This window comes from Anser anser, assembly GCF_964211835.1.
Source record: "Anser anser genome assembly, chromosome: 18".
In the NCBI taxonomy this organism is placed as follows: Eukaryota; Metazoa; Chordata; class Aves; order Anseriformes; family Anatidae; genus Anser; species Anser anser.
The window spans coordinates 2828992-2965620 of record NC_139739.1 but is presented as its reverse complement, the minus strand read 5'-3'; the positions used below and the strand labels follow the sequence as shown (position 1 = coordinate 2965620).

Sequence of the window (136629 nt, the reverse complement as noted above, 5' to 3'; positions counted from 1 at the left end):
ACCTTAGTTTTTGTTCGTTTGATTTGGGCCATCTATTTATCCATGCTCCAGTCAGGATTATTTTTTGTCTTTAAAGCCAGACCTAAATAGCTAAAATTCATGTTTTCTGTCTAACTGCCTTATTTTTTTCTGTTCAGGATCAAAGGCTGGTGGGTGTCTCATCACTATGTCTCCACGTTCCTGTCTGGAGTAATGTTAACGTGGTGAGTTTGCCTTCTCCTGCTCACGGTGCTTTAAGATGTGTGCGTCATCCGAGCATATTAATCCAGTGTGACCACATAGCTGTGTCTGCCCAGGCACATAGCAAAGCATCAAACTTGTCTGATGGTACGGATGTTTTCAGTGATAAATACAACACTCTGCAAGTTTGTTTTTACACAGCTGGTTTAAAAAAAAAAAAGTCTCCCAATTTCTATTTCTGTATAAACTGAGCAAAACAAGCAGCATTTCTCTTTAGAGAGGGAGAGTGACGCAAAATGAATTGTTTGGTGCCTTATCACCCACATTACAAACCAACTATAAAGCAAAAAAAGCAAGTTACATTCCAGCGTGGTGGTGTTGGTGAAAGAACACAGCAGCGCACCCTGTGTGTGGTTCCTGTATGACCCACTTCAGCTTTGTTTGGCATGAACTGATTAGTTAGTAAGTAAGAATTGTTTTGAAACAACGTGTTTTTGTCCTGAATCTCTAAGGAGATCATACAGTCACTGCGGCAAAAGGTCTGTGTCCTGAACTATTGTTGAGATAAGGAGCGCAAGCATCCCTGCTCCACTGCTTTAATTCATAACGTGGACGCTGCTGAATGGCTTTGACTGCTGCCTGGAGGAAACTGCAAGAGGCAAATCAATAAGAGGGGGCAGCCTAATCAATCACACCGTTTGCTGCCTGCCAGAGCGGCGATGTGCGGCTGTAGCACCCTTTCTGGACTCCGGCTGGGGTGGAGCGGGCTGGGCACCAGCTGCTTATTTCATCTTCTAATGGGATTCTTGGCTGACAAGGGGATGGGCGCTGCATTGTATGCTTTTCGTCAAATAAATAGACTTCCTTTTGTATTTTGCTTTCAGGCCAGATGGACTCATGTATCAAATGTTTCGCAGTCAATTTTTAGCATTTTCAATATTTCAGAGTGAGTATATCCTACCTTGGTATTTCATGGGATAAAATTGTTTTCTACCTGGTACGCTTAGAAGAAAACAGATCTGCTTCCTAAATACTGGAGTATTACACTGTGCAACTATAAACGGTATCATACAGCAAATATACAATGTACAAGCATAAACAATAATTAAATACTATTGGATTAAATATATCAAACTATTTTAATAATGTTTCTAATACTTCTGAATAGCCAGTGCAATGATGCTTTCATTTATTCCCCAGGTTGTGTTCAGTTCCTACAATATTATTATCAAAGGGGCTGCCTTTATAGACTCCGTGCTTTGGGGGAGAGAAACCACTTGGACCTTACTGTAGGTGAGGTTGTCTGCGATGCTTTGTTCGCAAAATTGCGTTATGTCAGACAGAAGGGGCAGGTTTGGGAGGCAGTGATACCGAGATGGCTTTGTGGCCTTCAGAGATTTCAGATTTGTTATCCCCCTGCCCTGCTGCCTCTGGTACAAAGGCAGGAATGGTGGCAAGTCTTTTATCATCCTCCTTGGGTCCTGTGGGGTGGAAATGGAGTTCTCTGATCTCCATCAACTCTTGAGAGCATTAAGATGGTTGTGTTGTTCATCCCCATCTTCATCTTCCTCCCATTACCACACCTTCAAGTTTTTATTTTAACCTAGCTGATTATCGCTGAGCAGTAGAGGAATAATCCGTATGGGGCGGTCTGGTTGTGACGAGCTGCAGCTTGGGATGCGTCCTGGCTTGTCTGTGCTAACTCCCTCTCTTCTGTTAACGTTTTGCAGAAGGATTTCAGTCCTGGATGTGGCGGGGGCTGACGTTTCTCCTTCCATTCTTGTTCTTTGGGCATGTAAGTTGGGCTGTTCTGTTCCTTCCTCTGCCATGCGGGGCCTGGGGAGGGCGTGCTGGTGGTGCTGCGGTTGTAGTATGGTAACAAGGTGCTTCAGATCACACATACCTCTGCCAAACAATTCTAAATTTTTGCTGGTAATTAAATTGCTTCTTTTTCTTTTTTAGTTCTGGCAGCTATATAATGCAATCACACTTTTTGGATTGTCAAGGCATAAGGAGTGCAAAGAATGGCAGGTGGGTGTTGGTTCTGCTCAGAAAAAACACACAGCAGGGGAAGAGGGGGTGCTTTAACCACATCCTTAAAAATGCTTGGCTATCTGACCCCATCGAAGTATCTCAGGATGATGTGGCACAGAGCCTATACAAGAGAATTCTAAATAATTGTGAAATTCTGTATGGAAACTTGCACCCATGGGTGACCACACAAAATGAAAAGCAGAAAGTGTAGGGGAAAGAACATTCATTTGGGTAAATATCTCACCATGTTTTTCATGTACACGGGCATTTAACAGCAGTGGCTGCGGAGTTGGTGGCTCTTTTTTATGGTTAAACCATGGGTTACATGCTTAAAAACAAGGTAGCAAAAGTAAGAAGACAATGAATCAGTTCAAAAATATATTATCTACTTTACAGCCCCAGTGTTAGGGAACCTTCCACTTCTTTTCTTAGTTGCTGTCACCCATCAAACACGTCTATCCATTTTCCAACTATCCAGTTACTTCTGTAGAGCCAGGCTGATCACAGATGATGGTGCGTTTGACCATGTCACATCCGTAGTGGTGCAGATAATCTTTATTTTGGTCACATCCTGCTGTAGCTTGCATACTCACTTTGTCACATAATGCTAATCCAATAGATCGGATTTAATAATTTGATTCTCCTGTCTGTAAGAGTCCAGATGTTGAATGAAAATAATTTAAAAAATGAACCATGTTGTAATATTAAAAAGCAGTAAATGCTACTTAATCGTGATAAAGCATACTTCCCATTTAACTCAGAACCAGATGCGCGGGTGTGTGTTTGTCTCCAATCTTCTTTCCTGGTGTGGTAATAGATCCCTGGACTTGCTAACCAGACCCCATCAGAGCCTGCTTAAATGTGGAAACAGTATCCCTGCCCCAATTCATCTGACCCTTAACACTCCTTTTTTTTTTTTTCTTTTAACCTTTTTTGTTTTTCTCTTCCCCCCTTCCTCAGGTTTGTGTGTTGGCTTTCACGTTTCTGCTGCTCTTCCTCGGGAACTTCCTCACTACTCTGAAAGTGGTGCACACGAAGTTGCAGAAGAACAAAGACAAAATGAAGAAGCTGTGAACCTACCAGGGTGTGCTGGATGCCAACACGGGAACTCGGTGTCCCAGCGCCTGCAGCAGGCGCTCGGCGTTGGACGGCGCCTCCTGAACCTCTGCTATGCTGTGAACGGACTTGGAAGGACTCGTCTGTCCCCATGCTTGGTGAAGGATGTGGACTCTTCCAGCACAGACTCAGTATTAAGCAAGCATGGCTCTCCAGTCTGCAGTCCTGCTATTTATGTATATTTAATACAAAACGTGTTTGCATTTGGTTTTTCTGTGTGTATATATAGCAGCATGCACCTGCCTGGCAAAAAGCCAGCACTGGGAGAATGTGGGATTTACTGTAATTCCAGTCCTGGAATGATATTTAACACTTTCCAGTTTTATTATTTAAACTCTGGGTATTGGATTTTTAAAGCTTTATGAACACTCCAGGTTGCTCAGTAATACAGACTGAATGCTGTTTTCGAAAGCATTTGTTTAAAGCATATTTTCAGTGGCAATACTAACCTATGTGTACTGTGAAAAAAAGCCCATCTTTGTACCATACTGCTGCTATATACACTTTTAAAAAGCTATTTAAAAAAGAGAAGTCCTCTTAAACAAGCAAGCAAAAACGGTTGTGAAATGGCAGGAAAGTCTGCTAGCCCTCTTCCAGGGAGATCAGGTAATCTGCCCAAGCCTGGAAAACACCTAAAAATAAACTGTAATTTGCAGCTGCTTTATCCCCTTTTTAATAACCAACATGCTGCCCTTTGAGTTGTTCTTCTGAGACAGCGTTTTTTTTGAAAATGGTCTTGATCAGTGGCAGTAAGTGCAGTTGCACTTCAGTTCCCATTTTCGGTACTTCTTTGATCCCAGTGCCATTCTGGAAAGGTGAAGAGAGGCTAAGCAGAAGTATGAAATGCTTCCTTCAAATACTGTACTTGTACCAAGCGTTAAGAGAATGTAAACACTTGTTTGGAAGGACAGCTGAGGAGAAATACTGACTCCCATCCCACTGAACTCCTTCTGCTTCTTGAACTTAGTTGAATAAGCTTGTTTTGGGTGCTTTAACATCTGCACCTCTGAAGCCCAGCTGCAGTATTGTGAGCTGCTTTATGCAGCCCGTTTCTCAGCTGTGCTGGCTTCCCTGGAGCTAGCACAAGGCCCAGACTGGGCGAAGGGCTTTGGCAGGGTGAGCTGAGAACTACGTCCTTCTCCCACTAAGTGTGCTCATGAAGAAATACATATGCACTATATACTTTAAATGGTTTCATTAGTTATTTTGTTGCTGCGAGGCTAGCAAAATTACCTTTACAGTGTCTGTCCTGTGGGCATGAACAATAAATTGCCGTTTGCATATTTTGAACAACTTTCCCGCTAGCTGGGCTGTATCTTGCTACATTAACTTTTGACTTCTGCATACCATTTGTTGATTTTTTTCTTTGTCTTTGAACTCTCTATTTATGAAATGTAAATTATTTTATTTTGAGAGCAATGCTGCATCCTGCTGGATCTGAGCAGTGGACCTGGTACTCCAGGGGTGAGGGAGCTCTGCACATGGCAAGTAACTTGAATTCTGCAGCATGAGAGACTCGGATTGTAAAAGCAAGGAAAGATTCCAGCCGTGGAGCTGAGGGTAAATGTGGTGACCTCCTGCGTGTCCATGTTTCAGTCGCTCACTGGGTAAGGTCACGTGTGGTTTTGTCTTTCACTGACAAATGTCTTCTCGTGGAGAAATGGCTGCACAATTTGTGATTTTTTTTCTATAGTTAGCAAAGATGTGCAAAAAAACCTGATCTTTTAAAAAAAAAAAAATCCATTTTAAGCTTGTAGGGATCCATACGCCTTAGCTAATTCAAAGCAAGTTAGGGAGAAAAAACTGAGATTTCAAGGATCAAGGTCTATTTATCCCACATCTAAAATAATGATGGATCATTCCAAAAGAGTTTTCCACCAGCTGGTCATGTAAGCAGCAGAGGATAAAACTGCATGAAATCTGAATGATGTGCGGTTATCAGGCTCCTCATGGAAGCGTTTGTCTAACAGTAGACCCCTGGCATATGATGCCCAAGCTTCCTGGCAAAAGTCTGTGTATTGTTACTGTTAGGCAAGTCATAGAATCAGAAAATCAAAGTCTGTCTTTCCCTTAGGATGGACAGTAGTTTGCCTCAGAAAGAAAACTTGTAACATCTGTACTGCAGAAACCTCCTTCACCCTCACAGCTTTGGTTTACAGTGGCTACAGACAAGTGACTGACCCTGAAATCTGAGATCTTGCTGCAAGAGACCGTGCAAAAGAACTAGGAAATGTGAGGCACATGTGCTCGGTTTTTCAGTGGGAGCATCCATCATCCTCAAACAGACAACTGACATCTTCGTAACAAAAGGGAAAACGTAATTTACAGTTGTAGAGAGATTTCAACAGTTACTGGACAGGAGTTACAAAGCCAAGTATTTCCCCTCTCCCTAGCACACACCAACATTTGCGTGTCGTATTAAATAAGCTATATAAGTTTATTGTAAAACTGCTTTTATTTTACACATAGTAGCTGACTGGAGTACTTTTATCTTTGCATGCTGTAAATTATTTTCTGTGGTGCTCTGCGTTTGGATTGGAGCAACCAATGCATATCCAAAGATAAATACCACTTTCTGTTACAGTACTGGGCCTTGCAAGGAGTCATCTGAAGGAGCAGCTCTGCAAAGTTGGCTCACGGGGCGTGGATGCTTCAGCTGTGCCCTGTGGTGGCAGCTTGAGGCTAACTCACAGCACTGCCACCAAGTAAATTAATTTGAGAATGTTAGTACCAAACTTAATTCCTGTCTCTTCCAAGGTGCCGGATGGGCTGCTCTATCAAAACTTCTGAAAGATGTGCTTTTTCTCCTTGAAAAAGACTTTAAATTGTAGCTACAATATGGCACGATTTTGCAGAGGAAAAAAACAAAAGTCGTAGTAGCAGTCACTGTTCGTTGCAATTTAAATAGTGAATCCAAGACCTCACTGGTGGTGGTTTGCAGTTGGGAGCAAAAGGCAGACAAAGACATGCAGCATCAGTTAGCCTTAATAAAGAGCCTTCAAAACTTTATGAGAGCGGTGTAAGAAAAGTACAAAAATATTTAAAAGTTTAAAATTTTTAAAATAAAAATAGTTGCAAGAATACAAATGGGGAAAAAGAAGAGTCACACTTGCCAAAATCTGAACCACGTGGCTCTTGTGTGGTCAATGCTCTCTTGCAGTCCAGATCATAACACTGAGCACGCCCTCTGTTTCTTTTGGCGCTTGGCTTTTTTCATGGCACTTAAAGCAATGGTTGTTGCTTCTTTAAAAACTTTTTCTATGTTCTCACGACATTTTGCTGAGCACTCCAGATAAACTTCTGCATTTATCTGCTGGCAAGCTGCTTCACCCTGGAAAGAGCAGGTAAGAAAAGATGTAAATCTAATGTGTGAGAGAAAAGTGAGATGGGAGAGAAAAAATTATTTTGTACATCTTCATAACAGAAGGTCAGGAAGAAAGAAGCTGCCTCTTCTGAGCGTCTTCTGAGCGCAGTGCAAGGGCCTAAGTGGCTTTGGAAACAAACTGAGGCACTTGCTTTCTGTTGTTTTTTTTTTTCTTTCTTTTCTCCAAATTGATCTAGAACCTGGCCTGCTAATATTGTCAACATGGTCTCAATGTTATCATTTAAAGAAATGCTGAGATAGATACTCAAGGGAGGATAAGCTAGACATCTTACAAGGGGAAACTTTTTTCAGGCCTGACCTTAACTATTAAGTGATGTCATCTTTAGTTTGCAAGCTTCAGCAATGAATGGAGCACGTGAGAGCGCAGTCTGGATAAATGTCCTGATTTGTTTTGCGGGTGCACATATTGGAATCCTGACTGCCACTTCAGAGGGCCCATCAGGAATCCTAGTACACACAAATCAGTGTGTGAGCCCTCATCACCCAAACACATGCACTGGAAGCAGAGTAGAATCTAAAGCATTTGCATGCAATCATGGCTGTGTGAAATCACTCCAGACAAAACACAGTGATTTCTTACTTTGCTTGTGATCCTTTTTTTTTTTTTTTTAGTCATTGCAGTCAGCCCCCAGTTTTGAGTACTTGTGAGCTTTGGAGCGTGAATTCCAAGTCTGCAACCCACAGCTCACAAAGTCTGCGTTTATTCATTATAAGCCCTGGGGGTGGGGTCACTTGAGCATTCAGACTTGTACAGGGGGATTTTTCTTCAGCATATTTAAGTGAAGTTTGTCTCCTTCCAGTTGTTTGCAAGCTGCGGTGCTGGCAGATACTGTTCAGCTCCTCTGTGCCTGGCATCAGAAGCATCACGTCGCATGACTCGAGATGCTCTCAGCTGTAAGAGACTGAGGTAGTGTATATATTTAAGGGGAGGAAAATCAAGTGGGAGGGCTCACGTAGGCGACAAGGTTTTGTGCATCTGGTGGGCCCTGGAATTTAACTGCATGCATGCTGCTGCCTACCACAGGTGCTAGCTTCACTTCACCTTCCCTCCTTCAGGCTGGCGCTCCACCTCTTTTGTGAGCATTCATCTGGTGAGCTGCTGGGGCAGGAATGATGCCTCAGCTGGCTCCCCAGAGGTGTCCGTTGCTTGTCCTGAACCTCACACATGAGGAGTGATGAAGGGAGTTATTAATGCAAGTGAGGGAGGATTTGCAGCTGTTCACAGTGTGACAGGGCAAGCATCTAATCTTGTGTGCATGGAAGACAAGCTGAAGGTCCTAGCATGATTTAGTGGTGATGCAGCAGCAGCTTCTTTTCACGCTGTTTAGAAAAAGTGATTAATTCAGGGTCTTAGTGCACTTAACCTTGTTCCCTGGACTTGTGTTTCAAATAGTCTGAAAGCTGCTGTTCATGCTCTGACAGAGGAGACGGATGGCTTTGTAGTTTGAAAGAAGAAAAAAAAAAAAAAAGCGGAAGATCAGAGCAGAAAGATCGTGTGACGTGGGACAAACTGTTCCACCACTAACTGTTCCTCCTGTACGTAGGGCAGCAATGCCCACCTTGTAACATTAGTTGTAGGTCTCAGTGCTTAAACTGAAAACACTTGACGATATATATATATTTTTAGATTAGAGACCTCAAAGAAAAGCTTATGTTAGAGATGCCTCACAGATGGGTTTTGCATTGTCCTTGGAAGTATTTCTTTTTAAGTAGGGTTTGCGAACACATTTTTTCCAGAATGGTCAATATTTTTAATCCTGTAATGTATGTCCTAACATATTTTTTTTTCTCACAACACCAATCAAAGTACAAGTGATGGGAGCAATGTATTGTAATAAAAATTATGAAAGAAGTCCAAAAAAGTTGTTGAGGCCTACAAATTTCTAACAGTAATAACCCAGCTGTGAGGGGAAACCAGTGAGATGTAGCGAGCCTAGAAGGCCTAGCTATTGGTGTCCTTTCAGACACCCTGAGATATGCAAAAACAGTCTTCAAATGTCTCTATTTTGGCACTAAAAATGGGTGGTGATTTGGCCACTCAAAAAGGACTTACAGAAACTGCTGTTAATACTGACAGTCAATAATTTATTTATCTGGCCATTATGACTACCTAATTTTGGACTATCTGTTTATCTCTTGCAAAGATGACAGCACTTTAAATGCACTTATATTTACCTGGTTGTAGGTAATGGGTTCCTGCTTAGAAGCCCTGAGCTTACGCAACTGCTCCTTGTCTTTCCGAAGGTCTGTCTTACAGCCGATCAGCACGAGCGGGACACCTCGGCAGAAGTGATTCACTTCAGGATACCACTGATGGTAGAAAAACAAAACCTTTACATCTTTTTTTTTTTTTCTTCTAAAATTTAAAACAAGCCAAGGAACAGAGTTAGCACTGGATATATACACTACAATTTCAGTGTTTCGGAAGTTGTTAATCTAGTGTAAGAGGCCTGACACGCACTATTTACATTACAGAATCATTTAAAAGTCCTGACCAAAGTCACACGCTCCATAAAAACATAGATGGTGTCTACCCCTATGCCAAAGTGCTTAACATCTGTTTAAACTCCGAAGTGCTTCCCTGAAGTCACACATAAGAGCAGAACTAGGACCGAGCCTTGCTTTGCTGATGCTATATGCAGGAACGCTAACTTCTGCTTAGGAGCACTACAGAAATCCTACTACAGACGAGTAGTTGCTTACATTTCTTTCCCCTCTAGTTAAATGTGCACATGATGGACGTAGACTTGAATCTGAAATGCTTATGTGCAGTGGTTGTGAGACATCGCTACAGATGAAGTAGGTTTCACAGCTGGTTTGTGATCTTTTTAGTGTCCAGCGGACTTGAGCCCAGTTCTGAGCACTTGTGTGCCATGGGGAGGTGAGTTTTGGGTTTAAGGTCTGTGACCTGCTCAGTGCATGACGAATGATCTGTGCATCTATGCACCCTGGGTACAGGACTACTAAAAGCAGCAGCTTTTTTAGTCTGACATCTTGTCATGCATCAGGCATATGTAATTCTTTTAAAAGGTTCAAGCAATTATGAAAGGCTCTTACCTTAACTGCTACATTATCATAGCTGGTGGGGTTCATGACATCGTAACAAATTAACACTACGTTCGTGTTCTGGTAAGAAAGTGGTCGTAGCCGATCATAGTCCTCCTGCCCTGAAACACAGAGAACGTCATGGATAAAAGAAACCTCTGCCCTTAACAAGCAGTGTGATGGGAATGCGTAAAGATAAATACTTGAGATCAAGGGTACTGTAATGGCACAGGCTGAAAGTTTTCCATACTTGTAAAATTCCTTCCCTTAAACGCAGGATATTCCTCTTCACTGACCAAACTGATTCTTTAGAATATAAAACATGTCCTCAGGAAGTTTTAATACAAATGTTGCTTTGTCCAACTACTAAGTATTTAGAAGCGGTTCTAATCGCCAACTGCAGCTCTCAAACAAAATCAGCACGAGAAATTAGACAGTTATTAAAATATTTGCAATTTGGCAGTGGCTCCATTTTCCCAAAGACATTTGCACACGCAATTCCATGATGAGAAGAAACACTGTATTTGTTAGAAATGAAAATCTTAGCAGCAAACTTGTGTTTCTTAGCCCAGTGAGCTGAGAGGAAGCAGTGATTAGCACGCTGTTCCTTTAGCACCCTTGCTCACTATAGCAGAACACGAATGATTTTACAAGACATGCACTAACACACAGCAGGCTTAACTGTTCTTTGAAACAGGGCATCGCTGCAGGTCTTAGGGATGCTGCTGAATTCTGGAAAAACAGGATTTTTTGTGCTTCTGATTAGTGATCCTGCAGCATGTGTCTGACAAGAGGAAGTTAATTTGCTTCACACCCGTGCTCTTCCCCTTTGCTTGCAGTCACTAATGCTGTACATGTGACTTAGCTGTAATCGCTGTGTTGGGGTCTGAAGGTGTCTTGCTTTTGAGAGACCACGTTCAAGAAAGCGGTAATTACCAGATGTAGGTGACAGCTCAAGAAAAAAAAATCTCTTTCACTTGAGATGTTTTTCAGAGACTTAATAAGGAAGAAAAAGCTACTGAAGCAGTCTGTAGAAGATCTATTTACCACCTCAAGGCTGCCCCTAGACTCAGGCACATTTCCATCAGGAACCAAAATGAGAGGTGGGAATGTCAGTCCTCTTCATGATCACCACCCAGTATGGACTGTGAACTGTACACAGCCCAGATGCTGCCCTACAGGAAAGCAATCTACCTCAAAGCTTTGCACTGATGTTTCAAATAAAGGGATGCTGAAAACTTCAGCGTGCTCCAACTTTATACCAACCGTTCCTGTCCTGGCACCCAGCTCGGTCCCAGTCACATCCTCATCCCTCCGGCCAACATGCTCATCTCTGGGATTGAGGGATTGCAGACACCAGCAGCCCACCAGCTACACCACTTTGTCACCCTCTGCATTAATTTAAATGATGGATCGAGATACAGGTTATCGCAAGGTGATTACAATGCACTGGGTAAACCATGACTCAGAGTGCTTGAGATGTTTGTAAAACAGGAGTCTTAGGTTTGGACTATTCTCTGTGTGCTCTGTGGGTGAGGTGCTGAGTAAAGAAGGAATGATCCCTCCAGGTTTAATCCAGAAATAATAGACAACCCACAAAATTATGCACGTTGTATAAACATGCAGAGCAAAGACTTTACTGCTTAGCCCTTCTTATTCTCCTAAATCCACCCTCTTGTTTGCAACCAATTTGCCGTTCTGTTGGTGAGGTAATCCTCTAACTGCATTAAACGTATCAGGTGCCAAACGCTTTTTCTCCTAACTTCCTCTAGTGTTACGTGCCCTGTATGATTTTCCCTGCTCGCATTCATGCCTCTGAGCCTCTGCAAGGGTATCTTGTAAAATCCAGAGGTGCTTCAAGTTAGTGCTGGCAACCTGTGAGGCAGACAGGACGGTCCCCTTGGAACAAATCGTATTGGCCTGCCTGGAGTCAGCGCGTAACTGCTAAAACCACGTTCTCTTGGATAGGATCAGAGAAGAGATGTCTTCAAAGATGAGATAGATACAAACACGCTGTATTTCAAGTCAAAAACTATAGAAATGGACCACCCTGTGACCTGTACCTTCCTCTTCAAAAAACAACTGCGCGGTTTCGTAAGCAAACAGAAAATAAATGTCTAAGAAAATACGGTGCTGTAAAATGCACATTTGGAATTTCAAACACAGAGCACAGAACCAGGTAAAATGTTCCCCCCGCGGTGGGGCGGTTAGACAGTATGTTGCTTAACTTGTGTTATGGTTGGATAATTGCAGCTCTCACCTGGAAGGAGGGGAGGCTATTCTTTCAGAGCTCAGATGGAGTTCTTCAGGTGCTGTGGATGTAACAGGACCCAGCTCAAGCTGTGTCTGAGCATCGACATCCCTCTCACCAAGACCTCACTGAAAACATTTCCTTTCGTAGCCTGTCCTTAAGTGCTGCTGCTGAAATGCAAGAAAGGGCCCGGGAGACTTTTTCTCTGTCAAGTTGCTCAGGCTGTGGTCAGAGTTTATTTGGCACAGATTTAGGTCTTCTCTAGCAGAGGTTTTAAAATGAAGGCAGAGGCTGAACCTAGGCAGTTACTGACTGTATTTGCAAAGCCCCTGAGGGCGGTTCCGCAAGCACTCATTTTTTCCCTCTACGTAACAAAAAGAACGCTGTGAAAGAATCGGTCAAACAGATGCCTGTGTCCGAGCACATCTGTGGTTCTCCTCTGCCTTCTTCAATTCACTGTAGCATAAGAGACAGCTTTTAAAGCAACCAACCTGCAATTTGCTAATTCTTTATGAAGATCACATTCCAGCATGCCTCTGTGATGTGCTGCGTAACCAAAGTCACTGCCACTGGGCCCCGAGGTGGGGTGGGACCTCAAGCAATGGGTGAGGGAGAGCAGAGGAAGTGAAACCACAGGTCTCAGGCTCCCATGCACATTCGCATTGCTCTTCCTTTACTGAATCACCCCTGAGGAGGTGCCAGCCTGCTCATTGCTCAGCCCGGCCAGGAGCTCAGCAGCCCCTTGCAGTGCTGGAAGAGATGAGTTGTGTGGGGACACCTGCACTTTTTCTGGCACTCGAAGTCACTGGGAAGGCAGGGAGGTCCTCCCAGCGAGGCACAGCCTCGCCTCTCTGTGTGTCCCTCTTCGTTTATCAGGCTGTCAGGGATCGCTCAGCCCGGGGTACCTGGCTTTGGTCAGCTTTCTTCTGCAGTGGACATTGTAGAGAAATGTCCAATGCAGAATGTCTTCCTTCTACACCTAATTCATTAGAGGCTTTTTCTCTTTCTTGTACACTGTAACGTGGTATTTCTGGCGGCTCCCTCATGGTTGTGTGAGGGATGAAGGTGGACATAAGGGGATGCTGAAGTACTGGGTGCTACAGGTCCCATTCTCCAGTGTCTTGTACGAGGCCTCTGGGGGCAGACCCAGCAGGACTGACCGGTATTGTGCAGAGCTGTGTTTCGTAACACGCAAAATACCATGTCATGAAGTGGCAATGAAAAAATGCACCCAGCCCTGCCACCCTGTCAGGGCAGGGAAAGGCCCGAGACAACAACCCAAAGACCTCTTTGAGCTGTGGAAATGTGTCTTAGGGACAAACTCACTAACATATTGCCATTGACAGGAGATGGTAAAAACAGATTCAAAATGTACCAGCAGCAGGCTAAGAGTCTACCAGTAAGTGCTGCTCGACTTGCAGGAGCACCGGCTACTGCCACCGATAGCCAGCGTGGAAGGAAGAACGTCGTATCCCGTCACCCCAACCAGCCAACCACTTCCTACATGTCAGTGTGTTGTCTTCTAAAACCCTACTCTCATTATTTAAAACCAGCATGTAACCACGCGGAGGGGAGCCCTCACCGATACACAGAAATGCACCAAATTCTCTGTGCGCAGTCTGCGAGAATGCCACGGTTATTAGCTCGGCAGCTATGCTACTTCGCTACTTGGTTTTGAAAAGTTTGAGAAGCAGACTGCTTGGCAGGCACAACTCCAGTAGAAGAGGACCCTTGAGGTGGGATGGGGAGAACACATTTCACTTTGAAGCACTCCATCCCTTTCCAAGTTTTGAAAAACTACTCTTGCGTGTACTGGCTCTTAACGTCTCTCTGAAGGCCCCGTGCTGTAGTGCATCTGTCACTGTAGACCTGAAAAACCCCGTTGAAGCTTCAAGCATGCTTCCTGCCAGTCAGAGCGAGCACCCACAATGATGAGGCATTACTTCCTCCCCAGCCTTCCCCAGCCCAACGTCGCTTCTTTCTTTCTTCTGAGAAACTCTTGCATTGAGCAGAATCAGAAATGGAAACCTGCGTCTGAATCGCAGCTCAGGCATCAACACCGCCGGGCTACTCCCTTAGCATGCAGACAATCACAAAGCTAATTTCTCTCTCGATTCCTTTGTTGAGCCCGGCAAGAAATGGAAATTTTTAATTGAATATGCAGCTGCAAAGCCTGTTTGCAGACAAGACAAGTGATATTACAAAGCTTTTACACATTGCATATGTATACCACCGACTTCCTGCAACAGCAAGAGGCGTCTCTGGTGAGGAAGGTAGAGCAGTGCGATACAAAAGTCTCCAAAAATTGCTATTCTGGCACTCTGTAGACTAACTCATTAATTCCAGTTGTTACCAAAATTCGTGCCAAGCAAAAAATACCTTCTGTAGCTTGAAATGTTTGATTCTTAGGCGCTTTGTGTGTTTGTCCTTCTCCTTCAGTAAGTAGGACAAGCTCCAAGTCTCAAACTGAGCGGGACTGAACAATACAAAGAATCCTTCTAACTTGAAGCAGCCCCTGGAGCTGAACCTGTCCTTCACCTTCCCATGACTCTGACGTACATGCAGCTCTATTTAGTGTTGCTCTTAGTTGGATCCTAAAAATATTGAAGTCCTTTCTGCAGTGGGCGTATGATAAAGATCCAGTTACATTTTTTAGAACAGATTTGCCTTCTCCTCCCCTGCACTCCTGCATGACACTTAGCTGAAGCCCTTCACTTCAAAAATAGATTTATATCCTTTTGATCCCATTTAAATGATTTTACAATAATCTGAATATTTGGGGACTTTTCAGACTACGAAGCAAAACATGGGTGTAAAGCTCAGATTTTATAGAAGAGCACAAACAACGAATTCAGTAAGTCAGAAGACGATTCATTAAATGTGGCCGATAACGCTGTACTGTTAATCCGCTGTACTTCTAGTAATAAGCTGTGTGTTTGGACTCCTCCTGAAGCTCTGACTGCTGCTGTAGACCTCTGCTGCCCCAGAGCAACATCACCCAGCTGAGACAACAACCTAACGAGCTGCTGCTGCCTGACACGACAGAGGCAAGTCAACGCAGCGAAACACTGATGCCAAACTGCATCTCCCACTCCACATCCAAGTGGCAGAGGGCCAGGAGCTCTCTTTTGTGCTGAACTGGACATCCTCCCTTGAACTGAGAGAAAAGGACGCAGCCCTTCGTTCTAGTCTAACCCTTGAGGAACTCAGGATCAGTTTTGTTTTATTAAAAACAGGATGGGATTAAAATGTGTGCTCAAGAGAGTTCTTCCTCTAGCAGAACTTCCACCTTCAGAAAGAGGATGAAAAGCTACTTGAATTACAGTGTATGACACAGCCCTGTAACATAAAACTATGTAAGCAGCTTTGAAGTATAACCAAAACTCGGGTCTTTCCCCCTTCCAAGCAAATGCCTTAATCAAGAAAGCAGTGTCGCCCCTTTCTTTACGTCTGATAATCTTGATGTGTCTCATGCAAAGTGAAAGAAATGTAACAGGAAGGGAGGGCTCCGTGCCAGCAGCCTCTAGTGACTCGTAGCCTGGCAGCCATGTCACTGTATTTAGGGAGGTGAGATATGTCGGGTCTCAAGGTCTGCGGATAAGGGATGGAAATCAGTTGCTCCTTCTTGGCAAAAAACCCTGCCAACTAGGCAGCAAAGGCATCTCCACTTCCTCAAGCATCTTGTGAAAGAAAATATTCCCACTCTGTTCTTTGACAGGGCGGTGCTCTGGTCCAGGACAGCATTGGTAGCTGTGAACTAGACCTGGAAAGGTGGGCACTTTCTGCTAAGTCTATGCCTGAACAAAGAAACGGTGAGATAAGCCCTCAGCACCAGGTTCAGCGAGCATTCTCCGGGCTGCTGGTGGCTGTGGACCTTGCACAGCGCTGAGCTCGCTGCACGACGCAAGGAGCTGGGCACTGATGTCAGGCTTGTGGTTGTCACTCATGATGTGACATGCCTCGGGGGCTCAGTGCCGCAATACGGAGCCTGCCCTTCCTCCTGCCCGTCCTGAATGCAGCCCGCCTTTCTGCAAGCCTGGAAGAGACTCCAAAGGCAGGTGCTGGAATCTGTACCATAGTGATTTTAAGTGAGAGGGCCCAATATCAAGAATGGTATGAGGGGTTAAAATTCTACACTGACAGTGAACAAACATAAAAACTCAACAAGCTCACCATGGCAAGTTCACACTAGATTTCAGCCCTTTTCTCTTCAAGACTTGATTTAAACAGAAAAGCTTTGCCACTTAGTAGAAGTTAAATTATCCAAATCACTGGACTCAAGACACTGACACCAGAAGACAAATTGGCAAACTGAGTGCTCAGGATCTTAATATACTGCAGTAAAGGTTAGTAAAAAAAAAAAAATAATCACTTTTATATTAAAAACCTTTAAAATTATCTATTCAGATACCATATATGGTATGCAAGAAGGTAAGTGCGTTTCATTACTATTAAAAATGACTATGAATGGCATTCAGTTCTTACTTGTGTTGGTGTTAATTTGGAACAATTCTGCAGACTTGAATGCGATTTACTGAGCTGAAATGGAGTGTGTGTCAATTTTAGGGCTCATTTAGGAATGCAGCTGGACAATCGAGCCTAGGAACTTTGAATGAAGTTGAACACAAATCAGTTCACGAGTTCCTGATAGGAACACAAACGAACTATCAGCATTTTCAAGTAACTTTTAACACTCTAGCCTTTTTTAAACACAAACCAGCTTTTTTTCTCCCTTACTATTTGCTCACACATGGCAGGAGATTAAAATATTTTCTGGGTTGACTGCATTATGCATTGCATTCGGGAACTATGTTCTAATACCTTCAGATATGTTCGCTATTTGATGTGATTTTCCTACTAAAGTGGGTTGTTAAGATACGGAACGAGTCCCCGGGTAGAACTGCCACCAGAAAAGTGACCGTTCTGTCACGGCTGCACCTTTACGCATTTCTCAGGTATTGTCCCAAGGCAGCCCCGTCCCAGGGCCCCGGATCAGCTGCCCCTCGCGCTTCAGCATCTAGAAAACTGAGAGTGCGTGGAATAAAAGCCATTACCTGCGGTGTCATACAGATTCAGGACGACTTCCTTTTTGCCAATCGTAACACTGGTGGTGTACTTCTCAAACACAGACGGTGCATATTGCTGCAAAGAGGAAAAATAATTCCGCTTAGGAACAGCAACACACGGCGCCAGGGGCCACGGGGCCTGGCGGTGGGCTCCCCGCTCTGCCTCTCCAAGCTCCCCGGGGCCCTTCAAGCTCCCCGGGGCCCTTCAAGCTCCCCGGGGCCTCTCCAAGCCCCCCGGGGCTCCTTCACCCCTTCCAAACCCACCCGGGACCCGCAGCATTTCAGCCCTGCCGCCGGCCCCCAGCCCCTCGTCCTGCGGGGCTCCTCGGGGTGCCCAGGGGAGGGCAGGAAGGACGGGAAAGGAGCCGAGGAAGCCCCGAGGCTCACCTCGGGGAAGGCGCCCTTGGCGTACACCATCAGCAGCGAGGTCTTCCCGCAGCCGCCGTCCCCCACGATCACCACCTTCACCTCCTTCTTGCCCGACGGAGCGGCCGCGCCGCCCCCCTTGCTGCCCGCCGCGCCGTCGGGCAGGGTCCCGTTGGCCGCTTCCATGGAGCGGAGCCGAGCCGGGCCCCAGCCCCGCCGGGCCGCCCGCCGCTGCCGCCGCTCTCCGGGCGCCCCGGGGCCGCCAGGCACCGCCCGCGCCCCGCCGGGGATTGGCCGCGCCCCGGGCGCCGGCGCCGCAGGTGGCTCCGGGCCCCGCCTGGGGCCGCGCTGCCGCGGCCGAGTCCCGTGAGGAGAGGCCGCGGCTCCTCAGGGGCGCGGGGACCCGCCGTCAGGCGGCCGCGGCCCCCGGAGACCCTCAGCGCCCTCAGCACCTCAGCCCCCTCAGCCCCTGGAGCCCCCTCGGTTCCCGGAGCCCCCTCAGCACCCCGAGCCCTCTCAGCACCCCGAGCCTCTTCAGCCCCCTCAGCACCCGGAGCCCCCTCAGCACTCCCGCCCGCCTCTCTCCTCACAACGACGTCCTCCAGGTGAGGCACCGAGGCCTTGCTGGTGGACAACTGGGGGCCATCGCGCCCCATCCCACGGAGCCTCCGGCTAAATCAGGTCGGGCTCGTGTTCTCTGTCTCCTCTCAGACATTTTCACATTTCCACATTTTCCTTCGTTTCTATAGGGACCCCCTGGCACCTCAGATGCCGCGTTGGTTTGCTTCAAGTCGCCAGCAGCTGAGGGACAATCACCCAGTTCAGCCTCGATTTCGGCCACCACACACCTGAATGACAATGGATGAGGGAAAGGCGGTGGCGGAGAGGGCAAGATGCCCCTGAGGTACCCCCAAAATGCGTCTTCTTGTCGCCTTGGCAGAGGTTGTGGCTAAATACTTGCTTTCTGCTGCATTACCTTGGAGGTCTTTTCCAACCTTAATGATTCTATGATTTATTGCTCAGGTAGGAACCAACAGCTCTGCTCGTTGTGCGTTCGCCTGGTGCCATTCATTCAAGGCAAGCTGTGATAAAAATCAAACAATTTCACGTTTTAATTACAGAGATGTCAGGCCTGCAAACGCCTACTTGTAGTGTTACTTCACACCGTGGAGTTACAGGTGCAAAGGTAGGGAGTCGGAACCGCCAGGTGAATTTGGCCCCAGTCCACGTTTCAGGGGGTGACTGCGTTTGTCACAGCGCTTGAACTGCTCAGATGCAAATCTGCCACAAAAATTGTGTTGTTTCTTTCCTGGAAAATGATAAACAGCATGCTCCATCTCAAATAAACCCCATCGTTTCTTAAGAAATCCAAATTGGCTCTAGAATTTTTTGAAATGCCACTTGTGGGAGTACTAACAAATCCCCAAGGGTATGCCTAAGTATAGCAAAATTTTTATTTTAATTCTACAAAGAAAAATCGTAATTCAGTGTTTCACATTTTCTTCTGCACAATTGTGTCACTAGATGGCCTTCCAGACTGAATGCAAAACGTGATTGCGCTCCTCATGTCTTGGAATAACCTCTTCCAAAGAAAGGCCCTGCTTTGTGCAAAGGGCAAACAGAAAGAAAGAAAAGGATATTTCAGTGACAGGAAGGAGGAGGGACACATAAATAACCAATAAAGGGTCACGGAATTCCAAATAATAATAAAAAGGTAGCCAAATTCACACCTGTTTAAAGCTAACTTTTTTACTGAGGAAATTTTGACAAAAGCATGTGGAATACACAGGTTATCTTTGCTATCTTATCTGCAAAATAGTAAAATCTGTCAGCTCCTGTAGGTTGCAGTGGCTGAGGGCATTCCAGTGTTGCCAGTGCACAGGAATGAATGGCCCAGGAGTGATTTGGTTTACCCTGAAATAATTTCTTTGAACCTGTCTCAAAACGAATGGCGTAGTAGGGTGTGATTAACAGGTAGACTTACTAGTCTTCCTTCTTCAGAGGTTTTTCAATTCACTAATTGCCATAAAAGTTGTGGGGGGATGAAAGTATTTTGTGCATCACTGTTACATTGTTAGGTTTTTGTTTGTTTATTTTTTTTCCAAGTCTCACAAAACAAAATAATTTCTACATTTCTCATTCTGTACATTTTATAGTTAAGGACACTTTAGATTCGTACAGTTTTAGATTTGGGAATGAACAATTTAAAATGAGAAGACTATAAAATCAACTGTAAACTCTCCAAAGACTCTTTTTAAGTGATGGATGTTCTATTTGTGGTGGGGTATCTTAGTATTGACAAAATACAGCATTTCAGTGTCTCAGTTACTTATTTTTAATTAATGGGTATGCAGTGTGTCAGGCAGAAAAAGTCCTATGCAAAAGCTAAGTGCATTTTGCTGACTGAAAAAGTAAAATCTAATATGGAATTCTGCCACTGATTTAAATGGAAGAATATTCAACCCTCTATTAGCGAAATTCAAATCTAATCACTATTAATTGCAAGTGTCCTTCTCCTACTTTTGTTTTGGCCTGTATATTGATTTTGGCACAAGTTCTGTTTCATCAAAAGCTTGCACATCTGCAGCTTGAGAATCAGTATGCGCGTAGAGATCTACAGCGAGCACATCAAAATCACGAACGTAATGGGGTATGGTAAATATCTGCGTTCCATTCTGGGTACCTATTTGTTGCTTCACAATTGCCAGGGAAAATAATAGAGAGAAAGGTTAGCACACTGCCTAGGAAAACTGCTGGAGGCGTATGATTTTTAAAAGAAGTTTTAACAGCTGAGGTGGTATTGATGGGTAATTTGGGTTAGTTATCAGGACACCCAAAAACGACTCTCAGCTTAGGTTTAATACTGAAGCTATAAACTTTTAGAATACAGGGTGATGAAAATTCGCAAAATACCACCCAGGGAAAAGTGCTCCAACCTCCCGGGCAGTTTGATTGTTACCACGTAGGAACTTCAGGCGAGCCATTAGCCTCACCTCCTAAGGAAACAGTGCTCGTGCCCTGTCCCTCTCCGTCCCTTGCAAGGTGCTTGAAAAAGACAACGCAACTGAGATTTAATAATACGAAAGGCCCATGGATTTTGTGACTACAGAAAGTCAAGTGGAGGAAGAGAAGCATAAAGGTAAATTTTTCTGCTCACAGAATACTGTTTTAGGTAGTAAATATGATAACAGGTCTGACAAAACACGCTGTTAGCAACATTCCTCTGTCTGGGGAACTCTGAGCACTGCTGGAGTTCTAGGTTTCCAGTCACTTAGGCTCTGTAGCATATGCCCTTAGGCTGATGTGTATGCCTTACAATAATATTTTTTAATGGAAAATACAACGATTTTAGCTAGCCAGCAAGGTGTCAGACTGCTGGGACTTCCTTGTATCCACAACTGCAGAGAGCAGTAACAGCAAACGCCATCTGCTGTATACTCATGTTATTAGATTATATTGTAACGTGAAGTAGACAAGAATGGGGACCTGTGCTTTCTAGAGTGTCTGTAGATTTTTGAAATACACTTAAGAATTTTCTTCTTGATAATACAGACCCCAGCTTTTCAAAGATTTAAACTTAACGTTAAGAAATAGTTCCATTTGTGTAAAAGAAAATACTCGTAAACTTAGTTTAAAATGTGCATAATGAGACTGACTCCTATATTCATTTTTGAACATTACCAGTGATAATAATTGCGTTGTCAGTGATGAACTCCCACTGAACTACACCGTGTGCATACAGAGCAAGAGAAAACGCCCTGGAGAGTTTATAATCTCAATGGGAAACACAGGCCCTAAAGACTGGGACTTAGCACGTATGTGCAGTGAATTTCCAGTAAATTTCAGATGCTATACAAGTGCCGCAATTGTCTGTAATGCACAAAATGTGAAGAATAATCTCTGCCCGAAAGAATTTGCTATGTGAACTGACAGGGCAGATAGGGAAGGGGCAACTCTATCGTGTAGGAGAGGTGAACTGTACCTTGCACGCACAAAGGAGTTCCTGGTGACTGTCAGCGTAAGAAGAGCCTGCCATGACAAAGCCAAGTACGTACTCAAGGCAATTCCATTTATTTACAGAACAGCTGTACAAAATTGTTTTTTTCAATTGTGTTTTTGCTCACAACCCCAAGCCTTTTCGGCCCTCATGCCACACAGGAAATCTCTTTCCAAAATCAAAGCTCCCAGTTTCCTTGACTTTCAGCTGCTTCTCAGTATCCATTTCTGTAGTGCTTCTTGCTGTTTCTCTTGCACATGCAGAGCTCTACCATCTGGTCCTCGCGGCCTGATATTTTACACACACACCCCCGCCCCCAAAATCCAGAAAAATCCCTTGGGCCACATGATTCACCATCTATTCAGGCCTTGCCATGTGCCTGCTTTTTGTGTAGTAGCCCCTACTGATGCAAATCCCTTGTTTCTGAAGGGGTCTCAATTGCCTTTTTCACTGAAGGCAAGGTGGCTGTGACACCTGCCAGTTTCTAAGAGGTTTCTAAAACGTTATTATATTGTTGTTTGGCTCAGTAGGAACCGTATTTTTTTTTCCAATAAAAACGTATTAACTTTCTAGACTATTAAGTAATGTGGAAAAATTATATTTCAGTAAGAAAATTCCCTTTCTGCCTTTTCATGCTTGAGGAATATAGTTCCTGTTTCACTTGGCTCAACTAGCCCGTGCACTAAATCACTGCAAAAATCCTTCAATAAGCTCTGCATAAAATCTGTCCAAACGCTACCATGGAGTTCAGAGGGCTAGGAAAGAAAACAGGACAAGTGTCTGCAGCAGGAGGCGTTGGCCAAATGAGACACGCAACTCAGCAAAACCAGGCAATGAATATTCGGGCACCGCGAGATAGTTTGGACAGATTTTGTTCATAAACCACAGCTCGACTACTGCCTAGAGAGCAGCTATTTATAGGGAACGCGTTCTGTTTCTTGGGTTATTTTCTCCAGTAGGCTTTAAATCAGGGATGCCAACTATGTGGGCCAAATTTCTCCTATCTGATATGTACACGGCCAGTATTTTGGATCTCACCTTTCATTAAAACCCAAGTTCCTGGCTTTGCCGCTGTGGAAAAAAAATATAAAATCTATGAATTTGAAGAGTGTAAATCACCACAGCAGCGTCTCCGCCTGATGCAGGGGGTGCTTAGCAGCACTTTCAAGTCCTCTGTTCCTCACTGAAGCGTGAATTCTCAACCAAATTCTGCTGGAAAAAAAGTGGGGAAAGCAAGGTTAAGATCACCCTATGCGTTTCTGGAACACGGCGCAAGGACTGGTTTCTGAAAAGCACGAAATGAACGAGTATCTGCCAACAGCACCGTAACTGCCGCCGCGGAGCTGGGCATCGCGCGGCTCCCAGATGTGCTGGCATGGCGAGGAGTTCGTCAGCGCTAGCACGGGGATGCTGGATCTCAACCTCTGTGCTAGAAAGGGAAGCTGGCAGGATAAAGAATGCCTCGATGCAGGCAAGCTCTGCCGGTCGTGTTTGTGTTGGTGGCCGTGGCTGGTTTTGCCATGGGAACCGTTAGGAGAAGTGGGTTCGGCGGTGATGCACGGGCTTGCTGGTGGCTGGGTGAGTGCAGGGCTCGGCTACAGGACTGCAAGGAATTAATCCGCATCTGCGTCCAGGTCTGCAGCTCAGAATAGGCCGTCAGGAATTAATTTGGGGAAACACAGGGAAAGGGGCTGTAAACGGCCTTCCTCGCCGTGCGTTGGTCTCGCCCCGCGTACAGCCCCTCTCTGACATACACCCCTGCAGCCCCTCTGACGGCTGCCTTCCCTCTTTCGTTCCCTCACCCTCCACCCAACCCAGCTAATAATGAGATGCTAGGTTGTTTTTTTTTTTTCCAAAACATGTGCTCCCTGTAGTATCTGCTTCCTTCAGATAACTGGCCCCATCTTTTCCCATTCTCACCCACCAGGGTTGCACAGCAGGGATGAACGCTGCGGCCCGACGGGGATGGCCGTGGCTGGGAAGTCAGTTGGCAGATCCCACCAAACCCAAAGTATGTTCTCTGTCTTTTCTGAGAGGCTTTTGAGAACCTCAGATTTAGATGACCCCGGATTTCCTTTGCTAAGTACGGGGCTTCAGTTGGGTAAGGTACAAGGGAATGCCGCCCTTAATCAGCACATCATTAGCGATCCATTAACCATCACTCTCACACCTGGCCCCAGGAAGGTGGCTCCCAAGCCTTTTGGACAAAACACGGGGAAATGGTCAATACTCTTTGGGGGATGATCCTTTTGATGGCAGGCAGGCTGTAGGAGAAGGCACTGGTGTGAAATAGGGGCAGAGCAATGCATGGCATCGAAATAAAGGGCCGATAACGCACTAAGCACACGTCCTCCCCTCCGGTGTTTGTGCAAACCTGCCATGGAGGGCAGCGACTGCAGGCTGGGGAGAAGATAAAATCTGCTGCGTAACTGCGTTTGGGAGGCACCGTAACTTCTGCTGTAAGGTCCTGCGGCCCCGTGCTGGGCAGTGAGCTTGTTTCCTGCGCGTTCCTCTCTTCCTACGCGCGCTTCGCCCCTCCTGGCTCGCGCCCGGACAGCAGGCATGCTGCGAAGTTCCCAGTTGCTTGCTGGGATTAACGTAGCGGCTCTGGTTTCTTCAGGCAGGGAGGTTTCCTCGGTGAAACCATTCTAATTAAACTCTGGCCTCTCATCGTGCTAAAAATGCCCCTCCGTGGCACGCAGCTGAAGCTGCTTGTAAAATGTCAGCGCCCCTGGACCTTTAATGATCTCAGGCCCTAGCAGTGGCAGAGGCAGCGCCTGTGCAAAGGCCCAGGACTGTGGACAAATGAATACAAAAATAGAATTGCTCCAAACCAGACTGACAAGACAAAAATCTTGCAAGTACACACACCGGGCTGTGCATTTCCCAGGCGTTTTACTGGCTTGAAATACACACACAGAGCCCACAGCAAATCCTTTCCGCTGCAGCTCGGGGCGGGCACCTCGGTTTCCTTTTAGGACTCAGTTTTGGACCTGGGGAAAAGCGTGCTGAGCCGCCAGGGCTGACCATGGAAGAAGGCAACAGCTGCAAGGGCTTTGATTCCTCTCCCCACGCCTCCTGTACAAATGTGTCCCCAGCCTGGAGGAGCTGGGGAGAGGAACGTGGCGGTCCCTGGCCTCCCTGCCAGCTCTGCTGGCATCTCCCGTCCCGCAGGCGATTGCGCGTTGGGCTTTGAGACCATGAAGTTTGTTTTTTTTGCATACAGGCAGCTGAACGGTGGTGGGGCTGGAATCTCTTTTGGTCCCAATAACCCTGAAGATGTTTGTGACGCTTTTTTACATCCCTTACGCAACACGGCAGGAGCTTGGGATCGTTTAGCGCCGCAGGAATCGCTTCTAGACACTGAGAGCAGCAAGTCTGCCCAACGTGCTGGCAGGCAGCGCGCGGGCAAGAGGCAGGACAGCGCGCAGGGCAGGATGCGGGGCAGCTCCCAGAGGAGGCATGGGGAGAAAAGTAGCGATGGCGTTGTGGATGCACTGGAGACTAACTTCAGTTAGGCATTAGCAACGGCCTGCCCCTCGAAGGTTAAAACAATTAAAGTATATGGAAAAGGCATTTGAATTTAAGACTTATAGAAAAAAAAAACACGCACAAAACCACAGAAAAGCTAAAGCAAGTATAAAAATAAATCAGAAGCTAGGCAAAGGTAAGAGCAGAGCCTGCAGGAATCCCATCTAAACAAAAGGCAGGGGCTAGCCAGGGAGAAAACCCCAAATGGCAGGGGTTGAAATGCAAAACCTACAGTCCATTGAGAAACATGAACGATGCTGTTGTATTCCACACCTCCTTTTCCCGGGTGAAGCTGTCTCCACGAGGTGAAGGGCAGTAATGAATCAACCTCCTTTTCCTCTCCCCCCGTATTTTCCTATTGAATTATTCACAGGCCGTGCAAGTTCTGCTTTATTTCCCCTCTCCATATGCCGCACTCCCCTCCTGTTTTTTTTTTTTTCTCTTTTTTCCTATTCCGAACCGTGCATTTGGCCTCTCTCCCACTTCTTTCTCCTCGGCGTGTGCCCCCTGCTCTGCTAAGATCTGCTGCCTTTGTAACCTCCGCTGTGCGCATATGCTGCCTCTCCCTCGCCCTCCCCTGCTCCTGCTCGCGGCCCTTCGCGTCGGGGTCCCGCGAGCCAGCCAGGGCAGAAAACAATCAGAAAACAATTCCACCATGGCCGCTGCTGGCTCCTCTCCGCTCGATGCAGGGGACCCGGTGCTGCTCCCTTAGCACAGCTGATTGGTGGCGCAGCGAGGCCGGCTCTGCAGCTGCTTAGCAACTGGGCGCTGCTGCCATGCAGGCGGGATGGATGGCAAGGCATCCACCTCCCCGCGTCCTGGCCCGCTCGGCTGAGAACCGGGGCTGAGCTCCCAAACCTCCTGCCGAAAAATAAATCGGGACGGGGATCCTCACGCGCTGATGCAGGAGCAACAGCAACAAAGTCAAGGGCAAAACCGCCTTTTATCGCATGTCGTAGGTTGTTTGCACCGCGGCAGTTAGAAGGAAATGCTCCGATTTGTAAGCTGAACTCCTTCCATTTGATCTTTGTCGTCGCTTTGCTGGCTGTAGCGTTTGGTGCTCCATCACTTTAATCAGACGTCCCCTCGGTGCCCTGCGTTTGTTAAAAAGGCTCACAGCTCTCCAACCGGCATCGCATTCAGGCTGCTTAATGACAGGTGTCCAGACACACGAGTATTTTAATGCATAAATACCTTCTCAGGTCACTTATCTCTGTCTTTGTGTGCTTTTGATGCAAACTCTGCGAGTGTCAGAATTTTTTAAATGGTACATTCCTTTTTTTTTTCCCTTTAAAAAACCATACTGTTTAGGCCGTGAAGCAATGAAGTGAAATGTTTAGTAATTTGACAGCTTTAAAACATTGATTAGAATTGCCAGCCTTCTTGATTTATTTAATGATTTCTGTAAGCATGAAAGTACTCCAAACAATAACCGGTTGTACATACTGATGGGATCACGGCGTTTCAATAGCAGCTGCATTTCAATGGCAAGTAGCAACACAAAACATTCTGCAAGTCAGGTGTTGAAACAGCTTTTTTATTCTTTTAAAGCTCAAGAACGATTAGATCTCTGAAAGCACTCACTACCTATCTTACAGAGGTGGCTTTGTCATAATACTACCAGAAATAAAATGAACAGACGCAGTTTAAAAGGAAAAGAAAAAAAAAAAAAAAGACAAAAAAACCAGCCCTGGCACACGTCCAATGTGTCCATCAAAAGTTGTATGGATCTTAAAATAACTCTTTGTTCCCCTGTTGGGTGTGAAGGTATCCCTCTTTGTACCCAGGCAGTCGAAACAAGACAACAGACCAGCACCTCCCCGTTGTTATTCAGTACGTGTGTCCCGTGCATCCTCAGAGCATGCAGGCACACAGGTGACATCTGTCAGGAGGTTGCATATTTTGGCTGAGAAATCCCCTAGCCGTCTGATCTGCCGTACTTAGGAAGAAATTAAAAATGTCATCGCCAAAAAAAAAAAAAAGACCTGAACAGGCAAATACCCAGGCCGTATTCCTCCTCGATGTTCTTTCGATATTTTTAGCCTGGTTTCCTAAAATTAAGTCTAATGTAACTGTAGTTCTGTGTCATTTTTCCCCACCTTCTTCCAGCCTCCATCAAATTTGGCAGTGGGTGAGCAGCCCCAAACACGTCTAGGTCTTGGAAGAGCAGCTGAGCAGAGTGGTAGGGGCGGCAGCGCGGAGCTGCAGGGGAAAGGCAACAGGGCTCAGCCCGGCAAAGGGCACTGCCAGGCCCAGCTGGCCCCTGCGCGCTTCTGCTTGCTCAGCCAAACTGGAAGGTGAGTCTGGGGGATTTCTGCTGCAAGTCCACAGGGGCAGAGCTCCCTGAGTTTAGCTGCTGAGAGAGAAACTGAAGAAGCTTCCGGGTTAGGTAATAAAGGTAGTATCACTAGTAGGAGATGTCTACAAGAGGGCTGATGTGCCATACATACTTCAACCCCTGTGAAGTATTTACGTGATTATGAGTAGAGAATATAAAACTAAGACGGCGTGATCACATGGAATAAAATCCATCTAACGACGTCTCAAAGTGCAGTAGTAATCACCGTGTCCTACAGCTGTTATCTTTCATTTATGGGTCCTGCAACTATCTGGTTTGGGCCCCGTGTTATTTAATAGCTATGCTTTAGTCACCAGGGCGGGCGCATGCTGCAGCGAGCCTCAGGCTCCCTTCCAGCGCCTCAACTGGGCTTTCCTCCCACGGAATGGGTGCGGCACGGGACGGGGTAGATCAGATCTCCTCCTGACTCAGTATTGGCAAGACTGAGGCACGCACACACCTGGAACTGGGACACTCCTACAGCAGGGGCAGAAGCAGCGTTCATCAATGAGCTGAGAAGGAAACTTGAAGTAATTACATGTCCCCTACAGACCTGGTTGGTAACAGCAGCAGCAGGATGTATAAAAAAAGGCCACTGCAAGCAAGAATGCTAAGGACTGCCCTTTTCAAGTGCAAGGCCATCGACAGAACAAAGAGCAGAAGCTGATGGGATGGGGATACTGTCCCAGGAAGGAGCAGGTTGGATAGCATTTTAGGAGCCGTGCGGGGAAAACCAGCTGAGCACGGGCTGGAGCAATCCCTGGATGTGTAACAGAAACCTCAGCCGAGCGTGCTGGCGGCACCGGGTGCCAGCACTGCTGAACGCTCTGTCCGGTTCCAGGTGCCCAGATCAACATGGGAAGAACTGGAGAGTTCACAGGGAAGCGCAGTGGCAGCGATGACAGAATCGGTAAACCCGGACCTGAGAGGAGCTCTGCGAGCCTGCAAAGGGAGCACTAAATGCTCAGTTACAAGTCTGTACACAGCTACACGAGGACAGAAATCTGGTAACAGAGCACTCAGTCCAGCAGACAGACATGCAGCAGCGCCCAATAATTGAAAGCAGAAACTAGACAAAACTCAGTTTTAAAAAGGTATCTTAATTTCCAGTCTGTCAGGTCGATTTTGATAGAAACAATCTGCCAACTCTTACCTTACTCTCTCTCAGATGCCATTTTAAAATTAAATTCTGATCTCCTTCCTAAGACATGGGTATGCTATTGTTAAATTCTCTCAAATGAAAAAAAGCAACAAACTCCCAAATATCTTATGACCTGCATAATGCAGGAAGTCTAACCAGATGAGCCTAGGTCCCTTTTGTCCTTTATAAGCTATTAATCTAGTCTGCTTGCACAAGCAATGGATTGTGACATGCAAACCTTCGATATAAAGGATTCTGTGTACAAGCCAGTCTAAAACAAAACGCTGTAAACAGTCCCGATCATTGTTTGGCAGAGCAGCTGCATATTTTTTATTTCACTTTGCCTCTCGATCTAATTTGCTTTAGTTGCAACACTTTGCCAAAGAAATTAAACAACTTCTTATTGATAACAGACACTAAAAGAATTAGCATAAGAGTTTTCGTCTCAACAATATAGGGGAGGGACGCTGTGGGCAAGAACAAACCCTGCTGCTTTAAGAATGTGCGTAGAGCCACCACAGGCCATTCGGAGGAAAAAATCTTTTTTTTTTTTTTTCCCTTTCCCCTGAAAGATCTCTTTCTTTCTCTAAAGAGTCTCACGCAGTAAACCAGGGTCAATCTAACTCGGTATGAAAGTCTGGTTTGACCTTTCTGGGATTTAAACGCGCTGTACCAGAACACTCAGCTTTTCAGATACGAGCTTCAGCCATTAAACCACCCACTCCGGGAGCGCAACTGGTCTCAACTGCCTTGGTGGCTTTTAAACTACACCGAACATTACAGTCATTTAGAAACCCTGAAAACGTAAAGAAATTTTTCAGTTCAGACTTACAAAAGCAATTTCCAGCAGTGCTGAGGACCCACACCATGCACTGGGGCTGCCATACCCCGCTCGCCGCCCCAGCAGGATCTGGCCCTGCCAGCACCAGGCACCAGCTCCAGGACGTCCAAATCTGAGCTGCTCGCCGATGGCAGCATGGGGACACCCGTCCCCAACAGGGACCGAGCGCTCACCGCGATTACAGCCCTGGAAAAAGGCACAGGAAGGTGCACGTACAGACAAAGCTGTCTGAGCTCCCGCAGTATTATGGGCTGGCTGACTTGTTTTGAAGCCCGGGCTGTGTTAGGCAGAGCCAGTTTGCTTCAGGGTTAAATAAGTCTAAAATTGAGGTTTAAGTTAAAATGCAGAGATTGTTAATATCCAGATATCTACTTAAACGTCAGCTTAAAATCCCAGGGAATTTAATGGCCGATGCTGTTTAGATCGGCTAATTTTCTTAATCGCTTTACACGTTGATTTAACTCGTGATGCAAGTGGTAAAAAAAAACAAAACAGCAGTTCAAAATAGGAAATAGAACACCAGAAGCCACCCTGCCAACCCAAGCACGGCTCCACGCCGTGCTCTGATCGCCGTGCTGCCAGCTTCGGCCATTTCGTCCCATGCCGGGAGGCCGAGGCGCTCCCCACAGGGCTGCCGGGGGGGGCTGCTGGCACCGGGGGGCACCGGAGCCTGAAGGGAACCCGTCTGCGAGCAGTTCGGAGGGTTTGGTTTTCCTTTTTTTTTTTTTTTATCTTCCTTTCCTCCTGGTGGAGATGTGTTGTGTTGTGCAGACAGGTTTGCTGCTTGCTCCGAACTGCCTGGGGTGCGGGGAGCACTGAAGACCGAAGAGGGGGGTGAAGGTGGGAAGGGGAAGGAGAAAAAAAAAAAAGAAAAAAGAAAAGAAAAAAAAAAAAGAAAAAAGAAAGCGTAACCTGACGTTGTTGCGAAATTACCTCCTTGGCAGGGCAGCAGGGCTGGAGCCTCGGCACGCAGCACGGCACGGGTTTAACCAAAGCTGCGGGGCCCGGCGGCACTTACCTTCCTCACCTCCTCACCTTCACCTTCCTCACATCCTCACCTCATCTTCCTCACCTTCCTCACATCCTCCCCTTCCTCCCCCCGTGGCAGCCCCAGCGGCCAGGCCAGCCCCGAGGGGGGTTTGCTCGCTCCCCTCCCGGCCCTGCCCTATCTCGTTTTAGCATGCAGTGAAGGACACGGCGCAGCTCCCCGCCGAGGCTTACGAAGCTCCGAAAGACAAAACCACCAGAACCCCACGCCTCCGCCCGAAGCGAGCTGCAGGAAAAGCTGCTTGGGATGAAAAAAAAAAAAAACCCAAAGCCAAGGATGAAAAAAAAAAAAAAAAACCAAACCCAAGCACAACAGGAACACCTCAGCGGGGCCATGGCGGCCCGGCAGCGAGCCCTCGGCTGTGGGCGCCTCAGGCCGGCCCCGCTCGGGCCGGGCCGACTCCTCCCTGGCTGCAGGCGGCAGGAGGCAACGGCAGCGGCCGCAGCGGCTCGGCGGTGGCGGGGCGAGGGTGTGGGGAAGCCCGGGAGAAGGAAAAAAACAACCGAGGAGCCGTGTGACGAGCGGCGGCCGCGCTCCCCCGGCACGTTGGCGGGGCGCAGCCCGCTCCAGGCGGGGAGCCTGGCGACGCCGCCCTGCTCCTCCCGCGGCCAGCTCATTTGCCTGCCTTTCTCCCCCCTCAGATTTTTTTTTCTTTTTTTTTTTTTTTTTTAAGCAGGAGGAGGTTGTTTGTTGCTCTTTTTTACCCCCCCCCCCCTTCCCCCCCCCCCACTGCATTAGGCTGCTTCCATCTTTCGGTATTTATAAAAAGCGAGCCGCAGGCTGCGGCTGAGGGGGGGAAGGGAAGCAGGCGAGGGGCGGGCGGCGTTATTTATAGGCTCCCAGGGCTTCGCCTGCATTATGCGAGCTGCCTTTGTCCTCCCCGCCCGGCCGGCCGGCCTGGAGCCCCGCCAGCCCCGCCGCCTCCCCGCTGCTGCAGGGCGCTCCCCGGCGCGGCCATCTTGTGCGAGGCAGCCGGGGCGAGAAAAAGCCGCCGGGCGCCCCGCTCCCTCCTCGTCTTCGCCTTCCACAACCCCTCACAAAAGCCGTGGGGGAAGGGGGGGGCGGGAAAAAAAAAAAAAAAAAGAAAAAAAAAAGCCGTTTCCCTGCAGTGATCGGGACGCGCAGAGCCGGCAGGCAGTGGGGGAGAACCCGGCTCGCCGCCGCCCCAGCCCTGAGGAGAACGCGGCGCTGAAGGAGAAGCCATGATGGCGGCTACCCTCACGCAACATGGAGCGCGACCGGGAGCGCCCTGCCCGCCGCCAGCCGCCCCTCCCGGCGCCCCGAGACGCGGTGCTTCCTCAGGCTTTCACACAATAAAACCACCAGACTTCGGCGGGGAGGCCATTTCATGGGCTGGGTGGCTGCACTAAAGCACAACTGCTGTGAATTACCAACTGCGTCACGGCTCTCCAACTGTAAAACTCAGGCTGCAAAGGGTCCCTCACTTGGAAGGCAACTCCCTCATTTTGGATTTACTTCCAGACCTCATTTTTCCCCCTCTCTCCAGCCCACTGACTCTCGGTATGAAGGATTTTACAGTGCTTTTCAGTGAGACATCCGCCATTAAGACTCACCGTCCTGAAAAACAGCCCCCCCCACCCCATTTTGTCACTTGCTTTTTTTTTTGGTCGAGCTTCTGTAATTAGACGGATAAACATGTAAGGGAACCCTACCACCACCACCACCACCACCTTTTCGCCTTTTCAAAAATCAACCTCAGTAACATCTTACGGTTCACAGGCAGACTTTTTTTTTCCTCTTTTGTGCGTTCAACTGAGCAGCCACGTAATGCCTGCAATGGATTCACGGCGCCTCTCCGCAAAAAAAAAAAAAACAAACAAAAGCAGGGCTGCGGACAACCAAGCGCTTTGTGCAGAAAGAGAAATCTCTCCCTGAGAATAGAAAATTTCAGATGTGCTGTAGATGTATCTGAGGAGAAGGACATCGCCACCGCTCTTAAGACGACCATTAGGATCTTTCGCCCAGGACAATAACGTTAGCCGCACAGGCCTGGTCTATATGTTTCTCTGCAAGGGCAAAAGGGTTTACTTACCCGCGCACCATAGTTGAATGCAGCTCTGAAGGTGAAGTTGTTACGCTTTTTTTTTTTTTAATATGGCTATAAATATATATGATCTGTATCACCACTTCTCTCATAAGTTTGCAAGTCAAAGCAGATCTTGTTGAGATAGTTACGGATCTTTATATGGCAGTGGTCTAGCATTAAAAAAAAATCAACCGAAAAGCAAGCTATAGAAAACGTTGTCCAGCTATGTTGACTGACCGTACGCAGCGAGGAGTCCTACTCGAGGCTTAAATCTACGTTCCCGTGGCAGATTTACTCTGTACATAAAAAGGACGCTCAGTGTTTTTCCACGGAGCACGCAGACGCTAAAAATGCTCTCCCGCATAATTTTAGGCTGCGTATGTTAGTGTGAAAACACCTGGTTAACAGTTACTGGTTGTAAACAGCTTTAAGAATCTCTTAGGTAGATATTTTGCTTTAGAAGTCAAATATTTCAAAAGCATAAATTGGTTTAGATAAACAGACAAGAACATAGAGACATGCAAATGAAGGTTTATAAATAAGGACCACTTCAGTAACATTAACATGAAAACTACACTTAGCAAGGACAGAATGGATTGGGTACTTACAATGTAAGGAAAGAGAAAAGAAAGCTTATAGTAAGATTGCTTTTTTTTTTTTGCCAGAATTCAGTATTCCTATGTCTATATTTAAAACGTTACCTTTAAAAGCACCAGAGGAGTTAATAAAAATGGCCAGGAATTGAGTGTTTAATACAGGAAATACTTTCTAAAATTTATTGTTCAGTCATCACAAAGCTCTATAAAGCTTCGGAAAAAAAACCAAAAACCCAAACCGAACAACGAAAAAAAAAATCATGTATTTACTTTTTTTTTTTTGTTTTGCGTTCAAAATTGTTACTGCTGACAAAGGGTGTGCCGTGACCTAGTTACACAAGACAAAGATGGATCCCGATTCATAAGGGAAAAAAAAAAAAAAAACAGATTTTTTTTTGGGGGGGGGAGAAAAAAAAAAAAAATCTTCCTTCTTCAGCGAGCTCCTCTAAGCCTGCTGCCAGACCTTAAACACCCCCCTTGGGCGCTCCTGCGGAGTGGATTCAAATGGAGGATTCCCCCTTTGTGGAACAAAGGAAAAAAAGCCCGGAGTTGGCCACGGCCGCCCCGCCGCAGGAAGATGGCCGCCCGCGCCCGTGGCCTCTCCTTAGCTGTCTGCTCGGGGCCGCCTTTAGCGCGCCGCCTAAGAACGCGAGCCCGATGCAAGCCGCGCGCTGATTGGCCGCCGCCGCCCGCCGCCGCTCCCCAGCCAATTGCCCGCCCGCGGCCCCGAGCTGCGGCCCCGCGCCCGCCGCCGCCGCCGCCGCCGCCCCGCGCCCGGCTCCGCGCCTCCGGAGGGGGGGGGGGACCGGGGAAAGAGGGGGACCGGGAGGCGGGGGGGGGGCACGGGGCAGCCGCGCGGCCTTTAAGCCCTGAACAAAATGGAAGCTCGCCGCTGATTGGCTCCCGGGGCTTTAATAGGCAAAACCGGCCCCGTTTTGTTTTTTTTTTGCCTTTTTTTTTTTTTCCTCTCTCGGTGTCCTCCCCCCGCCGGGTGTCGCCGCGTTGTGTGTGTGTGCCCCCCCCCCCCCCCCTCCGGTCTTCTCCATCCCCGCCCCGGCTTCGCCGAAGTCTCCCCAAAGTTGTCCCCACCTATCGGCCCATCTCGTTTAGAAACGCTCGGCGCTAAGGTAAACGCAGCGGGCAGATTCCACGCTGCAAACCCTTCCGCGCGTCACGCCGGGGGCGGGCAGCCTCGAAAAAAAAATAAAAATATAATAAAAAAATATTAAAAAACCAAAAAGCCCCTCCGGGGGGAAGCGAAGAAGGGGGGGGGGGGGCTCATGCCGGCGGGCAGGGCGGCGGAGGGGCGGCCGGGGGCTGCCCGCCGTGAATGTGCAGGCGGCGGAGGGCGGCTGAGGCGTTCGCGGCGCTCGCAGCGGTGAATTGTGGGAGGCCGCCGCCGCCAGCAGCGAGCGCACACACACACACACACACACACACACACTCACCACACACACACACACTCACCACACACTCTCACACACACACACACACACACGCGCGCACAATATGTGGTGGCTCGCGAAAACGGGAGGCAGGAGCCTGGCGGGCAGCCCGCGCCGGTAACCGGCCCCATGTGAGGCGGGGGAGCTGCGCCTTTCGCCGCCCGGAGACGCACGGTCGGCCGCCGAGCGCGATGTCTTTCCGAGACACCAAGGCGGGGGAGAAAGCCAAGCACCCCGAGGATCATGGCAAAAAGCAGAGTTCAAGTGAGATTCGGGCTTTTTTTTTTCTCCTTCTCCTTCCTTTCCCTTCCTCCTCTCCCTTTCTGCCTCTTGTCTCGCTGGGGTGGAGGGAGGGGGGGGGGGGACCCGGCTCGCGATTCCCCCATTTTAGGGCTCGCTTCGCTGTGGATTTCCTCCCTGCCTGGGTGTGTGGAGCGGGCGGCTCGTTTAAAAAAAAAAAAAAAAGGAAGAGAGGAAAAAAAAAAAAGGGCTCTTTGTTGGATATTTTTTTTTAACTTCACGGTTTTCTGGGTGTTTTTGTCTTTTCCCCTTCACCCCCCCCCCCCCCCTCCTCTTTCCCCTCCTCTCGCCCCCCTGCCCAGGTTGGATCAACGGAATGGAGAACAGCACGCAAGCCAGCACTTCTGTCGAGAAAAGAAATCACCATTGGAGAAGTTACAAGTTGATTATTGACCCGGCTCTGAAAAAAGGACAGCACAAACTCTATCGCTACGATGGGCAACATTTTAGCATGCCGGTGAGCGGAGGGGAGGGGGGGAAAGGGGGGGGGCTGTGGTGTTTCCCCCTTTGTATCGTGCCCCCCCCCCAGCCCTGCACGCCTCACCCCCTGTCGGAGCTGGCATTTTGGGGGCTGGGGGTCTCCCCAGGTCGCGGTCACCCCCCGGCACAGCTGAAGGGGGGCCCGGGGGGGACAGGCACCAAAGTTACCGCCACCTGACACTGTGCATTCAACTGTCAGGAGCCCGAGCAGGAGCCCAAACCTGCAGCTTTCTTTCTGTGTTTCCAATCCGTGTGCATTTCCCAGCAGTGTTGCAATTTGACACGTGTGTGTGTATGCGTGTGTGTGCTTTTCCCTTCCCTCGAGACAGCCCCTGCTTCCTTGGGGTTTATGTTTTTGTTTTATTTCTGTCTTAAATTTCAAGCACTGTTGTTGTCGGTTTTGTGCTTTTTCTCCTCCTCCTCCCAGAACTCGGGAATCGCTCCTGTGGATTGTGTCAGGGATCCCCGAATAGGGCGAATATGGACCAAAACTAAGGAGTTGGAGCTCTCTGTCCCCAAATTCAAGGTACTGCCCCGACTTTTGGCTTTCGCTTTGTATTCTTGTTTACTCGGGAGTGTAGCTTGACTTCCAAACAGTTTAATGAACCGTTTAAATGACAGTCGTCTCCCTATTAACATTATTATTCAGCAAACCGTTTAACAATAATCCTGTTCTATAAAGATAACGAGAAATCCATACATCTGTCTAACGAGATCCCTTGGACGTTTTGGAGCCGTGTCTTGGGGGGCTTCTCCTCGGGTTGGGGGGCAGCAGAGGGGGGCTCTGCTGACAGCACTGCTCCGACCGGGGCGCCGGCTCCGGTCAGCGGCTGCGGGTTCATCCGTTCATCCCACAGCCTCGGAGGCAGCTTTCTTTCCCCAAAGTTTGCAGGAGGCTTTAACCCTCTCCCTCCCGTGCCATCCCAATGCCCTCCTCCGTGCTCTTTAACGCCGCCGGTTATTGTTACCGCCTGCCCCCCCTTGTGCCCTCTTCCAGATTGATGAATTTTACGTGGGGCCAGTGCCTCCCAAGCAGGTCACCTTTGCCAAGCTGAACGACAACATCCGCGAAAACTTTTTGACCGACATGTGCAAGAAATACGGCGAAGTGGAAGAGGTGGAGATTCTCTACAACCCCAAGAACAAGAAGCACCTGGGCATCGCCAAAGTCATCTTCGCCACCGTCAAGGGTGCCCGGGAGGCCGTCCAGCACCTTCACAACACCTCCGTCATGGGCAACATCATCCACGTGGAGCTGGATACAAAAGGTGAGGGGCACGTTTCGGCCTGACGCGGTGGCGGTTCGCAGCGCCCGTGCCCTGCCTCTCCCCGAGCAGATGCGATTGCAGGACCGCAAGGGCTCGGCGATTAAAAATACGGAGGGAGCGCCCCTGTCCCCCCGCGTGCGTGTCTGGTTTCTGGGCCCTTTGCAAGTCACGTGGAGCCAAATGTGTTGTCAGTTGCTAGGAGACAGCCCTGTAATTTGCAAAATGCTGCCATCCTGCCGCCCCTGCTCCCCCAGCACCCGCCGGCTGCGGGGTCCTGGCCCTGCTCAGCCTCCCCCCGGGGCTGCCAGACCCCCCTGGCTGGCAAAGTTTGGGCTTTTGGGCAAACCTGGGGGTTCCTGGCGCCCAAAGCAGGGGGATTCTGGCTGTGGCAGCGGGGCTGGGTGCCGTCCTCCGCGTGCCTGGCATTTCATTGATGCTTAGTGGTGAAATCCCGGCTGGCAGCAGAGGAGTGCACAGCACTTGACAGCGTGAGTGTGCGAGAGAGTGTGTGTGCAAGTGTGAGGCTGTCTCTTAAAGCCACAGGAGCCCCGCGTCCCACACGTAACCAGCCCCAGACCTGAGCGCTGGGGAGCCCATAAAGTTTGTGGGAGCGTGGAAACGCTGCGTCTTACTGCTTTCTCTCTTCTCTTTCCTCCAAGCCTGCTAGTGAAACACTTGGCTAAAATGTGCCCCAATCTTAAAAATCCTCCACTGCTGAAGGGGTGTAGACATAAACACGGTGCAGATCAGTTGTCACTTGTACTTACTCCTCATTGCAACCGTGGCACTTCCAGCTTAAAGCAGACTTGCTGCACTTTTTCTTGGGAAGAGGACATTGTTAGCACCGTTTTCTTCCAAAAGAGAGAAAAAAAAAGTGTAATGCTGATGTGTTTGTTCTGTATGACATGGTTTCGACAGTTTTGTGTACAACCTGTGCAGCAGCCGGTATGCCACACGTGGTAAGAGGGTGTAGTAGGACGTTAACTGACGTTACTGAGCTCCGGTAGAGGAAGAATCACAGCAGCACTCTAATATTTTCTCTTGTAAGCTAACCTTGGCTTTACAGACGTGTGCTTTGAAATTCTAATATCATTCGATTCCACAGACAGGCTCTTCCCCTGCTTACTTGGAAATTTGAAGGTTAAAATTCCATTGAACAAAAAATTAACCGTTTGTAGTTTTAATAATGCAAGCTACCGCAGGCTTATAGGTAGAGAGATCTCAGTGACAGGCATTTCAAACGAGCTGATCGTACTACATTCCTCCTTGTTTTCCTCCATTCATAAACTACTCACAAGTCTCGGACAGACAGCTGTTCAAGAAAGTTAGCTGCCCATCAGGGAAAAGAGGGCTTTCAAGCTTCTGTTCCTTGGGAGAAAACATCAAAATCTTAGTTTTAAATTGCATTTTTGTTTCATTTGCCATCTGTGTGCTTCTAATCTGTTTTTTTTTCTTCTGCAAATGTATCGAGTTGGCTCTAAAAGAGTAAGACTGTCAGTGTTTTATAAGCTGACAGAGTCAAGTGAAAATATTATTCCTGAAGTAGCATTAGCAGGTTAAGTCATTCTTCATGTATATCTGCCTGTATGTGTGTGTATCTGTGTATATATATATATTTATATGTATTTCAAGCTATATATATTATCCCAAATTTCTTTCTAGCATTCAGCTTTCCAAGAGCATGGTAGAATTAATGGTTGGTTGAAAGCTTGATTTTTGTAGTCTAGCGAAATAAATACGAGGAGCAGAAGTGTTTTATCTGTCTGACCTGACCACAAGCCTGGGAATCTGGAACTAATAATTCCAGCTCCCTAATCTAAGACGGGCTAATTTAAAGCAACTTCTCTGCCTCAGTTTGTCCCGCAGGATGGACACATTTAATAATTACCTGGCCTTGGAGAAATAGCTGAGAGTAGTTTCACATTCATAAAGCTCTTTGAAAATGAAATTGTGACTTTTATCAGGGATCCAAAAGGAGTTATGAAGCTTTCTAACAATTATTTTACATTTATTTAAAAAATGGTTTTAAAGTAAACCCAACACTTCCGTATCCACGACGCTGTGGTTTCCTGGGGGTGTGCATGTGTTAATAATTCCAAGCATTTTAGGCCTTGTCTTGAAGAGATCTATTTTGTTATGACTTCAGCTGAACTTAAGCAGTTTACATAGTTGATGGTGTGGCTCAAGGCTTTATGAAATGAGATCTGAGAACCAAATAACCTCATCTACAGCATTTGTTCAAGATAAGTCAGTCCTCTCCCTGTGCAGCATCAGGCTGTGGGTGCTTTGCTTTCAAATTGCCCGGGGTGATTTGCAGGCAGCTTGGGGTTCGATCCTGCAGCATTAGCCAGGGAAGTTGTGCTGGTCCAGGGGAGTTCTTGCCTGAGTTCATGCTCTGGGCTCAGGTGCTGGCCCTGTCCGTTTTCCTACGTATTCCTTATCTTCCAGAGCAAAAGCCAGCAAACAGTCTTGGAGTCTGGTTCTGTTCCTTTTGAAGTGGATGACAAATTTCTTGCCGACTGCAAAATAAGTAGGACTGGGGTTTTGTGGTAATGAAAAACCCAATTTTAAGAACTGGGTCTTACCTAGAGTTCAGGGCTGAACTGGGAATGAAAAGACTGAGTCTCAGTAGCGATACACGGGCCGTTTTGGTTCTCTAGCTTTTATTCTTTGAAGGATGCCATCGAGCACACCTTTGAGTAGGGGAAAAAAGGATCAGCCAGTGTCTTTTTGGAAAAGCACCGCTAACGGTTTTGTCCTTGGCTTTCCCAGGCATCGTGTTTGCGTTAATAGCAGCCAGTTTCTGCTAGCAAGGTGGGTTGCGAGAGCTTTCTGAAGTGGCTCTGGGTGTTGGCAGAGCCTTGTCCCTTTGGTGAGAGTTTCACTTCTCAAATCTGCAGACTATTTGCTTGGCACGTTGGAGGGGAGGGAAAGTGGTGCTCTCCAAAAAGCATGGTGAAGAGCAGAGCTGCCAAGCAGACTGAGAAGGATTTAGGAAACCTCCTTGTCTTGGCTTGAGAGAGGAGCGTCTGACTTTGCTTGCCCTGCAGATTATTTAGAAACGATCCCTACAAACCTCAGAGGTGATGCTTGCTCCCCCGTGGCAGGGATGTAGCAGGGGCGTGCAGATGCCAGGAATACATATTTTTACACAGGCTACGTTATTTCTGTTTATTAAACTCTTCCCATTGTGGTTTGTGCAGGTGAAACCCGCATGCGGTTCTACGAGTTGCTCGTTAATGGTCTTTACACTCCTCAGACCCTTCCCGTAGGCACCGAACAGGACGCATCGCCAACTGTGAATGAAACCCTCCAGGTATGGTTTGCTTGGCTTTTTTTTTTCTGAGAGTAGCATTGTAGAAAATTCTAAACGAACCCTTCATTAAATTTAGCTTTTTAACACTATTGGTTTAGCTTCTTTTGTCCCGCCAGTTTCAGTGGACGTTACTACTCCCCATTTAAATACTCCTTGCTCCTAATTGCCATAGCATGTGTAACTGCAAACGCAATGCACGTGGCCAGTCTCTGAGCCCGTGTCTGCATAGCGTGGTAAGTGCTCTTTGTATTTCTGCATGGAAAATACCTGCTGAACCGACAGCACGTGCCCTGTTAATGTTCGAGATTCCTGCAGTTAAGAGGACGGATTGGGTCTGTCCCTGAGATGAGATTATTCCCTTGAAGACAGGGGGAATGATTTAAGTGGTACATTTGGCCTGGTGTCTGCAGTAGGTAATCCTTAGCGCGTGTGCTCCTCAGCCGTAAGGGGGGAAAATACCAAATCTTGAATAGTGGCGTCAATTCTCCAGAATCTTAATTAGTCACTGGGATCAATTTTTAAGAAAAGCAGCGTGCAAAATTCTTGGGTTCTCTCAGTATTTAGGGTACGATTCTCTAAAATGGGTTTGTGCAGGTAACTGCTCCCCTACAAACCCCACTGGAACGAGGAGGGTGAAGGGAAATGAAGCCTGTTTGCGTGGGGTCACCAGCCCCCTTGGCTGATCTCAGCTTGCTTTGGCTCTGATCAAGGCTTGGGAACCCGTTTTAAGGCGTCAGGTTTTCAAAGAGATTTGGCAGAAGTTTTCGAAACTTTTAAGTATAAATTTCTTCTCTCAACTTCTTCGTGCTCTTAGGTCTCCTTAAAATGCCATAATTTCATTAATCTTGTAGTCAGGTGTTTACAGGACAGATTAAGAGATGTGCGTTGAATGTGAAAATCCCACTGATCTGAAAAAATAAAATCCTCCTCTTAGCTCACTGCTCACCCCTATGGCAACGAGGCAAGGCCCCTGCATCTCTTAACAAAACCACAGAGGCTGATTCTTCCTTACCTCCCAGCCAGGTGGTTTTTAGGGCAGAAGAGGAACAAGTAATGATTTTGCATTGAGCAGGGCCTGGCTTTGCTTTTCTGCCCGTTACAGCACATCCCAAATAAAATTGGCCAGATTTGTTCACTACTTTTTCAGGGTTAACAGCAAGATGCTTCATTGATGGTATCCCCCAAGTAATCCCTACTGTAATTAAGATAGGTTCTCTAGATATTGTGTTTGTATATTGTATTGTTATCCTGAATTGATTTTTCCCCCAATTACCACCAGAATTAGTGCTTTGTGAGTAACTTTAACTGTTTGCATCTCGTTCCTGTCACTGGAACCTGCCAGCAAGCTTGTTTGCTGTGGTAGTTCAGTAAAATGCTCCCGACGTTAGCTTTCCCCCTCGTGCAGAACAGCAAGGACCTGACACATCTGCGAGCCTCAGTCCCTCCCTTGAGACCGTATCCAAACCCCCCCTGGAAAAGAGCTCACGTCCCCACGAGAGGTGCGGAGGTGTGGGCTGTAGCAGGGAGCACGATGCGGCTGCTTGCCGAGCAGCTGAGGAAGAATCCTTCCTGATGTCCACGTGCTCGTGGTCCCTAGGGGCCACACCAAGAGCAAGGCAGCGTTAGGTGAGAGCTCGGCTGGGGTTTGCGGTGCTGGCGTGCGATAGCAGGTCGTTTGAAAGGCCTCTGCACCCGCCCGTGCTTGGGAGAGCGGCAGCCGGCCCGTAGTGTCACCACGTAGGTCGGCATCCCGGGGTCCTTTTGGGGAGCTGGAGCTCAGTCCTGCCTCTCCTGCTACCAGGAGGAGTCTCCGTGAGCTCTGGCTTTGCTTTATAGAAAATTGATTCTGGCGCTGATGTTCAGCAGGGCACTGTTATGACTCAGCAGTGTCTGAGTGGGAGCAGGGCTTCTCCTAGAAACCCCCTGAATGTGCCTGTGAAGTGAATTTCAGAGCAATTACTTGGCTGCTCCGTCGGCTTGGAGGGTTTCGGTTTTCAAACGCCATGTTCAGTGGTGCTCTACCTGAGCATTGTCTTTGTGCAGGGCTCACGACGTATTTTTAGCAGCTGGGAACTTTTTCTTCCCTTTCTGCCTGTAGCCTGCTCCTTCGCTGTTGCAGAGGAACGTTTGGCAGAGAGGGCGGTGGCGTGCAGCTCCTGCGGCTGGACCAGCGCAGAGCCCTCCTGCCTTCAGCAGGCCTCCGCGTTCAGTTTGGGGCTGACAGAGGGGTTTGACTGCAGGTTTGCAGTTTGCCGGTTTGCATGCTTTGATTTGCTCACACAAAAAGTTTTCTGAGATATGAAACCATCAGATTATGTCCTCAGACTTTGCAGTTTCAGTGCAGGATTTTTATCATTCCCTCCTTGCCGTGTCGACGCGCTGTATGGAGTTGCTAGAAACCTAAAAGTAGCTGCATTTCTGCGCGTCTTCTGCTCACCTGATGCTCTTGGGTATAGCTTATAAAGGATACTGTTTTATCTGCTTTCTTCCTTCTCTTAGAGGCAAGTTCCTCTTTGCCTGCCTTTTTCTTTTTAAATTAAAGGGAATTGTTCGTAATGGATAATGGTTTATGTTTTCAGCGATGCTATAACCTATTTTCTTTGCTATGGAAATCAATTCAAACTCTCAGGTACTCGTGTTCTCCGAAAACCAGACGGATTAGACAAATAGCTTTTAAAAAGTGTGTGTTTTAGGTGCTTTTCTCTTTCCTGTTTTTGTAGTTGACAGATTCCCTGAAACGCCTGAAAGACAGCAACCTTTCTTCTGCGGGCTCCTCCGTCACCCCGAACAGCAGCACGCCGTTTTCCCACGACACAGCCTATTCCAGCTGCCGGCAGGACACCCCGAACTCGTACAGCCAATTCACCCCGCAGTCCCAAGGCACGCCTCACACCCCGCGGCTAGGGACGCCGTTTTCCCAGGACTCCACGTATTCCAGCCGGCAGACGACGCCGGTGTACCACTTCGGGCAGGACAGCGGGTACAAACCCCGGAGACACGAAACCAAATTTACGGATGCCTACAACCGCCGGCCGGGCCATCACTACGTTCATAACTCGGCGGGTGTCTTCCGAGGGACGGAGCATCAGTTCGGCACGTACAAATCCCATCCGCAGGAGCCCGTCCAGTTCTCGCACACTCCTCCCCTGAGCCACTCTGGTTCTTCGAGTTACAAGTCTGCCTTCTCTCCCTACCAAGCACCAGCCGTGTTCCCCCAGTCCGAGGAGCAGCAGTTTCCCCAAACTTCCAGGGAGACGGAGTACCGGAGACCCGCGCCACCTCCCGCAGAGATGGTTGTGGAAAGCAGCGCTGCCACGAACATTGATTTTGTGCCGGTGAAGGAGAAACCGGAGGAACCTCCGCCCTTGCCAGATTCGAACTCTGCTCCTGAGCCAAGCGCACCATCTTTCTCTCAGACCCCAGAGAGGAGCGAGACCCCCGGCACCCCCACCATGGAGTCTGAAATGCAGCATAACAGTTTAGACTCAAGGATTGAGATGCTCTTAAAAGAGCAGAGAACAAAGTTACCCTTTCTTAATGAACATGACTCGGACACCGAGGTCCGAATGGAAGGTAGCCCCATCTCCTCCTCTTCCTCGCAGCTCTCCCCAATCCCGATGTACGGTTCGAACTCCCAGCCCGGTTACAGGGCTCAGACACCTTCCTCGCGCCCTTCCAGCACAGGCCTGGAGGACATTAGCCCCACGCCGTTACCCGACTCCGACGATGACGAGCCCATCCCTGGGACGGCTTCTCTCAGTCAGAATTCCAGGGGGACGTCGGAGGCCGGCATGACCCCCATCGATCAGCTCAGCAGGACCTCCAAAGCCGAGCCCTCGGAGGCTAAAGAAATGGTGCCTGGTGACCAGACCCCAACGTCCGAAAAAATGGATGAGGTAAGTGAGCTGGGACCGAGTTACGAAGCTCCGGACCTGGGCACGGAGTTGCGCTTATGGTTTTCCTTTAGTGTCGTTCAGAGCGTAGGATTTTCTGGTGGCTTTTTCTTTTACTCGAGGCAGCTGGAAACGAGCTAAATGTGACACAAAGCGATGGTCTTAACTTGCCCGTCTCCAGGTCTCTTTGTTTCTAGCAGCAGCCTGCTGCAATTTATAGCTTCAGGAGAGCTCGAGGGCTGAACAGGCCCTGGAAGTTTGGCCGCTGCTCACGCTGCGAATGTCCCGAGCGCCAACAGACCCTTAAGCCACCAGAGCGGTTAATCGAGCGCTTTCTGCCGTCGCTCTGGTCTCTGGGTGTGGGGGTGTGCGTGCACACACGCTTGCTTAACGGGGCTTTCGTGTTAGGCCGGAGTCTTGGACGTAGACTTTGTGACAGCTCTGCAGCTATTTATGCCGTCTGCCTGGAGCAGGGGGCGGTTGCTGGGCTTCAGTGCTCCCTTCGCTGGGAGGGAGCTGCCTGCCGGGGGATGCGCTCCCCCTGCGCTCTTCCAGCAGCAGAGCCGAGCTTGCTGCCTCTGCTGGGGCAGTGGTGGCCGAAGGGACAGCCAGAGCTGAGTGGGGTGGAGTGGGGCCAGCAGGCAGGAACGACGTTTTGTGGCGTGTCCGTTTGGGACCTCTGCGCGAAACCTGTGAGCGTCGCCGCAGCGGACGTGTGGGTCCTGTACGGCCGGGCCACGGAGCAGTCGAAACAGAGATCTTCCCAAATGCCGGAGCCTTTCTCCCCGGCGTTTAGGGCAGTAATGCAGCAAGTGCGACTGCTGTCCCTGGCGCACGAGCGCTGTGCGGTGAGGAGACCTCAGCCCTCCGGGAGGTCCGATTCGGGTAAATGCCCCGAGCGTGAGAGATCAGCCTCGTGTACTTGGGGGAGTTTGCTGGGGTTCACCCGGCTCAGTGGGTTTCTCTCCAGGGGTCCATGGCTGTGAGGTTTTCACCCCAGAACTGGCTGCGTTTAGGGCAGGGGGAGCTGCTCCTGCAGAGAGCGGAGCGGGAGGAGAGGCCCGCAGCAGTAACCCTGCCTGTCTGAGGCTCACCTAGGAGAAAGTGTAACTGCGCTGGATAGTTTGTGTTTTCTCCGTGCCTTTCCAAACCTGCCTGGCCTCCCAGTTGCCTTTTAGTCTTCGAAACAATTCGGTTGTTTGAGGACTCCTTCTTCATCTGGGCTGGACCAGGCTCCCCTCTTGGGAGGCACCTCGTGGCCGGTGGGACCTGGTGATGTGTTAATTAGGAACAGGGCTCTGATTCCTTAAGGTTGGCCCGGCAGGCTGAAGAGGGGATGCTCTAACTTGTTAAAACCCAGGAATAAATAAAACGAGGAAGGCTTCCGTCCTCTCCTCGCCGTTCCGGGCTTGGCTCTGCCGTCCTTACTCTTGCGCAAGAGAGTCGCGGGCGATTGGGAGCACGTTTAGGAGGATGGGTGAGTGCCAGCGTGGTGTGTGGGGTCAGGCACCTTCCGTGGCTGGGCTCCGCGTGGGAGGACCGGCCGGGCTGTCCCGCTTGCAGGTTGCGATGTGGGGCAGCGGCGTGCCGACGTCGGTCCAAGCCCGTGCTAAGCCTTTGTCTCCCCTTAACGAGACGCCGGTGTCAGAAGTTCACGCCGCCGGTGCTGCGATACCCCGCGGTACGATACCCCGCGGTATGGGTGCCTCGACCCTCGCGAGTCACAAGGGTGGGAGCGGGGGGCTCCGGGCGGGTCCCGCTGCCTTCCTCGTCTCCGCTCCCTCCCCGAAAAGTTGGCTGCTTGTTGTCGGAGCTGTTTGTTCAGCCCTCCTCTCGGTTACAAATCGCGCTAAGCTGTTCCGGCGTGTTGGAAAAGCTGCCTGCGCCTTCCGTTGCTCCTCCTGATGCACTGAAACCATCTCCATGTGGTTTTGCTTCCTTTCCCCGCCCTTCTCCCCCACCCCCAAAGGTTTTTTTTTTTTTTTGCTTCAGAAAAAGGCTCTCCTGGCTTCCCTCTCTTTTGCTGAAGGAGCAGAGCCGAACGGTGACTTACCGCAGGCTGAAATCCGAGCTGCAGCTTTGCAGCTGAGCCGGAGAGGGACACGGAGTGTGTCAGAGGGCTGGGAAGCCGAACCTCCGGCCCCGGCCCATTGCGATAGCACCGAGTGGCTTCCAGTACTGCGGGGACTCCTCCGGCAGAGCGGAGGGGAGGCAGCCCCGAGCGTTTCCAGCGGCTTCGGCGCGGGGAGCCGGGCAGAGGTGATATATTAGAGGAGGGAGGGCTCATTAAGTGTCACGAGGAAGCAATAAAGGGCAGAGAGTTCGAACTTCTTTGCTTCATATTCGGCTTTTGGAGGGCCCGAGCAGCCCCTGGCCTGCCCCCTTTGGTGGCTGCTCCAGCTGGGAACGTCTCAGGGCCCGCAGGGACAGCAGCGAAGCCGCAGGGAGGTTTTACTTGAGACAGCAGCGGCGTTTGAAGGACCTCCTCCTGTCCCCCTCAAAGCAAGCAGCATTTCTGTCAATGACAGCCGATACAGTAAACGTTTGTCCTGGAGGTGAGGCGCTGCCAGATCGTCAGGGAAGGTGACTGCCCTTCGGTGGAGAGGGGACGGGCAGGCCTGGCGATGGCTCTGCTTTGTCACACGGGACCCTGGAGCCTGGTTTCCAGACCCGCTGTGGTGCTGCGAAGCTAGAGCCGGGCTGCGGCCGAGGAAGGGCCCCCAGCGGCGATGCGTCGGCGGGGAAAGCGCTGCTGCGTGGGGTGAGGGGAGAAGAGGGCATCCCTCACGGGCAGCACGACCTGCCAGCCGGGAGGACGAGGCAGGGAGGGCTTTTCAAAACCTAAAAGATGACCAAGAAGGGAAAACGAGTTGTGCGGTTATCTTAATAAAACTTGGGAGGGTAGCAAAGTGCAAACTGCCCTTCCCGTGTTTCTGAAGGATAACGAGGCAAGAATTTGGATGATTTCTTCGTCGTGGGATCTTTCTGTGCCGCTCCAGAAGTGCAGGGGTTAGGGAAGTGCCGTCTGACGTTTTGACATCCCATCTGAGCCAGGTCTTGTTTTCGCTTGGCTCGGTACAGGAAGAGGCCCTGCCGCTGTGTGCCGGGGAGGGCGGCAGGATTAGAGCAAGTCACGTTGCTGTGTATCGATGGTGCCTTTCATGTTTCGGCTCACGAACGTATCGGTTTGTGCGCGTAGCCTGCGCGTAACAGGAAGGCCGCGTGATCGACGGGGGTATTCTTCCAGATCTACAATTCCAAAAGTGCTTTCTGATCAGGGATCAGCAGCCTCGCGTCTTCCTGGTGCTCCAGCTAAGCAGCTCCTTACCACGGTGGGAGGGCTGCCTCAGCCCTGCCAAAGAGAATCGTGAAAACAAAGATCCTGAGACACCGACGAGGTGCGAGCAGTCCTGCTGTGAAGTTCAGGGGGAAGCCTGGACGCTGAGGAGCGCGCAGCAGCCGTACAGGCACCTGGAAGCCGCTGCTGTCGCTTGTGCTCCGCGCCGGGCGGCCGTGGTGGCTTTGATGCCGTGCGGGACGCCGAGGTGCGTCCTACGGGACAGCACCGGCACCGCTGTGACGAGTCCTCGTGTGGTCACGGGCAGAGCTGGAAGAAATCCCTGCTGAAGCGTCACACCGTCCCTGCGGAGCGCGGGCAGGACGCGATGACACCCCTCAAGACACCCGTCGTGCCCCGGACCTCCCCACGCTGCCGCGTCCCCGTGCAGACCTGGCGGCGTTGCAGCACCCGGTGACCCGCTCCCCTTTTCTCTCGAGCTCCGCTCCACCTTCCGTTGTCAGCAGCGGGCGAGAGGGAAAGCGGCGATGCCTCGGCACGGCGAGAGCAGCCCCGGGGGTTTCCTCGCCAGCGGTCCGAGGGCCCCTTCGTGGGCTGCCGAGCGCCCGAGGGATGTGTTCAAGGTAAACGGCGGAGAAGGCAGAGCCTGGGAGCGGGGAAATCGGATCCCTTGGTTTCCACAGTAACTGTGCGAGAGCCCTCGTGCCATCAGGAGCTGGCAGGGATGCGTGATACACACGGGCCCACCTGGGAGCCGATTTACAGCCGGGGTGGGATCCGGCAGCTCTGGAGGGAGACGGGGGGAAGGGGACGTGGCGGCTGCTCTGAACGCATTTTTTTTTTTTTTAATTGAAGAAAGGAGAAAAAACGGAGAGCGGCGGCGTGTGCGCCCAGGCTCGTAAACGCTTTTTCAAATTTTCCTGCCTCCCGAGCTCTTGCGAAGGCGATCACGCCTGACGGAACCGGTTCCTAATGGAAACTCGACAACAAGGTGCGCGTGGTGACCGCGAGTTTCCAGAGAGGCAGCCAGCCCGTGCCAGGCAGCGGAGGTGCGGGTGGCTGCCGTGGTTCTGCGCGGGAATCGCAGCAGCCCTGCTGAAACTGAAATGAGAACGGGAGCGAGCCGCTTCAGCCGGGCTCCGGACAGAAGGGCAGCCCACAAATCCCACAAAAGGTGACTTCAATACGGCCCTGCACAGGCCCCGTGAGCCCGCGGTGCCGCGCTCGGCGCTGCGCGTTCTTCAGAGCTGGTCCTGGAAGGCCGCCGGCAGGGAGTGCTGCCTCGGGCACCCCGCTGCTCCCGAAAATCCCAGAAAGCAGAGGGCTCTGCTGGCGTTCGCAGGGTTGCGGTTGACTTTTGGCTTCTCGTGTTGGGCTCTGGGACGATTCTGGGAGCTCCGGAGCAAAGGGCTGGCCGGCCGCGTGCGCCTGGTGTGACACGGGGGCAAAGTGACCTGGGGGGGCTTGGCGGAGAAAAATCCCCATGGGGTGTTCGCCGGGTGCTTGTGAGGGAAAAGCTCAGCTGAGGGATGTTTGGCGGCGCGGTTTGGTTGCTCTGTGATGCCCGGCTATTTCGGGGGGGAGCATGTCTTGTTGGTAGCGCAGCTCGAACCGGTGAAGTGCTTTGGAGTGTAACTGAAGAATAGAAAGCAGGCTGTGGTTGGGAGGCTGACTGCTTCTCTCGCTCTCTCATATCAGGCCAGGGCTTTGAGGCTTTTCCATTTTGCATATCTCGTAGAAATGACACTGCTGTCCCTTTTTTAAAATCACTGTTGCCAATTATACTCTCGCCACCGGCTCGGTTCTGCCTCCCTTTTGCCACCGGTGCCCTTCCGTACGTTCTCAGTTCCTAGCGGGCCGGGTGCGTGGAACTGAATCGCTCGCTGAGAGGCAGAGTGCCGCTCCCGTCGTGTTTGTGTGGCGTGCCGATGTTCCGCAGCTCTGGAAGCCCGAATCCGAATCGCAACGTTCAACCGCAGCGCGCAGCTCACGGTGGAACAGCGCTCGCAGGTGAGCTCCGCAGACCGTTCGCAGCCGGAGCCCTCGGCTTTTGCTGCCTGCGGGGCTCTTCCTCTTCTTCTTGGCGCTGGGATTCGGGCTGCGACGCTGTGCGGATGGCATAAACGCAGCCTGTGGAGGCTGCCACCGGAGCGACACGTTTCTCCTCGCCGTTTCTCTGCCCCATCGGCGTTCTGGCCGCGTTCCGCGTCTGACGCTTGTGCCGAGTGACCGGGGGAAGGCGGGCGAGGCGCTGGGTGGCGGGCTGCGTCGCAACGCGCGCCGGCACCGAGAAAAGGCGCCAGCGCGTGAGGTAATCGGGAGAAATACTGAGAAAATAATCGCCGTTCACATATCGCGCTGGCAGCCGCCAGGAGGGCACCGATTTCTGGGGCTGGTTCTGAAGAAGACGGAGCCGGCGCCGCCCTGTACGTGGCTGCGCCTGACGCGGAGCGGCGAGCAGGCGAGCGCTGAGTCCAATTTCTGCTGCCTGCTGCCTTGCCTGCGCCCCCCGAGCAGGCACCGCTCATCAGCAAACGGCGCTTTGCATGCGCCTCAAGTTGGAGCCCCATGACTTCGCTCCCACCCCCACCTTCTATTAATTCTGGTTTTCAGCTCGGGGCGCTGGCTTGTGCCTGGCGAAGACGGGGCGAGACTCAGAACGAAAGCCGTGGGGCCGTTAGCTCCGTGCGTCACCCCCTGCCCACGAGGGCTCCCGCGGCCCAGGCACGTCGCTGCTGGCTCAGGCTTTGGTACGAAAGCGCAGCGCTCGCTTCGGGAAATGCTCGTTCATCACGAGAGAGAAAGGTTTCTCACGTTTTTCAGCTCCTAAAAACAAAGTGGCTTCAGAAAAGGAAGAAATGGGTCGGGGACAGAAGTCTTCTGAGATGTTTTTGGCGTGCTGAGTGCTGGTTTCCCAAGCTGCCAGCGGTGCAGGCAGGCCCAAGGAGGCCAAGATGCAAAGAAGCAGCCAGGCGGCAGCTCGGCGGTCCCGATTTCTCCCCGGCTGGCACGGGCTCGCTCCCGCGGGCGTTGCAGGAGCGCGGCTCCGGGAGCAGCGAGCGGAGGAAGTCGTTCGCGGCTGGGGCTCCGGCGCTCGCTCCCTGCGCGGGCGGTGCCGCGGGGAGGAAACGAAACTGCTGCTGGACCTGGGGCTGGAGGCAGCGCCCGCGGCTGCGAGGCTGAGCTGCAAAAGGGGCAAACGGCTGCAGGACGGCGTCCAGTTCCCGCTCGCCGGGACTCCGACCCTTTGCTGCTTCGTGGGGCGTTTGGATTTGCGGGCAGCTCTGCCGTGTGTGTGTTTCGCGGAGTTTGCGTTTCCGTGGTGCTGGTGGCTGTGTGCTAAGTGATTTCTCGCACACCTTCGGCCAGCTCGCGTCCCAGCAGCTCTCTGTGCCCCCGTCCTTCCCCCACCACGCAGGGTCCCCGCGTCGCGCGGCGTGTGTCGGTGCTGCTCCCTCCGGAGCCTGCGCAGGGACCGCTGAGGCAGGCGGCTTCTTTCCAGGTTTCCCTTCTCCCCCAGGAGCTTGTTATTTCTGGTGCCTCGTGTGTGCCAGGCTAAAAAAAAAAAAGAAAAAAAAAAAAACTGCATATTTCTGGTGCTAGCTGTGATACCTGGGGGAACGGGGAGCTCGGAGTGCCCGGGCTGGGCTTAGTGTCGCTGCGCGCCTCTGGGGAGGGCTCTCCAGCGACGTGGCTCTGTGTGGCTGCCACGAGCTGGCGTTTTGGTCCGTCTGCACGGTGCGGCTGGGAGGTCCTGGCGCAGGTAACGGAGACCTTGTCTTGGAAGGAGGCAGCTAAACGCCAGCAGCCGTTACGGCGGTGCCACGAGCGTCCGGGGGAAAAAATCACCGAGATAATAACAAAATCCGTAGTGCTGCGTAAAGGTGTTCGAGTTACAGGGAGACGGAAAGGGCAGAGTACCAGCTAGCTGCCACGGAGACGTGGGTGAGGGTGCGTTTGGGCGAGGGAACCTCAGTGAACGTGTTAGTGTGACGTGGGGGGGGGACGCGTCTCCCCGGTGTTCGGCGGCTGCGGCCAGGGAAGCGCCTTTGGGGGAGCCGGGCACCCGGCTGGGTGCCACCTGGGGACACGAGGAGCAGGGCTGGGGGTTTTTGGGGACACGAGGGACTGCGCTGGGGGGGTGGGAGGTTTTCGGGGTCGAGCACTGTGCAGTTGGGGCCAGCCGGCGTGGGGTCTGAAGGGGTTCGCATGGATCTGCTTTCAGCGTCTGGGCTGGAGAACACCCAAGCTTTAGACAGTGGTATGCCATAAAAAAATACATATTGGAAAAAACAAAACAAAAGACAGAAAACAAAACAAAAACAACAACACAAAAGGACAGCTCATAATAGGCTCTAGATTCATGAATTGAGTCGGAGCTTGTGCGAACTTTTCCTGTAAGTGACTATTGGGCTGAACACCCGGACAGGTGTAAGGAGGATGACAGTTGGCCCCGGCTGTGACCCAGATTGGCACGTAGTATTTGCACCGCTGTAACGAAGTTAACGAAGCGCCGGGGTCAGCAGCTCGGTGCGGTGCCCCCACGTCTCCGCGGGCACAGCCCCGGGGCAGCTCCAGCCAGCGCGGCGCGGGGGCGGCGCGCGTGGCGGGGCGAGTGGCACGGCAGTAAAAAGCTGTTGCTTGCAAACCACGAGGCCAGCTCTGCCTCAAAACCGTTAAAAAAAGAAAAGAAAAGAAAAAAACAACAAAAAAACCCCGTGCCTTTCAGCTGGTCGCCCAAATTGACGTGCAGCCCAGCCGCCCTGGGCTGCTGGGGGCCTTTCTCACGAGGGTTTCCTGCAGCTCCCCGAACGGGCAGCCTGCGTTTCGGAGAGATCCGTAACCTCAGGCTGATGGACGGACCTGGGGGGAAAGCTGGTTTATAAAAAAAAAAAAAAAAAAAAACAAAAAAAAAAAACCAACCCCCCAGCTGCGTGGTTCTGAGCATGGTCTGGAGGTGGAGGAGAGCGCCAAGAGGGTTTGGAAGCGGTGCGGTGAGCTCCTGCGGGTCAGCCCCGGCGTTTCAGCCCAGCTCTCAGAGCAGGCACGGAGGAAGTGAGCGAAGCAAAGCGGCAGCGTGGGGACGCCCAGCTGAGCCTCGGGGTCGGGCCGTCGGCGTGAGGGAAGGAGCAGGGCTCCCCGGCTGCTCCCCGCGGCTGCTTTTCCTCTCCAGCGGTCGGCGGTGGCAGCAGGCACCAGGAGGAGACTTTGCGCTAACTCGCGAGCGAGCCAGGAAGGGCCCAGCCCTGCCTTTTTTTTTGGTATTTTGGGGTTATTCCCCGCGGGTAACTGGTTGTGTGCAGTGCTGCTCCCGCGGGATCACCACCGGGCTGGGACGATTCCCGGCCGGGAGCTGCTGCTGCCGCTCCTGGGGCTGATCCCTTCTTAAACCCACCCACGCTCCGAGCCTTAGCAGCGCCCCGTGGCCACGAGGTTCGCAGCCCGATTTGGCTCTGGGTGAAAAGTGCTTCCACGTGTTCGCTCTCAACCTCCTGCTCGCTCATTAGGGGACAGGTGGGGAAATCAGCGTAGCTTACCTCCGTCTCCCCGCCCCCCCCCGGTGTATTTTCTGCCTGAACAAACGGCAGTGGGAATGCAGCCCAGCTGCGGGGTATTTCCACCCTGGTAATTTACAGCAGCTGTGGTTACGTGATGTCGTTTGCATACAGCGGGGATAGTTCAATAGCCAGCGTTTGGTATCTTCTAGAAGGCCGTGAGAAATGTCCTGTCGCGTCCCGCGCGGGGATTATTTTTGTTAGGGGCTCGGCCAGCAGATGCCAGCCCCAAGGGTTACGTTTCCATCGCCCGGGAGCAGCAACGTGGGGAAAAAGTTGCCTTCCCTAACAGAGCTCTTCCCCTCCGAGCATCGTCCGGAGACGGGGAACTGGAAGGCGTTCTGGCTGGACGTTGCTTTGGGCTTTGTTTTAGGGAGATTTTCCCTGGTTTAATGAATGAGTTGCATTCCTCAGCTGATTCCGTGCTGTCTGGCTGCCCGTCGCTAAATCAGCGTGGCGAGAGAAGGGAAAAGCTGAGCAGGAAATAAAGCGGTGAAAAACTCTAGATGCCTCCGGAGAGAAGATCTGTAAGAGAAGAGGAAACGCCACCGAAGGGGAACTGTCTTACTGGCCTCACCCTTACTTTTGAGGAAGAACGCCTCTGCTCGGCCTCCTCAGCTGCTTGCAGGAGGCTTCCTTGGAGTGAAGCGTCTCCCGCGGTCTGACCGGGATTTAATGCAGCTGCTGCGCTTTGCTGGAGGGACCTGTTCGCCTGCGTTACGGGGCTCAGCAAGGCAGCAGAGCCTGCCGAGCTCATTAGGGTGCCACTCATCAATCGTGGTTGCTGCTGCGAAGGGCTCCGAGCCTGGCCGCAGCGACTTGCAGAGAGGTTTGTCCCTCGAGCTTCTCATTCCCCTGGGCCGTTCTCTCCCGCTGCGTCCCAGGAGCACTTACACCACCTGCAGCGAGAGCTTCGGCCTCGCTGCTTCAATGCTTTTTGTGTCCGACAGTCGAGATCAAGTCTGGCTGAGTGGTCTCGTCCGCAGCGGTTTCGTTGGGAACTTCCTACGAGCAGCAGGTGCTTGCGTCGTCCCAGCTCGGGGCGATGGCAGTGGCTGTCTCCAGAACTGGAGGCCACGAGTTTCCTTAAAATCATGCCACGTGCCGCTGTGACTGCAGTCAAGGTGATGATGAGGTCCAAAGATGTTATTAGCGGTGTGTTCCCTCCTTCATGCTTAACTATTTCTTCTCAAATCGTCAGTCCTGGCATAGAGCAGAGCTGCTGGGAAGAGAACAGTGCTAAGCCCGTGTGTCCTCCCAGGCCAGCGGTGGTGGGCTCTCAAAATCTTGGCAAAAGCACTCAGGAAAGGGAAAAGTTAAGGTAAGAATTAGGACTTGAACTCTCCTCCCTCCTTGTTCCGTGCCTATCGGGTAGTAAAAAGCTGCGTGTGTTAGGGAGGTTGTTCTGGGCCATCCCCACCAGCTGTAGGGTTCAGGCCCCCAGGCTTTCTTGCAGGTGCCAAAAACAGTTGGGCCTCGTTGTTTCCAGACAGATCAGGGCTGCACCCTAGAAATTTTGGGCAAGGTCAGCTCAGGCTCCTGGAGAGGGGAGGGAGAAGGCAGGCTTGTCATTTGGGCTGCCTCTGGAGAAGGAAGGGCAGAAGTGTCCGCGCTGCCGTGTGCCTCGGGATGCTGATGGCGCCGGGGTCTGAGAGCAGGCGGCAGCGAGCAGAGGAGCATTAACGGATGATGTTGATGGATGGTCTCACAGAAGCTCCTCTTTTTCTTTTGCCTGGTGTCCTTCAAGGCCTCGATTCCTTGGTTTCTGCCCTCCCTGCTGAGCAAAGTCCACGTGGCACAGGCTGCGTTGCGAACGTCCAGCCCTTACAAACGAAACTGCCCTTGCTGGAAATGCAGAGAGCGCTGAACAGGGTGCCGAAAATGCTGCCCCTACAGCAACAGCCCCGCCATTTCAGGTGCTCTAGGGTACAGAAGCAGCGCGTAAAAGGGGGAAAATATCAAATCGGCCTCGTTCCGCTGATTAGACCTTGTTTAAATACAATATGTGCACAACCTGTTCTTCAATAGGCCGGTATCAGCTGGGGAAGCCAGGCTGTTTTCCGGGCTTATCTGCTTTCTTATCGCCCTGTTGGTAGCGAGATCTGAACCCGGCGCTCCGTTTGACCTGTGCTTTAAGCACAGGAGAGGGCTCAGGGGATGGCACAGGAGAGCCTGCCTGGCACCGAGCTGCGAGCTGTCTGTGTACTCTGCACGCTCGCTTATTGCATCCCTGTTAGTGCTTATTGCTGGACTCTGATCTAATGCTGCTAATTCCCCACTTCATCTCTGCTTGCAAAGTGCCTCCTGCTATCTAGGAATATCGGTGCGCTCCTGCACCGCCGTCAGGAGCAAACCAGGGCATTTCAGAATCGCTTGGGAAGTTAGGGTCTGTGCGTCTCTCCTGAATTTGTCGGTTTCCTTTGCATCTTTAGAGGGGGGCATGCTGCTTCAAACTCCAGATCTTGCGTGTGGACAAAGCTTGGACTAAAATCCCCTGATAATAGCTGAGGTGGCACAAAGTGACAGAGAAGCCCGTTGCACGCTTGCTGCCGCCTTTCCTTTTTTTTTCAGAGTCTGTTCAGTCCGTCTGTTGGCTTTGTCTGGTTTATTCCCAGGACTCTGCATCGCTGCACCCGGTGTGTGAAGAGGGCCGTACCTGGCTGAAGCCAGCCTGGGCTTCGCGTTTTGGGACCGTTCCCTGACTAATTTATCTGTAGGGGGTATTTTCTTGCCACTCTGCCATCCTTTTATGCATGACTTAGCTTCCCAGCCGACTGAAGAAGCCTTTGAAGTTAGATTGCAAACCGGCCGTCCCTTCCCCCCTCTGAAACAGGGAAACCAGAACAGCCATTGCTGGGGGAAGAGCTGGCCGTGTTACGTGGTTCCCCACTGTAGCACCTCTTCTTTTCCTCTTTCCTTTTTCCTTTTCCTTTTCCCTACAAGAAACCCTTTTTTCCTCTTAATAAGATCTCCTTTAAGACTTAAGGGAAAAGGCCGGGGTCCCATGAGAAGGTAAATCCACTTTTAGGGCGTTTTATCTGTGATGAAACGTGAGCAGCCTCCCGGTTCTCCCACCGCCCTTAAAGCACTGCTGGATCTACTTGTGGTTTTAGCATCAGAAAGCCCTGGAGGTGAACGACGAGACCTTTTCCCTTTGGGAGCGGTGGCGCTCTGTGCTTCCCCGCCTCCGTCCCTCCCTCCGTGCACTGAAAAGCCGCGGGGAGCTCCTTCCTCGCACGCTTCCAAACCGCCCCGTGCGGCTTCTCCCCATCCGTGGGATGGTCAAACGAGGGGCCAGCCCCCGAGCTGCCACACTGCGAGGCACAAACGAGCGTTTCCTCACCCCCGTCCCCGTGTTTCGGGGCTGACAGGCGTTTCTGGGGGATTCACCTCTGTCCTTCTGTGCTTTGAGGCATCCACTTAGAGTTTCCTCTTGGCATTGGGGGGGGAAATAGGCATAAATTAGGCCGGTGTTTACAGTGCTGTTTGTTTGCGATGAGCGCTTGAATGTTTTTGTTGCTTGTTTTACCTGTTGAGCAGCCTTGGAGGTGTGAGGAGGACAAATAAGCACCAGACCAAAACACAGGCTGAGGCAAGGGAGTGTGTGTCAGGTAGGGCACCGTCACTTCTTTGAGCCCGAGTTCTCTTTTCCAAGCAGTGGGAGATAATTTTGCAATCAGTAATAAAGAAACCCAAACACCCAAGTAACTTCTCAACCCCCCTGCAAGAAATCCTTGCTCCATTGCAGCCGTTTTGGTGCCTGTTTTTTGCAGGGCACGGCGACGGGTCGTGCGATGGGATCACAGAATCATTACCGTGTTCTGCTCTGCTTCGTTTGCAACCTTTGTCCGAGAGTCAGACTTGCAAAGAGCCGTACAAATGTACAGCTGTATAGAAATCGTGCTCTGCTGTGCTCGAGATAGCAACCCATGTCGTGAAGGTATTTATAAGCGCTCATCTGTAATGTGTTAATCTTTTAATTTGCCTTTTCCTGAGCCGGGCATTTCGTTACAGCGCGAGTACACCTGAAAGCTATCTCTGTCCCAATTAAAAGCTGCAGCGATCGTAATCGCACGCTCTGGCAGCGGCAGGAGGAGGCCGGGAGCTCCCTTTGCTGCCCAGAGGAGGAGGAAAGACGTGACTAACCAGCCCGGGGAGGAGGCAGCAGGCAAACTTCAGCCCCGATGCAGGCTGCAGTGGTGTTGTGCTGGTCGGCGCGAGCTACCGCAGGCACTGACGGGGCACGGTCGCCTGAAGAAGCTCGGGAGCTCTCCTGGGAGCTGGCAGGCAGTGGTTTGCTCTGATTTTGCAGCTGGTGAAGCCCCTCGGGTGGCTCTGCCCTCCCGCACACCGCCAGGGCAGCGCCAGCGCGGTGCCACCCTCGTGCGCGTTCCTGCGGAGGAAGATGCGTAATTACAGGGAGCCGAGCCCAAAATGTTCGTGCGGGTTGTAAGCACGGGGCCGAGTCCGTCTGGGTCACGCCTGACACCAAGAGGTGCGGGCGCTCAGCACAGCACCTCCGCCCTCCGCCGTGCCCCATCCTGTGAGCTGAGGGCAGCTGGGAGGCACGGCTGCTGCTCGGTGCTGCGCCTGCGAGCCCTCCTCTAGCAAAAAGCAGGTTAAAGATGGGTAAAGCAATGCTCCCTGAAGCCCTCACCCTGCTCCGGTATGTGGATTTTGGACAGCAAGAGGTATTTCACTGTGTTAGCAGTGTGATTCTCTGGGCCGAGCTCAAATAGGCTTAAATACGTTTTTTTAAAGGAGTTTTGCATTGGAATCACGCCTTGGAAGGAGCAGTCGCAGGTGACTGGTTTGCATCCTCGGGCTTCCCTTTTGTTCCGGACGATGCAGTGAGGAATGTCGGTGACAGGTTTGAAGTGGCTCGCTCTCCAATGTGTTCGCAGGAGCCTGGCAGAGCGAGCGGTGCGTTACAGAGCGCGTGCTACTTCCACCCCGGGATCGCAGCACGGTGAGCCGGGGCCGGGTCCTCGTCAGGCCGGCAGCACGGCGCGGGGAGGCAGCCGGAGGGACCCAGAGCCCCTTCCCGGCACCGTCAGCACTCGCTGTGTGACCCTGCTCAGTCCCCACCTCGCTGCCTCTCCCTTGCCTCCGGAGGGTTTTCCTTTCCCTGCTTTTTTGTAAGGATGAAGGCTGAGGCGCGCTTACTCGCAAACGTTTTTAGATCCTTGCATGGACTTAATCCAAAAGCAAGTGATGACTGTTTGACAGTCGGTAGGGTTATGAAAACTTTATTTCTCCAAGAACTGCTTCCGATTTTACATCTAGCTTTATTGAAAAGCTGCTGCTTAGCGCTTCAAGTGGCGAAGGTTGTCAGTATGCAAGTATGCAGCTTTCGAAGTTTCAGGTTTAAGGAGTAATTTTTTTTTTTCCCCTCACGTATGGTTTCTGTGTGTGCAAGTTGCAGTAGGCGCACAGGTTTCCTTCTTCATGCAAGCCGGGGATGCTTCCCTTTGTTATAGCCGATGACCTCGCATGGTGCTGACTGCCTCCGGTCCTGCATTTCAGTGTTTGGGTGCGCCAGAGCTCGGCCAGGCTGCGTCAGTGATACAGGTTGCCCGCCCGGACTGCAGGTAACTTGGTGCCACTCAGAGTATTTAAATGAAATCAGCCGCGAGCTGATGGTATTCCAAACGCAGTCTGAATCCTGAGCAAGTTCTTATACCAGCGCCAGGGCCGGGAGGGAGCCGCTCTGCACACCCGCAGCAGCCAGCGCTGCCTGCAAATAGTAGGGTGTAGTTTCTTTTTTCTGCAGGTACGAACGTTTGCTTGCTGCGTGCCGGGTATTGCTCCGAGATAAGGCCCTTACCCTGCGTTCAGCGGCTCTCTGCCCTGCTCAGACCGAGCAGAAGCAGGACCTCAGGATGTTCCCTCCGTGTAACCGCGGCTGTGCCAGTGCCGAGGGTGGCAGGTAGCGTTTGGGTGAACAATGAATGAGGCCATTTGTAAGCAGTTACGCTGACTCGAGTCTCTCCCAACAAATCTGCATCATTAAAACACCTTCGGAAAAATGTGTCATGCATATAATTAAATACCTGTTTTGCTAACTCTTAATTTAATTAATGCAAAGTGAAGATGGCAGCGCCAATTAATTTAGCTGGAATTGGCTTTTCTCTCAGTGGGCTGAAGGGAGGCTTTCTGGAGGCACGATACCGGCTGCCCTCAGAGGCGTGCAGGTGAACTCCAGGAGTGACTGACACCATTTTTTGACAGTGATGGAAATGACATCCCCAGAGCAGCACAGATGCCAGCTATCGGATCGCTTTTTTCCCCGGTAAACGCAAAGAGGGAAGGCAGCTAGAAGGCGGTTGCTCTGGGAGGAGAGCTGAGCTGCTTTTCAGCCCTACCCTGAGAGGTATTTGGTAGCAGCCGCAGCAAATCCAGGTTCAGACAGGTGAACGAAAAGAAAACCATGTAACAAAAGATATTTCTGTCTCCCCTTGATTTCTCTTTCTGTGCCTTTATCTGTCTCACTCAGTCGGTGCCCGTGTTTTTCCCCCTCAGATACAACTTTCCTCTAACTGCTCATCCGCTTTAAATATTAATTCCTCTTAACTTTCTTTAAAGACTTCCTTGTAGAGGATCTTCTTTTGGTTTGACCTCTTTGCTAACCTCATGTATTCCCTTTTTTTTTTTTTTCCCCTGCCCTTTTTGGTCTTTTTCTCCCTGCCGTTAAATCCCTTTCTCTTTCCCTTTCCACCTTGCTTGGGTTAAAACTGGAGCACAGATTGTGTTCGCTGTGCAAGCGCAGGTGAGCTGTCAGCCCCACGCCGCAGGAAGCAGGGAATCTGTCGTCTCTTCTTGCAGACCCAAATGAGCACCAGAGGAATTAAAAAAAAATAAAAATAAAAAAATCTTTCAGTCTTCCAGAAGCGCTCGCTGTTGCTTTAGCAGTTCTCGTTTCAGCTCAAGCGAAAATAAATGGGTGTATGAATGAAGAAAGGTAACGTGCACTGCAGCGTGGAGGCTGCCACCCCCTTAGCTTCAGGTCTGCTGCCCAGGCCAAATACGAAGCTGGCTTTGTCTGTCTTTGGTCTGAACGCTCCTGGCTTCCCATCCCGTGCTGACTTTTAGCCTTATCCAGCTTTTGGAAGCGGAGCCAGCGCTTTTAGCAGTGCCTTTGGTGTTCGTTACTGACAAATGGGGTCTGTTTCGTGGGAAACTTGTTTACACCCGCTCCGGGCATCTGGTTTGCTCTTCCTTTGCTCCGTGCAGTGGAGCTGCGTTAGCTGAAGCCGCGGGACGTCCTTTCATTGCCCGCACCCTCGGCGTGGGACGTGACCGCGGCTGAGCAGCCGGGGAGGGGACGCAGGGTGTGAAACCCCAGACCTCTTAGGCAGCCGTGGGCAGCTCGAGGGGGAGATGACACAGCTCGGCTCTGGAAACACTCAAGCATGATGAGATATTACTTCTTTTTTAGCTGTTTGTTTCAGGGACACAGAACAGCCCTGGGAGCACCTCCCTGGTGTACAGACGCACCAAAGCAGCTCAGCAGCTTCAGGAGAGCCCCCGCTCGTCCCGCGGGCAGCATTCGGTAGCGCTCACTGCAGGGTTCGCCAGGCACCAGCTCCACTCCGTGCTTCCAGCTGTTCTGCAGGGGTAAACGGGGGTCTCCTGGTAGAGCTGGGAGGAGGCAGGACATCTTCAGATGGGCATCTGCACTCAAACCCTGAGTTGCTTTTTGGGGTGACCGTGCGGAGTGCAGTGCACGAGCCCGTGGGCTCGTGCTGCAGCAGAGGAATGCGGGGAAGCCGGGCCGAGGGGAGGTGCTAGGACAGGAGGATTCGCAAAGCTGCTGCTGCAAGCGTTGTGCTCAGCCTGCTCTCTGGTGGTGGCTGCCGTAGCAGAGATGACCTTTGATAAAAATGCGAGGCATTTGGGTTGATCTGGGTAGCCGTGGCTGCTCAGCGCCGTACGGCTACAGCTCACAGCGGAGTCATCAACCCGGCTGCTCGTGCTTTTGTTTCCTTACCGCTGTCCAAAATTGCTAGGTGAAATAGGAAATCGCAGCAGAGAAGGAGAGAACTGCCGCCGAAGCTGTTTGCCAGCAGCTCTCCCGGTGCAGGCTCTCCAGCATCTGGTAAAGGCTGAGCTTCGTTGCCCTTTTCTTTCGGATCAGGGAGACCGGTAGGAGAGCAGACATCACACCTGCTGGCACAAAACGTGGAAGAAACAAACATCTTTGGGATCTTCGTTCAGATTCGGCTGAAAATGGCCAACAGGTTCCAAAAAAAAACTATTGCCAGGACTGAGATATAGAGAGGCCCTTCAACGTCACCACTTAATCGCGGGCTCGTTTCCTCAGCTGGGCTGGAGCCCACGGTGCCCAGGAGAGCTTCTGCGCCGAGCAGCGCGGGGATGCTCTGCGTTTAGATCAGCCGGGGGGTGACACGCAACTGTTCGGGCTTCTTCGTGCGAGGCTGTGGGGAGGAAGGAAGTGCCTGGTACGTCGTGTGAAGGGTGCGGGTCCCGCACACTTGTAGGGAGCCTGGGAGAGAAGGTCACAACGAGTCCTTCTGCTTTTCAGCCCTGAAAACAGCTGGGTGGTGGTTGCTGCCGCAGGACTGGCGGGTTTTGCCATTTTCGGCTGGAACAAAAAAAGGAAGAATGGGAGAAACGGTTTTAGAGAAGGTAGCTTGGGACCCTGCCAGCCCACTAGTAAAAGGTTAGCCCCATTTGTGTCGCCTAGGTAAGCTGTTGGCGTGTTGGATGCGTCTTCCAGTGGGATTTGGTTGGTGCATTTCATAACAGGCTTTGGTTTAACGGTACCCGAGGGATGTGGCGACCGTCCGTGGGGTTTCTTGGTGCTGGAGACACCTTCAGGCTGAAGTGTCTGTCCCACATCACACACGGGTGTCACCGCTGGCTGTGTACCGAGGATGGAGCTGGGGGGGGGCCTCTTTTGTACGGGACCAAGTCGGGCAGCTTCGAGGCCCCAGGACGAGCAGACGCCCTTTGTTTTAATCTCATTTCCATCCTTTTGGTGGTGGAGGTGGCACATCATTTTTGCATTTTTTATAACTCCGTCTTTATTTCATGAGGCTAACATTCATTTTGCTTAGAAATATGACGTGTGCTGTGTCTTTGAATTCCAGCATTTAAGGCTCTGAAGTTTAAAGGCAATTTAAGCAGATTCAGGCTCTTTTTTTTCCTGCATGAATCGCTTTGGCCCGGTAGACAACTTTTGGTAGCAGCAGCCGTGTGGAAGTATTGTCTTCGCACAATTGGAGGTTAAGAGTTGACAGCAGATGGGCCGGGGAGAATAATACAAAAACACGGACGTTCTTTGCGCGTGCTAAAAACTAAAGAAGCAGAGCTCGTGGCGCAATGCACCTGTCAGGGTTAGATGCAAATAGGAGGTAACGTACCTTGCAGTGAAAGGCGGTTGGACTGCGTGTGTGTCGCTGATCACGGGAGCAGTTCTTCCTCTTGCACAGAAGCCAAGGTTTTTGTTCGGTTGGTACTGATGCTCTTTTAGAGCGCTGCTACCTCTCTGCTTCCTGAGGTCTGACATGGAAGAGGAAAGCTTCAATAGGCACCAGCTGCTCAACGGGCCGTGGCTTTGCAGAGCGTCGCTTGCTTTCCTCCAATTCCAATTAAAACGTGGGTTAAACTTAGCCTTTGTTTGAAGCAGCCAGTGCCGCGGTGTTTAACGCAAAAAGGAACGTGCTTCTCACCTTTCCTCTCTCTTTTGCCGCAGGGTCAGCACTCTTCGGGGGAGGACATGGAGATCTCCGACGACGAGATGAACCCCGCGCCCATCACCAGCGCGGAATGTGCCAAAACCATCGTGGTGAACTCCTCCGTCAGCAACACGGCCGTCATGGCCCCCTCGATCCCCCCCATGCCGCCGCCGGGATTCCCTCCTCTTCCTCCTCCTCCGCCCCCCCAGCCGGGCTTCCCGATGCCGCCGCCGCTCCCCCCGCCGCCGCCCCCCACTCACCCCGCCGTCACCGTCCCCCCGCCGCCTCTCCCTGCGCCCCCCGGGGTCCCCCCGCCTCATATCTTGCCTCCTCTCCCTCCGTTCCACCCCGGCATGTTCCCCGTCATGCAGGTGGATATGATAAGCGTCTTGGGCAACCAGTGGGGCGGCATGCCCATGTCCTTCCAGATGCAAACTCAGATGCTGAGCCGCATGATGCAGGCACAGAACACGTACCAGTACCCGCCTTTCATGGGGGGGCGGATGCAGTTCGTGAATCTTCCGCCCTACCGCCCCTTCTCGATGGGAGCAGCTCTCGGTCGTGGGCAGCAGTGGCCGCCGCTGCCCAAATTTGACCCCTCGGTTCCACCACCGGGCTACGAGCCGAAGAAGGAAGATCCCCACAAAGCCACCGTGGATGGAGTCCTCCTGGTCATCGTGAAGGAACTGAAGGCTATCATGAAAAGGGACCTGAACAGGAAGATGGTCGAAGTGGTAGCGTTTCGGGCGTTTGATGACTGGTGGGACAAAAAGGAACGGCTGGCAAAGGTAGGCTCTCGCCTGCGGTGTGCTGGGTCCTGGGGAGAGCTGTTCACGGTGCTTGTGGCCAGGGTGTGGGCAAGCAGGGGTCTGGGACTGAATTTAAAACCAAACCAAAACCTGAAATATCACAGTAACTAGAATAGAAGCGAGAATTTAAGCCACAGAATAGCTGTGCTGTGAGAAACCCCATTGCTCGAGGCTGCTGAAATTAATTGGGAGGCAGGTATGTCCCTCACCTGCCTCCACGCCTGCCCACGGGGCTGGTTTTAACCCCAGGAGGGTGGCAGGAGCAGCCCGGGAGCAGCAGACGTCAGCCCACAAGAAGGTGATGCTGCTGCTGCAGGCGCCTGCCTCGGGACAGGTTAGCACCCGGGTATGAAACCTGGCTAATTTCTGTGGTGTCACTCCACATGTCCAGGGATTTGGTGCTGCTTTGCCATCAGAGCAAACGCGGGCTGGGAATTTCGGTCCTTCCCGAGTGTCACTGGAGTCCTGCTGGGTGTCTCTGCAGGCTTGTCCTGCCAGGCGGGTTTGTGTGCTCCTGTCAAAGCTGAGCTGCACCGAGCAGTAGTTGTAGGACAGGGACAGCTGCTCCTGAGACAGAGCGAGGGAAGAGAGCTTACAGCACACACCCGGGAGAGTCCTCTGCCGTGCTCCTTCTGGGAGAGCCTTCACAATTAAGGGAGCTTGCTGTTAAACTCTAAACGCCCAGCCCTGTCCTGCTCCCATTCTTCTTTCCCTTTCCACTCTTTGTGCAGCAGTTCCAGGGCCTGAAATTTGAGAAGTGTAGCAGATTGTTTTTTTTGCTGGTCTGGACCACTGGTGGCTGCCTCCAGGAAGGGGTTTGCAGGAGGAAATGACCCCAAGATCAGGAGGCAAACAGGCAAGGGCTTCTTACGTCTAAGAGGAAGCTGAACTTTAGCTCCCAAAAACACAAAGTCAGATGCAGCAGGAGTGCTTGAAACCATGGAGCTGAAACGTTGCGTTTCCCACTCTGTGTGACAAGGTCCGTGAGTATTCCCAGTCCCCTGCCCTCCTCCCGCCTCCCCAGTGCTCGTACACGACAGCGATTAATTCAGGAGCTGAACGTTGGCCAAATACACGAGGAGTTCCAGGGATTAGTTAAGGCAGCAGCCTCGCATGAGTCGTCTGCTCCTTCCTCAGCCAATTTCCAGTGTGCCTCGGCCAGCGAACAGCTCTCGTTTTAATATGCAGCGAATCTGACTCTGGCAGAAAAACCTAATGCTGTAGAAAGGGCCGCGCAGTCTCCACGGTGAGTGTTACAGAGAGCTGCTTTCAGAAAGAAAAAGAAAAAAAAAGGAAAAGCACCACAACCTGCAGGTACTTTCTGTTTCAGATGCCACTTTTCTGGGCAGCACCCTCACCACGTGCTCTTGTAGCTGGTCACGTGTTACCCCTAGTGCCTGGGGAGCTCCTGGGCTTTCCGGAGAGCTCGGTGATGCTGCTGCCCAGCAGCTGTTGTACGGTGGTGCCATTTGCTCTGGGTTAGAGCTGGCTGCTGTGCCGTGTGGCAGGAGACCCAGTCCCTCTCCTCCCGACTAACGCGCAGGGCTGCTGCCTCCTACCAGTGGTGTGTGCTGACAGCTTCGGGGGAGGCCCCCGAGCTTCCAGGAGAGCAAGGGGACGGATCCCACAGGTAGCTGCAAAGCAGCAGCTGAGGAACCCAAGAAATTGTTTGGAACTCCGCAGTGAAGGAGCAGAATCAAGTCGAGGCAGGCCTTTGGAGGCTGCTCGGGCTCTTCTCTATCGCTCCGGCTGGATTTTGCACGTTCCTCCCTCACCTGGAATTCGCAGCGCTCGTTGGCCAGGGAAGCTGGCTGCTTTTGCCAAGAGAAAACAAAAGAGGAGGATTCAGCTTAAATGGTGCCTTCTCGTTCCTGGTGTCTTTTATGACCCTGGGCTCCTCGGTGGCACCCGGAGGTGGGTTCTCCACACACTGCCATCACTGGTTCTGCTAGAACGGACCAGGACCTCCGGGCACTGTTTGAGCTGAAAGGTTATCAGCACACAAATGGCCCACCAAAAGCAGGCCCTGCATCCGCATTTCCTCCCTCCTGATGATTTTTAAGTGGAGCTCCTTATATAATTTTTCCTTACTGATTATTAGTAGTGAAAGAAACTGTATTATTTTCAGAGCTTTGCAAGTATAAATAAGACAGCATATGTGCTTGTTTACGTCTTTTTTTCTCTAAAAATAAACGAAGCAGATCTGTAGGGACAGCGATCTTTTAATATCTCCTGTCCTTGGCCCACCAGCTGCAGCAGCCCTCCTGTTACAGGAGATCAGAGCCGGTCTGTGGCAGCGCAGGAGCTCCGCCGCATGCCAGGTCCTCCGGCAGGTGTGTCCCTCAGGTCAGAGGCTTCACAGGTCTGCTGTCTCCCTCCTTGACCTTCTCCAAATGTAAGAGCAGGAAGCCTTGTGGGTCTTTTTGTTTTTTTTTTTTCAGACTGCCCAGCACTGTTCAGGGTTAGTAGGACAGTAAACGATTACCTACACGATGTCTGGCTGCCCCTCAACTTTCAGCAACGCACAAGGAGGCAGCACGCTTGTCACCTCCATGCCCCGGCTTCTCTCTTTCTTTCTCCCTTTTCTGGCTGCTGTATTCCATCAAAGGAATTGCCTTGGCTGCTGACTGGCTGCTAAGAAGTGTGGTGCTATAGGTGAAGGGTGGGAAAGCTCAAGGTAAGGCTGGTGTGCTAGGTCAGGCGTGATGGAAAAATGTAGAGGAAGAATGCTGCCGGGAGCACGTAGCTAGGGAAGGCAGCACGTCCCGTGGGCCTCCTCTGCCTGAGCGGGGGGAAAACTTCCCCAAATCTGGTGCTGGCTTTAGGTTTGAATGCCTGAATAAGATGCTTTTAGCAGAGTACCAGGAACAACCAGCCCTCCCTGGCCGGGAAGGGCTGCCGCCCGGCTTCCGTGCTTGATATTCCCACTAGCCTTGTTCTTTATTAGCAGGAGAGCTGAGCTTAAGCTTCCTCTTCGGTGATTACAGTCAGCTTCAGCAAATTAGCTCTGTTAGCGGCGGTAAGAGAAAATGACTTTTAGGCAGTGTTGTACCACTGACTGATGCCAGTGAGCGCTGCCCCCGGTGCCCTTGGCTGAAGACGAGCGTGATGTGCTGCTGTACACGATGCTCTCCCTGCTCGCCCACCTCTCCAAGGCTGCAGGTGCTGAGCTCCTGCTCTTCCTGCACGCCCCAGCTCAGGTGACAAGGGTTTGTTGTGGCTGAGCCGAGATCAGGCTGTGTGTCCTTACTGTGGTTTGTAGCCCCTTAGGTGTTTCCCCTAAGTATTTTGCTTTTCCCGTTGTCCATGACTGGAGCCTTCTGACAGTTTTTGTGCACATAGACTGTGGGTGCTGACCAAACACAGGGTGCATGTGACTTCTGACTCGCTGTATTGTGCCTTACACTAAAACGAAGAAAATATCCCCAACTACAAGGTCTAAAGCTGCTTCTAGTGATGTTGGTTAGCAAGCGAAGGCAGATAACGCAGCTTTAGGCTCACTTGCCTGAGGCATGCTTGGGTTATTTGCGAGAGGCGTGTGCGTAGCTGCATTGCTCATACAGCTGTGGTCAGACCAGGAGGGCTCCGGCAGCGGCTGGGAGCTCGGGGGTGATGGTGTACGAGGATGGTGGTATACCTCAGCTCCATGGCTTCCCTTCAGAGTTTGGGACACTTGTACAGTAGCTGCTCCTTGGCACTTGGTAGCTCCTGCCTGGGTGGAGGAATGTGTTCCCTCGGGTTGTCGAGTCTCAGGTTCATGTCTGCCCCTTTTCTTCCCCTTTCATCCCTCCCTGTTCCTGCCTTTGCTTCCAGCATCTGTGCTCGATTCTTGGCTGTTCCAAAGGTGGTCACTGTGGTCCCCTTGCTGGGGAAACCTGAAATGAGCCACAGGGGCTAATGGGGACTGCTCATTTCCCTTGTCCTCTCTCGTGAAGCACATTGGCCTGTGTTAAGCTGCATGCGAAGAAACTGAGATCATGTTTTAAAACAGTGAAGAAAGCAAGAGTCCCTGCTTTGCTACTTGACAGCGTGACGACTCCAAACACAAGATGGCTTGGTGTCCCAAGCCACTGCTCCAAGAATCCCAGCAGGTTTGTCTTTGGCACTTGTAGTGCCTTGTGCAGAGAAAATAACTTCTTAAAATGCAAAGGGGAAAGAAAAGGCTTCTTGAAGATGGAAAGGTCTCGTTGTCCAAGAGGAGCTTCTGCACCTTCTCCCTTTGAAGTGGTGTGGCCAAGTAGTGCATCTCCAGATGCCCTTGCCTTCAGAGAAACCGATGCCTGGGCAGGGGAGTGGTATTTCACAGACCTAAATGGCTTCTGGACTTTATGTGCTCCCCAGGAAACTTTTCCTCTTTTAAAGTGTATTTTTTTTCTCTGTTGCAGGCATCTCTCACTCCAGTGAAGTCTGGAGGCGAACTGGAGGAGAAGCCAAAGCCGAAGGATCGAATCACATCTTGCCTCTTGGAGAACTGGAACAAAGGAGAAGGCCTGGGATATGAGGGGATTGGCTTGGGCATTGGGTTACGAGGGGCCATCCGGTTGCCATCCTTCAAGGTAAAAACAAAGTTGTCTTCATTATTACTAACATTCCTTAAAGGAGTGTTAGGAGGATAGACCTAGTAGGTTTGTGTCCCAAAGCCTTACAGGCTGTTAGCCCCACTCTGTGTCCCTAAGGGGTTCCTTTCTGCAGCATCCCTTCCAACCCACCAATAAATATATCGTAAAAAGCAAGGCTGCTCTTCCCCAGCCTTAGCTTTTCATCTGCCACTTGTGTGAGCTGTCGTTACAGATCTCTGCTCTGCAAGGTAAATGGGACATTTGCCCGTGTTAGGATGCAGCATTTCAGCGTGGTTGTAAAAATATGCATATGTTAGTAGTGCTTTACATGGTTATTTCTTCGCTTAGAACTCTGTAAGCAGAGTTTATTCAGAGCTGGATTTACCGTTAATAATAGGCCCGTAACACTGAGATCTCTGGATTTTGAGGCTTGGCTGTTTTGCATGTTAGTTGTAACGTCTTGCAGTTTGGCAGCTGAGTCACACCTAAATTTTAAATTAAAGTGTTTTCTGCCTCATGTGAGTTTATGGAATCAGACTTGCAACTATAGGGTCACTCGAGCATTTTCACTTCCTGGCAAGAAGTAGAAGCATAAAAACCGAAGTCTCTTAAAAAGAAGAAAATAAAAAGGTGGGGTGGGGACGGAGTGAGGGGGGGTAGAATAGAGCCCTTCATTGAAATCGAAGTTTTGAGTGCAGAGAAGATGCAAGTAAGGGTTTGGGACTAAAGGCTCTGCAGTCTTGATTTAGAACGAAACTTGCATTGAGGTTCTCTAAGATGTCACAGACTCAGGCTCTCTGTTCTGTTACAACTCAGACACATCCATTTGTCAAAAGCATTCTCTGTCAGGTTCAGAGTACCTGGTGGTGACATGCACCATGCTGGTATGGGAAGTGTTTTGATGCAAATTGAAGGGGTAGAGTTTCATTCACAGTGAAATTTGTTTGCAAGCAAATAAAGGGATCAAGAGCTGGGGAAGTGGCCCTTGATTCCTGGTGTAAGTCACACTGGCAAAGTTAGGCAGTAGCAGTTTATTTAAGAAGTTGATTTCTGCTGTTTCTAAACTCTTAGAAATGCTAATTTTATCTTTTGTTCAGGTGAAAAGAAAGGAGCCACCTGAAGCTGCCTCAGCAGGAGATCAGAAGAGAATCCGGCCTTCTACTTCTGTTGATGATGAAGATGAAGGTTTGCAAAGCACATTTGTTTGAAACACAAGAGCAGATGCAAGCCACATGCGAGCTGAATTCTTTTAAACTTCACAGCAGTGTGCTCACTTACAGTTAGACACAGAATCAAGGATCTGAGCCAAAACCCTGCCTCTCACAAAACTCTAATCAGCTGGGAGATGTCTTCTCTGGATTCAGTTATCTTAAATTCACTGGCGGGAAATTTAAGACCTGCATTTTGTGAACGCTTGTACCCTATTTTAGATTTGCTGATGCAGAGCTGGTCACCCAGTAGAGGGAGCTCAGATTAGTTCACGGACTGTGTTCCAGAGGCATGCTTGCAACTCACCGTGTATGTTGAGGGAGAAAGCAAGTAAGACACAGTTTGCTCAGCTTATTTATTTATTTTTAAGTAACTTATTTGCCAGAGGAATCTGTTTCCAAATATTTTAACTTTTTTTTTCCCCCCTGGAAACAGGGAAGAGTAGAGTTAAGAGTATTCAAAGCTTGATGTCTTTATTTCGCGTTAAAAAGTGGATTCACATTAGTTGTGCTATAAACTTGGTTCAGACTAACAACTGGCTTCAAGCCAAAGTACAGAAGCAGGGTTTTGTTTAAAAAAAGAGAAGGAAAGGCGTTAAAATCATTAAGCTTAAAAAACATAAGAACCGAGGTTAACCAAGCATCTTTCTCATAACACAAATCCATCAGTTCTTCAAGAAATAAAGCAAACCCAGAGTTTGGTAAAGCATTCGTATCCCTTAGTGTGTCCCCGTTTAGGGAAGCAGTACAGGGAGTTTCCCAACATGAATCATGTATTCTGCTGTGGCACTGCGCACGGTACTCTTCTCCAAGCAGTACCAGGGCAGCGTTGGGTAAGACAACCCCTTGGCAAGGTCCCCGTTGGCACACCACGGAGCCATGGTGCCGTGTCTCCTTGCTGCTCTGCCTGTAGCCTGTCAGCTTTGGCTACCTTTTGGCATTTTGCCATCCTTGGGACTTTCAACGCCCTGCACCCAGTCTCACCCTCGCTTGCACTGTGAAATTGTTAAGTGCCTGTGAGCCTGGGGACTCTCACACCGCGTGCACACGTTGCTCCTAACTTTGATCTTCCCAAAGCAAAAGTTTCCGTGATGTGATCAACCCTTTCCCTCCCTTGAAAGTATTTGAGGGCAATTTCCTTCTTGTTTTTCCTCACCAGAGTCAGAGAGGGACAGGGATGCTTCCGATGCAACGTCTGACCTGTCAAAGAAGGATGCAGAAGCAGTGGGGCTGAGGCGGCGACCAGCAAGGCCGCTGGAGCTTGACAGCGAGGGGGAAGAGGGAGACGAGACATCGGGGAAAGAAGAAGAGTCCTCCTCAGAGAAGGAAGAAGAGCAGGAGGAAGAGAGAGGCTTGGTGAAAGCAGCACCTGGAAAGGTGTGTTGGTTTGTGATTGTAGTTTTGCATGCTGTCTGTCATTAAAAGGGGTCCTGGTAATTCCAGATCCCAACGTTACCTTCTCTAGAAGGTGTGCTCCTCTTCGGGTCTGTGCTAAAATAATTTCTGCAGGATTGTTCACCCTTCTGGTTCTCTGATCAGTGTCTCTGAGAATCACTGGCGATTACTGCAGTGACAGCCAGGTCTCAGGGTCAGACACTGCTCATTTTTGGTAACGCTTTCCTGTAAAGGAGGAAGAGGAGGATGAGGATGAAGAGGACGATGAAGAGGATGATGAGGATGAAGAGGATGATGAAGAGGATGATGAGGATGAGGAAGACGACGAGGAGGAGGAGACAGGTGTTGAAACAAGTGACAAAGAGGAAGAGCAGGACTCCGAGGAGGGTAAGCAATTCCAGGGAAAGCAGCGAGTGTGGCTTTTGGGCCAGGTGCGGTCTCCCTTTTGCACTCGTAAGCCAGATTTTATCTGTGCACCCTCTTTCATCGAAAGGCGGTTTCATACAAGATAATTTATACAGGTATAAATAATCTTGGTAGAACTCTGTTAAAGAGGCAGTCCGCCAAGAGACCCACCTGGCAGGGCGCCAGGCAGTGCTAGGCCTGCTGCTCACGGAGCCGCTTGTTGCATGGCTGGAAGCATCCCAATACTTGGTTTACTAGGCCCTGCAAAAGTAAATAAACTGCGAGGTGATTCCTTCAAACCCACACGCTGTTGTTGATGCTGTTACGGTGTGGGAATGATATTTGTTCCTGTAGAAGGCCCCGATTAGTTCTGCTGTCTGATGTCGTTAAATGACGGTAATTTGTTCTTCTTGTAGAAGACGTGGCGAGTCCCTCATCTTCCAAGGCTGAAGTAGAATCGTCCGATGAAAGCGAGGACTCCTCTGAATTCGAATCCAGCTCTGACTCAGACGAAGATGACGATGAGGATGATGAAGATGAGGAGGAGGAGGAAGAGGAAGAAGAGGAGGTGGCTGAAGATCAAGACAGAGAAGCCATGGTTGCTGAGACAGAGCATGAACCTTCCAGTCACGAGCTTCCTGATGATGAGAGGGAGACCATTTTGGAGCTGTATCCTGTGGATGACTACATGGATGCAACGGGCTTGGGACTCCCAGAGCCAGCGTTGGTGGAGAAGGATGAGGGGATGGAAGAAATCAAGGCAGGAGAAGGTGAATGTGGTGAAGTCCCAGAGGCATCAATTGCTGCTGAAACACTCAAACACTTGGTTATGGAAAGAGACCAGGAGACCAAACTTGCACTGTCTCCCATCTGTGGGCCAGGTATGGTCTTCCGCGTGGTTTGGCACATATCACATCGCCAAGTACAGTATTCTCACAGCCTCCAACACATATGGTTTTGCATTTCCCTTGTGCTCTCTTCCTCCAGCATTGGCTCTAGGCTAGGGATTGTCTGTAGAGGGGAAGAGGCCTGTGCAGAACTTTCCTTCCTAGTAAGGACTTCTGCACAAGGCATCTGGTACTAAAAATATGGTGGTTATTGTATCCAGAACCTTATCCTGGGCCAGCGTAGTCAGTGTGCTGCAGGAACTGAACAGTTGTCATCATCCGAGGGTGACTGACTGGGTGGTGTGGTGGCTGAAGCTCAAGATAGAAAAGTCATGGCTGCTAAAACAGAACAGGAATCTGTGCTTCCTGAGTCACTACTGGCTGTTGTTGGCTTTAACACCAAAGGAGTGTGTGGCTGGAGAGCTGTATGGGGCAGGTGAGCGGAGTCTTAGAATTACATCTGGTTCCTGGTACTCTTGTTTTGCTTTTCACTTAGTCATTTTAAATGAAAGAGATCCCCAGGTTTGCTGGAAAAAGAAAATCATCTTAATTCTTTACAGAGCTATATATAACCAATGAAGACTAGAGTAGGAGTAGGATGCATAAAGCTCAACAAATTCTGCAGCAGGAAGCGGGGAATTAACAAGTCGAAACCTGGAGCCAACATCTAGCACAGTGAGCCTTGAGCAGGATGGGCGTCTGAAGGCGGCTGCTCTGGGGACTAGGCAGTGTTTTGGCACCTGGAGAGCTGGAAATCTGGCCCCTGCCCAGGCTATCGCTCCTCAGCTATCATAAAATTTGAAAGGTGTATAGTCAAAATGCCTGTTTTGCACAGCTCCTTTCTAGAACACGTTGGTGTCCAGAAAGGATATAAATCTGGGGAGAGCTGCATTTGGAGTACCGTGATGTGTGGAGTGAGCTTTTCAGGTAAACTGCAGGCACAAGCTCAAACTGCAGCGTTCTTCTTGTGCTGCCCAGCCTGGCCGTGCAGGAGTTACGCAGGTCTGACCTTTCTCCAGTGATTCTCTGGTTCACTCAGCACAGATGGATAACGCTTCCCCTCCAACTCTCCAGGCGTTTCCACCTCCTTTTGCTCTCCCACTTGAAAATGTTATTTTGAGCTGCCTAAGAAGATTCACTGTTGATTCCTTTTGGCCCTGACTCTAAGGAGGTAAATAAACTCCAGACAAATGAGCCTGCTGCAGGGAGAGCAGCATATAAATTGCCTCATTGATACCATCTGAGTGTCTCCTCATTCATTACAAGGGCTTTCCATTTCCTTCACGTGTTGTTCAAGAGCATTACGCTGCTCCCCTCCTTGGAGAGCTGAGGGTGCTTCTTGGCCCTGCAATTAGTTTCCCTTCCCACATCAGAAAGGCTGATAGCTCGGGGCTCTGACAGCTGTCCTCCAAAGCTCTCACCCTGCAAGCCACTAATGCTTTTCATGTCTGTAAAAAGGTGGTCAGGGGTTTTCAAAGCAGAAAACCTTCATTCTGGCCTGTGTAGTAGCTAATCCTCAAATTAATAGTGCGTTTTTTTAATGGTCCATTAGGGATGTCTGTGGTAGTGTCTAATTACTCCACGCTCTGTGCCTCCAAAATGTAAAGCATTGGAGTTTTTAAAGCCTCCCCGTGGAATTGAGCTGTTCTGTAATTGCAACATCTTAAACATGCCTTTACTGGCAAGTGGCAAGTAACCAAGTGGAAGCAACGCTCCTGACTTTTTTTTTCTTTCATTCTTTGTTTTTTTCTTCCTCCAGAGGAAGAGCCTGAACCCACTGCCATGCTGGAGCCAGAGGTACAGGAAGGTCCAAAGCCTGAATCTCAAGATGAGGACGGGACGCTCTGCCTCTCAGCTCCAATGGGAGTCTTTGGAGAACCTCAGCCCAGTAAAAGCAGCTTCTTTAGCAAGTCTGATGGCGGCACCTTAGAAGCTCGTGTTAAAACAAAACTGCCCTCTGCAGTGGAGGAGGACGACCGGCTGCCTCGCACGCCGGGGCGGGAGGTGGTGGTGCATCCAGAGACTGATATTCTTCTGCTTCCAGCCCACAAGGTGCCATCCTCCACGCTTCCCTTACCGTCGACTCCCGGTAAAGAGGAATCTTTAATCCCTCCAGAAAAGTTCCCCGAACAATTACTGGTGACCAAAACATCTATGGAAGAGGAGGTTCCTAGGACTCCTGGGCGGGACATTTTGGCCAAGTCTTCGCACCCCTTTGCAAAATCACAGAGCACGGACACTGTTCCAGCAACGCCAGGAAGCGATGCTCCCCTTACAGGAAGCAGCTTGACCCTCAGTTCCCCTCAAGTCCCAGGGAGCCCCTTTTCCTACCCATCCCAATCTCCTGGCATTAACAGTGGCATTCCGCGGACTCCTGGGAGAGATTTCAATTTCACGCCTACTTTCCCAGAGGCTGGTGCTACCATTCCTTGCCTTCTGTCTGGCAAGAAACCGTCAGAGGATGAGCTAGATGAGAAAACCTTTAAAGAGCCTCTCGGTGCTTCCCTTACGATCAGCATGAACAGTGTTCCTTCCCCTATCCCCTTCGCCAGCCCCCCCCCAGCAGATTTCCACACAGACGTGGGCTTGCCACCTGATGAGCCAATACCCGTAGCAGCCCTGCCGTGCATGCCTGGAGATGGAAGACTGCCCATCGAGGAATGCAAGGCAGAAGTAAAATCTGTTTTACTCTCGCCGGAAGCACCCACTGGTGCTTCTATTCTTCCTCCCCCCCCACCGCCTTCTGTTCTTCCCAAAAGGAGGCCGGGCCGACCAAAACGGTCGCCGCCTTCTGTCCTCTCCTTGGATGTGTACTCGGGCAAAACCATAGAGCCACCTCCCGTCCCAGTGGCCCTGGTGGAAAGCGCTATGAGCAAAGAGCTGCTGAGTGCACATCCCGATGCTTTCTATGGACTGAAAGACCCTGAAGCCGTCACCCTGGACTTCAGGAATGACGGCTTCCACGAGAAAATAGCGGCTGAGACAGTCGCAGAGAAACTGCCATTTAAGGAATTGGAGAACCAGTGGAACGAAGACTTCAAGGAAGAAGAAGCTCACGTGAAGCCTAAAAGACAGTGGCGAAGGCAGAAGAAGTCACCTGAGGACCTCCCGGTGATTCCTTCCCCTGAGTATTCCCCACCCCGGCCTCAGTTCAGGCCACGCTCCGAGTTTGAGGAGATGACCATTTTGTACGATATTTGGAACGGAGGCATAGACGAGGAAGATATCAAATTCATGTGTATCACATATGACCGCTTGTTACAGCAGGACAATGGTATGGACTGGCTTAACGACACCCTGTGGGTATTCCATCCTTATATCCTTTCTCGCTGGCTCTGCGTCGCACACCACGTGTAGGATGCACTCGGTGGGCATTGGGTAGTGGGACTTAGAATGCAACAGACGAAGTCCTTTGGCAGATTTGCTTACTGGGACAGCAATTGCTTATGTCAGCAGGCAGTTCTAGGCCTAATCCCTGAAGCTGCAATACAAAAGTGCTGCAGAAGTGGCTGTTGTTGCTGCATTTTCCATCTAGAACTGCAGAGAAAGCCTCTAAGCACGTCTTCTGGGGAGATTTCCTTGCTAGTTTGAGAATTTTCTGTCTTCATTTAAACCACTTTTTTTTTTTTTTCCCCAACCTGCTAAACTGATTACTAAACCCGGCAGTTTCTAGTCTGTACGTAGAGGACTTTAACTTGGGGCTAAAACTTGCTGTAAAAATAATCCTGCCATCTGTGCCCAAAATGATGTTAGCGGTGCTAGCAGCTTTAACTTGCTTCGAGCCCAAAATACTAATAAGCAGAAAAGGCTGGCTGCTAGGCAGCACATGGGGCAGACACAGCCCCGGGCTGGATGGGAGAACATCCTGCTCTGTGCTGCAGCAGGACACGGTCATCAGGGAGCACGTGGAGCACCTCGTGTGTTGCTAGAGATGTCTGGAGTTAAAATATTTCATCCCTGACTCCCTGCAAAATCCTGCTTTTATTATTTTTTAACCTTTCTCTAGAGCAAAAGCAAACCAGCCAAAGCCACTTAAAACCGTTGTGTTTTTTCTTGGTGGATCAGGACAGTGGGGTTTGAAACATCTGCGCGGGGCCTTCCCTGTCCCACCAGGTCTGCAGGAGCAGATCTCCCGAGCCCGGTGAGAGCGGCGTGTCCCGCCCGTCGGGCTGAGGGGTGTCTCCGGCCTGTCTGTGCTGCACCTCGCCCGAGGCAGGGTGCCAAGGGACGGGATTGCTGCGAGGTCAGCGCGGTGTCCCCAGGGCTTGGGGTGGCTGCAGGGAGTTGCTGGAGGGAGAACAAAAGTGTGCTGTGCAAAACAGGGGAAAAAAATCCACCCAGGGGGCTGGGCAGCTGCTGTCTGTGGACACGGTCAGTGCTACGGGGAAATCCTTTTCCAGACAAGTTTCTCTTGACAGCTTAACCTTATGCTTAAAGTAAGGAGAAAACGAAATTTACGTTTCCCAAAGCATGCAGCTAAGAAGGAAATACCGTGCTGGGCTTTCCTGCAAGCTTTTTTTAATAGCACTGTTATTTTTTTGCAGCCACTTCCCCCCCCCCTCCTGCCCCCCAAAAAACCCTTCCTCATTTTCCAAGCTCTTGGTGTTAGCTCCACGTAACGGCAGAGGTTTGGTCTGATGTCCCCCGGCGGCCGTGTTGCTCCTTAACTTCTTCCCACCTACCAGCTTTTCCACCCCCAAGAAAAAGAAGCGTGACGATGGGATGCGGGAGCACGTGACGGGCTGCGCACGAAGCGAAGGCTATTACAAAATTGATAAGAAGGACAAACTGAAATACCTCAACAATAGCCGAGCTTTTGCAGAGGAGCCTCCAGCTGACACGCAGGTGAGGGAAACGTCCTCTGCTGACCACCAGGGTGCCAGCGGGATTTGGCTTCGAACGTCGTCACAGCCGGTGGCTGCTCCCTGCCTTTCGGCGAGGTGGAGCTGTAGCTACGCCTGCGTTGAGGTGGCCGTTTGGGTGGTGCCGGGGCGGTGGGGGTGTTTGAAGTGGGATGTGTCAGGAGGCCACGTGCTCTGTGATGACGCCTTGTAGCACAAGGGGTTGCTCGTTGGGAGGCTGCAGCGTGCTGGGCGCGTTGGGTCAGCTTTGATCACCCGTTTGTCCTCAGGGCATGAGCATCCCTGCTCAACCTCACGCTTCCACCCGGGCTGGCTCCGAGAGGCGGTCAGAGCAGCGCAGGCTCCTCTCCTCCTTCACCGGGAGCTGTGACAGCGACCTGCTCAAGTTCAACCAGCTCAAGGTAGGACACCCCGCGGGGCGGCTGCTCCGTGCGGGGGCTGGCTGGGAGCAGGCTGAGGCCAGGCAGGGGGTGGCCACGGAGCTCAGTGCTGGGCACCCCTGTGTGCGTCAGGGGGTTGAGTGGGGCCCAGAATTAAGGTGTTGCCTGGCGGGTTGGAAAAAGTCTCTACAGAGCAGGTCGGTGGTGCTTGGCTGGGGAGCTGGGCTCTGCAGTCAGAGCAGCTGCAGGGAGACGAAGAGATGGTCTGGGAGGATCACCCGACACAGAACCTCTCCGGGGTACCCAGCTCTTCTGGGCTTCCACGTAAACCGACTTGAAGATTTCTGCGATCTAATTCACCTAAAAATAGGAACAGAGCAATCATGGGGAAAACAGGACACTGTAGTCCAGTGTACTCCCCTGTGAGGAGAAGAGGCACGAGCCCTTTGATAAATGGCTGTAAGCGCAGGAGCTTCTTTAGCCCTAGGCAGAACCATCAGGGCTGTGCAGAACAGAGATCGATGGCCCCAACGGTGCATGGCCAGTGGTATAAAAACCCCAGTACTGCAAGTCTGTGGGACCTCCTACGTCCCCTGTGCTGCCCTCCTGTCACCAAAAGACAGAAGGAAACCGAATCAGGTTGAAGCGCCCCAGCATTTCTCGTGTGTTGGAGCGTGCTGCTGGACCTAGGGACAGCCTTTCCCTTTTGGTGCTGTGGCTAACTCAGGGTTGGGATTTTGGGGTGTTTTCTTCATGCAGTTCCGGAAGAAGAAGCTAAAATTCTGCAAGAGCCACATCCACGACTGGGGCCTTTTCGCCATGGAGCCCATCGCAGCTGATGAGATGGTGATTGAGTACGTGGGTCAGAACATCAGGCAGGTAAGCTGGACCGGGGGTGAAAAGTGAGCAAAAAGCAGCCCTGAGAGAAGTGACTGAGTATGGCAGCTGGGGCTGGCGTCCCTGCTGCAGGGCGTTAGCTGTGTGAGCTAGGCAGAGGCTGGCATGTGGCTTGGAGGAACAGGGGTGGGATTTTCAACAACCCAGAAATTCAGAGCTCAAATCCTTAGGAAGTAAGCTCTCAAGAAGCCCATCCTGAACTTCTGTGGTTTCAGTGAAGTCTGTTCTGTTGGGGTATTTGGGATCGTGTATTTTCCGAGTGGCACAAGCGCAGGTTACGTGAGCCCTGTGTAGATCTCCGCTCACAGATCGCTGCAGCCTGTGCTGACGGTACCTGTGGGGTTTTCTGTAGGTCATTGCTGACATGCGTGAGAAGCGATACGAGGATGAAGGCATCGGAAGCAGTTACATGTTCAGAGTTGACCACGACACAATCATCGATGCCACGAAATGTGGAAACTTCGCTAGGTTTATTAATCACAGCTGCAATGTAAGTAGCAGTTTTTTTCATATAATTGTACTCTGACATGCTGATAAACCCACCGAGTCCTCGCTAACTCTGATCAGGAACACATTCAGAAGTAGCAAGGGGTCACAGGGTTATGATTAACTTAATGAGCTGCAGCAGATCAAAGCTGAGTCTAAACTAGCTTAAGGAAGAGATGAGAGACTTGAGAAATGAAACAGGCAGCAAGACAGAGCGTACTCAGAATCCTCCTGACCATATTGTAGGACCCTGATGGATGCTGTTCAACCACAGCTAAGAAGTATTTCCTTAAAACAATTTTAGCAGATCTTCTGCTGTGGGAACAGTCTTCTAGTGTCCACGTGGGAAAAGTACTCTTGCCCTGGTAAGCAGAGAAGCTGCTTTCCTGTCTGTTCGGTGCTGCAGTCTACATTCAAGGGCTTGGATGTCTGACCACGTTACCAAGCATTAGCTGAGCTGCTCTTAACCACTGACAAACGTAGTGGAGCACCACGAGGGCTCTCGTGCACTGCGAATGACCAGAATGTGTCTGTTTTGGAGGAGCACAAGGACAGCTCCTCTGGTTTTTGGCTTCATGCCTCCTCCTCTCAGCTTCCCACTGGGTTTCCTGGGTCTAGGCTCTGGAAGCATGGCTGAGACTGTCTGGGGAAGTGAGTGCCCCACTCTATTTTAGTTTAGTTAATTGTGTGGAGGCTGGGAAGCCGTGGCCATCGGGAGCCTAAATCATTACCTGTTCTGTCACCCTTGCAGCCAAATTGTTACGCTAAAGTGATCACAGTGGAGTCTCAAAAGAAGATCGTCATCTACTCCAAACAGCACATCAATGTGAATGAGGAAATTACCTATGACTACAAGTTTCCCATTGAGGATGTAAAAATCCCGTGTCTATGTGGCTCTGAGAACTGCAGGGGAACCCTGAACTGAACTCGAGGTTTCTCGTCACACTTGCACCTTCGGCCATGTCAAAACTGTGGTAACCAGGTGTGGTTGCACTTTGCCAAAAAAGAAAAAAAAAAAGAAAAAAAAAAGAAAAAAAATGAGGAAAAAAATAAGGAAAAAAAGGAAGAAAAAAATTAAAAAGGAAAAAAATATATATTAAAAAAAGGAAAAAAGAGAAGAGAAAGCCAAGCAAGTTTCGCACTTCTGCCAGGATCACGAATGAAAGCAAAAAGCGCACATGCTTACGAGGACTGTTCATGTTTCAGGTGCTCTTTCCTTTTCAGATCCAACACGCACACAAAAAGGTGACTACCGTTTTGTGGCATGGTCTATCCAAACACTAGCTTCTCTCTGTTCAGTCCCTACGTTAAGGCTCCTTCATGGGATAATGGTACCTTTTTTTAATTGTTGGTATAAACCTTCATCTTTTCATAAATGCTGCTACCTTTTTCTCATCAGTTTTGTTGGTTGAAAAAGACATTCAACGTTTAAATGTGAAGCAGAGACTGAAAACGCCATATAGGGTTTGTTGGGAGCTTGATCGGCTGAAATTGCACAGATTTCTCAGAGTAAGCTGTAAATAAATGTAAGGTTGATGTTACAGAGCAAGCCAGAGGCTTGAGGGTGTGTGAGTGGGTGTGTGCGTGTGTTCGGGTGCATGTGTGTGTATGGAGACGTGTCTGCAACGAGACTATAGGTGAACTGTCCTGCCTTTTTGTTAGGGGTGAGCCCGAACAAGTCCCCTAAGCCAGACACCCCGGGGAACGCCAGGTCAGCCACAGACCTGAGCTTAGCGCCTTGGGCTCATCGCTGATTTTCATACGCCATGCTGGTATATTGGGGGATCAAAACCTCAGCACCCCTGCAAGAAAAATAGTGGGTCCCGCAATCAGTAGTAACGAGCTGAGTCAGCTGGGCAGTCCGTTTGGCACCACGTATGGCCTTTTGGGATGCCCATTTCTCGTAGACTGGTTTGTCTAGCGTTCAAAAAAACAAAACACCTGAGGCTGAAATTAAGTGGGAAATACAGCCTCAGTTACGCTGTAGAAACCTTACCCTCCTTTTACGCATACACTACGGCCCGTGTTTCTAATAGGAGATTCTCATAGGATTTTCTTCCTGATGATGGGAAACAGACTGATGTGTTCCTCACCTTAATTTTTCTCACTTCTGTCTGCATTTCCCTGCCCTTCCAGCATTTTACATGGAGTATTTGCCCTGTCCTTGAATGGGGAAGATTCCTCCTGTGATAGGAGCGAGCTGGACCTGCTGCTCTCCTCCCCCGGTTACTCAGTAACTTGCCCCCGGGGTAGTCCCATCCTTTCGGTAAGACCAAACGTGGTGGAAAGTGCCCCGAGCGCAGGCTGCGATAGCAATCCCATCCTCCCCCACCTGCAGCGTGAAAATGAATTCTTCTTCAAACTAGGAAGCCCGTTTTGAGATGGTTTTTCAATCTCTTCTGACCTTGTAGACGTGCTGAGGTGGCGTTTGCGGTTCTTCAAGGGGTTCCATTTAAAAATGGGCCAAAGCACCAAAGAAAAAGCTTCTTTGGATGTGGTCTGGGAACGTTAGACGACAGTTCAGGTATAGACAGGATCAGGTTTTTCAACTCGCGTGGAGTTTCTCCTGCTTTAAAAGTAGAGATTAGTTGTGCTAAACCTCCCTAATTGGCTTATAGGGGAAACGGCGATGTAATTGTGAAACGCAAACATCGTCTGCGTAACTAAAAACCTTCTCCCCGCAGAACAAATTGGCCAGCTGTATTCTTGTAGCCTTGTAAAATTAGTGCTAATTGCTCTCCGACCACAGCTCCGTGATCAGAGGTTGCAAAAGAGTTTCCTGGAAGTTTTTTTGCCACTGTGACGTGGAATTGCCGGGCCTGTGCTGCAGAGCGGAGCTTGCGATGTGGGTTAGACTTCTGTGTTTGAATTCCTTCCTCAGACAGGAGGCTGGCGAGAGCAGGAGGGTGCGGGCTGCCGCCAGCTGCCGCCTGCCTGCGGCTCTGTCTGAGGGCAAGGAAATCGTCCCGAAGGTTGGACAGTCCGTGATCTCATCTCTGGTTTTCTTCCGTTGTTTCCTTTGCTTTGGGGTTTTTCCCCCTCTTCTTTGTAAATCTCTCTGGCAATTGAATAATCGTGACCCAGAGCTTAAAATTATGAGAAGCACAAATAGTTTGTCGTTGAACTTGGGTTGTAACAACAGCTGTGGCAGGAGAATTTGGGGATTAAACCAGCTGCTCTGATTCTTTTTTGTTTTCAAATGAGGTTCCTCTTGTGCCGATGCTCCAGTTGGCATCTTCACAGCTCAGCCTTTTGTTTCGAAGCTTTAGAAATGCACAGAAATTTTGTGTCTCAGAACCGAAGCCCCTGCCTGTAGCAGTCCTGCCCCTGCTCTTGGCCTTGTTCCTCTCTGGCCCATCAAACCAGAGCGTGAATTGGTTTTGTGGGGGAGGAAACCCCAGCTTCACACAACCCCTAAGTACCTGCTGGTGATTCTGTCCTTCCCAGCGTCTCTGTGTGCTCTGGACGGGGTCAGCCCCGGCAGGTTGTTGAGGGAAGGCGTGAGGCAGAGCAGGGTCCTGTGGGACGAGGCCCACGGCTCGGGTTCCTCCGCGGTGTTTGCAGGAGCGCCACAGGGATTTGGGTGCCGAAGGCCTCGAGCACTGAAATCGTTGGGGTGCTCCTGAAACCGCCTGTAACCCAGTACCCATCCCTCTGCAGTTTTCCAGGGGGATAAACGTGAGCTTTTGGAAGAGCTGAGCTCCCGGGAGCCCCCAGGAGGAAGCAGAGCTGTTTGCCAGCACTTCCGAAAACCCACGTTAGTCCTCAAAGTGAGGCTTCGCTTTTTTCCCCGTAGGTCTTGGCTTGCAGAGCCCTCCCTGTGCAGCTGGTCAGAGCAGCCCTGTCCCCACGATTTTATGGCGGGGTTTTAGGTCTGATCGAGGCATCCTGTGGCTGCCCTGTCCCTGCGGGGCCGGGGAGCCCTGCAGCCACGGAGGTGGTTTGGGAAGGCAGCCCCATGGAGCCTCCTTCCACACCCCCAGGTGCTTTGGCTTGTGCTGCTTGACAGAGAGGCGTGCTGGAGTCGTCCTGTTCGCTGTCCTAAATTTATTTTCACTTAAATTGAACCCTAAAACAGAGAGAGAGACGTTGACTGTGCTCCCCGCGAAATTGCAGCTCGCTTGGGTGGCTCTGCTGGGTGAAACGATCGCGGAGAGCAGTGCAGAGGCTTGGGAGGCGTCCCTCCAGCCCGTAGTGTCCCCAGGTGAGCGAGCTGGCTCGAGGTCAGCGTGCGAATCCCGCAGCAGCTGGCGTTCCTAGGAAGTGTGCTCTGCTTGCAAACCCCACCTGCCCTCGCCCTCGCTGCCCCGCGGCCTTCGGTCGCCCCCAAAGCGCCCTGTAGCCATCGGGGGCGGCGGGGCAGGGGCTCGTCCTGCAGATATTTATATTGTATAGAGCAGCTTATTTCTACAAGGAAAAAAACAAAACGAAAAACATTTTTAAACTCCAACAAAGTATACAGTAGTTTCAGTTCCGGTTTTTGTGACCTTTTTCAGGGATCATTTCAGTGCATTTCTGTATAAAATAAAAATTTAAGGAAAAAAGGATTTTGAAGTATATTAAAAAAAAAATGCATCTTCTGTACATAGGCAAACTCAAGAATCTTCTCTTCAAACACTGTTTCTTGTAGAAACATGTTGAAATTTTTTTGCTGATTTCTTTGTACTTCAAGAGCATGTAAATAATTTATTAAAAGTGACTATTGTAATTTGGAGTTCTTTTTAAACAGATTCCAGCTCTAATTCATGTCGAGAAGGTGGGGAGGAAGAAGGACTGAGTATAGCAAAGGAGCTGGTGGCATTTACAGCTTGTGTCAAGCTTTGTATAATGTAAATTCTGTATAAATATGTTTTTTTTTTTTTGTCAAATAAATAGATGGAATTAGCAGCATTAAGAAACTGAAGACAAAAAATTGCCAAGTCAAGGCTTCTTCTTTGCCCCCCCCCGCCCCATTCTGAAACCTAATGTGCAAAATCTATTTATTTCAAGCGAGGAAATGTGTACAGTCTAATAGACAACCTAAAATGTATTTAAGCGAGTTTGCAACTGGATTTTTTTCATTTTAATATTTGTTTTGTTTCTATGAGTTTCCTCCTTAATTGCCACTGTAGTATTTGTCCAAGTGAAAAGAAACCCTCTGGAACGGACACTCAAACGGGCAGTTTTAAAAGCAAAAGGGAAGAACACCCGGCTCCAATCCTGCAGTTTTCTGGTTCCTTAAACAGGTTGTTTTAATTCACGGTGTGAAAATAAAGGGCTTCCTTTAAAAGGAGGCAGGTAAAATGGTTTGCAATAAATGATTTTTTTTTTTAAAGTTCCTTTAAAAAAAAAATCTGCTTTGAAGATTTAGGATTTCTGCTTTTTCTTTTGTTAAGCAAATTTATAAATTTAGGGATGTTTTGTGCATATAGAATCTGTCACCAGTATGTATCTTGTTTTGAAGAAAGTGTTTTTGTTGTGGATGTGTCATGCTGTATATATTTGTTCATATTTTTGTGAATTGAATACTATGTACCATTGTATTATAGTAACTTTTATAAAGCAAACCATAAATATACTGACTTTTCTTACAGAAACATTATGTTGTGCTTGGTGTGTAGCCGGGGCAGCTTTTTGCTCTCGGACCCGTGCTGGGAACCACGAGAGCTGAAAATACTCCTCCTGTGTCCAGGCAGGGGCTTTAAGCAACGTCATACAACTATTGCGTGGAAGAAATGTGAGCAGGTCGGGGCGCTGAACCTGCAGGAAGTTAAGGTTACTGCTGAAATTATCCAATTATCCTGCCAGCTCTGTGCTGGACACAGCCACAGGGGGAAGCCCCAACACGTGTCTGTACTGGAGCAGCCACACCGCGGGCCGAGCCTGCCCCACGGTCAGAGCGCTGCCCGAGGCAGATGGGTCTCGCCTTTAATATTCTTCACTGTGCTGGGTGTCCCAGGGCACTCTGACCATGTCAGTTTTTCTGGCTTCATATATTTTTATTTATTTTTTTTGCTTTGCTTTGCTTTACTTTGTGGAGGTGAAAGCCCGTAGCCTACCAAGAGAGGTGCAGCAGCACCGTGGCTTCTCTGAGTTTTGGAAAAGGGGGTACACAGGGCAGGGATGAACGCAGCAGCTGATAGAGGAGGAAAATGAACCGGCAGGAGAGAGCCTTGGCTGCTGGCGCCTTCAGCCTCCGTTCTCCCCAGCCACAGCAGGGAATGGGAAGCCAGACAGTGCAGGGCTCAACCAGGGGGTGGCTGGGTCAGGCAGGGGCTCGGGCTGCGGATGGGCTCTCATCACGTCCCAGGAGCCCAGCATCAGCCAGGGCTTGGCTCAGGCTTTGAGCAGCTTCCACACTGGGAAACGCAAGGAGCAGCAACAGGAGCTGGATTTGGGGGGCAAATGAGTGACAGCAGGGGGACCCGGGGCCACCAGGCAGCCTGCGGTGTTCTTCGGCTGGTGCATCCTGAGGTCTGCAGGTCCTCAGGGAGCAGTCAAGGCTGTTCGCACCTCTTTTCCTTATCTGCGTGGGAGCTGGGATCTGCAGGTACTTTAGTAGCAAGGCAGGTTGGGTTGGGCGGTGTTGGCCACTTGGCCCTGCCATGGGACACGGGTTCCTGTGGCAGCACCGAGGCTGTCGCTGAATCTGGAGCCTCGGCTCCTCCCTGATGCCCCACAGCCACGGTGGGCACGGGGCCTGCAGCCCTGGCAGCACGGACTTACCAGGCACTCACGCTGTGACAGAAACGGATTTTATTGTGTCAGTGGGGAAAGCCCCCTTGCAAAGGACTGTGACGGTGCCCAGGGTGATGCCCAAGGGGAGTCCTCACCTGCAGCCAGGACCGAGCCAGGCAATCGCCACAAATGCAGCGATTGCTTCTTGAAGCACTGGAAAACCCCAGCCCCCCGTTAATTCAAGAGCTTACAGGTACTAGAGCAAGACTGGGGTACAGGGGCAGGAAGGCTGAAACGTGTACAATCATCTCATTCCAGAATGCTGTAGCTACCCCAAAATCATGTGTTTACTCTCAGGAAATTCAAATCCAAGATTGAACCTACAAGTAATAATAATTAAAAAGAGACACGCAGAGAGGCAAATCCCTGAATGCTTTCTTCTCTCAGCTTCCCGCATAGCTAAAATTAATGGAAAACTTCATGTAGATGGGGTTTAAGTGCTCCAGCTGTTTCCTGTGTCTTCCTCCAGAGCTGCATACCTTGGGCACGTGTCCTGTGTCAGGAATTGGGTGGCTTGGATCGGGTTAGGCTGGTTCATGAAACGCTGTCACCATTTCCCACGTCCCCTCTCCCGAGGGCAGTCCCTGGGCTGGGTCAGGATCAGTCCTTGCACGTCGCCAGCTTGGCAGCGACTTCCCCGGGCTATTTACTGAAGCATCGGCCGGGTCCCCGTTTCGTTTGTGAATCAGCTCGTTAGGGAATCAGCTCGTTAGGGGCCGGCCACGGAGGCTGGGCGCGCTCTGCCGCTACATGCGCTCGCTCTCCCCGTTGGGGTTCAGGACCGTCAGGTTGCCTCGTGCGTCCTGGTCGATTTCTATCGCTTCGAACAGAGACTTGAAGTTCCCGGCGCCGAAGCCCTGCGGGGAAGACAGCGTTACCTGGACGTGGTGCTGGGCTCCACGAGGCCCCAGCACCAGGAGAGCTGGCTGCGTGACGGCACAAGGCCCCGCTGAGGCCCCCAGGCTGTCACTCACCCCGAGGCCAGCTTTATTGCATTCAGCAGTGAAATCCTCCGGCCTACCTGGTGGTTGTGCCGCTGGATGACCTCCAGAAAGACCGTGGGCCTGTCTTGAACTGGTTTGGTGAAGATCTGGAGCAGGTAGCCTTTCTCATCGAAGTCCACCAGGATTTTCAGTTCCTGGAGAAAGGCAATAGGACGATAACTCCAAGACTCACCGAGGAGCACGGAGGTGCCTCCACGCGGCCCTCGGCCCTGCCAGACGCCGTGGGGAACCGGCCCAGCCGCGGCCCGACCCACCTCCAGCTTGTCGATGTTCTCCTTCACTTTGATTTTGGCAGCCTTCAGCCTCTCCCGCAGCAGCTGGTAGTAGCTGGACGGCACGTCCATGAACTGCATGCCGCGCTGCTTCAGGTTGGTGATCTGCAGGGCGGGGGAGAGCTGAGCGTGGGGCGGGTGCGCGGGGACAGGCGGTGGCGGGAGGAAAGTGACATTTTCTCATGGCTTTGGCTCCAAACGGAGCATGGGCCCTGTCCCACCCTCTCCCTTTGGGCCCCAGGTGCCCTCTCCAAGCAGTGTGGGGTTGGCCACCGTGCAAGGATGCCCCCGATGCCTCCGGAGGCTCTCTGGCCTGCAGAGGAGGCAGGGGCAGGCAGACCATGCGCTGTGGTGGCCCAGCCTGGCACCATGAGCTGCTCCATTAATTCTGTCTGTGAAACAACCACGGCACAAAGCCCAGGTCTTCGCCACCCACCCTGGGGGTCATCATCTACTTCTGCCCCGTGACGCAGCCCCGAGTGTGCCCAGGGCACAGGATGGGGCTGCCGTGGTGGCACTCACCGCCGAGATGATGTCGGAGGTGTTCAGCGCGATGTGCTGGACTCCGGCCCCTCCGTAGTAGTCGATGTATTCCTGTGGGGAAAATCTCACTGTGCTGGTGGTGTTTGGTGGCTACGGCACACAACCAGCGAGCCACTGCCCCGTTGGCCCTGTCCCTTTTCTTTGCCAAAGCCCTGCTGGTGACCTATCAACCCACGTGCTCACCTGAATCTGGGATTTCTTCTTGCCGAACGCCGGCTCGTTGATGGGCATCTTAATGGTCTCCTCGTAGTTGGTGACCACGATGGAGCGCAGGGCGCTGAACTCGGTGTGCAGCTGCTTGTCGTCCACCGACCAGAAGCGGTGGAAGAGGAGGTTCTTCTGGTACCTGCCGGGCCACAGGGGGCACATGGAAGCCCCTCGCTCTACCCCCGCACTAACGAACCCCTGCTCTGGGTTAATTGCCCTCAGCAGCAAACATCGGTGAGGCAGCAGAGCAGTGCCGCCTCCTCCCAGCCCTCCCCACTCTTACCAGTCGGCCACTGGGACCATCTGGAGGTCAGGCTGGTTCCCCACCACATGGTCCACAAAGCTCAGTTTGGCGCTCGGCCTGCGGGGAGGGGGACGAGGGCAGTGCTCAGCGGGGCTGGGGGGGCCCTGGGGGCTGCAAGGAGGTGCTGGGACGCCGCGCTACTCACAGCCTGGGCAGCAGGGGGTCCTTGAAGAGGGGTGCGTGGTACCCGGGCAGGAAGAGCCCCTTGTAGTTGAGCTTCTCTATCAAGGTGTGGGTGGTGTCGCCGTACTGCAGCGGGGAGGGAAGCGGCTCCGTGCCTGCCCTGCACCTCGCGGTGCACAGACCCCACTGCGGATGGGGGTGCTGAGCGCTGCCACCCCCCGCCACTCACCGTCTGGATGACGGCGAACTTCACCTTCCCGAACTTGTCCTCCTCCACCCAGGGCTCCTTCACCACCACGGCTCCGCGCTCCTTGGCTTTCTGGGCAGGAGGAGAGCGCCCGTCCTGCCGCAGCACCCACAGCCTGGGGGGACATGGCCCCAGGACCCTCCGCCCCCGCTCGGTGCCGCTCCTTTCCCCCTCCAAAACTCACCGTTTCGGGGCCCCCGCTGCATCGTGCGGGCGCTGCCTACCTTCACAATGAAGTCGCAGTCCTCCACTTCGAAGGCCACGTCCTTCACCCCGTCCCCGTGCTTCACCAGGTGCTCGCCCATCTCTGCCGGCAGCCGGCGGGCGTGAGCGGGGATGCTGCGCACCGCCCGGCCCCTCCAGCCTCCCAAAACCTACCCTCATTCCCCGGGTTGAGCGCAGACGAGAGAACGAACACGATCTGGAGAGGAAGAGGACGAGGGGCTCAGGGTCGGTGATGGGATGCATGCAGTGGATGCAAGGTTTAACGCTGCAAACGCCTTTGGGCAGCGTCGGCGCGCATCCAGCATCTCCCCATCACCACGGGGCGCCTCGGCGGTGGCACCGCCATCAGGGCTTTGTCACCGTACCTTGTCCTGCTTGATGACGTGCGACACCACCTCCCGGCTGCCCGTCTCCAGCCCCCGGTACGCCAGCTCCTCGAAGCCCAGCTTGTTGCAGTAATACGAGGCAGCCTGCCATGGCAGCAGGGGTAAACCACGGTGCGTGCAAGGGCCGCGTGTGTGCACGTGTGTGCATGTGTGCATATATGTGTGTGTGCACGTGGGATGTTTGCTGCTTCCAGCAGCACGGAGCTGAATCTGTCACCGCCCCGCTCTGCTCCTGCCTATTGAAACGAGCCCCTCACCCACAGGTACGCTCCTCGAGCAGCCCAGGAGGAGCAAGCAGGGACAAGAAAGTGGCACAAAGAACCCCAAAACTCCATGGCGAGAGCTGCCTGGAGAGCCCTCCGGTGCCGGGGCCGGGCAGGGAGGCGGAGGGGCACGCGGCAGGGCCGCAACGATTTCGCTTTTCATCTGCACATTGGGGGCCTGTCCCGCGCACACCCCCAGCCACCACCCCTCGCCTTGCGCAAGGGCCCCAAGGCCATGGCCCCGAGCCAGGGCCTGGCACAGGGACAGCGCCAGGGGCCACCAGCCGCCCCCCCGGCAGCCAATGGCCGCAGCGGCCGCGTTGTCCCCATCACGGCCACCACCGCCGCCCCTGCCCACACGTGCAGCCGGCCGCAGCCTCCTACCTGCTTGGCATTCCCCACCCAGAAGGTGATGGAGTGGAAGTGGATGAAGCGGCCTCGCAGGGGCTAAAGGGAAGGGGAGAAGTTTGTCCTGGCTGCTGGGGTTATCCTCGCCGTGCCACGGCGCTGCTCCTCGCCCGGGCTGGGAGGGCAGCGGCTGCGGCACTGCGGGTACGGATCCTGCAAGTGCAGTTCCTACAAATGCAGTTCCTACAGATGCAGTTCCTACAAATGCAAGTTCTGCAGGTGCAATTCCTGCAGGTGCAATTCCTGGTAGCATGGACTTGTGAAGCACCAGTGCAAGGCAGGCAGGCCGGGGCAAGGGAAGGCAGGGAGGAACGGGAGGAGAGAGCTGGGAAAAGAGTATCTGGAGATGCTGGGGAGCCCACGTGCGGACAAACCCTGCGGCCCTGCAGCTGCTGCCAGGTGCCCTCGTTAACCTCTGTGTTAACGATTTACCCAAGCGGGGCAGAGCGCAGCGAGCCCCTTTGCTGTGTGTCATCCCCGCCAGGCACAGACAGCACTGGGAGTGAAACCGGGCAGGAAACAGGGACTGTGCTGAGGCGTCGGGCTCAGCCGCTGATGCCCATCACGTCCCGTCACACCGAAACGGAAACATGGAAGCGTCATGGCCGAGCATGCCGAGCAACCAGAGCTGTCCTCTGCAGCCCACGCAGGTGGCGGCTGAAGTGAGCGCGAGGGGGGCCCACGGTCAGCCTTGCCCCCAGGAGCGCTGCGGGGCAGCACCTACCTTTTCTCCCTTGTCCGTGTAAGTCGTCTGGAAAGAGAACCGGGGAGGGGCAGGTTAGCGGGGCGCAGCCGAGGAGCAGCTCCCCCTGCGCCTTCCCTCCCAAGCCCAGCGTCGAGCAGGGGGGAGAAAAGTGGCGAAATGCCCCCAAAACTGCGTGGTTTGGCGTCCGGCCCCAACCCTCACCATTGCTGCGACCCGGCGATGTGACAGCGGCGAAGAGAGCGCGATGCCCTGCACGGGCCTGATATAGCGGGGCGAGGGACGGCTCCTCCTCAGCTCCACCCCGGGCACTGCCCCGTCCCCATGCGTCCCGCTGGCCCCACGGGTCCCACGGGTCCCCTCCTGTGCCTGGTGACCTCCCTGCTGCAGCCAAGCCGGGGTGACGTGGGCGCACGCACGGTGCAGGGGCAGGGGACACTCGGTGGCTTCCTCAGCCACGGTGACAGCGGTGCTGCAGGGCTGGCAGGAGCGGGGCCACGGTGGCCGGTGGCACCAGCATGGGGCTGGAGCGGTGGTGGTGGGTGGTGGCACCGTGCCACCCGCTGCTGCTGCACACCCGGTGGGGGCGGCAGCGGGGCCGGGGCCACCTCACTGCGATGGCACCGCGGTGTCACCTACGGCACGGCCACCACCGCATCACCACGAGGCGGTGGCACCGCTGTGTCACCCCCCCCCCCCCCCAAAGCAGTGCCACTGCCATGACCCTTTGTGGCACTGCCATCGCTGTGTCACCCCATGGAGATGCCACCACCACGTCACCCCATGGCACTGCCACTGCTGTGTCACTAAATGGCGCTGCCACCACCATGTCACCCCCCCCATGGCACTGCCACTGCTGCACCACCCTGTGGCAACGCTGCTGCCGTGTCACCCCATGGAGGTGCCGTTGCTGTGTCACCCCCTGTCACTGCCACCCCTGTGTCACCCCCACGGCCCTGCCACCGCGGTGCCGCCGCCGCGCCGCGGGGACCCAGCGCTGGCCCCGCCCCTTCCTTTGACCCCGCCCACTTTCCCGCCACCCCCGCTGACCCCGCCCACTTTCCCGCCACCCCCGCTGGCCCCGCCCACTTTCCCACCACCCCCGCTGACCCCGCCCCCCTGCGTTGACCCCGCCCCCTATCCCCGACCACGCCCACCCTCCGACCACGCCCACCCCCCCCCCGACCCCGCCCACGAAGGCGGGGCTCCCCGTTAGCCCCGCCCCCTCCCCCCCGTGACGCACCGCGGCCCCGTCCCGGCCCCGTCGCGGCCCCGCCATGGCGCAGCCCGGTGCCGGCGGCGCGGTGACGGCGGGCGCGGTGCTGCAGCTGGTGCGGCGCAAGGACGAGCTGGAGGCCAGGATCCGGGCCTGCTACGAGCTGCTGCGCGACGTGAGCACCGCCGGGGGGTGGGGGGGGCCGGGGGGGGAACCACCGCCCCCCTCTGACCGCCCCCCCCCCTTGTCGCCCCGCGCAGAGCGGCGTGGGCCCTGACGAGCCGCTGGTGGACGCCGAGGGCTTCCCGCGGGCAGACATCGACGTGTACCGGGTGCGGGCGGCCCGGCACAGCATCGCCTGTGAGTGGGGCCTGCCTCCCTCCCCCCCCCGATTCCCCCCTGGGGCGGCCCCGCTGGGCGTTGAACGGGGCGCGAGGCTGTAAAAGGCTCTCTCGAGGATTTCCAGGCGCCCCTGGGCCCCGCAAACCCCCCTTCAGTGCTTGTTCAAGCGCCCTGTGGGTGGTTTCCAGGCCTGTGTGGGGACTGTCCTGCCCCACTGGGTGCGGGGGGTGGCCGCAGCTCGTCCCCGAGGTGCCCCAGCCGTCGTCTTGTGCACGACCCTGGTTTTGGGGTGAAGGTGTTGAAAAAGAGCCCTCCGATGGGCCTCGCCCCGCGCTGACGGTGTCCCCCGCAGGCCTGCAGAACGATCACAAGGCCCTGATGAAGCAGGTGGAGGAGGCCCTGCACCAGCTGCACGCCCGCGAGAAGGAGAAGCAGGCCAAGGACCAGGCGGAGGCGCTGGCGGAGGCGCAGAGCCAGAGCCAGAGCCTGCCCCAGGCTTTTGCCAGAGTTAACGCGGTGACGCCGGAGTCGCCGGCGAGCGTCTCGGTAAGTCCGTGGGTCTGACAGCCACGGGGAAGGCTTCGCTCGGACCCACAGGGGAAACAGAGCAGGTGGCTTGCTCCGTGTTCTTGTCAACAAGCAGGAATAAGCCATGGGACACCATTTATTATCATCCCACCCCCCATTTCTTTTTATTTTAAGTGTTTACCAAATGCTCAATCGCCTTCTTAACCAGCATAGTTAATCCTGAAAGCTCCTGTGGGGGGAGCTGCCTTTGCGTGGCCGTGCCAGTGTCACCGGGGTGTCCTGTGAAGCGACTTGTCACTGTGCTGGAACCAGAAGAATTGTTTTCTCAGCTGTGCCTTAGCACCATACAGCTCATACAGGGCCTTACTGATCATTCTAGAATCGGTGTTTCTCCTCCCATAAAATAGGGCACAGGAATGAGTACTTGCTTAACAACATGGAGAGGGTGTAACGTAGTTCCGTTGCCCTAATGGTATTTATTACCTGTCTTCAGAGAATGCAGATGTTCAGCTTCCTTCCGTCTCTCTCTGTCCAGGGGCTTCAGGTCGATGATGAGATCGTGGAGTTTGGCTCCGTCAACGTGCACAACTTCCAGAACCTGCAGAACATCGCCACGGTGGTGCAGCACAGCGAAGGGGTGAGCTTGTTTCTGCTGAAAACTGTTCTCTTGCCTGTCTCTGTTGGCTAGCTGTAGCTTGTTCTGTGGAAGTCAGATCTGTGTCAGGTTCAGTCTGCACTGTTGTAGCCTTGTTCCCTCACAGCACTGAGCTCATTCCTGCCTAGACAGAAGAGAGTAAAGAGGTGTGTGCTCTTTGCTGTGAGCCTCATGTTGCCTGCTCCACCCCTAGGGGACTGCCTACAGCAGTTTGCTGTGCTGCCACACCACCCACACGGCCCTCTGGACTGGCGAGAGAAGCTATCGCAGCCTTCAGATGATTTTTAGTGGGACTGAGAGATCTCATGGAGCTTTCTGTCCACTGAACGCTCCCTCCTTTCAAATCTAGCTGAAGGGGTGGGAATGAGAACTGCTGAAGTAGTTTTAATGTTCTTCTGGTGCTCCAGCAGAAGACCACAAAAGAGGGTTGACTCGGTGATGGAAAGTTGCCATCTCTCTTTCTTTCTTTCCTTTTTTTCCCCCCTTCCAGAGACCGCTGAGTGTGACTGTCATCCGCAATGGCAAGAAAGTGCACCTGGGGCTGACCCCGAAGCGCTGGGCTGGGAAGGGCCTCCTGGGGTAGGCTTTTATTTCATTTAACCAGAGTGGATGAGGCTTTCAGCCAGCTCAGAGCAAATTTCCTGCAGCAGGGCCAGCTCTGCGCTTCGCTGTGTGTGTGTTGCTGCCTGCTGTGATGTGTTTTGTTGGCGGGGAGGCGAGTTGTATCAAACATGAGCTGCGGGGCAGAAGGTCTCAGTCGCTAATTCCTCCAATAGAGGAAACGAATGGAAGAGGGATGTGGTGGACCTGATTTAAACAGCGTCAGTTCTTCTGAGCTTCTTTCAGAAGTGAGCCTTTAATGTTTCCTTCTACACTTATTTTTCAGCTGCAACATCATTCCCTTGCAAAGATGACCACTGCTTGGAAAACAATAAAGACGAAGCTTGTGCCTGCTTTTTGGACTCTGGCCTGGTTTGAAAACTTCCCCTGTAATCTTCATTTTTGCTGAAATAGTGTTTTGGAGGCTGTGATCTAGGTGCCAGACTGGCAGAGTATGAAAAGGATGGAGCAAGGCCTTACCACAATTCAGAATTGTGCTGATTTATGAGGAGCAGCTCGTAGAGTTGCAGGATGTGGCTTCTCATCTCTTATTCCTTGTGTCGCTTTGGAGTGAGGTTAGAGAGAGACCCAGGCTTCCCTTGATACAGATTCTGAAGAGCATAAAATGCTCATGTTTAGTGATAACAGAGCATTCCTTTTTTTTTTCCTTCCCTTAAAATTCCTTAATGAACATCTTTTTAAAATATTCTAAAAAGTCATGGGGCACTTTTTTGTCTCTCTAGTAATAGATCGCAACAGCTGTTGGAAGTTACCAAATACGATGAAAGAATTTTTGGAAAGCCTAATTATTTTAAGTTAATTAAATAAGGAATAGGGGGGTTATAATTCTACTTTGTCTTACTTTCTAGTATTTTGTTTAGTTATGACTGTGTAAAAGTATTCCTAACTTGATTGTTTGTTTTTTTTTTTTATTTGCTGGAGTTGGTTTTAGGGTGTATGAACTCTTCAGGGGGATTTTGGGGTGATTGTTTTTGTTTGTAGTTTTGTTTCCAGTTGAACTTAAAAATACTCTCCCAGAACAATAAAACTGAGTAATGCCTCTCTGTATTTGTGTAGAAGTTATTATTTTGAGACAGTCGTCATGGGCCATTTTGGGTAGGTTAAAAGCAGATCTGCACGGTCCTAAAAGCAGGATCCCCTGACCTTCCGGAGCCAAAGCCCAGGCAAGTGCTGGTGCTTTGTGAGCAAGTTGTGGGCATAAGTAACAAACATAGTGAGGAATTTTGTTATAAATGCTAATAACCACATCTGAAATGGTGGACTAGTGAACATGCTGTTACATCTGTCACCCGGGGCTCATCCCTCGTCCCCTTCCCCAGGCAAGGTACGGATCCGGTCCCCAAGGGGCTTGGCGGTGCCGGCGGGACTTGGTGACAGCCACGAGCAAGATTTAGGATTTGGGCTTGAGCAGGGCGAGGGGCTGAGCGTCTGCGGGGGTCGTGCTCTGGGCAGGGGGTCAGGGCTGGTGGGGACAAGGAGAGGACATGGAAGGGACAAGGAGGGGACGAGCCACCTCTCCCAGCACTTTCCAGGCTGTCTCTGGCTGCAGCCGTTGCAGCCGTTGCCCAGGGAACAGCAGTCGGCTGCAAACAGACGCGGCGGCGGGGTGACGGTGAGCGGGGTCCTGGCTGGTGGGGGTCCCTCGGAGCCCGGGGAAGCCCTGTGGGGCCGTGGCTGTGCCGGAGCAGCGGTCCTGCCCGTGGGGTGCTGGGGGAAGGGGTTGTCCTGGGGCCCCCAAAGCTCTCCCTGTGCCCGGGGCTTCGGTGCTGGCTCAAACCCAGAGGTGAGGCGGAGCTGAGCCAGCTGCCGAGCACAAGAAGCCAAGACAGGTGCAGGGACGGTGGCAAAATCCCATTTGAGACCAAACCTCGGTGCCCGGCGGAGCAGGCAGGCAGAGAGGGAGCCCGATCCGGGCTGGGGCTGTGCCAGCCTGGCTCATGCTCGGCGGGAGCTTTATGGGGGCTGAAGGGGGCTCTGGGACCCGTTTCCCGGCTTCGTATGTTCCCTGTCCCCCTCTGTGCCCAACTCCAGCTCGCTGAGCAGCCGCACCTGGGAGGCTGCGTAGTTCAGAGCAGTGCTAAAATACTGTAGAGCAACTCTCACTCGTCCCGGCCACACCAGCGCTTCACTGGCCTGACACCGGGTCCTTGCAGCGGGCTGGACTTGGGCTGAAGGGTTTTTTTCTGTGGCTGGTGCCCACCTAGAGCCGAGCTGTAGACGCAGAGGCTGCCCGCCTGGCTTAGTGCCTGTGTCCAGCCCGCCTGCTGGGGGTTTCCAGCTGGGGCTTCAGACTGGAAAATCTTTGAAGGCTTCTCGGAAGGAGGCCGAAGCTGAGGATGGACTTGAGTGATGCTACCTCCAAGGGGATGTCCCAGGACGGACGGACACGTCAGGAGGCAGCCGTGCCGCCCCAGCAGGTGAGGGCAACACTGCAGCAAGCCGTGCCTGGCACAGGGTCTAAGGCCAGGACCTGGTGGAAGCAGAGACCCCAACCCCAGCACCAGGGGGGTTTCTCCTGGACACAGTTTGTCACCAGCACCCCCTGGGGAGGCAGAGCAGGCTGTGCTGCAGTGTTTCCAGCACTCAAGGGAGCACCCATGGGGCTGCATCCCACTCGGTGCAATCCTGCCCATGGGACCCAAAACACCCCTACCAGCAGCTGATGATGATTTGAAGCAGCAAATTCAAGAGCTGAGGTGAGCAGCAGTTTCCATTCAGCTCCCCCTTTTCCCACTTTTGTTATTAAACAAGCTCTGCGGGGCTGGAGCCTGCTCCCATAGCCTCTGCCCAGCCATCAATATTTGCTGAGCACCTGAGCTGCCGGCGAGTTACGTGACCCCAGCCTCGTCCCCGGGCTGAACGAAACCTTATCTCACCCAACGGGGCTGCAGCATCCAACCGGGCTTGTGCCTTGCATGGGAGACACGGGAAAAGCTGGGGGCCCTGGGGAAAAGGCAAAAGCTGATTCGGAGCCCCAAAAGAAGATGAAGTGGCGTGGAACAAGCCTCCCAAGGGCTCCTGCCCCGGACCCAAACCTCTCTCCCTTTCCAAGGGCCCCGTGGCTGCTGCCCAGGAGGAGGAAGGAGCACCGGGGGATGCACCGCCGGGTCCCCTACGGTCTCCTCTGGGGACAGGGGTCCCAAGAACCCTGTTCAGCACCTGGGATGGGTGGCAGGACACGACTGCATCGAAGACTGCCCCAGGAGACACCGCCACCGGGACACCATGCTCAGAAGGACCCCCCAAACCCACCCCAGCACTGCCTGACCCCACGGGGGCCATCTCCAGCCCTCATGGGGGTCACGGAGAGCAGGAACAGCAACAGAGGAGCTGGGAGGGCAACCAGCACGATGGCTCTGCCAGCCTGCTGTGGGTGGCCCAGCCGGGTCTGCTCTTCCAGGGGGACAAGCAGGGCAGCTGTCACCCCCTCGTGAGTACCAGCGGGCAGGAGAGCATCCGTGGTGCCACCTTGAGCTACCTGCCACTGTGGTGGCCTGCCCAGCTCTCCCGCCTAGCTCCGTCCCGTTCCTCCCAGGAGCTTTTTGGGGGATTTTTTTTTTTTCCTTGTTTTGTTCCCACTGCTAAGAGCCAGGAGCTGCTCTTCCTGCAGAGCCTGTCCTGGGCGTTGGGCTACAACAGCAGCCTGGCCGTGCACAGCCTGGCGGGCGGGGAGGACCGGGTGCTGCTGTACGTCTGCTCCCACACGGCCGTGATCCACGACGTCCCCGGGGGCCGGCAGTACCACCTGCAGGTCTGGCACGTGGCTCCCTCCTCTCCCTTTATCCCGAGCACCTTCCCCTTGTCCCTCGTCCTGGTGCCCACCGCCTGCACGTGGCCGGAGTAGCTGCCTGGGTGCTGTGGGCACGCTGGCTGCTTCGGGGACACCTGTAACCCCAGTGGGGACAGAGGGGGGAGAGCAGAGGACCCCTGGGAGAGACAACGAGGAGATCCCCGCAGCCAAGCCTGATGAATGCTTGAAACAAGCGGCCGGCCTGGAGCCCCCCGGTGCCTCTCTCTTTCCCCAACCAGGGCCACGCGAACGCCATTTCTTGCCTGTGCGTCAGCGAGGACCGGCGCTGGGTCGCCACCGCTGACCGAGGCCCAGACCCTCTGGTCATCGTGTGGGACGCCTTCTCGGGGTGAGCTGCTGGGAGCCTCCTCCGTGAAAGCCCCGCATGTCCTTGGGTCGTTGGGGGGGAGCGTGGGGGCGAGCCCTTTGCTTGGGAAGAAGGCCTGGGGAGGATGCTCAGCACCAGCGCCGGCTGCTTCAAATCCCACACCAGCGCCCTGCCTGCAGACAGCCTCCCCTCCCCACATTTAGGCGAGCAGAGGGCTTTTCTCCACAGGATACCCGTGCGCACCATCTTTGACAGCCACCCCGGTGGTGGGGTTGCCGCTATTGCCATCTCCCGGGACGCGAGGTATCTGGTGACCATTAGTTCTGGCAGGGTGCAGGTGAGGAAAATATTGCCGCCTTTGTGCTTTGTGTGATGGGTGCCCGGGAGGCTCTTCCTGTGGGTGGGGGGCAGGAGAGAGGGTCTGTGTGGGTTTTGCTGGATTTCACTAAACTGCATGCTGCGGAGCTGAGAAAGCAGGTCTGAACTTGGGATAAAAGCTCCTGATGTGCTTTCATTGAAGCAATTCGTAGCAGTGCTTCCTGAAATTAAGCTGTCAGGCCATGCTGCGTTTATCCTGCTCCAGTCTTTTATACCCCCCCCCCCCCCCAATCCTCTGCAGCCAGAGGTTGGGGCCTTCCTGGAGCTCTCAGGAAGCCACAAACGTCTCCTGGTTTCCCCCTTGTGACAGAAAGTTTGCCTGTGGAGGTGGACGTCTCACACCGAGAGCCCTGTGTGCAGCGCAGAGCTGAGGCCTGAATTTGGGCTCCAGGTGAGCGCCGCAGGGACCTGGGCCACCGCGCTCCGTTTGGTGTGCCTGGATAAATGCCGAAGTTTTGCCTGAAAGGATAAAGCAGGGAACATCGCTCAGCTTGGCATTAATGCGACTCTCACCTCTTAATTTCAGGCTTTTGTCATTTTTAACCCCCAAAATCCCTATGAGTTTGTCAGCAACAGCAAAACCCAGGTGATATTTTATCTGTGGGTGAGTAGGACTGTGGGGAGTTCTTCTAGCACCCAGCGTGCTCCCAGGGGGCCTGAAGGTGGCATGGGGCCAGGTGCCTGCCTGTATCTTGCACCAGGCCGGTCCCAGCCTCTCCCACCCGTGTTTCCCGTGTGCGTTTGTGAGCTTCGTGGTGGTCGTCAGCTTTTGGGAGAGGAGCAGGCGGAGGGAGAGGTGGTTTTGCATGCTCCGAGGGATCTTGGAGCCTTCCTGGCCCCGGGGCCCATCTCTTGTCCCCAGCTGAGGGTGGGGAAGGGACACGCAGGTGGTGCAGGGTGACATTATGGGCTGGCTGTCCTCACAGGGACTCACATTCTGCTCTCCCCACAGGGTGATGCCGGCCTGCAGTACAGCACTCCGCCTTTGACCAAGCAGGTGAGCGTGTGGGGAAGGCCGCATGGCCCCTGTTCGCCTTCCTGCTGGCGGCATCTCCATCCTGTCCCCCTCTGCTAAACACGTGGCAACGTCCCCAGCCTGTCCCCCTCGGTCTCCTGGGGGGGGACAAGCAGGGACAAGCATCGTCTCCTGGGGCTCACTCCTGCAAGGAGAGCTGTCTGCAGTAGTCCCAGCTCGGGGCAGGCAGGGACCAAATTGGAGAGCCCAGGACTAACTTGTGGCCCCGCCACTCTCTCTGCAGACCTTCAACAGCGTGGTGGGGCACTTCAGCCAGTCGGCTTTCCACTTTAACAACGCGCAGGCTCTGACGGGCACCTCAGCCGGGAAGCTGGTGGTGTGGGACACGGCCTGTGCCCGCTCCCTCTCCGAGGAGGCGCAGGCCCAGCCACACAGCACGAAGGCCACCAAGCTGGTGCCGATGCAGAGGAGCAGCATTACGGTGCTGACGGTGCTGGAGAGGTAAGGAGCCGGTGCTGTCCGTAGCCATGGGTCTATAACCGGGCACCTCAGCCCAGAAACGGCAGAGATAACGGTGGTGAACTACTGGCGAGTGCTGCAGTTTTACACTTGGCCATGTGCAAGGACCAGGCAAATCCAAGCAGGAAAGTGCTGCTGATTTATGAGACGCTGCTCCTGGTTTTATTTATCTATTTCCCCCCCAACAAATTATATTGAGTAAGAAAAAAAAATATATGTTGAAACCTCCTGGCAATGTGATCCCAGCTCTCCCAGCACCTCACAGGTTGGCCGTGGTTGCAGAGGACCCAGCCACATCTCTCTCAGCCTCCCGGCCTCTGCCGGCAGAGGGAGCAGGCAGCCTCCGAGCAGCCCTGGGGACAGCGCTGGGGACACGGCAGGGTCACAGCAGAGCCCGGCGGCTGCTGCCCTCGTCTATAAGGGGCTCTTCTCACGCACTTGTGCGGAGAAAAGGCAGAAGGGAAGAGATTTGTTTCTACCCAGCAAATACTTGGCCGTTCTCCATCAGCATGCTGCTCAGACGCTTTCCAGGGTGTTCCATGGGCCTCATCAGGACAGCTCAGGGACAGGCGCTGCGTGTCCCCACGGCCACTCCGTGTCCCTGCCCCGTGGGTTGCACTGGTGGAGCAGAGGGCAGGACAGACCCTGCTCACGGTGCCTCTCAGCACACGAGCCCTAACGCAGAGCTTTCCCTTCCCTCCAGCTGCATAGTGACAGGGGACGTGAAAGGCCGGGTGAAATTCTACAACGGGCAGCTGCAGCTCCTGGCCTGCTACAGCCACAGCGGCGTGGGGCCCGTTTGCTCCATCTCCTTCTCCAAATCCCCTCCTGAGCCTCCTGATGCCGCCTCAGCCTGCTCCAGCGCCGGCAGCCAGCCCTTCACCACTGGGTGAGCCCCCCCCCATAAACCCAGCTTTCTGCATCTGCCCTGCGGGCACTTCCTAGTGCCCTCCACAAACTGGTGGCCCCAGCACGTCTCAGATCACGAGCCGGGCGCGATGCCTCGGTGCAGGCTGGAGAAGTGTTGGTTAATGCCAGCACAGGGACAACCAGCTGGGCACGGAGCTGCGCAGCTCCTCTGTCACGTAGCCGGCACGCCAGGCAGGGCTAATGCCGAGTCCACAGCTCCTGCTGAGCCCCTTAATCCTCCCGCCTTAAATCCCTCCCCAGTGGCTATTTCCAGTCAGATTTTACCACCGCTGGGTGAGATAATCCAGGTGGTGCAGCGCTGGGCTGCACGGCGCAGCTTGGGGCCTTGGGGCAGCCCCAGCGGGGACGTGGCGGTGCCCGAGGGGCTGTAGGAAGTCCGTGGGACAGATGATGCTGTTCTGGGGCTGCAAACCATATGGCCACTGCTCCTGCTGAGACTCTTCTAGCAGCGTATGTCCATCGCCGCATGTGTTTTCCTAAGAGCCACGTGGAACAGGTTCCTCTCCGACCCGGAACAGTGCCCGGGAAGTGTCCTGTTTTCCCAAGTTGTTCCATGTCACCTTGCACCTCTTTCTGGCAGCTCCTGCCACTCGTGGCTGCTCCAGGGAGCACCAAAGGCAGAAAACCAAAGGCGAAGCTGAAGGACTGCTGTCGCCTGGCTGCCTCTGCAGGAGGCCCAGCATCCTCCGGAGGCCAGGCCAGAGGAGCAGAAACCAGCGGTGGCCACGGGCCGGCTAGCAATGGTGGCTGCAGTCACGCACGTCCAGCGGGGCTGGGCTCCTCTGCCTCAGCCCCACACGGTCCTCTCCTGACCCTTCTGCGGGGCCCAGGCTCTCGGTCCTCAGTCCTGTTTGCCTGATTATTCAGTCGCCTGCTTTACCCGTCACCATTTAGGCGGCGGGACTGTCCTCACTGCGCTGCAGCTGGCGCGGCCGAGCCGACGAACAGACGGCCGCTCTGTCTGCGCCGCGGGTCTCGAGCCGTCCTCTGCCCCGTCTGCGGCAGCACGGCCAACTTGCAGCCACTGACAGTGGTGGTGTGGGGACAAGTGAAAGGACTATTCAGAGAACCCTCAATTGCTCGTTTGTCCATCTCACACACCAGTGACTTGCAAACGGCAAAAGCTACCCAGATGGCGTTCGTCTTCTAACTTGACTACCCAAGTAGAAAAGGGAACTGGCTCCAGTGTCGTCCTGTGGAGATTCCCCAGGGCGCAGACACAGGGTGCCACCTGCCTTCCAGGTCAACAAGCGTCTGCGTACTGTGTATCGCAAAACATAAGCGATCGTCCTGCTAAGTTGACAAAAAGAGACTGTGTAATATCGCTCGGAGGGACACGAGCCAGCTAGTCTGATTCATCAAATTTTGTTTCTCTCACTAAACAGGAACTTTATCCTTTCAACCTCTGATGCAACAGTGCTCCATGTTGCAACAGACGGGACAAACTTTGAAAAAGTAATGGAAGAGGCCAAGAAGGCAACAACTGCCATCGCCTGTCACCCCCGGCAGGCACTGCTTGCTGTGGGCAGTCACTGCGGGCTGCTCAAAGTGTGGGACTACCAGCAGCCCAAGCACCTCGTTAGCAGGATATTTACTGAGGCCGGCATCCAGTGCTTGTCCTATGACCCCGAAGGTATCCCGCTCTAGTGATGTACGCATGTGCCAAGCTTCCCAAAGGAGGGAGCGTGTTGGGATTGTTTTCTGGTGGGCTTTGCAGGTTGCTTTCTGGCCGCCGGCTTCACTGATGGAAGCGTGTACATCCTCGACGCCATTTCCCTTCAGTCCTGCTGTGAAGCCTTCAGGTTCTCGCGGGGCGCCGTGACTCACGTCAGCTTCTCCCACGACTCCAAGTACCTCGCAACCGCTGTAAGCCCGCTCGGTCCTCTCCAAAGCACGGCTCCCGGGAGCTGGGATTGCCACATGCAGCTGCCCGATTTGGAGCTGTCTGCCCCAGTGCTTCCTCGGGGCAGCCACCCTCACCCTCTGGGGGGGCTGCAGAGCTGGCAGGGCTGGCATAAGCCCCAAGGGGAAACATGCAGCTGCCTGCTGCCAGCCAGGGGATGTGCCCGGGGGGACTGTGGCACGTTGACCTTCATGCTCTCGTTCCAGGACGAGAAATATGCGGTGACTGTTTACAGAAGAGTCCTGCAAAATGGGCAGAGATGCTGGGAACACCTGGCAGGGCTCCACTCCCACTACAAACCCATCCGGAGCATCCTGTTCGGGGTCCAGCTGGACAGCAACGAGCCCCGGCTCCTGAGCCTCGGGGAGGACCGGCAGCTGGTACGTGGATGGGAGAGCCTGAAGGGCAGCGGGGCGTTGTGGTCGAAGTCCTGGCTGGACAAGAGAGGGTGAGAGCCTGTGGTTCTGCAGCTCCGTGTCTCTCCCCACCGGCTGTTTGTCAGCCTGACCTCGAGGCAGATCTGCCCGGGTTTTGGAGATGAGCCTCTGCTCTGCGGGCTGCTCTCCCCGGATGCTGCAACGGCCGCTAGATCCAGTTAATCCTCCAGGTCCAGGATGCTGGCAGATCGCCGTGCTTCCTTGTCTTCCCTCCAGGTGGAATACGACCTGAGCAGCAGCAGCAAGGACCGGCTGGTGATCTCGCACAGGGACCGGGTAGAGCAGGTTGCCGTGCCCCTGTGCTTGGCCTGGTACCCCCAGTTCGGCACCGAGTCCTTTATCCTCACGGCCAACAGCTGCTACAAAATGAAGCTCTACAACACGACGACCAAAATGTGCAGGTAGGGGGGAGATTCAGTCCCAAGCCCCCTCACCTTCTGCCCGGGAGCCCCAACCTGAGTCTCTGTTCTCCTCTGCCCTGCTGCCACCCATGAGCATGTGTTTGTCCATCCGTGATGCAGATGGTGGGGTGGCTGCAGGGCCCCAGGGCTGCTCCACTCTTGTGTCTGCTCTGCTCCTCACAAACGTGGCAGTCTAGGAAGGCTGTGGCTGCAGCTGGGTCTCGGTCTGCCCAGCACGTTGGACTTGAGACTCATCGGCTGGGCATCAGCTGAGGAGATAGGAGCCCACAGGATCAGCAAAGCCCAGGGACTGATCCCTGAGCACTAAATTCCTCTCTTAGCCCCGGTGTGGTCCCTTCTGGACAGGGATCCTGTGCGATCCTGTGCTCTCAGTGGGTATCACAGAGCCTTTGCACCCACACCTCCCCTTATTCACCCATCCTCATGCACCACAGCCGTTCAGAGGGGGAAAATGTTTTTGTGAGCCCTAGAATGGGTGGCAATGTTGTTTGCCTTTAGAAAGACCCTTCTGGGACCAACCTATGGCTCCCCGCTGGAGAAGATACAAATCCTCCCAACAAGGAGCACTACGGAGCCCCAGAAATGCTATCTGGCCTACATTACACAGGACAAGGTAGGGAGCCCCACATTTCTACTCTTACAGGGAATATTTTTATATCTTACAGGGAGTATTTTTATTTTTTATAGTATTTTTTATATTTATATCTATCCAGGGAGTTTGGGGTTTGGACCCGATGATCTCTTGAGGTCCCTTCCAACCCCTACAATTCTGTGATTCTGTGATTTTGGAGCACTCCTGGCTTGGCCAGGGGGATGAAGGGAACCTGCCCTCGCAGAGCCAGGAGAAGTGAACTACTAAAGAGTGGAGACACTTAAAAACTCCTTGTTTGGGGCAAGGGCTGGTGTAGAGGTGACAGTCACCGGGGGAATGTCACTGCAGAGCAAATCGTGCACCGGCTGCTCTGGCCTTCCTGCGGGAGCCCCAGCCCTCACCTCCTCCTCTTCCCTTGCAGGTGGGCCTGCAGATTTTGCCTGTCGATGGCAACCCCCACAAGTCCTCAGCTTTCATTTGCCACCCAGATGGCGTCTCGGACCTGGCCTGCTCCTACGACGGGCGCTACGTCTTTACGGCGGGGGGGAACGACCGCACTGTTCTGAAATGGGAGGTGAACCTGAAGTGAGTACCACAGGGAGGAGAAGGGAGTCTTGTCGTGGCTTTCCACAGCTGCTTGGCCAGCACAGCTGAAGCTAATGTTTCCCAGAGTTTACACTGAGAATGGGGCTTTTGTCCTGGAAGGTCTCTGTTGGTGTCCGGAGCAGCTAAAGCCAGGTCTCCCAGCTATTTCTCTTCCCTCTCTTTGCATCAGCCATGCAGAGATGGCTCACATGCTACACAGGGGGTGCAGTAAATGAGCGCCTATAAAATTCTCCAGCCTGGGAAATGGTATCCAAATGCCAAGAAATTGAGGGATTTCTGGTCTTGTGAGAGTCTGGCTGCTGGGATAGGGATTATCTGGTTAGGGGATCAGGAGGAGCTGCAGGAGGAGTGTACGGGGCCACAGCCGATACAAAAAAGTCTGCTCTCCAAATGGGATAGGCCAGCATTTGCGAGGAAATCCCCACTGCATTTGAAGGCTGGATTTAGGACAAGCCACCGTAATCCTATAAAGCTCTGCTTACACGAGCAAACGGACTGCAGTAAACGGGACGGCTGAAGGAGCCAAGGCTGCTTTGCTCCTGAGGCATCCCGGGCTCCGGCCCAGCGTGCCAGCCCCGAGATCCTCTGCCAGGTTTCCTCTGCCCTTGCCAGGGTGTGTGGCCCCTTGTGGCCTGCCAGGCGGGTCCTGGCCCGAGGGACGTGTGCTCCTGGAGGTCCCATGTGGCAGGAGCTGGATACCATTGCTCGGCACGCCAAGGAATGAAGCTTGCTGCAACATGGACACTGGCAGAGGGCTCGCTGCAAGCACCCAGTGCATGCACGCACATTGGAAGGGAGCAACAGCTGGGAGAGCCATGTGGCCTCCTGTTTTTGGGGTGTGCTGCCCCTGTGAAACGCCCCTCATCTTCCTAGGAGGCACGTTTCATGGCTTAGCACGCAGTGGTCCTGTGTAAACGGCTCCTGCAGGTACTGCCCGCGCAGCGCAGAGCCAGGAGGGTGCTGAGCTCGCTCACCTCCGTGTGCCAGAACAATGAAACCTGGGTGGGAAAGCAATGGGCTTATTTATTTGCTTTTCCACTTTGTGTGGCTTAAGCAGTCGGGGGTCAGAATAAGCGACATTTTAAGGAAGGCAATAGAATATAAATGATCCGTCTTTATAATGGTTGGCCGGAGTCCAGGCAACATTGAATTTCTGTGTAATTTGTTTTTGGAGCGGAGCTCTTGATGAGCTAATTATCATTTTATTGCTGCTCCTGGCATCTTGTGCATCTCCACTGTGTTTAATACCCAAATAACTTAATTATGAAAAAAAAAAAAAAGCACCAGGCTTGCAAAAACCGCGCGGAAGCAGCGCAACAGAGGTGTGCATCGAAGCTGCAGCCCTGCTGCGGGCGCGGGGTGTTGTGCGGCAACGCTATGCCGAGATGGTGCTGCCAGGCTCCGTTCCCTCCTTCATCTGCACAAACCGAGGCGATCCTTCTGGCTCCAGCTGCCTGGGAATGGAAACGGCGAGGCGCTGCGTCCGTTTAACGTGGGCTGCACCTGTGGCACCGCCGCTCGCGCTCGCAGCGTAAGGGGTTGCGCTGAGCTGTCGGGGAAGGACGTGTTGGAGCGAGGGACAGGGAGCTGGCTTTGTGTGGTTTCTTGCACACACCGAGTCCCGGCGCCCCGCACGTTCAAAATGCTGATCTAGCTAATTCGTCTCCCTCAATGTCTCTATAAGGAAGCAGGAAAGCTAAATGCCAGACACCCAGCTCGAGCCCATGGAAAAGCTGCTGGCTCCCAGCCCCACGCTCGTTCCCCCAAACAAGAGGGCCATTCAGGAATAATTAATTCCCACACTGTGCTATTGTATGTAAAACCTGGGTACGAAATATGCTGTAGAAGTGCAGGCTGATGATGAAACCGCACACGGTTCAAGGCAATGCTTCTCCTTCCTGCATTCTGAGGCCGGGGGATTTTATTTATTTATCGAAAGTGTCTCTGAACAATGGCTAGAAAGGGAAATGAGAAATCTCCCCCCGCGTGAACCCTTCTTGCACCTTCTTTTCTCTGCCCGTGCCAGTGCCTTGGAGGCTGTTGCGTCCCTGGGTGGGGAGGACCTGGTCCCGTTCTACAGCCTGCTGGAGGGTGGCCGAGAAGGCGAATTCTTCAGGGTAATTGTGCTCACCGTGACTGCTGCGCAGCAACATCTGGTTGGAGTTTAAGATTCATTTATACAGGCCTGACATTTCTTTAGTTTTTTGTCCAGATCGCCTTTAACAGCGGTCTCATTGATACGCCTGTTAGCGAACCTTAAAAGAAGCCTTATCTCCCTCGCCTGTTGGTCACTGAACCCTACAGTGTCTCGTTTGAATCCCTCGCAGGAGCTGGAAGACTATTTCTACTATGTGCAGCTGCGCAGCCAAGGCATCGACACGCTGGAGACCAGACAGGTGTCAACGCATATTCCCTTGGAGGAAATTCCTTCTGTAATGAGAGCAATGGGATTTTATCCATCAGAGGAAGAGGTTTGTCAGTTGTTTTTATTATTATTTAAAAAAAAAAAAAAAGAGAGAGCAAGAATGATTGCATTCACTGAGCAGCCTGAGGGCCAGATTCAGACCTTTGCCATGCTGGATGGCTGCAGGGCGTATCTGCTGGTTTAAATGTCTTTAGCTTGGTCTGCATCAGTATTGTAGCGATCAGAATCCGGCAGCACATTTCTAAAACAGCAATGGCTTGTCACTGAAGAGCTGGACAGCTGCAGGGGTAGGCTGGACAGACCTGGAGCCTGAGAGTTCAGAAACTCTCACCCAAAGGTGCCCTCGGGGTCAGGCTGAGTGCCCCGAGCCCCAAACCCCACAGCCAACACCTCTGTAGAGAGCTGGGTTTCAGAGGATGAACTGAGAAAGCTGAGGAATGACATTGTGGACAAGCTGGCCATGGTCCTGGGCAACCTGCTTGTGGGGGGAGGTTGGACCAGATGACCTCCAGAGTCCCAACTTCAGCTGTCCTCTGCTTCCGTGCTTCTGTGAGTCTTCCTTTGGCTCCCAAGGCACAAGTCTCCAGCTTTCCATAGCCCTTAGGCTAAAGTACCTTGTGTGCAGGCAATGTTGTGCTTTGGGCCCTCCGACTTCCAGGAGAGTCTGAACTTCTGTGCTTCTTGGTTATGGGTGAACCCAGTCTGGGAGGAGATAGCCAGAGCATGCTCCACGCACTACTGCTGCGGGTGGGAGTGCCCAGCTCCGTGCTTTTGGGATGTCGACAGAGCCTCTTTTTCTTGTTCTGTCTCGGGCTGATGAAAGAACGGTTTTAGATGGAGCCAGCAGCTTTTATTCCCACGGAACGTAAAGCTCTTTCATAACTGATAAACTCTGCAGAAGCTCTCTCTGAGCTTGCCTTTGAGGTTGCAGCAGAGGAACTTCCTATCAAACATTTCTTAAGAGCTTTTTAGCTTCAAATTTTACAGCAGGCAACGACAAGTGATTTAATAAGGGTGCTGCTGCTTCTCCCTTTGTAGCTTTTTCTACGAGGCCGATTGCGTTGTATACAGACCTCATTTGTAACCTGGCAAAAGGGCAATTAAAACGCATCCAAAAAAAAAAATAATTACAGAATCTGATGCAAGGAGATTTAAATAACAACCTCCTAGCACCAGATACAGCCCTTCAGCGCAGGAGGGGTTCTCCCAAGGGAAGCAGCACGTCGCCGCACTCCCTTCGGCTTTCCGTGGGGGTGGCTGCCTGCGTCTCCGCCGACTGTGCCGGACCCCCCGGTGCTGCAGGTCGGTGCCATCCCATCTGCCCGGCCGTGTCCCTGCCAGGGAGCCCGCAGCAGGCTTGCTTTGGAGCCCCGGCACCCCCAGAACATTCCTCCAAGCTGGGACTGCTTTGTCCTTGTGTCAGGCTGCGGTGTTATTCCCTGGTGCTTTGTTAGAGCTTCTCCTTGGCTCATTGCATTTTTGCCTCTTGGGGACAGAGAAAACGTATTCCTCCAAGAAATGTCTCCGGAAGAATAACCGTTAACCCCCCCCCCCCCCCAAATCAAAATCACAGCAGCGTTTCAGGCGTGGAAAGAGGTGCTAAGCTGCTGGGAAAGCAGGCAACCTACAATCTGCTTCTCAAAGCAGGCAGGACAGTATTAAAATGCAGAATGTCCATCTCTCTCCGGAGTATTTTAATAAAGGAAAAGCAGGAGGGAGAAAAAACAGCTTGGGCTGAGTAGCGAGGCTTTGGGGAATTGGTGTTTTTGTCTGTAGTTCAGTGGGGCTGATAAAAAACCTAATCCCAGATCAGCCAGAGCTGAGTCAAATTGACTGTTCTCGCCTGGCACGGCATTCACTACAGGGAAAACATAAGGCTAAGATTTCCCCCTTCCCTGGGCTTCATTCAGTGGAAAAACTTGTGACACGAGGACAAAGGCTGAACGCAGCGTCCTCCCCGGGGAGGTCTTGCATCAGCTTCCCTCCCCGGGGGGGATGCACGCACGGTGTGTGCCGGCACGGGGAAAGCTCCTGGTGCTTCTTCGCTGCCTGTGTCTATGCGAGGGGCTGCGCTTCGGGACACGAGGGCACAGAGGGCAGGGAGCAGGAGCTGCCCGTCGGACCCACAGGCATGCTGCCAGCTGGGCTGACAAACAACGCCGGGCCTCAGGAAAACCGCGGGCACCCAGCACGGCCGGTGTGTGGCACAAGCAAGTTTCAGAATTGTCCCGTGCCGTGGCAGAGTTTGCTGGTGTCTGCTGGGGTGTGGAGGTCCCTTGTGCAGCCTGGTTGTGTCAGGAGTTGTGTGCACGTATTTTTGTAGCAGGCTGGTATATTTACTGCTCTGCGGGTTGCCTGCCCGCTGTCCCCAGAGCGCAGACACAGCTGCAGCAAGGGTACTGCGGACAGCTGCAAAGTCACGGGGAGCCCTCGCCATGCAGCCCCTGGGGACGGTTTCTTCCCCTTCTCGCAGCGGTAACATGCAGCTTCCTGGGCAACGTGCTTATCTGAGAGGGACAGATATGGCAGAGTGCTGCAGGATTTACGCTGTTAGCATTAATGTAATTTGGAGCAGAAACAGCTCACTTATACTTGCGTAAATCTAGAGCAACTCCATTGGCACCACTGAGAGCTATCACAACAGCAAATAGAGGAAATCCAAAATGATTATGCATCTGCTACACCCGTCTTTAGCTGAAATTGTCTTAACAACGAGCCCGTGACCATTAGCTGGGTCCATCCTCAGCTGCTGAGCACTACTGCACTGCTGGGATCTGCCGTGACACCTGCGGCGCCATTTGGGGGATCAGAAGCCGTCCCGATGCTCTCCAAAAAGCAAATGTCTAACTATCCCTCTTGCCTTCATCTGTAGATCGAAGAAATGATAAATGAAGTAAAATTCAGCGAGTATGTGGACACTGGAGAACAAGTGACAAAAATCAATTTAGGGGATTTTATCAAACTTTATATAAATCATCGGCCTGCATTTGGCTTGTCAATGAAAACCATACGGCGAGCGTTTCAGGTTCTTGGTTATGACAATGAGAATGGAGACAAAGTTATTGACAGGGGAGACTTACTGTTGCTGCTTCAGTGCAGAGGTGAGTTATTTTTCTAATATTAGTTTTATGCTTGCTAGTTCTGTCTTCAATTTCAGAATGTATTCACTGCAGCAAAAAATTAATCTGGAACTATAGCTTGGTAACCAGGGCAGGCGTGGGGAGCCACCTGCCTTAGGATTTTAAACTGAATAATCACGTCTGTTGTCTCAGCTGCACTTCTTTTGCTGCTCTGGAAATTTCTGATGGTCTGAAGGATGTTTTCTGTCAAACGATGAGTATGGATCTTGGCAAACCGTATCCTTCCTCCAGTATACCCTTATCTGAATTACCATTCCCCACACAGTTTCCAGACAGGTTGTAAAAAGCAGGAAAAGAGGGTGACAAGAGAGGAGGGATGAAATTGGTCGGAGTCTTGGACTGAAGCTAGGTATGAAATCTGAAAAGATGGGATGGTTTCGTTCATCTCAATCAGAGGGAACACTGTAAAGGCATGTAAAAACGTACTTATGGCCAACGCTAGAGTGGTAAATTACATGCTGCTATTGTCTTGCTCCTGCTGTCAAAACAGGGAGCTTTTAGTGCAGCTGAGCACTAAAACAGGTAGAGGAAAATGCTGTTTTACTTAGCAAAGCACCCAGTAAAACTCCTGGCCACAAAGATCTGTGGGAAACGAGGATTCAAGCAATGTGAGAAAGGTTAGTTATTTATATGGATGCTGTGAACATCCATAAATAGATAATTAGACAGGATAGAACAGTTTCATAACAAATCTATAACCTTATGCTTCAGGGTACAAGCCAACCACAAGCTGGGAACAAGCGCTATGTTCGCTTAATCCCAGGATATTAGAATAAAACTTTCCTGTACCATCCTCTTCCTCCTCTGTGCAGAAATGACTACAGCCCCAGGCACAGAGCTACCTGGTCTGTGGTCTGTCCTGGGCCAGGCATTCAGTGGGAACAGCAGCTCAGGCTCCTGCAAGTGCAACATAGCCTAAAGAGCCATCTGCATCAGATTCTCTCCCTTTGATAGGCATTTTTGCCCCAAATGCATGCAAGATAGGGGAACCATTTTCCTTGGGATCAACATTTTCCTGTGTTGGAATCATGTGTTCTGATCGGTGATGTGGCCCATGTCTCAGAGAAGCCAAGTGCCCTTCCAAACTACCCTTTTTTGTTTGTACATCGTTCTTGTTTGAGTTGTCTTCTGTTTTTTGTGCTAATGACACCGTAACCCAAGAGGCTTGTTTTACTTTATCGCATACAGGAGAGCATATGACGGAGGACGAGCTGGCACAGTGTCTGACCGCCCTGCTGGGCAGGCATTCAGAGGGAGGAAGATCTGACCTGGACACGTGCGATCCCTCAGGTACGGGATTAGCATTCTGCACTGCACAGAGGCAGGATTGCTTCACTTCCCAAACAGAGTAATTTAAATTGCAAGCCCATTACCCTGTTAGGCCAAGAGCTGTCAAAAACGCTGAGATGGGATTGCAAGAATAGTCATAGAGCCGTAGATTGTCCTTCGTCCATGCAACAGTTACATTGGTGTCTCTGAAAATAAATGAACAATGAAATGTAACTGAGACCTGACAGGATTGCATTGCTCTTTGTCTGCTGGCTTGGAACCAGAACTGGAGACACAGAGTGGAAGGTTTACACGCCAAAGTCCACAGGCAAAAAGGAATCCTGCACTATGCAAATTACAGTGTTGACTTCACCCAGGCTGCAATGCCCACTGTAACAGAACTCTTGATAATAACCATGTTTGTGTACGGTTAATGTCCCATCCTACACCGGTCTAGAGCAGTGAATCACAGCGCTGATTTCACCCACGTCGCTCTGCCCATTGTCATTGGGACTGCTGATGAGCACCATGCTTTGTGCAGCTCACGTCCCAGTCCCCACCAGTCTAGAACAGCGCCTGGTGAGCTGCTGGCAGCAGCTGTGTGCCGTGCAGCAACCACCTGGCACCGCACACCGACTGCAGTCCCTGGGTGCCTGAGGATCCCAGAATCATGTCAAACCGATGGAGTGTAAAAATTGTCTGGTCCCTTGGCTCTTCTGCAGTCTGTATGTACTGCAAGGTGATTCAGCCTCACACATTTAGCAGTTTTTCCCCGATAAGAATGTATAAAGTGTTAAGCTAGTAAGCCAATACTTTATGATTACTCCATACATCGTTAAAAGCATTCCATCCGCTCACTGCGACTTACAAGTATTACTGTTCTGGAATGCCATTTTTACATTGCTGTTGTGTGTTTTGTGTTGTTGTTACTGCTCTCCAGGTGCAGCAGCTTTGACTGGAGAAGAAATTCCAGAGGAAATCACAGCAGAGAGGTTCACTGCTGACATTCTTGGCTTACCTATTGCCGAGCCAGAGAAAAGAACAGTAAAAATCAATGAATAGTTGATCTGTGAAGACTCAAAATTGTAGCTGCCACAGTTTTCTACTTGTTCCCACTTTCCAACATCCTCTCCTCAAGTATCTGTGAAATTTATATTCTATGTTTATTAAAAACTAAAGGTCACAAACTAAAGTCTGTAAAGAGCGACACCATGGTTGCTGCACTGTCTTTTTGCACAGATCACCTCTATCCTTGGCTAGAGCCTTCCTAGAACTTATTTCAGGGTGGGTTTATGCCAGATGCAGTCTATTTCCATTATGTTAAGAGGGTATTTATTTGTAAAATAAACAGACAGCAAAATAGCAATATAAAAGTATTGTATTGATTATATACGTTGATAAATGTCCTGTACAGAATGCTTGGACAGGCTAGACTGGGTTTGTAATTACACAGACAAAACCACCAGACTTCGGTGATGCAAGGAACGCTGTAATATACATTGAAACCGGGTTTCCCTTTTGGCCTTTGAAACTTTGGTTTCCTTTCTGAAAGTAGTAGCTCCGATTAGAAGTGCAATACCAATGGGACAGCATCTTACAGTGTTTGTATAAACAGCATAATGAGGCTGGTATAAGTTGCTGTAGAAAGATCAGTGAAGTGCTGTTGAACACGCTTCCTTCTTTACATCATCCTCAGCATCAATTTGAATAATAATGTAGGGCCTCGAGAAGCGTTCCTCTCAGTGGCAATGTTTGTTAAACAAGAGATTGCAGTTATGCACTCTGCAAGTATCCGCGGCTGTGCAATTAGCACAAAGGTGTGCGCTGGGGGTGAGTTAACCAAGTCCCACACCGGGTGCGCAGGTAACTGTCCATTTACTGATGTGCTTGTGTGTGTCCAGGGACGGGTCGGATCTGATCCTCTACTTTTAACCAGCTTCATTCCACAGCAATTATTTCAGGCAGCTCAGAAACCTCACAGCCACTGCCTGAGGGAGGGCCCTGCGGGCCGGGGGGGCTCCGCGCTCAGTCACGGAGCGGCCGCCTCACGGGGGGCGGCTGCACACGGGGGGCGCCTGAGGGGAGGCGGCGGCGCCGATCCCCTCAGCGCTGGGGCGAGCCGCGGGGGCCAGGCAGGCGGGGAGGGACCCGGTCCGATCGGAGCGGACCGGATCCGATCCGAGCCGTTCCCCGACTCTCCGCCGGCCCCTCACGGAGCCCCCTCACAGCGCCGCCCCGCGCGGGCTGCCCCCGGCGGCGGTCGGCGGGGATGGCGGCAGCGGCGGCGGCTCGGGGCGCGCATGCGCGGTGCGCGGGCCCCGTTGGCGGGCGGAGCCGAGCGGAGCCGAGCGGCGCCGAGCCGAGGGAGCATTGTGCGTGCGGGAGGGCGGACGGACGGACGGAGGGACGGACGGACGGACGCCGCGCCGCATTCCCCGCCGCTGAGGCCGCCCTTCCCCTCCCCTCCCTCCCCAGCCCCCCAAGCAGCATGTCGGGCCGCTCGGTGCGGGCCGAGACCCGGAGCCGGGCGAAGGATGATATCAAGCGGGTGATGGCGGCCATCGAGAAAGTGCGCAAATGGTGAGCGGGACGCGCCGCGGCGGGACCCCGCGCCGCCCTCCTCCTCCTCCCCGGCACCCCAAAACCTCCCTCGGGTCCCCCCAAAAAACACCCCAACACCTCCCCCCCCCCCCCCCCCCGCTCCCTCCCCTCACGGCGCCCGGAGCCCGCCGGGCGGCCGCGGGGGGCGGGGAGCCGGCGGCGCCCAGAAGCCATTTCGCGGAGCCGCTCACAGGAAGGCGGCGGCGGCGGCTGAGGGCTGCGGCGGCTCCATTGTGCGGCCCCCGGTCCTCCTCGCCGCCCCCCGGCCTTCCTCACCGCCCTCGGTCCTCTCCTCGCAGCCCCCGGTCCCCTTCTCGCCGCCCCCGGTCCCCTCCCCGCCGCCCCTCGCCCGCCGCCCCCCTCACGGGGCCCTGAGGAGCGGCCCCGGGGGGGGGCTCCGAGGCCGGGGTACCGCTTGAAGGAACCTCTTTCTTTAAAAAAAAAAACACCACATAAAACACCGCTCTACAACTCGAACGGCTTCTCTCGAATTTCCTACTCCTCTCCCAGCCCCTCAAGGCTCCGAGGTTTGCGCGCACAAAACCGGAGCGGGGCCGGAGAGGGCGAGCGGGACTGCCGCCTGAATTTGTGGTGAAACGGGATAATTAAAGGCTGGGTCTCCCCCCCCGGTGGAACGGGTCCCTTTTGTCAGGCCCTCAGCGTGTTTGGGCATTTTCTGCTTTTGTCTTTTTCCGCTTGCATCCTGAAAAGCGACGCGAGGTATTTCGGCGGCACAGCGAAGCAGCTGCTGTCAGCTCTGCACGGTCAGGCCGGTGCTTTGGGTGGGCTGGGGAGCAGTGCCAGTGTGACTCCGGAGAGTCTCTCTTCCAACAAGTTGACTCTCCGTTCCGTAATCTTAAAGTATTTTCAAACGTTTGAAATCCACGGAAAATCCCCTGGGTTGGTACTAATCTGCATAACCTTGTTTTGTTTCCAACCTGATGAAATAAGGGGGCACCTCTGTTAGGATGCGCAGCTAACTCTTCGGTTTCATTGAAAGAAAGGCAAAATAGGGAAATAAACGTGCCTGCTACTCCAGCGAAACGGGCTGTTGCCTTTTAAACGGCCCTGAGCACACGAGTGGGCCAGTTGGCTGGAGCTGGACAAAGAAGCAGGACGTGTGCCCGATAATGCAGGGCCACGGGATGGGGATCTCGGAGAATCCACCCGCTGAGGAAGGAGCTGGAGCAGCCTGGGCATCGCAGTTCGGTTGCTTTCAGGAACTCTCTTCCGCTCAGCTGGCGTTTTTAAGTGCTGTTTGCTGCCTAGTGGGCCAGCTCCGAAGGATCGGAACGATGTGCGGTGATGTGACAGTACTTTTGATCAGAGAGTCTTACGGCTGGATGTGTGGGACTGTAGTGTTTTGTCTGTAGGCATTTCATTCATGAGCGCAGCGTGCTTCCTTTGAGTCCTGGTTTGTGGATTTCAGGGAGGAGGAGAGGCAGAAGCTTGGCCATTCAACAAAACATCTAGATTTTTTTTTTTCCCTTGGCAAGAGCTGTCTGCCATCATGTCAGTTGCTATGGCTTCCTCTTTAAAACAAATCTTGCGGTATAAATAGATTTTGTACACTTTAACCCTCATGAGAGACAGCTTGCTTTAAAGGGTTACTGTACAGAATCATGCAACGTTTCTTCTGATCACTGTCAGAAGTATCCTGTGGCTTCTTGTATGTGCCTCTCACAAGTATTTACATAAACCATTTTTCCTACTTTTAAAGGAATCATAATTTGATGGTGAATCTCAAGATTACCCACCACCACCTGCAGTCAAGTACAGTGGAAAATAAGAGAGATTCTGTGTTTTGTGGTTTAAATGTTTTGAGAAGACTTGTGAAATTGAACTTTACACACTAGCAATTCCTGCATCTTCAGAGGAGCCACATAGGCAATTTCAAGTGTGCAGTTTCATTTGCATAATAGGAGCAATTTGTTGCCATCCACAGCTCTTCTGTGGAAATGCAGCCACTGAAGATTGAAACACCTTGCACGCAACACTTCATAGGACAGGGTTTTCTGAGACCTGTGCACCGAGAGTTTTCGGTACCGGAGACGAGGAGAGAGGCAGACAGTGCTTACCACAAACTCTTCTGAACTGATGGTGGGTCCAGCCATGAGGATTACCATCAGGTAATCCGCAAGTGAAGGGTGCAGCAGCCCCGCTGTGCAGGTTACTATGTGCCTCTGTTGCTCCAGCTCTTCGTGTGCCCATGGCAAGTCGGTTTCCATCAGCACAGGCTCTGTTCCTTGGAAAATACATATTGTTAGACAGCGAGCCCTTTGGTGCAGGTGCCCTATCTTCCCGTGTGTTTGTAGAGCGCCGAGCGCTTCTGCTATTGCTGGAACTTGGCTTATAGTAGTAAACAGTGAAGTTGTTAGGCTGTTATCTTGAGATTAATGTGGCCCTATCTCCTTTGTTTAAACCACTCCTGTGAATGAGCTTCTAATTTAGACAACACTAAGACACGTGTCTTACAGAATACATGGTCGTGTTGTATTCATGTGGCAGAAATGTTAGATTTTTCAGGCCTAAAGAGGGCATTTGAACTTTTTTTTAACCATACTTATTACTTATTTTTCTTTCCATCTAGTTAAACAAAAGGAGTTAAATTTACTGGAATGAGTTGAAGAAGGTACAGGGTTGTTTTTTGTCTTAAAGAATGAAAGAGATGTGTAGTTCTAAGTGGGTCCTCAACAAGAGAGAGGAAAAAAGTACGGTGTCTTCAACCAGCGTTAGAAAGTAGTGGAAAACACTCTTGTCTTACAAGGCTGGATTTAAGTGAAAGAAAATGCAGTTATTTACTAAAAGAAAAGTAACGGGCAGCCAGCAAGCATAAGTAGCAGGTCGTCTCGGGAGGCAGTGAAATAACGTGCATGGGTAACCAGCACTGCTGAACCTTCGGACAACTGTGCAAACGTTTCAGGACGGAGGCATGGTGTGGCTGCTGGGGGTAGGTACCCTGCTCAGGAACGAGGAAATCTCCTTGTGGTGGCTTGTCGTTGAGTTGCAGAACCTTTGTGTAAGTCATTTGGCCTTTTTGGGACCTATTCATCCAAGCTGTAATCTAGGGATTGTGGTAATACCTCATAAAGAAGAGGTGAGCGTGGATCGCTTCTGACAGTAGTTGAAGCGCTGTGGGTTTATTACGGCAGAGAGCTGGCTGTGGAGCCAGGCATGGCTTGGGCTGAAGCTTAAAGCAAAGCGTGTGGTGTAAAAGATGCCGAGCACAACAACCACGGGCAGTGAGATGGTGCTGCCCGGTAGCGTGCCTGGGATCTCGCTGCCACCAGTCAGCAGAACTCGTCGGTGCTGCTGCTGTAGCTTCTCTGTTCTTGTCTCCACTCGGGCTCGCTAAAATAGTTTTATATGGTATGTAATGCTCTGAGATTGAGCTGCTGCAGATTTTGCTGCCCTCGCTTCCTTCTTGAAAGAGATTTTCACTCCGAAAAGTAGTTAGGAGGGAGAACTTCTTAACGTGATGCCTCTGGAAAAGGCTGCCTGCCTGCTGCTGCCCCGCGCCCCTCGAGTTAGGCCGAGGGGCAGCTGAACTAAAACCACCCAGTGTGCGAGGGAGCTGTCTTGGAGTGCTGTAGCGCTCCAAGCAGTTACCATGGATGAATTGCAATATGGATTTTCTGGCTCATGGTTACTTCTTGTTGAGCCAGAGCGTGCTCTCTGACTTCAGTGGGAGTTGGACGTATGTAAAAGGGAGAGTTCTGTCGTTTGCAAACCGCGTTTCTCGTGACTGTAAGAAAAGCTGCGTGTGGCGACGTGGAGCCCAGCAGAACGTGGTTAAAAACCTGCTGGCATGCGTAAGTTGAAGGAGACTCTCCTACTGCAGCGTACTGAGATGACCTTAGACAGAGGGTGGCCTTTGTCCAGTCGTGCTACGTCCTATTTCACTGTATTTGCAGCGTGGTCAAGAAACACCACGTGTACTGGGGCTACCTCACGTTAGTCACTAGACAAACATCTGCATAGCACTAGGCGTGCTCTGAAAAGCCAGCCTCCATTTCAGAAACATCTTTATTTGCGCATCTGACAGCACTTTGTGTGTATAATAATGGCATTTTCTTTCCCATCCCCCTCTCTCCTTTGCTTGATCCCACAGGGAGGTCATAATTCTGTGATTTTCACCAAACTCTGTTGCAATGCAAGTGAGTGTGATGTGATAAATTCAGCATTATGACGTCACTTCGTGATCATCAACAGAAGATGGGGTATGTGGGAGCAAATCCTCGTGTAAATACACATCACTTTGCTAAACGGTAGTCGTGGTAAAAAGCCAAACACGTGTGTGAAAGCCTTTCCTTGAATGACGATGTATTGGCAGTAAAGGCTTTCTGTTTCCGTGCCATCGAATGTTTCTAGCACTCGCTGCTGCTGCAAAAGCTGCCTTGACACTTTATGTATAAGTGTAATATACACTGCTGTGTTTGCTCACCAGTATATTACTTTTATACGTGGAATTTGGTATGCATCTTCGGAGCTTTAGTGTTAACACACAAAATATAAATACATCCAAGAATCTGGGGCTATTTGAAACGGGGAATTGAGTATATAATTATATAACTTCTGGGATATTAGTATGCCTCAGGCATAACCACTAAAGAAGTGTTGATGTTAATGGCTACCCTGCGTATCCTTGGCTGTCCTTAAAATGCTGTGCAGATATGGTTCAGAATTTTAAAATGCTGTAACACGATTTCAGATACGTGTAAGGGTTTGTTTCTGTTTCCTTGACTAGCTTCTGAATTGCCTGTAACTAAAATATTTAAGATGCTTTTCAGCGTGGAAGATTAAAGCAAAGAAAATTATTATATATATTTTAAATTCTGCCATTTCCATTGGTGTTACGCTTGGGCCATGCATGGAGGAATAGGACAGGTTTAGAACCACAAAAAATGATGATGATTATTTGTTTTTTTTTTAAGCTCTGGAGTTAGGTAGACAAGTGAAATTGATCATTGCCACATTTTCAGCCTGATGGGCTGTCAGGCTGATGGTGGTCTTCCACTCTTTCCAGTCCACCCATCGGCACAGAGACCAGGCTGTGTAGCAGGGTCCTGCAGAACAAATTCTTGCCCAGCGATTTCTTGACAAAGGTGGCCTGGGAGTCACCGGGGGAGCAGTTCTGGTCAGCATCTCCAGATCCGTGGGTTCAACAGCAGGTCTGTTCTGCAGCCAGGAAAATGGGCAGAAATTGGGGTTTTGCAACAGAATGGGCACGAGATCTCACAAATTCTTACGCCCACTCCGGCTGTAGGCCAGTGAGAGTATTTTGTAGTTTGGGCACCACTTAGCAAACCTTGTGTTACAGGCAGCATGAGTAAATTGTCAGCTGTAAATGAATAAAAAAACATGTCCCCGATCAGCAGCTGGGGTTGGTGACTTTGCACCAAAAACTGGGGGGTTTGGAGTAGAACTGGTTTGGGGGTTTGGTGTTGGTGTTTTTAATGGAAAGACAGTAAATACTGCAGATAATACCCTGAGCTTTATTTGCAATACCCATTTTAAATTCGGAAGTGAGTTTACCCTGTTGAACTTAAATGTCTGAGAGTCATTACGTTTCTTTGTTAACAGATTTCTGTTTGTGCTGCCGATGATTTTATTACATTTTAGAGGAGCTTGTCGTTTTTTTTCTTATGAATACTTTTATGGTCTTAAACGGTCCATGCTGCAAATGCTTACACATGTAAAATACGTGAATAACAGCAGTTTGGTGTTGGGTTTTCTTTTTAACTGTGTTTGCAGGACTGGGATGGTGGTGTACTTCCCTCACGGAGTATCCTTATTCCCATTGTTGTCTGAATTACTGTGTATTGAATTCAGAAAAAAATCCCTGTAGCTGAAGGTTGTCAGAACTTAAAGTGGTACTTAAGAAGCTCAAAAGATTAAAATGTCAGGGCTAACTTTAATAATAGAAGGAAAAAGTTACTAATATAGGTTTCCTCCTGTGTTCTACAGTCTGTCCAGTGAAGATGCTGTGTGAGGCTGCTTTGAGATGCTAACAGGTATCTTGAACTTTTGGTTTTCCAGTGCAGCATCTCTAAGTAATATTTTGCTGTAGGAAAAGGCTAAAATCTTGATTTTTTTTAAACATCTGTTCACCTCCTCCCCCACACCCAAAACAAAACCCCAGCTGGTTTTATTTCCATAATTTCAAAGGTTTTCCTAACTAGAAATAAGTTTAGTTTGTCTTGTACCCTTTAAAAAAAAAAAAAAAAAGAAAAAGTTATGTCATGATCATCTCCTCACAATTAAGTATGCTCTCATTATCGACATGCTCATCTCCACTGTCATTTTTATCATGCCTAGTATTAGAGCTCCAAATTAGCATAAAATTGTTTCTTGACATATTTTAGCCATCTAGTGCACATAAACGGATGCATCTAAACACACAGAGGGAAAACTGTGCTCCAGTAGAGCAGTGGGAAAGAAAAGAATCTGAAGTAGTCTTGCACTTAAATTAAAATATCCTCGTGGACAGATCCAAAACTTATAAAATTGCCATATGTAGCTTCTCTCTCTTTCTCTCTCTTTTTTTAAAACAGGAAGGTGTCTCCTCTAATAGGAAAACAAATAAGATTGGCTTTAGGAGCTAAAACAAATAGCACAGAGGATGTTTGTGGCATTTGTACAATGTGGCTGCTTTTGACTCTGGGAGCCCTTTCTAAAAACGGAGCTATCACATATGTATTTGGAGTCACATGCAGCTTCTCCCATCCTGCAAAGAACATTACTTTTTAATCTGTAACTGGATTCCAAATCTATTATTTAAACGTGTTTTTAACAACGAAATAACAAAAATGCTTGAGATCTCATGCCAAATTAATTTCAGATGTTCCTGAATTTTTAATGGAATTGGTCTTTGTTGTTAACTTTCAATCGATCCATTTGCAGAGCTAGATTGCAAACCCAGGAACCAGTAGTGGTGATCTGTGACCCGAAAACTGATCTCAGAAATGTGATGAAATTTCTCTGGCATTCTGGACCTTCCTTTAATGTTCTCATGTAAAGACCTCAAGGAATTCATCCCTTAACTCAGTGTTCAGCGTCCTTGCCATCTCTGCACTCGGTGTCCGTGTGACCCCCTAATGTAGTGACACCCTCCGGCCAGATTTCCTTCACATTTGTCACTGTCATGACTTCGTGCCTGGCTGGCAGGGGTCTGCACAGAGTGCTGTAGGTTCTGCTTTTTCCCTCTAATAGCGTCCTCAGCCTCCCCTGTCCGAGAGAGCCAGGCTTTCCTGAGTCTGAATTGTGCCTCACAGCACAGATCGGTACCTGTAGGGCTTTTGGTTCTGAGGCAAGAATTCCAGGGTTGTCTGACAGGAGTGTTGAGTGAATGTTAAATCGCTAGCAGCAGATTTCTACCCAGAAATAAACCTCAGACGGTCAAAATGCATTCAGATTTCTAATACCATTAAACAGCTTCACGACAATCAAAACACACTGGTCTGTTTAAAACTTCTTTTGCTCTCTGGAAACTTAAGTGAAAATTGTAGGCATTAAATCTACATTTGCAATAGCTATTCTTCTTAACGGTATTGTTAATCCTGATCTTATTACTGCTACTGCAGTTACTCACCTAGTCACGTAACAGCCCTCAGAAATCTGGAGGTTAGCAGCGCTCTAACAAATTTTTGAAATGCAAAGAACAATTTGCACAATGCAGTGCTAAGACGATGTAATAGAGCTCATCCTACTTAATAGCCTATTTAAATCCTTGACAACTTACAATAGTAGATTACTTTATTTTGAATACGAATTTTAACTTTAACTTCTCCTGCATTGTAATTTTGTAGGGAGAAGAAGTGGGTGACAGTTGGCGACACATCCCTAAGGATTTACAAATGGGTACCAGTAACAGAGCCTAAAGTCGATGATGTAAGTATCCTGCAGATACCTTGCGTTTCTCGAGATGTAGAGACTTGCATTCAGGGAAAGCTGAACAAAATATGCTCTCAGTTCTTTGAGCCTCTAAGCTAAGACTGGTGTTGGTCTCACAAGCACTTGGACAGAAGAGCTGTAGAGAAAATGTTGATCTCCACAAAAAGTGGTGGTGGTGGTGGTTCAGCAGGTGGCAGTCTTCTGGAGTCAGCTTGGATCAATTCTCAGATAACTGTTATGTATTCGACTCCGAAACTGTTTTGAAATCTTTCTCCAACATAATCATCAATAGAGTTGGGGATGGAAGCAGGACATCAGTTATGCTTCCTCCCTTTCTGCCTGATGCTTTAAAGGAAAGCTGCTTTGGAACTGCACAGAGAATGTATTCTATCTGTGCATCACTGTTGTTTTGCTGAGAAATAGGTGCAAAACCTTGAAGTAAGGGTAGGAAACTCCCATGGAACTGAGACCTCTTGCATTAAGGTAACCAGCCCAAGCAGTACAGCCCATGTGCTTCTGTTGTAATGTTTGTTTGCTGATGTTTGGTGTATGCATCATGTTTATACTCTGGTGTGCACTGTTCATTTGCCATAATCACGTGTCATAAAAATAACAAGTGTAAAAATCAAAGTAGATAGGACTTATAAATTGTTTTTCAATACCAGTATTACTCTCACGTTATAAATTGAGATATTGTTATAGAGAGAAAACTAATTCATGGTACCACAGTTAATTATCAATACAAAAGGATACGCATCCTAAGTTTGGTGCCCTTTCCTTGGGCTGTCTTGTGGCTTTACTTTATTTGAAATACGAGTTCAGACCTGTTTGAAAGAAAACTACTATGTTAATAAATGTATAAAATGATGGTTCTCAGATAAGGCAGTGTTACAATCTTGCCACAAAAGTGACTCAAAGTCCAAATTCAAGACCTATGTTTGATTAGTGTTGTTTTACTTGAGTCTGTTTCTTTGGTGCCTGTGGTTGTAGCACAGATTTTTATGACGATCAGAGTTGCCTTTTGTCCTCGTCCGAAGCGTGAGCTTATTTTCTCCGTGAAATAACCGTTTGTGAACTTGGAAACTTTCCCTGTTTTCTTCACAGACACTTGTTCATTCTGTCTAGCTGTCCAATGCTTGGCCTTGATTTTATTGCTTATTAGACATTGCGGGGATTGAGGTGGGTAGGGAGGAAGCTGGAGAGAGAGAAAGAGAAATACTTAGGCTCATGGCTTCCAAAAATAATTTTCCAGCAGTGAAGCTATACTTGCGTGGTGGGTACAACAGAACTTTGAAGCAGAATTTCTGTTGAGTTTCTGGATGGACTTTCAAAGTGCCTGGTACCTCAAGTCAGGTTCTTTGTTAGGAAGAATGGCCTTGTATAGCCGTCGCTACTTGCAGAGTTCAAGTATGGTTTTTGAGCCATAATCTTCAGGTTTTGGTTCATATTTGCTGAACTGGAGACAGTTCAAGACCAGTTCATTTTGTGTCCTGCAGTCGCATTCTGTTCGGAACAAGTAGAGGCTGTTCTGCAGCTGCAGTTGCAGGTTTGATGTCGTAAGGTTTTTGTATTTTGCTCAGGAAGTTCTTACAATAATAAAGTACATGCATTAAAAAAAGACAACTAGGTAGAGGTCATCTTGGCTCTTTAGTTTTGTTACAGACATCGTTTTATATCCAACTTCATCCTCTTGTGAAGGAGTATTCTTGCTTTTCACTAGAATAGAAGAATGGGATCTTCTTTATTGCTTCATGTTTCAAATGGAAATTATCTGTGACTTTAGCAAACACCAATTAGGTTACTTCCCTCCTCACATGTTGTTCCTAAGCCACTTTGCCATTTCTTTGAATTGGAATTAAGTTCTGTCCTCCCACTAGCTTTGGAAGGCTGTTGTGGAACCTCACTTTGCTAAACAAACAGCAACAACAACCAAAACACCTTTCAGCTTAAATAGTTCAGTTACTTCTTTTGTGCCCAAAGTGTCCTTTTACCTTAAGAAAAGTTGGGAGAGATTATCCCTTCTGAACTTTGATTTTGCAACAATAGAGAAGCCCGTGCGCTTTCACCTTTGTTTCATGTATTAGGGAATAAAATCTGGGTCATTCCATTTGCTCTCTCTGAAGTAAAAATACGGTTTAAAAAGCCTAATGATCTGTTTGAGATAAAGGAAAAAGTCTTTCCAGATCCTACTTGTTGAATTTCTTCTGCAGTTTTAGACTGTGCTTGGTTTTATTGCCTTCCTTGTTGGAGAACATTGTCCTAACCAAATGGAGAGGTTGTTGAGCGTTCTTCCTAGAGTCAGGCTTTTAATCGTCTTCTCAGCAGGCACGCAGGGTCCTCCAAAAGCAGTGCAGCTGGCTCTTTCTCCTCTGAGACTGATTACGTCACCTCTTAATTGAAAATGCTGCATCCCTTAGCAGACGCAGATTTTCCACGTGATGGATGCCAATGTCTCTTCCTTTGTTTTAAGGCGTGCGGTCCGTACTGTTGTTTGGTCCTGAGCACGTTGTGACCTATTGTCCATGTAGGACTGTCTTGTTTATGCTCTTTGTTTTAGGCTATCTGATTTTTCTTAATCCATCTTCTAATTTTAATGAAGAAACAGCATTAGGTATAGAGGAGAAGGTTTCTGCAGCATTGGTCATTGAGAAAGAGGTAAAAAGCTGTCTCTTTAGTTTAAAAACTCTGGATCTGTCATTATTTCTGTTGTGCACGCATTCCGGTTGCCTAGGTGCATTGTACAAGCTTCCTGACACAAAGGGGAGAATATCCTGAGTTAGGCAGTAGTGTGTTAATATCCATAAAACATAGAGTGAGCAGAGTTAAGCAGGCAGAAATCGGGTAGCTTGTGAATCTTCGTCCCTGCCACTGATTAGTGTGCTGCTTTTTTCCCATTGTGGCAGAGATTCCTTTGACCTTGCTTTCGTAGCTAATTGATCTGAGTACAAAGTTAGCAGCCAGCACCTCCCAAGTTCTCTGACTCAGTTTCAGCAAGTCATTTAATCATCGTGCCTCTGATTCTGGGCTTGCAGAATGAGAGGTAGTACTGAGAACTGTTGCGCTTGTTCCAAAAATTGTGCCGCGGCCTAATGATGAAAAACATGTTTAAGTACTAACAGCTACTAGAACTTCTGGCTAGTGCTTTGTGTCATGAAGAATGTTGTTTTGTGTCAATTAGAAGAGCAGTTCTGTGATTACTGGGACTAATGCAATATTGGCAACATCAGTGATTATCGCCTCGGTGTTTTTCACTTGAAATGAAGCGAGATGCTTACAGAAGTAGTGAGTGGAAAGGGCTTTATATTAAAACGCTTTTTTTTTTCATGGTGATAGTCTTGTTTGTGGTACCTTTTTGTTTTTCAGAAAAATAAGAATAAGAAAAAAGGCAAAGATGAAAAATGTGGCTCCGAAGTGACCACTCCGGAGAACAGCTCCTCTCCAGGGATGATGGACATGCACGGTGAGTGGGAGAAGGTCAGCCCAAATTACCCTATTACGCTGCTGTGAAAGTAGAAGCTAACAGTGTCAAATTCTCCCTTGCTCGGATGTATGGACAGCATAGTTAGGCCAAAGTGAGAATGGCATCAGACACCAGTTTGGTACCTTGCACTTCTATTCTGTGGCTGTACCGACAGTTGTTTAAATGCCATTTTTATTTGGGCTGCGTATGTGGGGGGAAAAATTGGTGGTGGGCCTAGATGTGAAAATAAAAATGTGAATATCTACTATCCAAATGCTATACTCAGGTGAAGTAAGTAACTCTGTCAAGCTTGCTGCTTGAAGAACCAGGAGACGCCCCCAAAGCCTCAGTGGCGCCTACCGTCACTTGTGCAGGCTTTGTACTTGTTTAATGGAATAGGTGAGTCAGGTCAAAAAAAATCAGCAAGAGCCAAGAGAGCAAGCTGTGGTGCTGCTTTGTCTCCCTTCTACCTCAATTTGATGAAATTAACTGGTTAAGAAAACATTTTGCTTGCCAGTCAGGCACTATTAGATCAATTTAAAAAGTGTGGACTGTTGAATATCAGCGTGGTATTTTTTACAGAGAAGCCTGTACAGCTCTAATTTTTTACTTTCTATATGTTTGGGTAGCAATTGTGGCTGAGAATGCAGCACCATTTGAACTGATGAGAAAGGGTCACTTTTTGGCAGGATTTAATTTTTTCATTTCAACTTTATTTGCATTTTTATTGCCTCTTAGTTATTTTTTGCAGTGTTTGCAATGAGAACGATCTTGCGATTAAAGGATTGAGTGGGATATTCACAGACTGGATTAATTTTTCATCAGTGTTGCCAACTTCTTAGCTTTTGCCTTGGTCAGATCATTTAATTTTCTTAAGCCTTGTTCCTCCATCCATGAAGTGAATATAATACTTGCTTTATTAATCATATATCATTTGTGTTTTTAAGCCATACTGTACAATTTCATGATAAGCTTAATCTTATCTTCAGGCTACTCTGAAAAGAGATGGCTATCCCATCACTGGCTATGCATTTCTGAAGTCCTTTGGATGTAATGATTGTACAGATGCAGAGGGAGGTAGATCAGCTTACATGCTAGTAATTTAACTAATAATGTTTGCTGGGTTAGTTTTCTTTAGGGATCGGGGGCTTCTGTCTCAGTTCCCCATGGTTACACTGGATTAAAGATTACAGGAAGCTGCACCCCAGTGCTATCAGTAAAGTATTAGCTGAGATATTTAAACCGCTGTCATTGGCTTTCACAAAGAAGAGGGTACAAACAGGACGTTTCTTGTTAAGTCCAAAACATGATCTGTGTTGCAGAAAGCTTTCGTGATCAAGCTACTTGAGGCTAGTGAGTATTCTGGACAACTATCGCTAAAGTACTATTGGTATTAGGACTGGATGGTACATTTTACCTTGATAACAGCATGCACTTTTTTGACCTTCAAGACACTTCAAAAACCACCTGCTCATCAGAGCTTTGCGGTGATGGATATCCGTAGCATGAATGTTTAATTGGCCCTTTATTAGGTGGACTATAAAATGAGACTGTTGCTTCAGTTGTTCTGTGTTACTTGCATTATAAAATTCCATGTTCTTTGGAAGTAATCTGAGCAAAACACTCTTGGTTTTACTGTATAATATTACTTAAAGCACCTTTCTTGAAGTTTTCTGGTTTTTAGTAACTGCTAGAAAACTTGGGATTACAGCATAGGCTGCAAAAGCAGAAGTTGTGATGGTGGTGGTGTGGAATAAGCTAAGATACAGTGTTAGCGTAAATACTACTGGATTTCAACTCCAACAAGGTAGACTATACCCTGTGTTATCAGGGAATAAAAAAGGGAAAAAAAAGAGGAAGAATTAAGTCGTGCTTTTTATTCAGAGCTTTTCAAATCGGGCTTTCTTGTTCTAAACACTTTTGTTAACAGATGACAATAGCAACCAGAGTTCAATAGCTGATGCTTCTCCAATAAAACAAGAAAACAGTAGCAATTCAAGTCCGGCACCAGAACAGAATTTGGCAACACAAGCAGATGGCACTGAAGTAAAGTCTGATGAAACTCAGACAGAAGCAAAGGAGCAGCCTGGTTCAGAAGGTAAGCTGAAAGACCATCCTTAAAGCCAAACAAAAAATGCAATCCTTTATCATGGTATCATTTATTTGCTTGTCCATTTTAAGAACTGAATAATAACAGTTTGAAATAAATGGCTTCTGAGTTCTCAGCGTTTATGTGAAAATGAGCCATAATCTCTCTTGCCTATCCGTGATTCTTCCGTACAACAGGAAAGGTCAGACTGACATTCAAAGTCATTTCAGAGAGGAAACAAACAAAATACTTGGTTTATTGTTGCCATAATCTGTCTTAAATTATTTCTTCTTTCAAAGTAACGTTTGAAATGCCTATTTCCATTTAATCGCACAAACTCTGGAAAGAGTTACTTTTGTAGGTCTGGGAATGTTTGTTACCTAGTGTGAAAGTAAAAGTGAGATGAGATACTTTTACATCTATTTATTTATTTTTTAATTGTGTAAAGTATAATGTAAGCTTTCTTTCTCTCTTAACCTTGTTAGTTGCTTATTCAAAACTTAGTTCTGAATTCTGTCTTCGTTTTCTAAAAGAGCTACAATATCGTATTGCCGTTGTACAGATGAAAAATACATGTGGGTTAAGAGATTGTTCTGAACCACATTCTTTGAATCATATTTGGATAATTGAAACATGTTCAGTATATATATATTCTTTGAAAGATAAGTGACTTTATCCTATTTTAACAGATAAAATGTCCTTAACACCATTCTAATTATTGGGTCGCAAAATTCTTCCCATAGCAAAGCAATTAAATTATGCCCTCCTGATTACGTTCTTAGCTCAGTAGATCCAGTAACCAATTTAAATTTAGAGCTTTTATCTTGGTAATACCGGAACAGTGAAGTATGTGAAAGTTGTCATTGTTCATGGGGAGTTAAATTTTGACGAATGAATCGTCACCAAATTGAAATAAACTAGAATGCCATATCCTTCAGAGAAAATCTAAACTAGCATATTTGTGATACAGTAAACTGTAAGGATCTACTCCTAGGTCTAATATTGTCTGAACCTGTTTGTGTGAAGCTGTTAATAGCACACAAGCTCCCTTGACTAAATTTAGATTCAAGGAAAATCGTACCGAGTTCTCTGGATTAGTTCCAGAGTTGGTTACTGTAAAACAAAAGGGAGAAGTCATGGCATAAACCACTCCTTATTGACATGGTCTCTCTGTTGGTAATATGCTGTGTTTAAAAATATATTAAATAATCCACTGAAGTGTTAATCTCATCGAACCCATGTAACTGTGACATTGTTCAGCAGGGTAGGGTTAATGACCTTTTACATCTCTCTCATGTTAACTACACTAAGCCTTGCTTTTTGAGCAAGCACAGGTGTGGGTTTTCTTTTTGCTTTAAAGAACAAAAAAAGTTGGAAGCAGGTAGGAGCTGTAACAAGCGGGATGACTTCTTCACAAGTATGCACCAGACTTGAAAATTCTACACCCTTAATGGTTAAGATATCCAACTGAATTTCTAAATTTTATCTTAAATGTAGTATCAAGGGAAAAAAGTGCATTTTAATTATCTGAATCAAAATTCAGCAATATAACTTCGCTCTGTAGCCTTAGCTACATAGTTTTTGGGTCATTAATTATCACAATTCAGCCCTTTCTGTAGCCGCCTCTTCTGGTTTAAAATTGTCCTTGTGTTCATTCAGCCCTTTCGCAAAGTTTATGTTGAAACTTATTTGCTGACAGCATTGCACAGTTCTGTGTTACAAGGTGTGTGTGAGTTTAGCTCCCTCTAGGGACTGGCTCCAGCAATTGTACACAGCCGGCAGCGTGAAGGCAAAGATCTCAAGTGGCAGCAGCCCGCGGTTTTGGTCTCGGAGTTTAAACTTAATTCATTATATTCGTACAGTTATGTATGTTATCATTAATGGTTACATGTGGGAGAAATTTGTATGATCCCCAGGTGCTAGTGAGAAAATATCCTAAAAGCTCCTGCTGAATGCTCTCATGTGTTTACAATAATTTCTTGAAATTTCAGATACCTCCGATGAACAGAACTCACAGTCTTCAATGGAAAATTCCATGAATAGTTCAGAGAAAGCAGAAATTCAGTCCTCTGGAGAAAATGATATAATTACAGAGGCATCTAAAAACTCTCAGGTAACCTTATGCACAAAAGCCCAATTACTTGGAATTTGGAAAAGAGCATTTTTACCAAAAAGCAAATGTAAGGAGGCCAGTAGTGTATTTATGCTCATTTCCTAAGGTGATGACAGTAAATCAGATGTAGAGTATTAAATGCATACATGTATCTGGTGGTGTGGTTAATTTGATTGCCTTCTTGCATTTCACATAATAGGAAGGGTAACACTCAATCGGTCTGGTTTACTTTTCAAGTTCCTATACCAGGCTGTGTTAGTTTTGTAAGAAAATACTAAAGTTTAATGTTAATAAGTGGTTTGGACATAACCTACTGAAAAAGTGCCTTTGAGGACCATTCAGGCATAAAATGCTTTCTAGAAAAGTAAATTCATACAGCGGGTAGGAACGGGAATTTTTGTAGATTCCATGGGCAAAGTGTTCTGATGTTTATTCACTGAGAATACTGAAAAATTCCAGGTGGGTGGGAGAAAGCAATTATCATTTTAATTGTCCCCTTCATACTGAAATGCTCAGAGCACTGCTCAGACCATTGGTTTTCCTCTTGGGTGGTTGGCTTGTTTCAGTGCACACCTTGCTCTTTCAAAACATTCCATGTTCTGTCCTGTAGAGGTTGCTTTTGCTACAGCAGGAACAAATTCATGTGCACTTGGTGTGGGTTGTGCTCACGTGTGGAGCTGAGGGAAGTCGGGTATAGCCTTGCTGGTGCTTGGAACATTCCCTGCGGCTTCTAGCCCGGAACTAGAATTTTGTTTGTCAGTAGATGACGCAAGTGTAAAGAAGCTGAAGTAAGATGTAAGTAGAGGAGTGATTTTCCGGAAGCAAATTGACTTGGTCACGTTATTCTTGTCTCCGGGGATGCTTTCTGTTTCACAAATGACACACCGGGGAATTTGTTCTTGCTTCTTGTTTGATGTTTATGGCACCTGAAATTGAGTGCAATGATAACATGATTGTTTTTCTTTCCCCCCACCACCATTAAGGACTCTGAAGGAGTGCCACCTTCTAAAAAGATGAAAGTAGAGGCTTCCCAACAAAACGTTGAAGAGATTTAGACTATAGATTTTTCTGGTCAGTTTTTACGTAAGGTACATCAGTGGGCTTAATTATAGAACAACCTTACTTAAGCATCTTCTCTTGGATGAGGACAGAACTCCTAACTTTTCAAGTTACCAAGCAAAAATCCAAGAAAGCCTAACAAAGGTTTAACTTCTCAGACACTGAAAACTTTTTCCTGTGAAACAAACATTGAGAACTTTTAAGTTACTGTCTCTGAAATGGTTGGAGTAAACAACTCAGGAGGGGTCTACGCACTGTTTCTAAAGTCAAAATTACAATTATGTTGCTGCTGTATTTTTTTTTCATTTCTCTATTTAACATTGTAAGATATTTAAGGATGGTACAGGTCAGGTATTAGCTTTCATGTGAAGTTCATTGTTCTGGCGTGATGTCTGCTTTTGTTTTGTGCCTTGTGTTCTGAAAACAGTGCTAACTTTTAACTTTTAAAAGTTGTTTTGCAACTGTCTCCTTTGCAAAGTGGCCTATGTTTGTATAATGCCGTGTAGTAAGGCTTTTTCTTTTTCTTTTTCTTTTTTTTTTTTTGTTTGGGGTTTTTGTTTTGTTTTTAATTTTTAAATCCCTGGTGCTTAAATTTTAATAAATACAGATCAGGAAGCCATTTTCACTCTTGGAGTCCAAGGAGAAAAAGGAGCTTGATATATTATTTTAGCAGCTATAGTGGAGATCTTTTATTGAATGCATGGCATTCGCAACTGTAAATTTGGTCTTCTAAATACTTAACTTCATCAGAAGTTAACATGATCTGTTTACCATTTATAGTCCAGATCTGAATATATACTATAACACAACAGTTAAAATACTTGCGTATTAGGTCCAGATCTCTGTACTGGGTACAACTTGCTTTACAGAAGAGTTCCACTATGTACATAAATAGGATCAAAGGGATTGATGCACAGTGAATTTACTTTCAATTGGTCTTTTTTGATATGAGGTTTTCACTGAACTGGATTTCATTGTACTGTTCCTTTATAAGATGTTTACTTCTGCGTTCCAGGTTAATACTGTATTTGGGATTTATTTTTTTTCCTTTGAGCAAGTCTTGTAAATAAGCCTTGTTTTTTTCCATAGTATTTGCATCATTGATAGAAATGTTGTTTTTTTTTTTTCCAATTATGTCAAAGTGTGCTTATGCTGAACTTGATTGAAAAGCACTAAGCATGTGCAACTCCCTTCAAATTAGTGGCATTTAGAAGTGCAGAACCACTGCAAAGGTCAGGTCACAAGGGCCTGATCTTCCAGCGGGCTTTGTGCTTCCAGGATGAGCACCCGGTTATAAATACTTGGTATCGGTGCGAACCGCTTTATTTCTCACTTTAATTCTCTTTATGCACACACGTGCGTGTGCACGTGTGCACACACACACGTGTTGCTGGATCAGGCCCTTAGTCTTTCTTCACTTTGTGTGTGAGAGGTGGAGCTTGTAATTTAAAATATGATCTCACAGCTATGGAAATGGTTGCATATAGTTTGTAAGCTAAGAACTGTAAATACTTTTTTAAATGAAAAAATTGCTTCCAGTTGATACATTTTCATAATTAGCTCTTCATTAAGCTTATTTATTTCTGAATTCTCCAATAGTGAAAATGGCTTGCACTTAGACTACTGCATTGCGTTTGCAATTACCACTTTATTATGAAAAACAATGGGGAAGCGGGGGGAGGGTGTAGAGGGAGGGAGGATTGGGGAGCCAATACTGACCTTCCATAGGATGTTTGTAGGATTAAACTCCAAATAACATATGACACTCAGTTTCGGAACTTTTCTTTTGTGTTGAAATAAACTTTTTGGATTTTAACTGAATAAAATTTGGTTGCAAATCATTCATGAAAACAGTGTGCTCCCTAATAAGTTTTTGGGATTTCTGGTCTGATCATGAAGTCCATTAACATTCTGAAAAAAAAAAAAAGGAAATGAGGAGCCAAAAACTATGTTTGCACAATATATGCAATGAAACGGTAGAATTCTCTCTTGAATTGTGTGTATGCCTAAAATGTGGATAACTGGTCAATGACGATTGATTTGTATGTATATTACATTCAGATTTAAGTGATATTTTGTGAGAAGTTCTATTGATATATTAAATGGGCAAATTTAGAGAGATTCAAACTTAAAAATATTTTTGATTTACTAACTTTTTTTGTTATTTTTAATGCTAAAACAAAACAAATCTGATGCCACCTTTGATAAGTAGTCATTTTTACTAATCCCTATCAGGTGCATCGCAGCAAGTTTTTAATTTTAATTTTGTAGAAGTTTCCAAGGGAATAAATAGACTTTTTGTTTAGAAACTAATTCCTGTACTTTAGGAAGAAATAAAATATATAAATAGCACTAAAAATACCTCAAATTTTTCATTAGATAGAAACATTTATTGGCATTATTGACATCAACAGGTTTAATTATAAACTTCCTTTTCTCTCCTGTGGCTTCTGCTCAGAACTGTTCATTGTTCTGTGGCTTACAAGATAAGGCATCATAATCATATTCCTAGAGGCTTTATTTCTAAACTAGTACTGCTTTATTTACAGCTTATACAGGATACATTCAGAACTTTTTTTGTTAACCAGAGATTCTAGTGACAACAGACAACTGAACAAGCAGATAGATTTGGGTTCCTTAGACCTGTTATTGTCAGCCTCTAAGAAAAGAGACTTTGACATTACCTGGTATGAAGAAATCCAAAATAGTGTATAAGACTGTTATTAGTCTTTTTTTGAAGTGCCTGATAACATTTATGGGCCAACGGATGTGATTAAACACATTTTAATGCCAGAAAGTACAGATGGGACCAAACCAGAACATCGAATTCAAACCAACCTGAGGTTTGAAACCAGATCTAAATCCAGCTTTTTTTTGGCTTGGACCTGTCTCTACCAGAAACTTGTTTTATGAACTCACTGTAAAAGGGTTTATTGAAAGCATTGAGACGTGGAGCAGAAGGAGAGATGTAATTTTCTTCAAGATGACTGAAAGTTCTCATACAGCTAATGTTTTAGAAATAGTGCAAATATCAAGAAGTGCTTCCTTGCTACAATGCTGAATGTTGGAGCTTCAGTTACGAAAAAAAAAAAAAAAGAAAAAAAAAGAAACTAGAAGCAAGCAAGTAAATTAGCTGAGTTTGTGGAACGTGTGGGAAGGCCTTCCGAATAAGCGATTTACTCAGCCAAACATTTTATAGCAGAACTATTCCTTGGAATTTTTATGCTTGGGAAAGTAGTTGTTAAACATTCCAAAAAGTGCTGGCACTTACAAAACGACAAAAAATAAAAATAAAAAAAAAATCAACAAGGCAGTATAAAATATTGGTTTTGGGTGGCTATCTTCATACATAAACATTGTCATGTTTTGGAATGTTCTTTATATCTAAGGGCCTGTTAGAAGGTGTAAAGAATTTTGTTTTCTTCAATACCTAATCGTTTTCCATCTTATGATTTGTGTGTGTGTGTGTTGTACAGCAGTATAATTTTTCACTTATTTATTCCATCGGTAGTTATGGTTTGTACAATGTACAATGGTTTCATTTCAAAAATAAAATAAAAAATCACAACATGAATGCTGTGTGAATAATTTTTATCAAGAAACTTAATCTCATTTTGTTTTTTAAATTTAAAATAAATTCCCATTTTATAGTCTTTTAAAACGTGCGTTCTATGGTGTTGTCTTATTTGGTAACGTGTAAAATGATTCACTTGATTTCGACCAAAGTTGTTCTGATGTGTTAGCAGGACACTGATTGGGAGTGGGGGTAACATAACAGCAGCAAACAAATAAATACGGGCAATGTAATTACAGCAGCCTGCAGAATAATTTGGTAATTTAAGGTGCTTACTGCTGGCTTGGTAGTCAGCTAAGGTGTTGTGGTAACTTAAGTTTGGATATAAAGTGCCCTGGTTATTTTCAGTGTTGTGTGTGCTCTGTCCCAAAGTAGTTTCACAGTCTGACAGGCAGCTGTGCTGGCTCACTGCTGCCAGAATGGGGAGCCACGACCAGCTTGTCTTCTCCTGGCCGGTTGGTTTTGATGCCTCCCTTGCATTTAATGGGGTGCTCATGGGATCCTCTTATGAACCACCTCAGTGTGCTACCCTGGGAGAAAAAAAAAATAGTTATTTTTCCTTTTTTATGGATTAGGGAATTAAATCAGCAGAATTATAAGGGGTAGGGTGGAACTGAGGGGAGAGAGAGAAAGGGGAAAAGAACGGGTACGAATAAGGGTGTAATTAAAGACAGGTCCCAGAAGTAAAAGACTGAGCAGGTAAGGCTTCTGCCAGTAAAGGAGTGAGCAACAGCGCAGACTGGAAAGCCGGATACGGAGCTGGAGGTTGGCCCTGTGGTTTGCCTGGGAGCAGGATGGGCAGAAGGGTCAGCGGAGTGGTAACGGGATGGCTGGACTCCCAGCTCCTGCAATCAGCCCCACGGTCTGAGGCTGTGAGTAAGTCTCCTTGAGCTCCCGTGCCTCATTCCTCATCAAAATGGGAAGGCTTATCTTCCTGTCTGTAGATTTAGAAGGATAATTTCTTACCGCTAAGTGTTGTGGAGTACGCTGCAGGTATATTTTTAAACAGCTCGAATGTCTCTCTGCTGAATGTGTGTTACAGCTGAATTCTAAGTAAATGGCTGTTTCCTCCTGTGCTAAAAGCCTGCTCTGGTGAAGGAACAGCAGCAGAAGATGGGGGCCTACGACATTGTGCCTTGCACTGCGGATTGCTAAAAACAGTAAGAAAAAGCATAGCCAAAAGATGCTGCTGTGGTCCCTTAGTATTTTCCTGTGCCTCCTGGAACTGTTGTTGGTGACCTAAAGGCTAGTCAAAAGGTCTGTCTCCAAAGCATTTTTTTTTTTTTTTAGGGATACATCTTTCCTTGCATCTGTGGTATTTGCACTGAGGATGATTAGAGGAAAAAAACCTTGAGCTGCTCATAAAACCCTAAGCTGAAGACTGCTACCCCTGTCTTAAATAATGGTTAGGTGTGCTACTAACATTTCTTTAGAAATTGCATTGCAACCTAGCAACTTCATTTTAACAAATTGCCTCTTTCCGTACAGGAAGAAATAAATCTGTAAGCAAACCACCCCTGCAAGGTTAATGTGCAGGCTGTTGTGAAAGTACTGTAGACAGCACTGCCACTGATGCGTAGTTGTGAGGTTTCGTTAGTTCAGGTACGTTAACAAACTTTAACTAGTTTTACAAGGCTTACTCTGAACGTTGCTTTGGAATGCTTTCATTTTTTTGCACTTGGAGTGCTGACGAGGATGTCTTGCTGGGAGATAGCTTTGTGTGTTTGGTGGTGGTGGTATTTTTTTTTCTTCTTTTTGAACACCACCACTGCTAACCTAAGCTAGCAATATTCAGCTTCTTTGAAGCTTAATTATGAATGGCTTTTTCTTAAAAATTGTAGTCATATGTAGTTTTGACTAAGAGCTAAATGTCAGTGTTGATTTTAAAGGCTTCTCTCGGAGCCCTCACATGATGTGATGGTGCCTTCCTGCTCCTTTCATGTGTGGCGAGATATTTAACTTAACACTGCTCTCCTAAACACAGCGATCTGTCCTGATTTCATGCACTCTAATGCAGTGTTAGATTACTGCAAGGACATAATTGTGATGTTGTAAGCAAGCCTCTTCCTTCCGTGCCCAAGGCTCTCTATGTCCATCCCTTGAGTTTTCCCTTCCTCTTATTCCTGGTCTTACAAAGCGGAGAAAGCGGCACATGGCAATTTAGTATTTTCCTTCCCCCAAGGAAGACTGCAAAGAAGAGCTTGCTTTTTCTTTTAAGAGAGCTGAACGTACATTAACAATTTCAAACCAGTGCTTTGGAGTCTGCCACCTAGAACACAATTACTCTCCTGGTATTGAAGGTTTGCTCTACAGAGCAAACAATTTTTTTTCTTGATTTATATATGGATCTGTATGTATATTTTTTTTGTGTGCGTGCTGTAAGCTGCTGCTCTCTCCCCAGGCTAATACATCTGTTGGCCCGATTGATGTGCTTTTATTTTCATCTACAGGGATCCATTACTTCCTTATGGTTTTGAGAGGGATGAAATCCAATCTTCCCCTGGAACCATCGTGCTAATTTTATGCACGGCACCAGGCAGGTTCGTGGGTTAGATCAGAGCCACCTGGCTGTCAGGGGAAGCCCCGGTGTCCCAGGCTTTTCTCTGTGACTCCAGGCTGACCCCTTCAGCTGCGTTTGCAGCTTCCCCTGTTTCTTCTGTAGCTGCCCTGGCTTTTTGCAGGTTGCCTCTGGTCTATAATAAGCAGTTTTCAATGTTAAAGATAGTTTAAAGCCATTAAATGCTTCTAGCGTAGCCAACATTCTTCAGCAAGCTCTCGGCTGTGCTCTGTATCTCTTAGGTTTATAAATTTCCCCCCAGCTTAGAGCTGTTTTTCTGAGGAAGTGTATTGCCACAGACCTCGTGATGATTCTGTTCCTCATGACCACAGCCTGCTCAGACTTCTCAGTCTTTTGGCCAGAGGTGGTTACGCGTTTCTAGTTGAGGCTTCCCCATACACCACCTCACACCCCATGAAGTTTTCTAGCGGGGTGGAAGTGCCACGCTGGCGATTTTACACCAGTGGCCCCCAGGAGGACTGGGGACAGCCCTGAGGGGCTGTGGGGACATGGCACGGGGGCCTTGTGACATGGTGTCCTCCCTCCCCTTCCTTGGTGACTCAAGGCTGGTGGATGCCTCACGGGGATGTTCCGTGATGGTGTAAGGGTGGGTGTCAGTCATGGCCAAGAGCTGTTTCGGGTACATGGGAGCCGGCAGGATGGCCCAACAACCCTTTG

The 136629-nt window shown here is 50.4% G+C and overlaps 7 protein-coding genes and 1 long non-coding RNA gene across 13 annotated transcripts in view; 5 read left to right on the top strand and 3 right to left on the bottom strand.

Moving 5' to 3' along the window:
* Nucleotides 1–4624, top strand: part of TMEM120B (transmembrane protein 120B) — a 14288-nt gene extending 9664 nt beyond the window's left edge. Inside the window, exons 7-12 of one of the 2 annotated variants that reach the window (XM_083804292.1) lie at nt 138–203; nt 1065–1126; nt 1381–1473; nt 1911–1975; nt 2143–2211; nt 3175–4624. In XM_083804292.1, coding sequence (XP_083660418.1) covers nt 138–203; nt 1065–1126; nt 1381–1473; nt 1911–1975; nt 2143–2211; nt 3175–3288 — 469 coding nt within the window. In that variant the 3' untranslated portion in view covers nt 3289–4624. Of the gene's footprint in view, nt 1–137; nt 204–1064; nt 1127–1380; nt 1474–1910; nt 1976–2142; nt 2216–3174 lie in introns of both variants that reach the window. The other variant, XM_083804293.1, reaches the window with a different exon arrangement.
* Nucleotides 4625–5766: 1142 nt separating this feature from the next.
* RHOF (ras homolog family member F, filopodia associated) lies at nt 5767–17714 on the bottom strand. 2 transcript variants are annotated; one of them, XM_083804303.1, is made up of 5 exons: nt 17465–17712; nt 17066–17153; nt 9773–9882; nt 8891–9025; nt 5767–6661 (listed from the first exon to the last, which is right to left on the bottom strand). In XM_083804303.1, exons 1-5 carry the CDS (start codon nt 17627–17629, stop codon nt 6497–6499), a joined length of 663 nt encoding a protein of 220 aa, XP_083660429.1. In that variant the 5' UTR covers nt 17630–17712; the 3' UTR covers nt 5767–6496. The 2 variants fall into 2 exon arrangements, with proteins under 2 accessions (XP_083660429.1, XP_083660430.1); XM_083804304.1 differs by lacking the exon at nt 5767–6661 and adding an exon at nt 7288–7617 and having other exon boundaries at nt 17465–17714.
* A 6932-nt stretch (nt 17715–24646) lies between these two features.
* Nucleotides 24647–29399, bottom strand: LOC310883630. The gene is made up of 2 exons (XR_014573613.1): nt 29283–29399; nt 24647–28251 (listed from the first exon to the last, which is right to left on the bottom strand). It is a non-coding gene; the product is annotated as an uncharacterized lncRNA (long non-coding RNA).
* A 4614-nt stretch (nt 29400–34013) lies between these two features.
* On the top strand, nt 34014–83335 carry SETD1B (SET domain containing 1B, histone lysine methyltransferase). Its single transcript, XM_083804266.1, has 18 exons — nt 34014–34691; nt 35030–35184; nt 35635–35733; nt 36205–36475; nt 39679–39791; nt 42512–43687; nt 62256–63026; nt 67433–67603; nt 68704–68791; nt 69974–70191; nt 70443–70596; nt 71031–71495; nt 73261–74817; nt 76180–76346; nt 76633–76764; nt 77503–77622; nt 77993–78130; nt 78878–83335. Exons 1-18 carry the CDS (start codon nt 34313–34315, stop codon nt 79049–79051), a joined length of 6348 nt encoding a protein of 2115 aa, XP_083660392.1. The 5' UTR covers nt 34014–34312; the 3' UTR covers nt 79052–83335.
* A 1509-nt stretch (nt 83336–84844) lies between these two features.
* Nucleotides 84845–89802, bottom strand: HPD (4-hydroxyphenylpyruvate dioxygenase). Its single transcript, XM_083804291.1, has 14 exons — nt 89733–89802; nt 89550–89576; nt 88802–88864; nt 88134–88238; nt 87922–87964; nt 87768–87850; nt 87526–87615; nt 87319–87422; nt 87153–87230; nt 86846–87008; nt 86642–86713; nt 86102–86224; nt 85865–85981; nt 84845–85700 (listed from the first exon to the last, which is right to left on the bottom strand). Exons 1-14 carry the CDS (start codon nt 89733–89735, stop codon nt 85590–85592), a joined length of 1182 nt encoding a protein of 393 aa, XP_083660417.1. The 5' UTR covers nt 89736–89802; the 3' UTR covers nt 84845–85589.
* A 903-nt stretch (nt 89803–90705) lies between these two features.
* On the top strand, nt 90706–93937 carry PSMD9 (proteasome 26S subunit, non-ATPase 9). The gene is made up of 6 exons (XM_083804265.1): nt 90706–90919; nt 91005–91104; nt 91439–91632; nt 92150–92251; nt 92760–92848; nt 93156–93937. Exons 1-6 carry the CDS (start codon nt 90806–90808, stop codon nt 93181–93183), a joined length of 627 nt encoding a protein of 208 aa, XP_083660391.1. The 5' UTR covers nt 90706–90805; the 3' UTR covers nt 93184–93937.
* Nucleotides 93938–94064: 127 nt separating this feature from the next.
* CFAP251 (cilia and flagella associated protein 251) lies at nt 94065–109206 on the top strand. Of its 3 annotated transcripts, none has more exons than XR_014573610.1 (19): nt 94065–94502; nt 95095–95307; nt 95943–96320; nt 96501–96641; nt 96920–97029; nt 97237–97345; nt 97697–97777; nt 97913–97990; nt 98339–98383; nt 98646–98863; nt 99585–99770; nt 101197–101444; nt 101529–101677; nt 101921–102094; nt 102368–102552; nt 103076–103186; nt 103587–103750; nt 105798–105888; nt 106099–106147. XR_014573610.1 is itself a non-coding variant. In XM_083804257.1 (19 exons), exons 2-18 carry the CDS (start codon nt 95227–95229, stop codon nt 106205–106207), a joined length of 2571 nt encoding a protein of 856 aa, XP_083660383.1. In that variant the 5' UTR covers nt 94065–94502; nt 95095–95226; the 3' UTR covers nt 106208–106242; nt 109069–109206. The 3 variants fall into 3 exon arrangements, 2 of the variants coding, with proteins under 2 accessions (XP_083660383.1, XP_083660384.1); XM_083804257.1 differs by lacking the exon at nt 105798–105888 and adding an exon at nt 109069–109206 and having other exon boundaries at nt 103072–103186; nt 106099–106242; XM_083804258.1 differs by lacking the exon at nt 105798–105888 and having other exon boundaries at nt 106099–106236.
* A 3715-nt stretch (nt 109207–112921) lies between these two features.
* Nucleotides 112922–132930, top strand: BCL7A (BAF chromatin remodeling complex subunit BCL7A). Of its 2 annotated transcripts, XM_083804260.1 has the most exons (7): nt 112959–113185; nt 117318–117426; nt 121015–121096; nt 124463–124559; nt 126490–126657; nt 128640–128761; nt 129745–132930. In XM_083804260.1, the coding sequence occupies exons 2-7, from the start codon at nt 117392–117394 to the stop codon at nt 129814–129816; spliced, it is 576 nt and encodes a 191-aa protein (XP_083660386.1). In that variant the 5' UTR covers nt 112959–113185; nt 117318–117391; the 3' UTR covers nt 129817–132930. The 2 variants fall into 2 exon arrangements, with proteins under 2 accessions (XP_083660385.1, XP_083660386.1); XM_083804259.1 differs by lacking the exon at nt 117318–117426 and having other exon boundaries at nt 112922–113185.
* Nucleotides 132931–136629: the final 3699 nt, after the last annotated feature.

Excerpts from the sequence above, each read along its gene's own strand:
- RHOF (XM_083804303.1), bottom strand. The coding sequence starts at position 17,629 with ATGGAAGCGGCCAACGGGACCCTGCCCGACGGCGCGGCGGGCAGCAAG. Across the intron at positions 9,883-17,065 it reads GAATCTGTATGACACCGCAG|GGCAGGAGGACTATGATCGG; the intron begins GTAATGGCTTTT and ends TCTGTGTTTCAG. Across the intron at positions 9,026-9,772 it reads ATGATAATGTAGCAGTTAAG|TGGTATCCTGAAGTGAATCA; the intron begins GTAAGAGCCTTT and ends TTCTACCATCAG.
- SETD1B (XM_083804266.1), top strand. The coding sequence starts at position 34,313 with ATGTGCAGGCGGCGGAGGGCGGCTGAGGCGTTCGCGGCGCTCGCAGCG. Across the intron at positions 67,604-68,703 it reads TCCGGTTGCCATCCTTCAAG|GTGAAAAGAAAGGAGCCACC; the intron begins GTAAAAACAAAG and ends TCTTTTGTTCAG. Across the intron at positions 78,131-78,877 it reads TTATTAATCACAGCTGCAAT|CCAAATTGTTACGCTAAAGT; the intron begins GTAAGTAGCAGT and ends TCACCCTTGCAG.
- HPD (XM_083804291.1), bottom strand. Across the intron at positions 87,851-87,921 it reads GCTCAACCCGGGGAATGAGG|AGATGGGCGAGCACCTGGTG; the intron begins GTAGGTTTTGGG and ends GGCTGCCGGCAG. Across the intron at positions 87,009-87,152 it reads ATGGTCCCAGTGGCCGACTG|GTACCAGAAGAACCTCCTCT; the intron begins GTAAGAGTGGGG and ends GTGGCCCGGCAG.
- PSMD9 (XM_083804265.1), top strand. The coding sequence starts at position 90,806 with ATGGCGCAGCCCGGTGCCGGCGGCGCGGTGACGGCGGGCGCGGTGCTG. Across the intron at positions 91,633-92,149 it reads AGTCGCCGGCGAGCGTCTCG|GGGCTTCAGGTCGATGATGA; the intron begins GTAAGTCCGTGG and ends CTCTCTGTCCAG. Across the intron at positions 92,252-92,759 it reads TGGTGCAGCACAGCGAAGGG|AGACCGCTGAGTGTGACTGT; the intron begins GTGAGCTTGTTT and ends CCCCCCTTCCAG.
- CFAP251 (XM_083804257.1), top strand. The coding sequence starts at position 95,227 with ATGGACTTGAGTGATGCTACCTCCAAGGGGATGTCCCAGGACGGACGG. Across the intron at positions 98,864-99,584 it reads GTGCTGACGGTGCTGGAGAG|CTGCATAGTGACAGGGGACG; the intron begins GTAAGGAGCCGG and ends CCTTCCCTCCAG. Across the intron at positions 103,187-103,586 it reads CCTACATTACACAGGACAAG|GTGGGCCTGCAGATTTTGCC; the intron begins GTAGGGAGCCCC and ends CTTCCCTTGCAG.
- BCL7A (XM_083804259.1), top strand. The coding sequence starts at position 113,094 with ATGTCGGGCCGCTCGGTGCGGGCCGAGACCCGGAGCCGGGCGAAGGAT. Across the intron at positions 113,186-121,014 it reads ATCGAGAAAGTGCGCAAATG|GGAGAAGAAGTGGGTGACAG; the intron begins GTGAGCGGGACG and ends GTAATTTTGTAG. Across the intron at positions 126,658-128,639 it reads GGAGCAGCCTGGTTCAGAAG|ATACCTCCGATGAACAGAAC; the intron begins GTAAGCTGAAAG and ends TTGAAATTTCAG.